The sequence below is a fragment of the Budorcas taxicolor genome, chromosome 5, assembly GCF_023091745.1.
Source record: "Budorcas taxicolor isolate Tak-1 chromosome 5, Takin1.1, whole genome shotgun sequence".
In the NCBI taxonomy this organism is placed as follows: Eukaryota; Metazoa; Chordata; class Mammalia; order Artiodactyla; family Bovidae; genus Budorcas; species Budorcas taxicolor.
In genome coordinates this window covers 93189559-93333737 of record NC_068914.1, presented here as the reverse complement: position 1 = coordinate 93333737, position 144179 = coordinate 93189559, and the positions used below count along the sequence as shown (strand labels likewise).

The window sequence follows — 144179 nt, the reverse complement described above, 5'->3', positions numbered from 1 at the left end:
ATTCCGTCTCACCAGTCTAAGCACGTGCTTCTTCAGAGAGTACAGTTCCTATTGCAAGGGAAAGAAGAGCCCTTGAAACAAAGGGTTATATCTTAATTAAGCCTAGGCATCCTTTCTGGAATTTCCTTTATTGAAAGAACACCTCCTTTGATTTGTATCTGTTTGTGTTAGTCTTTGGAACAAAAAAAAAAAAAAAAAAAAAGATTGATCCCTTCCAGGCAGAACTGCCCCATTTGAATGATCAAAAGCCATGTCAACTGACTTACAAACCAACAAATTATTTTCTTATTGTCCTTTAAATCTCCCAGGAAGCACCAGGAAACTTTTGAAGACAGTCTTCATTCCCCAGGCTTTGTTCACCATCCTTCATGTCTGTGGGTGGTCTCAGGGAATTTGAGGAAATGACAAGCACTCATTCTGTGCAGGTGGAAACCCCCACCCCACCTTCCCACTTCCTCCAGAGTCCTTGGCTCCAGTGATCAGAGTGTGAGAGCTTTTCTTACTGAGTCACCAAGGCACTGCTGAAATTTTTAGTTAAGTGACTACTCACCCACAGGGAAAGTGAGCTTTAAACTAACACCCGCTGCTCATTCAACTACAGCAATATCAGTTAAGATGCTGTCTCCACATGAATGTAAAAGAGGAATGAAATAGCACACTCACTTTCTTAAGTCCACTGTCTGATGGGAATAAGGAATAACCCAGTAGCATTGTTATTATGAGACACTGAGTGTCAACATTTCTGCCCTCATTTCCCTTTTTTTTTTTTTTTTAGGCTAAGTTCAGCATCTCCATTATCTTTAGGAATTAGAGAAGGTGGTGGCTTTCCAACTGGATTTTTTTTCCCCAGAAAGGAAATAAAGGCCTGTGATAAGACTCTTTTTATTTAACGATCTTCTGATATGCCCCAAACTGAGCAGCAGTTGGGTTTTCTAGAAGTCCAACAAATATGCTTTTTAAGTGACTCTCTAATGGAATACCTATAAAAGTCCTTGCTTCTTCACATGAAGATTCATTCGCTAAGTTTGACGGTATAATAGAAGTCACCATTTTAAGTTAAATGAATTGTAAACTAAAACATTTTCATCTTTTTTTTTAAAATGATGTGAAGGAGTCTTTGCTGGAAATTTAGAAAATGTTTGTGGTTGACTTTGCATGCCACGTTTCAGCAAGTTGTAAATTTTATGGCTCTGGAAATACAATGTTAGCAGTGGAAATGCTGACCCTTCTCTGATTATAGTGGCACAAATAGCAATGCTATAATCTCTGTCATTGAAAAAAAACTCAATGCTAGGACCTTGAACATGATCTGAATTGTAGAATATTTTACAACTAACTGAAGAAAAAACCCCACAACTCTGTGGAGTCAATGCCTGTCTTTACCATGTTGGTTTAGCTATAGGTATGGAAGCCCTCCAAACATATTCTCTCCCTCTTATAGATCTGGACATAGTTGGCTAGGTTGTGAGTAGCCCCATTTCCAGTAATAGGCAGGTGGGATCTGAAACCTGAAATCTCTCATTAAATCCGGTATGTGTTGTGATTAACATGAACCTGGGCTGACACCACCCTGGTACAAACTACCATTAATTCTTGCATGGCTTATTGATATTACTGAAGCAAAATCCAGCCTCTGTACTCTGATAGTATATTAAATCTCAGAGACAAAGAGTTTAGGGTGAAGTAGAAAGAATTGCTTTATTGCTTTGCTTGGAAAGAGGGCCACCGCAGGCTAATGTGCTCAAAACCAGGTGTCCTAACTTGGAGAGGGTGGTAAGAAGCTTTTAGTAATAGTTAACGGAGGGAGTGATCAGTTTGTGGATATTCTTCTGTTTGGTTGGTGGTGAGATAAATAGGAGTCACCATCATCAACCTTCAGGTTCTAACCAGTCTTGGGTCTATGAGTTCGTGGGTAGCATACCATTGTTAACTGTTAGCTTCTCCTATCTGGAGGGGGTTTCAGTACCTGCAAAACAGCTCAGAGATGATCTTGTGTGTAATGGTGGGGAACCAGGACCTTGCCCCAAGGCTGCACTGCTCTTGTCCTTGACTGTTTGTTTCCCCCTGGTCTCACATCCTCTCCCTTCCCTAATTAACAGCTGCTTGAATCTGCCCCTTGAAACTCAGAGATGGCTAGGGAGGTTAAGTGAAGGCTGTTTCCTGTAATTAAAGAAGTGGCAAACATAGAAAAGCTTTGTGCCCAGGAGCCCCACAGTACAGGACCCTACTCAGTATCATTACCTTTATCTAGTCTTCCCAAATTCTCCTCTGACACTCCTATCATCCATTCTTACGAAGCCTCCAATTTGGCAATTTGATTATATCTTTGAATTCTGTTAGTTTGCATCCTCTGAGAAGCATATGCCAAAATAGGATTAAATGTGTCTGTTTATTAACTGGGGGAAAAAGAGAGAGAGCTAACAAGATGAAGACACTTGTCAGACAGGCCTGGTCCCTCTGGAGGACATAGGTGGGAAGAATGTCAGACTGCAGTGCAGTTCTAAGAAAATATCTCTATGCCTGATGAGGAGTCTGTGAGTCAAAATTGCCATATGTCGTGTCTTGTGAGTCTTCATTAGTATCCTTATGTCAACAAAAACCATCTGGTAGCTTAGACGGTAAAGAATCTGCCTGCAATTCAGGAGACCAGGGTTTGATCCGTGGGTTGGCAAGATCCCCTGGAGAAGGGAATGGCAACCCACTCCAGTATTCTTGCCAGGAAAATTCCATGGACAGAGGAGCCTGGTGGGCTACAGTCTATGGGGTCTCAAAGAGTCAGACACAACTGAGAAACTAACACACACACACATCTTGTGAGTCTGCATTAGTATCCCTGTGTCAACAAAACAATAATAAGTTGATGTAAGAAAGAAGTGGAAAATTTTATTCAAGCTAAGTTGGGGATTATAACCTGGGAATAACATCTCAGAAAGCTCCAAGAGCGGTTCTGCCCACTAGAAGTCAAGGTAGCATTATATAAGTTTTTGGAGATGAGGACTGTATAGTAATCAGGTATTATTGTATATATTATTGGCGATTTACACAGTGAAGATCTAAGCATCACTGTGGCCCGTTACAAGATCAAGAAGGAATGTTATCTTTTAAAGAGCTGCTTACTGTGAAATAGGGACTTTATTTCTGAGTACCTGTGCTGTACTCTGTCATTGGCTGACAACAGTTGTGGCAAGAGTGGCCTCAGTGTGCACACGGTAATAGATTCAGAGCACAGAATTTGGGGGCCACCAGAGGCAGCCACCATGAGTGTGTTATGAAGACCTCTAGCTCCTTCCTAATATCATCCTTACAGCTCTATCAAAGAAACAATCTTAATAAACAATATTTGTTCTGCAAATCAAGCTAGGCCTTTTCAAAGTTATATTGTCACCACTAAGTATTGGGTTGCCCAAAAAGTTCATTGGGGTTTTTCTGTAACAGCTTATGGAAAAACCTGAAAGAACGTTTTGGCCAACCCAACACTTCCAAAGAGAAATTCTGAGCTATCTTTTGTGCCTTCCTCTTTGTGATGGTTAATTTTATATATCAACTTGACAGAGCCACAGGGTGCCCAGATAAAGCTGTTGTTTAGTCGCTAAGCATGTCCGACTCTTTCGCCACTCCATGGACTGTAGTCTGCCAGGCTCCTCTGTCCATGGGCTTTCCTAGCAAGAATATTGAAGTGGGTTGCCATTTCTTTCTCCAGTGGATCTTCTGACCCAGGGATTAAACCCGCATCTCCTGCATTGGCAGGTGGATTCTTTACCACTGAGACACCAGGGAAGCCTGCCCAGATAGATAGTTAACATTATTTCTGGGTGTTTCAGATGAGATTAGCATTTGAATCTGTAAACTGAGTAGAGTGAAAACAGACTGCCCTCCTTGATGTGAGTGGGCCTTGTCGATGAATGCAGTGAGGGCCCAAATGAAACAAAAAGGCTGAATAAGAGAAAATTTGCTCTCTTTGCTTGACTGCTGACCTGGGGTAGCAGTCTTCTGCCCTCAGACTAGGACTTCTACTGTTGGAGCTCCTGTTTCTTAGGCCTTTAGACTCAGACCAGAACCCCACTCCAGTACTCTTGCCTGGAAAATCCCATGGACAGAGGAGCCTGTAGGCTGCAGTCCATGGGGTCTCGAAGAGTTCGGCACGACTGAGTGACTTCACTTTCACTTTTCACTTTCATGCATTGGAGAAGGAAATGGCAACCCACTCCAGTGTTCTTGCCTGGAGAATCCCAGGGACAGGGGAGCCTGGTGGGCTGCCATCTCTGGGGTCGCACAGAGTCGGACATGACTGAAGCGACTTAGCAGCAGTAGCAGCAGCAGCAGCAGAACCACACACTGGCTTCTTGGTTCTCCAGGTTGCAGATTACAGTTTGGCAGATTTGGGGACTTCTCAGCGTCCTTCATTGTGTAAGCCAATTCCTTGTAATAAATATTTCTCTCTCCATGTCTCTCTCTATATATATGTCCTCTATTGGTTCTGTTTCTCTGGAGAAGCCTGACTAAGATGCTTTGTAAAACCAGTGCTTTTCTATGGATTTCCCTGGTGGTCCAGTGGTTAAGACTTCACCTTCCAGTGCAGGGGGTGTAGACTTCACCTTCCATCCCTGGTCTGGGAGCTAAGATTCCACCTGCCTCAGGTCAATGCCCCTCTGCCAAAAAAACATAAAACAGAAACAATATTGTAACAAATTCAAGACTTCTAAAAAGACTTGTAAAAAATGGCAAAGACTTGTAAGGACTTCTAAAAAAATGGTCCACATCAAAGGAAATCTTTGAAACTAGAGCGCTTCTGTTTTTTCTTCAGATAAAGCTTAGCATTCTTTCAAAAACCTTGGAAGACTTCATTTCTCTACCTGTATTCTTGCCTGGAAAATCCCATGGACAGAGGAGCCTGGCAGGCTACAGTCCATGGGATCACAAAAGAGTCAGACATGACTTAGCAACTAAACAACAACCATAAATTTTCATATCATTTCTATAAAGCATGGAGAGATCTGAACACTTTTTGAGTTGATGAGGATTTATTGGTTAAGATTTTTGATCATAAGTTATGAAGCCAATTCTTGTTAACCTAAAAGAGGGGAAAAAAGACTGAAAGGATATAGGGTAACTCACACCATCAGATGGCTTCTTGCCATCAAACAACTGTTGAATTTTACACTAGGTGGGAGAAACTGTATTCTCCAATGTCATGATAGTGTTTTGAGTCCATGGCAATGAAGTCTTTGACTTGGATTACCTGTTAAATCCCTGTTTGGCTAAACATTAAGGCTGGAAAATCATCAATTACAAATGAGAAGGGACTTGAGTAAGACATAAAAATAAATAGAAAAGGAGCAGTTGGACAGGCATGAGGCAAAGCTCTCCAGAGCTCAGGATGCTGGCTTCTCTGTAGTAGCCAACTCTGGTCTGTAAAATCCAGTAATCAATTGTATGAGACGGAGGAAATGCCAGGCCAAGGATTCATCAATGCCATGTGTATATTGCCACGCAATAGTCAACGGTTTAGGAACTGTGTGAGGCTGTTTTCTGGCTGGACTGATTTATGGATTTTAAAATGCTTTTTGTTCAAGCGGGAATATTCAAGGGGGAAAGGTCGATCTTTTTGATTTCCCCTTGTGATGATGGACTCAGAGAGGCTACGAAGTTGGTGGATTTGGTAGATACGACTTTTACCCTTTTTACTTTTCCAACAGCTACGCTCAAGATAAAGCACTCTGCAATCTGAGCAATAGAACCAGGGAGACACAAACTTTCTCTGGCAGGAACAACTTCTAGGCTTTTTCAAAGTTGCCAAAGATCATGGGAAGAAGGGAACATGAGAGAGCAGTGGGACTATCCAAGCATATTTTGAAAGAGTCACAAAATTCAGCATGAAAGGAAATAAATATTAGAGATGACAGTGAAGGAGAAATGAATTCCAGAATCCCTGTACTACTCACTGAGCTGAAACTGGTCTGCAGTCTTGAAGCTAATGAATAGAGGGTGATCTAGAAAATCAGGCCATTGTATGATTTTAGATCTACTGCCTATAGAAATTATTATTGTAGAATTTGAGTTTGAATTGTATTATCTCCTATTTCTCTCCATAAAGTTAGCTGCTGCCACTGTGGTAGGGAACAGGGAACAAGGAGGTAAGTGTAACACTGTGGCTTCTTTAGAACTGTCTTGTTTATTGGAACATGTTGATGGAAGGCACATTAGAGACTTTTTAGCCTACTAGTCCTATGATTGCGGTCCAGAGAGAATAAATGACTTGTCTGAAGTCACACAGTTAAAGATGAATGGAGCAGGACTTTTGGATTCTGTGTAGGCTGTAGGAAGCTGGGAAGAAAATTGTTCTCTAACAACCACAAAAAAATGGCCACTATGCAAATTCATAATTTTCTTGAACCTATCAGAGTACTCCGAGCTATAGGACAATTTCAAATGGTCTTAGATTAACAATGATCTGAATGTTGACTTCCAGTAATATTTGACACAGTGGCTACTTCTTTTACATGATGAACTTTCTTCACTTGGTTTCAAGGGCCCAACACTTTCTTTATTTCCTTTGTTCGTCACTGGCTGCTGCTTCTCAATTTGCTTCAGAGGTCCCTACTTTCCTTCTAACCCATAATGTTGGAGTCGTATAGGACTCACCCTTGGTCTCTTCTCCCTTCTACAGTCACTCCATTGGTGAGCTCATCCAGTCTCAAGGCTTTAAATACCACTTCCATTCTGGTGACTCTCATGTTTATATCTTCAACTCAGCTTCCTTCTTGAACTCCAGACTTATATATTCATTGACGTATTGTTATATCTTCCTAAATGTCTAGTGAGTGTCTCAAACTTTATATGCCTCAACTTCAACTCTAATGTCTCTCCCCACAAGGCTGCTCCTCTTGGAGCCTTCCAGTGTCAGTTGTAGCAGTTCCATTCTTCCCAGTTTCTCAGGTTGAAAACCTTGGTGTCACCCTTTCTCTCACATTCCAAATCCTAATCATCAAGAAATCCGACTATCTTAGAAATGTATCCTGAATCTGACTCTTCTTCTCACCTCCACTGCTATCACTCAACCCAGTCACCCCCAATTTCTACTTAAATTATTGAAATATCCTCCTAATCAGTCTCCTTGTTACTAGTCTTGTCCTTATTCCACTTTAGCCTGTTTCAAACAGCTACCAAGGTGGACTTTAAAACATAAATCAAATTATGCCACTTGTCTATTCAAAACTATCCAGGACTCCCTATATTTAGAGTAAAAGCCTGGTATGGGCTGAATCATATCCCCTAAATTCATATGTTGAAGTTCCAACCCCCCAGCACCTCAGAGTGTGTCTGTATTTGGAGATAGAATCTTTAAAAAGGTAATTAAAGTAAAATAAGATGGTATGGGTGGGCCCTGATCCAATATGATTAGTGCCCTTATAAGAAGAGGAGATGAGGACACTGATAACACGTAGGCCAAAGGACAATCACATGAACACACAGCAATAAGACAGCCATCTGCAAGTCAAGAAGAAAAGCCTCGGAAGAAGCCAACCCTATCAACTCGATGTCAGAGTTTCAGCCTCTAGAACTGTGAGCCAGTTTCTGTTGTTTAAGCCACCTACTGTGGTACTTTGGTATGACAGCCCTCGAAAACTAATACAAAGCTCAGATCCTTTCAATGGCCCATGAGGACCTGCATGATTTGGTTCCCAGTTCCGTGTCTCACCTTGTTCCCTCCTCTCCCCCTCTCCCACGCTATTCCAGCCACACTGGTTTTGAGCAAGCCAGGTATACTCCTGCTTTGGGACTTTTGCTCAAAACTGTTCCTGTCTGGACTACTGTTTCTCCAAGTATAATGGGCTCATATACTTTCCTCTCTCTAGTCTTTGCTCAAATGTGACTTTCTTAATGAAACCTACCCTGAAGACTCTACTTAAAACTTCAATATTTCCCCTCTTCCTTCCCCAGTATTCACAAGCCATGTTCTCTGTTCTGTTACCTTCTAATATGATATAATTTACTTGTTATGTTTGGTATTGTGCCAGAAGTATCTATTGCCCCTCCATATCCACTCTTTACCATTCTCCATCCTGCTCTGTGCCCTGAGAAGGTGACATCTGTGGGTGGTATCAACAATCTTCCTCGTCCTCTGGCTTCTAGTTGAGTTCAATCACGAGAGGCTCAGTCAAAAATTGGATGTGGGGAAAAGAGAGAGTTCAGGCTGTGTATTTCCCCCAATTCCTCTGTCAAAGGAGACTAGACTGGTCAGCAGTGTCCCCTTGCTGTTGAGGAAGCAAGGAGTTGAGGGATTGGCAGACTTTCAGGGGCTCTGGTGGGCTGACTTCATCTGTGGAGCCTGTTACTCACAAGAGTGTCATTAATTAGTTCACTCTCAGAAGTGTGTTTCCTGAGTGAGTCTGAGCTTGTTCAGCTGACTTTCAGGATGAAAGCCTGACTATAGTCGGCTTGCAAAACCATGTTTGCTGAAGTGTGTTTTTGTTGATTATTTGAACTAGTTTAAAAGTGGTTCTGATGACTACTTATTACCATGGCTATTACTTTCTCTAATTGAGTGGCAGGTTCTGGATTTTCACCTCTCTGCCATGCTGTGCTTTCTTCTTTTCAAGCCTCCAGTAATAGGTTCCTCCTGTTGCTAACCTCAAGGTGCTTTATTAGGAAAGCGTCATTGAGCTATGCATATTCACTCCATTTGAGGGTATAGTCTATTTTCTGAAGGATCCTAATACACTGCTTGCTTGTTTGTTCTTCTGCCCCTCCTAGAAAGTACACTGCATGAAGACAGGGACTCTTCCCCCTAGTTTTGCACCTAAGTGCCTGGAACAGTATCTGGCATATAATGGTGCTCAATACATATTTGTTGTTTACTTGATAGACTTACGCTAGAGTTCTTATCAGATATAAATTGATACCTCCCAATCCATACTCTACATCTCTCAATCACTTTTTAATATTTATTTCTCTTTTTGTTCTCTGTATAAATATCTCAGTACTATTTCCTGATTTGTATTTCTCTCTTCATCTTGTCCTGTCCAGAATTTATGTCATCTAATGAATGCTTTCTTTCAATGACTATATATTTAATTTTATTTCTAATGGTTCATTTTCTAATCCATCTGTCCTGTTTTCATTCCTGGCTGTTTCTGCGTCACAATTCTTTGTTCTTTTTATAACTACTATGGCTTCTTTCTTCTCTCTTAGGCCCATAGACATACTTACATTAAAGTTGTTTTTAGTTCAATAGTATTTTGCTTGGCTTGATATTTTTTCTCTCTTGATTGTAGATTTTATCGACTACTTTTTTTAGTTTTCCTCATTTGTTTTCGAATTTTGGTGTAGAGGCTCATCTTGAATTGGAATTTTCTTTTTATTCTTTGGTTTTGCTCTCTTTCTCTCTCTGGGCTCACCTTACCCTAAGTAGGTAGTTCATCTTGTGGTTGACTCCATTCAATACTCAAGGGATTTAATAGAGAACCAGGTTGTACTTTGGACTCCAGACCTATGGTGATATTAAAGAGAGAGTAAATCCTATCAGTAAGCATGTGGACAACTTGGTCCTGGATTGGGGATCATAGCTGCATTCTCCTACAATAGTAGATAAGTGGACATAATTAAGGCACAGCTTCAGGATGTGGTTAACTGAAGTATTTTCAGCCTTTTTAAGGGCAGAAAACCATACTCCAGTCCCTGGATTTAAACAGTGATTTGGCTTGGGTCCCAGACTATCTACAGCTTTACCACACTTTCTGGTTTGTATTTCTATTCTGTCTGTGGTTCACAAAATGATAATATTCTATTTGAAGGAGGTTAGGCTGTTTCTATTTTCTTTTTAAAAAAAATATTTTGTCTGTCAATGCTGTGTGATTAAACTAGGGACAGTACTTTGAAGGATAGATTTCTAATACATCTTGATTAGGAGTCAAATTGTCTCCCATAACAATTTTTAATGAATACATGATATTTCATGGGGCAACTGCAGATTAAGCTTTGCAGACTAGATACATACATTTACTTCTACTTCTTCAAGTCTCACAAAATGACAGTTACGGTTCTATTTAAGAATGCCTGTGCCCAACCCTCCTATTCCACTTCTCTGCTTGTCTTTCTCCAAAGTGTTTATATATAACCTTAGAACAAACTATAAAATTACTACATATTTTATTTATTATCTATCTCCTTCCACTAGAATATAAACCCCACAGGTGGAGGGCAGAGATTTCAACTTCTGATTCATATCTGTATTCTCAGCACATTGGATAGTGCCTGATATCCTGGTAGGTCCATAAATGTTGGTTGTATAAATGGATGAAAAAGGGAATTAAAAAAGCATAAGTCACAACGATGAGAATGAGAGCAGAAACAACTGATGGCCATAAAGTCAACATCTTGGATGCTGAAAAACTGATCCATCAGAGATACTGATACATTGATTGCAAAAATAACTACTTCTTCTTCACTCCCTTTATCTATGCTCATTGCAGTGTGACTTTACAGGTCCTTCCATGAAGAAATGAAGTCTATTTCCCTGTTTCTTAAATGTGAACTGGCTTTGTCATTTGCTTTGACCGATAGAAAGGGACAGAGTGGAATTTACCAGTTTCAGCCTACACTTCAAAGGTGAAAGTGAAAGTGAAATTCACTCAGTCATGTCTGACTCTTTGCGACCCCACGGACTATACAGTCCATGGAATTCTCTAGGCCAGAATACTGGAGTGGGTAGCCTTTCCCTTCTCCAGAGGATCTTCCCAACCCAGGGATCAAACCCAGGTCTCCTGCATTGCAGGCAGATTCTTTACCAGCTGAGCCAAAAGGGAAGCCCAGACTTCAAAAGGCCTGTCTGTTTTTGCTCTGAATCTAAAAATCCCTGCTTCTGCCATAAACAATTTAGGGCTAATCTTATGGAATATGTAGCCTATAACTGAGTTAACCCAGTCATCTTCATCAAGATGAAGAGTATATCAGTGAATTTAGCCAAGACTGGCAAAACTACCTTCCAGACTGGCACCTGACTGCAGATGTCTTAGAAAATCCAGCTGAAAGCAAAAACATTGGTTCATAGACTCACAAGTAATCATAAATGATTCTTGTGTTAAGCAATGAATTTTGGGGGGTAGTTTTTAATACAACGATAGCTAACTGATACAATAACTCATTTAGCAAACCAGGAAAGGCTGAAAACTAAGCCCACAGTGAGGAAGTCAACTGGTTCCTGTTGCCAGATTTCCCTGTAGAATCAGAGCTATCATGTTCCATTTCAATGTAGAGAACATGGTTCAAAGTCTTTATCTATTTTATGTTTTATTTTTAAATTTTATTTATTTTTGATTGGAGAAAAATTACTTTACAGAATTTTGTTGTTTTCTGTCAAGCATCAACATGAATCAGCCATTAAGTGAAGTTGCTCAGTCATGTCTGACTCTTTGCGACCCCATGGACTGTAGCCTACCAGGCTCCTCCCTCCATGGGATTCTCCAGGCAAGAGTACTGGAGTGGGTTGCCATTTCCTTCTCCAGGGGATCTTCCCGACCCAGAGATCAAAGCCGGGTCTCCTGCATTCCAGGCAGACGCTTTAACCTCTGAGCCACCAGGGAAGTCCAACAACAGGATTTTGTTGTTTTCTGTTAAGCATCAACATGAATCAGCCATAGGTATACATATATCCCCCTCCCTTTTGAACCTCCCTCCCATCTCTCTTCCCATCCCACCCCTCTAGGTTGATACAGAGCCCCTGTTTGAGTTTCCGGAGCCATACAGCAAATTCCCATTGGCTACCTATTTTACATATGGTAATGTAAGTTTACATGTTAGAACCCTAGATCTTTTTCCCCAATGTATGTATCCAAACAGATATTCTTTTTGCATTTTGGCAGAAGTTGAGAAGTTTACTTTCTGGAGATGTCTTTGGACTCAGACATACGAGGTACATTGGGCACCAGAGGTAGTGAAGGAATCATTCTAAAAACAAGAAACAATTAAAAGTCATCAGGGATCATGGTACAAATCTGAGCTCCCAATTTGTTTCCCAGGACAATAGCAGACAAGCTTAAACCTCTACATGGGATATTGGAGGGAAATTTGATCTGTCCATGGAAAAGAATTTATACACATGACCAGGTGCCACCCAATGACCCTTCAACAAAATCTACCAGTCGACAAGCTCTGGCTGTCTATCTAGAGGGTTTCTAATCAGTGCTTAAATATGAAATTTTAGTCAAGAATCACTGGCTATGTGAGGGAAGTCTTTTGTATGAAAGCCAGCTGCTGCTGCTAAGTCACTTCAGTCGTGTCCGACTCTACGCGACCCCACAGACGGCAGCCCACCAGGCTCCCCTGTCCCTGGGATTCTCCAGGCAAGAACACTGGAGTGGAAGCCAGGGTCCAAAACAAATAAACAGAAAAAGTGAATATGGACAAGATGGAGACACTGAAGGAAGCAGAATAAAACCTAAAAAAGAAACCAAAATTAATGTCTAAGAGAGATGAGAAAATATTGTACCCTCAAAACAAGACAGACAATACTTAAAAAGAAATAATCAGATAATAAGAACAAGCTTTTAGAAATAAAATACTGACAGAAGAAATAAAAAATTTAATAGGGGAGTTGGATGGTAAAGTTGAGGAAATATTCCCAAAGGCAGAAAAAAAGACAAAGAGATGAGGTCATGAATAAAAAAAGAGTGTTTAGAAGAGAAATCCAGGAGGCTTAAAATAGCATTCCATAGGATCAAAATTTATTTACTCAGCATTTTTATGGGTTAATATTAAAACTGTTTTCGATTTTTACAATTATCGGCAGTTCTTACAGTGAATGCCTTTGAAGCTAATTTTGATCTGTGCCATGATTATTTCCTTGGGATAAAATTACAGAATGAAATTACCAGATTAAAATATATAAACATGTTAAAGGCTTTTGATACGTGTTGCCAGACAGAAAGATTGTTTCAATTTATAATACCAGGATATGAGAACAGTTGTTTGTGGCTTTTTCTTAAATTCAATCATCTTTGTCTCAATCTATCTGGTAATGGGTTCCCACTGTATCAACAATAGGTATGGGAATTGGCAGTTACAATTTACTTTTATTTCCCAACAGGATTAAACAAATTATCATTGGCTAAAATCCTGACTTGTCTGGGTACATTCTGCTTTGTTCTATAAATCAAAAACCTAGAGAAATCCAGTATTGCTTACAAAAAACCTCTGTGATGCTGAGCTTGCTTACTTTCACCATTGCTGTTTCAGTGTTTGTCTATTTTTATATTTCTCTATAAACTACATTTTGAACTGCTTATCAGGGTTATGGACTTCTTATTGGTTCATAGAAAAGATAGAGCTCCTAGTTTAGAACAAGAAGACGAGCTCAGGCAAAAGGAGAAGGTGACACAGTGGAAGGAAAGACATTCCCTGCATTTCCAAGCATTTAGTTTTCTTGGTAACTTTACCAGTGAAACTGACTGGAAAAAAGAAACTGATTAGACATGAAACGTGTAGCTTACCAACTGGTATCTGGTCTCTGGGAAATCACCCAACCAGCAACTCTTAACTCAGTAAATTTAATAAAAGGCAGACCTGAAAGGGCCAATATTGATGGTCTGTCCAGATGAGGAAATTGGAGTGCCCCCTTCTCCTTAGAAATAAAGAGACTTTTGTTAGTGGGTTCACAGATGCAGAGAATAGTTTCTATACCAGTTTCACAATGGTTCCCATGTTTGAGCCAAAACTAATTTCCATGACGCTGGGTTTTTCCAGATAATTTTCCAGGAAAGAGAGATAGGATATAGGTTACATAAGAGGCTGTACTCAGTTGCTCAGTAGATAAACCTGAACATAACTCCCTGTTACTGTTAGGCCAGATTGTGACTTTAAGGCATCCAAAAAACACTAAAAACCCCACAAAAAAATCACACACTCACTCACCAAAAACCAACCAAACAAAAGACAACACCAACATGGCCAGACTATTTTCCTTGCTCCTGAACATACCACTCACTTTAGTTTTTGAGCTTTTAAGACACACTGTCCCTCCTAAGCATCCTTCTTTCTGTTTATTTCAATCCAGCTTTCATTTCTACCATTCTGCCACAAGCGCTCTCATCAAGATCATTATAGATTTCCAAATTATAGATTGCCAAATGTTGCATATTCTTTGCTCAACTTCTTATTGAGAAATGAATGAATGGGCTACTTTAAAATTTTGGTTTATTTATTTTTAACTGGAGAGTAGTTGCTTTACAATGTTGTGTTAGTTTCTGCTGTACAGCAAACTGAATCAGCCATACATATACATATATCCTCTCCTTCTTGGACCTCCTTCCCTCCCCCAACCGCCCCCATCCCACCTGTGTTCATCCCCACAGAGCACTGAACCAATCTCCCTGTATTATACAGCAGGTTCCCATCAGCTATTTGTTTTACACACAGTAGTGTACATATGCCAATCCCAATCACCCAACTCATCCCACAGTCCTCTCCCCCACCGCGGTGTGCACAAATCCGTTCTCTAGATCTCGAGTCTGTCATACAGAGTGAACAGAAAGAAAACAAACATCATATATTAACACATATATATGGAAGCTAGAAAAATGACACCGATGGATCTATTTGCAAGGCAGGAATAGAGACAAACAGGCTGTTTTTCATTCATTTTTCTTTATTCTTACCTGTCTTTTAAGAAAATATAGGTTAATTGTGCATACTGATGAATCTCTTAATTCAAATTTGTGAGATGTAGTTTTGACTAATAAGTGACAACATTTTGTCCACCAAATCTCAGTAATTTAGATCAAACCTTTTCCCCCTCCCTTCTCTCTTCCCTCCCTTCTTTCCTCCTTTTTTTCCTTCAACTTCCTTCCTACCTCCCTCTTTTCCTTCCTCAGTTCTCTGCTTTCTTCTTCTCCAAACATTTATAGAGCAAGAATACTTACTCTATAACACCAAAGCTACTTAAAACACAAACACTAAAACACTTTAAAAACAGAGCTTCCATATGATCTAGCAATCCCACTCCAGAGAAAACCATAATTTGAAAAGATGTGTGCAATCCAATTTTATTGCAGCACTATTTACAATAGCCAGGACAGGGAAGCAACCTAAATGTCCATCAACAAAGGAAGGGATAAAGAAGGTGTGGTACATATACACTATGGAATATTACCCAGCCATTAAAAAGGAAGAAATAATGAGTAACTTTCATCAGTAGTGGCAACTTTCGAAAAGGACATTTTCATCATGTCCAAAGAGAAAGTTTCCTCATGTTCAGTTCTTGTATCAAGCAGGTAGTATAGCAATATATTTACAGTGTGAATTACAGCTCATGTTCTGAAAAGATACATGAATTTGGGGGATGCCTCATATGGCAATTAAGCTCTGGAAAGATTAACATCATGCCTCTATTTTCTGAAAAGTGCACTCACTTAGAAAAACTTTTAAAAATCTCCAAAATAATGCTTACCCGTTACCCATTACAAGCAGCGGAGAAGGAAATGGCAACCCACTCCAGTATTCTTGACTGGGAAACCCCATGGACAGAGGAGACTGGTGGTCCACAGTCCATAGTGTGGCAAAGAGTCAGACATGATTGAGCGACTAAGCACAGCACATTGCAGTGAGTAAAACCATGCAAAAATATGTAAATAATAAGTGTGAAATGTCCACCTTTCCTATGCCCATCCTCTGCAGATGATGTTAATAGCTTGCTGGGTATTCTTTATGATTTTCTCTATCCTTAAGCAAAGATGTGGAGCCATATGGAGAACTTTTTCTTATTGGCTTATGTTTTACTAAAACTATAACATTACTCTGCAACTTGCATGTGTGATGGTATAATGTATCATGTACATTTTCCCCAGATTAATGACTTTAGATTGAGGTGTATACTCCAATGTATTAATTTTTTCCTTTTTTTAAAATAAATATGCAAGTTTGCTAGTGTTCTGCCTTTTAAAAAAAAGCTTCAGCAAATGTCCTTGGATGTACCTTCTCATGTGTTTTATTTCTTTTTCATAACATCCCCAGAAATGCTCTTGGTGGTTTGTACTAAGAAAGCCCATTCTAGATTTCAGGAGCGGTGAAAAATGCATCCAAAAAAGGAGCAAGTGTGGGATAGTGCTTCACACGGGGAACAGTGTGAGAGAAGATCTGCAGTGGATCCTGAGCCGTGTTTCGTGTTTGCTGTGTGTTGGGAAAACCTCCATGACTCCATTCCTTCCCTTGAAATTAAATTATTCATGCTTTCCTTGTCATCAAAATAGCTCCTCATTTCTGCTATATATAAAATGCTGCTTATTTATCACATATACATGATTATATGTAGAATACAAATGACTGCTTGCTCAATAGCTCCCACTCACATTTCCCCTAAACCGTTTACTTAAAAATTTTTCCAAAGGGATGCTTATATGCTGCTCAGAAAGCTGGCTGAAGAAGCTTTATGCTCACTTGCCATCATGAGGTGACAGTATTCTTGTCAAGGGGCTGACTCCAAATGCTCCATGCTTCCAGTCCTCTCAGTCCTTTAAGTCCCAGGATCTGCTGTCTGCCTTTGGGACCCCTGATGACTCTGCTATGTATAGTCACACAAGGTTTTTCCTGAACTGCACCCATGACTTTCTGGCTCTCTTGTTTCTCTAACCACTAGGCCTCAAACTCAAGGGACTGGATGGAAAGCAGTCACCAAACCACCCTTTCCATTGTTGATTTCTTCTTTTGGAAGCTCTTATCTTTGGGGCAATCTATTGATGATGTCCTCTTCCAAGACAAGTTTCAGGATAAAGGTTTATATGTGTATAAGAGGAAGCAAATAGATGTATTAAGAGGAGGAGGGCAACCTATTCCAAATGCCCTGTTACATACATACCTATAAGATATAACTATGTTCAATATTCTGAAACTGAAGTGTTCTGTTAATTAAATATGAGGGTTTTTTATGAATGATGAATAAGAAAAGAAAGAAAAGAAAACCCCACATGGAAATCGCTACTTTTACTGCATTAATACAGGTGAAGGGCTTGTTTTCATATTTGGTAGGGTTTCATATGCAAACACATATATAGTGAGAAAAATGTAAAGAAAAAAAGTACAAGAAGGGATTTTTGAAAATCTTACTTATTTTTATTTGAAGGTTGTTTTACAATATTGTATTGATTTCTGCCATACACCAACATGAATCAGTATAGGTTTATGTATGTCTGTCTCCTCCCCCTTGAACCTCCCTCCCACCTCCCACCCCATCCTACCCCTCTAGGTTGGCAGCTTATTTCTGTTTAGTGCCAAATAATATTATCTTATATATCCTCTGTGTGTGTGTGTGTGTGTGTGTGTGTGTGTGTGTGTGTGTGTGTGTGTTAGTCACTCAGTCATGTCCAACCCTTTGCAACCCAATGGACTGTAGCCTTCCAGGCTCTTCTGTCCATGGAATTCTTCAGGCAAGAATACTGGAGTGGGTTGCCATTCCCTTCTCAGGGGATTTTTCTGAACCAGGTATTAAATCCAGGTCCCTTGCATTGCAGGCAGGTTCTTTACCATCTGAGCCACCAAGGAAGCCCATTCTTGGTATACTACAGTTTATACATCCATTCACCTACTGAAGGGCATTTTTGTTGCTTCCTAATTTTAGCAATTATGAATAAAGCTACTATAGACATCTGTGTGTAGGTGTCTGTGTGGATATCAGTTTTAAATTCCTTTGGGTAAATAGCAAGAAGTGTGATTGCTGAATCATGTGGTAAGTATAAACCACCAAACTCTCTTTCAAAGTGGCTGTACTACTTTGCATTCCCACCAACAATGAATGAGAGTTCCCGTTGCTCCACATCCTTGACAGCCTTTGGTGTTATCAGTGTTCCTGATTTTGGTCATTCTAAAAGATATGTATGGGTATCTCACTGTGGTTTTAATTTGCATTTCTCTGATGATGTGTGATGTGGACAGTCTTTCTCAAGTGCTCATTTGCCATCTGTTTTTCTTCTTTAGTGAACTGTCTGTTAAGATCTTTGACCCAATTTTTGATTAGATTGTTTGCTTTCTTACTGTTGAGTTTTAAGAGTTCTTTGTGTATTTTGGATACTGTCCTTTATTAGATGTGTCTTTTGCAAGTATTTTCTTCTATTCTGTGATTTGTCTTCTCATTCTCTTAACATTGTGTTTCACAGAGAAGTTTTTAATTTTAGTGAAGTCTAGCTTAACAGTCATTTCTTTCATGAAGTATGCCTTTGGTATTATATCTAAAAAATGTTTAACATACCCAAGGTCATCCAGGTTTTCTCCTATGTTATCTTCTAGGAGTTTTATAGTTTTGTTGCTGTTCAGTTGCCAAGTCGTGTCTGACGCTTTGCAACCCCATGTACTGCAGCATGCCAGGCCTCCCTGTCCTGCACCATCTCCTACAGCTTGCCTAAGTTCATGTCCATTGCATCAGTGATAGTTTATAGTTTTATGGTTTACATTTAGGTCTATGATCTACTTTGAGGTACTTTTTTTTGAAGAGTGTAGGTCTGTGTCTAGATTCTTTTTTTTTTTTTTCCATGTGGATGTTCTGCACCGTTTGTTGAAAAGACTCTTTGCCTACTGTATTGCTTTTATTCCTTTGTCAAAGTCTGGATCTATTATATGGATCTATTTCTGGGTTCTCTATTCAGCTCCATTTATCTATTTGCCTACTCTTCCATTAATTCCATGCTGTCTTGGTTACTACTGTAGCTTTATGGTTAGTCTTGAAGTCAGATAGTGTCAGTCCTTCAACTTTGATCTCTTTCTATAATTATGTTGTATATTATGGATCTTTTCCCTTTCTGTATAAACTTTAAAATCTGTTTGTCAGTATCTAGAAAGAGACTTATTGGGCTTTTGGTTGGGGTTGCATTAAATCTGTAGATCAAGTTGGGAAGAACTGACATTTTGACAATATTGACCCTTCTTATCCATAAACAAGGATTATCTCTCCATTTATTTGATTCTTTGATTTCATTCATCAGAGTTTTGTGGTTTTCCACATGTAGATTTTGTACATACTTTGTTAGATTTATATCGAAGTATTTAATTTTGTGGGTGCTAATGTAAATGGTATTATATTTTTAATTTTAAATTCCACTTGTTCATCGCTGGTGTAGGCATACCTTGGAGATAGTGTAGATTTGGTTTCAAACTACCACAATAAAGAAAATAAGACAATATAGTGAGTCACATGAATTTTTTAGTTTCCAAGTACGTATGAAAGTTATATTTACAAATTACTATAGTCTATTAAATGTGCTATAGCATTTCTTAAAAATAACCTATAAAAATACTTTATTGCTTTAGTTAAAAATATTTTATTGCTAAACAAAATGCTAAACATCATCTGAGCCTTCAGTGAGTCATAATCTTTTTGACTCTTTTTGCTGGTTGAAGGTCTTGCCTTGTTGACAGCTGTTAACCGATCAGGGTGATGATTGCTGAAGGTTGGGGAAATTGTGGCTGTTTCTTAAAGTAAGTCAGCAGTGAAGTTTGTCACACTGATTAACTCTTGCTGTTATGAATAGTTTCTCTGTAGCATTCTACCAACAGTAGGACTTGTTTCAAAATTGGAGTCAGCCCTCTCAAACCCTGATGCTGCTTTATCAGCTAAGTCTATGTAGTATTCCAAATCCTTTGTTGTCATTTCAACAGTCTTCACAAGCATCTTCACCAGGAGTAGATTCTCTTCAGAACCCGCTTTCTTTTCTCATCCACAAGAAGTGTCTCCTCAACTGTGAAAGTTTATTATGAGATTGCAGCAATTCAGGCTCCAGTTCTAACCCTAGTTCTCACGCTGTTTTCACTACATCTGTAGTTACTTCCGCCACTGAAGTCATAAACCCCTCAAAGTTATTCAGGAGGGTTGGAGTCAACTTTTTCCAAACTCCTGTTCATGTTGATATTTTGACTTCTGCCCCTGAATCAAGGGAAGTCCCACAAATATTCTTAATAGCATCTAGAATGGTGAATCCTTTCCAGAAGTTTTTCAATTTACTTTATCCAGATCCAACAGAGGAATCACTATCTATGACATCTGTAGCCGTATGAAATATATTTTTTCTAAGTAATAAGACTTTAAAGTTGAAATTATCCAACTGAATCCATGGACTGCAGAATGGATACTGTGTTAGTAGGCATGAAAACAGTGTTACTCTCACACATCTTCATCAGAGACCAAAATAAAGATGCCCATCTTTATGAAGTTAACATTCGAACCAATAGATAAAAAAAATAAGTAAATTATATAGTATACAAAAAGTTCATAAATGGTACTGAAAAGAAAGGGAAGGGGACGTGGGGTGGGAAGTGTAGGGCTGGAAGACAGGTTGCTGGTGGTTGTGTGACGGGCACACAGCCAGGAGATCAGCACTCCAGGGAAAGGAACAGCAGTGACTGCAGTAAGAGAGCTTATGAAAACGGGGCAGGATCACGTAATCATCTGTAATTATTTTATAGAGCTCATTTTACCATCACATTTTTAGCTCTTTTAGCCAAAGTATGTTTAATACTTTTTTTTTTTTTGCTGGCACTGGACACATTCAGTAATTACTGGTTTTTTAAAGTGAAAACACGTTATTGAAATTTACCATATCGTGTTAGTTTCAGTTGTGTTAGTTCCAGGTATACAGCATGGTGACTCAGTCATATACGCATACACATATTCCCTTTCAGGTTCTTTTCCCTTATAAGTTATTACAAAATATTGAATATACTTCCCTGTGCAGTATAGTAGGTCTTTGTTTATCTATTTTATTTATAGTAGTGTATATCTGTTAATCCCCATTTCATAATTTATCCCTCCCCTCTACCCACCTTTCCCCTTTTGGTAACCTGAAGTTTGTTTCCTATGTCTGTGAGTCTATTTCTGTTTTGTAAATAAGTTCATTTGCATAGTTTTTTTTTTTTTAGATTCCACATATAAACAATAGCTATGATTTTTTTTTTCTTTTTCTGGCTTCACTTAGTATGATAATCTTTATGTTCATCCATTTTGCTGTTTTTTTTTTAAAAGTTAAAAAAAATAAACTTGGGGGTATTATTTGAGCATGGGTCTAGAGTGACAAAGTGACCAGCCAAGCATTTTTTTGCAGTTCTATGTATCTTTAAATTCTGGATAAGGGTTGCATTTTGTTTTGAATTATGCTGAAACATCTTCAGTTTCCATTCAGATACATGTGTTCTGTTGGCAGAGCCTCAATGAGTCAGGTTGGAGTGAGAAGATACTCATTCAACATTGTGCCTTTATTCCATAAGACACTCAGGGATCACATTCTAGGAGATAAAGAAGTCATCAGGTTAACATGGCACTTAGCTCAAAGGCACAAAGGCTCATGGGTAAAATGTTTTTACCTAAACAAGAGCACCATTCTTATTTTACATTTAGGTAAAGAAGACAGCTGTTAATGGTCCTTCTGAGAAATTTATTGCAGATCATTCCTGACCTGTCCCACAGAGACACTTCAAGTCAGTGATATATATTTTATATCGTTGGAATTGACATCTGTATAGCAAATCTAACAAAAAGTAACAGGTGCCAGTCCTGTCCAGTTGATTAATACAATGTCTAGCCCCAAATCCCATCTTACATAAAACTTTATTTGAGTAGATATTACTTGTTTTCTTAAGGGAATCTAAGTAAGAAGCCAGGAACTGAGCATCTAAAAAGTTACTTTTCTATATTTGAACAATTAGAGAAATGTAATGTGCATGTTGGAAACAGAGGATTGCTCTTCAGTGTCTGTTGAAAATTAGCTGTCTTTGTACTGTATACAAGTACAATCTGTAAAATATCACACTGCTCAAAGGTGGATTAATGAAATCCTGAAACCATCTAAATATGATACACCTCTTGGGTAATCTTACACGTGTTAAAATTATTAGAGACATTTCTGCATCGTCAAAATGACCATTTGTGTGTGTGTGTGTGTGTGTGTATGGAAAAAAAAGGGAAAGAATTCATAAAAGTAACATTAAGTCCTCAGCACATGGTAAGTCCATCAGCTACATGATAAATCTTTTTCAGTGCTGTGCTCTATAGGGTGAGAGCACCTCTTCTCCTCTTCTGCTACCTGGCTTTCAAAAACCCAGTACTTCAATGCAAAATTGAGCTTTGCAACAAAGCAAATTGCCAAAGGTGCCCAGTGAGCAGTTTGTTTCTTGCTGAGCACATTTTAAGGTTGTACTCTGACTTGTTTGCCCTTCCTCCCCTTGAAGGCCATGAAAGAGTTTACTAGAGCAGAGATGCTTTTATGTGTCCTTTCTCTTTCATGTCCCTTGCTGGCTGGCTCTTCAATAGTGTGGCCGTTGGCATGAGCCACAATGCTTGGGTAACTGGGCAAGCATTTAGTCGAGTCAGACAGATCTTCCTTTTTTTAGCCAGGCTCTCCTGGCTTCTCCATCCTCAGGCAGAGAAACAAAGACCATGGGAAGAAACCAAACAGTAAGTCACTTGTTTCTTTAAGAGAAACAAACTCAAAACATCATTCACAATTGCCATTTTGTAGTTGAGGACAAGCTGCTTCAGGAACCAATGCCATGGGGATAATGTTGGAGGGAATGGCTAGATGCCATCCTAGCCCAGACTTTCCTATGCTGAGTCCTTGGTGCCACGCTGCCTCCACTGAAGCACATCAGCTTGGGGAAAACATTCAGATTTCACATCAACCTATGGCTAGTGGGAGAAGCTTCCGGAAATCTCCACAGACATATAAGAAGCCAGCTTGAAAGGGAAAAACTCTGTGAGACACCTCTTCAAACATTTTAGAAACAGATGCCAGATGAGTGCTGGAACTGTTCTGAGAGCCTGAGTAGAGGTTTCTTCCATCCTGGAAACTAAACCAGCTAGAGGAAAGGGGAAAAAAATCCAGATGTAACTTATAGACACAAAAGGAACAATTGAATTAGGAAGAGTAGGCAAGAGCTCAAAGGTAAATCGGGGCATGCATTCTTATAGGCACAGGATCAGATGAAATGTATTTTTTTTTCAAAGCTTTTCAAACCTCTGAATCCTGTTGCTTTTGAAACACAGTTGAAAAAATGGAAAAAGCATAGCTAGAAGCTCGGTTGAAGCCAGGAGAGTGGAAATTCTTGGATCTAGCAGGCTGAGCTCGTTTCAGGGATGGGGAGTGAAGAGCAAAAGGAATCGTGTTCCCACATCATCCCTGTGGAGTACACGAGAGCTGGAGCCTCACCCGTCATCTTTGTAGACACCATGTGGGATCAATCTTGGTGATGACAATAAGTCCTTGGTGACTGATATTTCCCTTTAAGATCATTCAGATTTGACATGAGACTGGGGTGGAATGGAAGGGCAGAGAAGAGGAGGGAGAGAAAGAGATCACTGGGGATGAAAGAGGGTAATGAATTTCAAACAAACCGCAGAAGGACAAACAATTGGACTCCTCAGAAAAGATTCAGTACTTCCAAGAAAAGTAAGTTAGGGAAACCTCATGAAATGTGCTGCCCATAATTTAAGGTAGTAAAGGAAAGGGTTCTTTTGTATTGTGCTTTCTGAAGGCTGGAATAATTCTGGTGGATACTTTTGCAAATAATGCTGTAATTCTTTCTCAACTTGCTGGTGCTTGCCACAAAGCAGCACACCTAGGATGAAGTTTTTTCGTATATTTTTCCAGTTTACAAGAGCACTCATGAAGGGAAGAGCACCGAGTTAGGAGACTGCAGATCTGGGTTTCTGCTGTGACTGCTGCGACCTTAGGCTAGTCAGATAGCATGTTTGGACCTGCTTTCTAATCTGTAAAATGAAGGCTTTGTGTTGGATGACCTTTCGGCACCCTCTAAGTTCCTTACGCCCTCAGATTTAACATTCTATGGCTTTATCTTATACCTTAGTCATCCCTCTGGCAGCTTCCTTGAAATTCTCTTGAAAAGCAAAATTTTGTATAAAATATTTCTCATATAGTGATGGCATCACTACCCAATGGACATGAGTTTGAGCAAACTCCGAGATATAGTAAAGGACAGGGCAGCCTGGTGTGCTGCAGTCCCTGGGTCACGAAGAGTCAGACATAGCGACTGAACAACGAATAACAAATATAGTGAAAGAGTTCAGAACACACCACCTCCAAATATGCTGATCTTGCATATTGGTTATTTTGAGTTAATGGCATTTAAAAAAACAGCTGATGGAAGAAAGGCATTCTGACCTTCCTTTTTCTTCCTGAAAACAGGAGATAAAACTTGCATATGGAAGATGTTCTCCATATACCAGGAGGAAAGAAATATTTTTGTCACCAGGGATGGAGAGAAATTTGTTCAAACAAACTCTGCTAATGTCATCCTTAACCTCCTAGTCACTTCTCCACAATTAACTATTTAGTCCAAGCCCCTTTGCCTTGTCATTTTCACGATTTACTCCAATTTAATTGTCCAACTTAACAAATAAGCTTTCGGCTTTGGCTGTTTCTTTGGATCTTCATTTCTCTTGTGAGTGCTCCAATGTACAAGTTTAAAAAAATGCAACTTGTGTGCTTTTTCTCTATTAATCTTTTGCAATTCTATTTATTTAATTAGACCCAAATGGAGACCCAAGGAGGGCAGAGGGGAAATTTTTCTTTCCCTTCAATGGGCAGTGTATGGCTCTAGTTTTTATTTGCTAAAGACATGTGACATACATTGCCATCCCTGGGCGTGTACTTCTCTTCCCTGTCTTTCTTCCAGGGGCCAGGCTTCCTTCCTTTCTGTTCTTAGCAATTGCAAATGATGAAGTCCAAGTAGAACCCTTAAAAATAAGATAGAGTGAAAGAAAGAGAAAGAAGGGAAAGGAAGAGAAAAGTGAAAAGGAAAAGTCTGATTAAAATGAGAGGAAAAGGAGGAGGATATGAGGGAGGGATTGGTGAGGGAAGGAGCTCCCACCCCGCCCTAAGGAATGGACGTGGTCCCTGGGGACCCGTCAGGATGAGGGGAGCTCCACAGTGCTGAGTCCAGCAGCTCTCCAATGGGTCAAAATTTCTAAAAAGAACTAGAGATGCTTTAACTAGCCTTTTTGTTGTTCAGTCACTAAGTCATGTCTGACTCTTGGCAACCCCATAGACTATAGCAGGCTAGACTTCCCTGTCCTTCACTATCGCCCCGAGTTTGTTCAAACTCACATCTGTTGAGGGAAGATGCCATCCAGCCATCTCATCCTCTGTCATCCCCTTCTTCTCCTGCCCTCAGTCTTGCCCAACATCAGGGACTTTTTCAATGAGTTGGCTCTTTGGGGGGCTCCTAAGACTCATGCAAGCCCCCAGATTGCTATTGGACCCATGGATAAAGCTCACTCTGCCTCTCCATTCACTTTCCCAACCCAAACAACTCACACACTCAGGGTTGCCACTAGACCGTTGTGTGAGATGGACACACAGTGTCCACCCATGGTCTATCTAGGCTGACCACAGGGGCCAGGCCGGAGCTCAGTAGGGGCCCCCTGTTGGCAGCTGAGTTCAGCAGCCCTGCAGCTCTACCATATGGGCATTCTTGTCCAAGTGCACGGGAGGCAAAGCTCAAATCACCACCCATTAATCAGCAACTCACGGTGTTTCAGAGAATTAGAATCTGGTAAAGCGCAGGGAGTACAGTGTCAGTGTTATTCCCCTAGAGGAGCAGCTCTGTTTGGAAAAAACCAGTACTTAGTTTTCCTTTCTTAAATCTCCTTCAAAAGTGAACTTCTTTCTGTAAAACTTGGCTTTGTTAAAGGTCAGGAGAGTGGTTAACCTTGGCTGGGGGCCAGGGAAGGAGTGGCTATGACTGGAAAGAGCAGTGAAGCTCCTGAGTGCTGGTAATGTTCTCTTTCTTGATTTGGGTTCTGGTTACACACATATGTTTGGTTCAGGACAACCATGATTCATGTGCTTTCGTGTGTATATGTTACAGTTTAATTTAAAAGGTTTTGTTTAAGAAGTGCCCAGGTTGCACTCTTCTTGAGGCGAGGGACTATGATGCTATTCACATTCTATCCCCTGCTTTAAGCACAATGTCCGGTTCATAATAAATATTTAAATAAATACTTTTTCAATGAAACCAAAAGGAGAGAATGTCTTTCCTCTGGTACCCCAGCAGCAACCATTTGCCATCCTTCGAAGCGTTGGCTTCTGACCCAGAGAACTTCTACACCCTTACAGTTTATAGAAGTCAGAGGGTGACAGCCTCACAGCACTACTTTGATAAGGAAACTCAATAGACAGGTGCCTGCCTTTTTGTGTTCCAAGTTCTCTTGAGCAGAGGATGGATTTTCAAGCCTGGAGAAGCCATGCTGATTATATATGTAAGTCTTTCAGGACAAGGGCTCCATGGTGGAGGAAAAACCAAACTTCAAGTATAAAGACCCAGCTGTTCTTGGAAAAGCCAAGAGAACTGCCCTGGGACGTTCTGTGTTACCCATAGTGGGTAGAGCGGCCGGACACCTGATGTTTCCAGGTCAGCCTTGCTGTCAGACATTGTGTTGTCACCATGGGGCATATTTGTCCTGGCACACACACACAAAGTTACTTAGAATCTCATTGAAACAACCATAAACTTACAGAAAGGTTGAAACTATGGTATGAAAACACTAAAAAATGAAAAGAAACCAAAAATCTATCAAAAGGTTAATAAATAAGCACATGGTGGCATATTCATGGCAATGAAGAACTACTTAGGAATAAAAAAGGAAGGAGATAAGAGGAATAAATCCCAAAAGGATCATGCCGATGGAAAGAAGTCAGACCCCTAAAAGTACATGTTGTGTGTTTTCATTTAGACAAGAATTCTAGAAAAGACAAATCTGCATTACAAGACAAGCAGAACAGTGGTTGTCTTGTGCCAAAGGTGGGATTAGGGATCAAAGGGGATGGGCACAAGGACCTTTCTATGATGAACAAGATGTTTCATATCTTGATGGTCATGGTGATACTATGGGCGTATATATTTGTCAGAAGTTCTTGATATATATCTTAAATTGGTACATTTTATTGTATGTAAATTTTAACTGAACAACATTTTTAAAAATTGCAAAAAGAAAAAGAAAGTTGAAACTGTGGTATAAAAGCATTTTTTTCTGAACTATCTGAGAGTAAGATGTGGATTGGATGCTCCTCATTCCTGAATACTTTAGTGGGTATTGCACGCAAACAAGGGCATTTTCCTATCTAGCCACAGTACAACCATTAGGTTGGTATTAGGTCAGGGTATTAGCAGATACATCACTGTCACCTAAACTGTAGCCTCCACTATAGTTTCACCAGCTGTCTCCATAATGCCCTTTATTGTGTGAGGAAAGATCCAATTCAGAACCATGCATTGCATTTAGTGATTATACCTCTTTGGTTTCCTTCATTTAGCTGCAGTTCTTCAGTCTTTCCTTGACTTTCTTGACCTTCATACTTTAAAAGAAACAGGCCAGTGATTTAGTGAACTGTCCATCTATTTCGGTATCTCTGCTGTTTTCTCGTCATTAGATTTGGGTTACCATATTGGGCAGTGAAATTGCAGAAGCGAGGCTGTGTTCCTCTCATTGCAGCTTATCAGAGGCACAAAGACTTGAATTTGTCCCATGATTGCTAATATTCACTTTGATTACTGGATTAGGGTGGTGTATGCCTGGTTTCTCCACCATATGGTTGCTTATAAGTATTTTGGGGGGAGATAATTTGAGACTGTGTGAAACTACTCCATTGAAACTATCCCATTCATCATCAAACTTTCAGTTTATCCATTTATGAATTAAGTCTGTGTGGACTCATCCATTCTGTCCTCTTTACTTAGTTGGCATTGCTATCATTGTTCCTTTAAAAGCTTTAATTTTCAGGTCCCTCAATTTGATCAGTGGGCCTCCAAGCTGACTTCTATGTCCGTTTGACATGTAAGGCAATGGCAACCCACTCCAGTACTCTTGCCTGGAAAATCCCATGGACAGAGGAGCCTGGTAGGCTGCAGTCCATGGGGTCGCTAAGAGTTGGGCACGACTGAGCAACTTCACTTTCACTTTACACTTTCATGCATTGGAGAAGGAAATGGCAACCCACTCCAGTACTCTTGCCCGGAGAATCCCAGGGACAGAGGAGCCTAGTGGGCTGCCGTCTATGGGGTCGCACAGAGTCAGACATGACTGAAGTGACTTAGAAGAAACCATTCTTTGAGTACTTTCGTTTTCTGGTATAACTTTTGTTTCTTCTAGGCATATCTTGTGTTTCCCCTGCTCCAGTGGGGAACATGCCTTTTCTCCCAGGAACAAGAACAACACACACACACACACATCTCTATCTGACTTTGTGCTAGTGCTAAGTCGCCTTAGTCATGTCCAACTCTTTGCCACCTTATAGACTGTAGCCCACCAGGCGTTTTCTCCTGGTGGAGAAACTCCACGGGGTTTTCCAGGCAAGGATACTGGAGTGGGTTGCCATTTCCTCTTCCAGGGGATCTTCCTGACCCAGGGATCGAACCTGTGTCTCTTGCGTCTCCTGCATTGGCAAGCGGGTTCTTTAGCACTAGCGCCACCTGGGAAGACCCTTCTATGACTTTGTATGTGCAAAACTATGAGTTCACATCTGTCAACTAAAAAACATATTTAAAGCCTAGAAGTTGAGAGTTATGTTTTATTCGGCAGGAACTTTTAGGACTTCAGGCCCAGGAGGCAGCATCTCAAGTCACCCTGAGAGACCTGGTCTGAAGAGGTGGGGCAGGGACGGGGGAGCTAGGATATAAAGGTGTTTTGCAACAAAGGGCACGTTAGTCTGAACTAAATGAAGCCAGATATCTCAAGTTAAGGAATTTAGTGCTTTTCTATGTATGGGAAGATGCAAGAGTCTGGGCTCACTGAAATCATTCCTTTGATATTCCCTCAGCTATTTGGAGCCGTATCCTGTGTTTTCACATCCTGAGTTTCCTCAGGGCTCACCTTAGGGTGTGGCTGCAGTCTGATGGCACATATTCTTTATTTTCTTCCTGCATTCCCTCAGGGCTTATGAGCTCACCAGCTCACCTTCCTGGTAGCTGCAATCGCAGGTGACTGTGACATCCTTTGTTGACTGACAAGGCAGGAAGTATTCCATTCATCATGTTCATGCCCCTAATTCTAGCCCCACACCAGCATCACACGGTTCATATCTGTAGTTTCCCTCTCCAACAGTGAGAGACTTGACTCATGAGCTTTAACATATTTGCTTATTTGATCTATCTTCTTGAAGATAACTGATCTCCTTTCTATTCCATCTCCTTCTCTATAGGGTACCCCTTCAAACCATCACACCCTGCTAGGAACCCTACATCCTTTGCTGGGTCACCTCTCCATGTGGCCATTTCTCACCCTTCTTGGGCTCTGACATCTACACTAAACCACCTCACATGGGATGCCCTCTTCTGCTACTCCACCTCTGGCCATCTGTGCTGCCCCCCATTCCATATTCTGTGCTGGACTCCCCTGCATGTGGGGACCCTCCTTACCCCATCTGAGCTATGACACCCTTACATAGCTGCATCCATGTATGACGCATTCACATCCCACCTGGACACTGACCCTCTGCTCTGGGCTCTGCAGCTCCCATCTCTCTCCCACTGCCAGTGTGGAAGTGAGGCGGGAGACAGACGGGCCCCCCAGGGTAGAGCAGTTGGAGATTCATTCTCTGTTGACCAAAACTCCAAAATATGAATAACAGGGCAATTAAGAGAGGAGACTGGGCCCTGCCTGGACTACATATTTCTTTATTTGAGTCAGGAGACCACCTCGACCACACATGCACAGAAAAGGCTCCCTGGAGGCCATAGAGGAGTCATGTCAAGAGATGTTCTACCAAGATGCCTGTTTGGTTGGATCCATCTTGGCTATGAGAGGCTTGGACACACATGGGAGGATCCAGAGATATACCAAATAGGGGCTGTGAACCAGACAAATCAAAATGATTGGCCAAAGGAAATCCAGAAGAAATGCCCCATAAAAGTAATTCAAACTGCCATGAGGGCGTGACTCAGTAACTCAGGGACTCTCCCTCTATGTCCGCTTGTGTGTCTGTCCACACACACTTGCTCTTTTTCCTCCTAATAAATACTTTGCTGCTTCACCACTTTCCAATTTTGTGGAAATCTTTTCTGCAAAGTCGAAGGGCCAGGGCCCTTGTCACTGACCATTGGTCCAGTGGCTAGGATCTGGTGCTTTCACCACTGCAACCCAGACCCAGTCTCTGGCTGGGAACCCCAGCCCTGCTCCAAGCCGTTGCAGGCTGAGACACCTTGAGATCAGAAGCCTGCCTTGGTCTGCCCCACTTAATGGCTTTAGGATCAAATTCTTCAGGAAAGGAAGGAAAGAGAAATGAAGGGGCAGGGGAATTGGGGAGAAGGAGAGCTTTCTCCTAATTTTTGGCCCCCCCCAAAATCTAAAAATGTGTTCAGCATAACTGTTTTAGCAGCATATTATATTCAATTTATATACTGAAGGAGGAAACAGAACAGGCTCCATCTTGAAAGCAGGACTCCATCTTGGGCCAGACTGTGGACTTTGAGCTATGTGCCCAGTATCTATGGAAACATACCAACTGAAAACCAAACCGCCAGGATGGAAGAGCCCCAGGGCTCATACATAGACTCTCTGTTGCCTAAAAGAATACCCTAATTATCTGTGTAACCAAATAGAATAATAAGAATTATGCTTACTGGGATATGACCATAGGCCTATTGATAATTGTCCACTGTTAACTACCTAGGCTTAAGGCATACGAATCACAGGTTAACTTTGATTGTATCTTTCTTTTCCTTTGTTCAGACTAGTTTCAGAGAATTTGGGGAGGTGGGTTTGAGCACGTACACCTAGGGTATATAAGGTTTTCACAAAAATTGGTCGGGGTCCTTGGCTAAGAGGAGACTCTGCCTTGGGCCTGCTGGTGTAATAAACTGCACTCTGCTATCTGCATTGTCCTTCTGAGTGAGTTTGTTTCCGGAACACGTGGGTACAATACTTCACCCATATGTTTTGACTTATAACTGAGAAACAGATATCTTTTCAGACCAGTAAGGAGAAATATCTGATTCTTTTTATCATACTTTTCAGAAAAGAGTTTACCATGTAAGTCTTACTATGATTTCAAATAATCCTGATCAATCCATCCGGGTGGAGAAAGATTGAAGAAGTGGGTAACAATTTCAGTGAGAGCAGAGGAAGATGCTGCCTTTAATGTGTGGCTCTTAATTAAGACAGTCACAGGGACCCAGTTGGCCATCCTTCCTTCTCCCAGAGGGTTCCTGGTCATACCGCAGAATCTGTAGGCAGTGTCTGGGCAGGAAGGGCATGGGGTGAGAATGGGGTGGGGTTCTGTTCCCATGAACCCAGGGATTGGCATTCCAATGGCACTGCCTTCCCACACACCTTACTTTTCCCTGCTTCTTGATCTTGTTCTATCTCAGAAAAACCCTTCCCACCTGAAGGCAGTCCCCAGAAGTTTGGAGCCAGCTTTTGGGTCTTTTTTCCCATTTGAGATGCTTAATCTGGAGTCCTAAGAAAAAATATCAGAAGCAATGCCATCATCAACATTTCTTCCAGAGATCTTTTATACCAAAGTTCTCCTGGAGACTTGTGCTAGTAAGCCAGAGGATCACACTGTCTTCTCTAACTCTCCCTGTTATTGTTGTTTAGTCGCTAAGTTGCGTCTGACTCTTGTGACCTCAAGGACTATAGCCTTCCAGGCTCCTCTGTCCATGGGATTTCCCAGGCAAGAGTACTGGAGTGGGTTGCTATTTCCTTCTCCAGGGGATCTTCTGCTTGATCAGGAAGGGATCAAACCCATGTCTCCTGCTTGGCAGGCTGATTACCACTGAGCCATCTGGGATGGCTGTAACCCTCCCTACATTTGTAATAATCAGGAATATCAATACTGGTTTTAAAAGATGCAGAGATGATGTAGTAAGAAATCTCACAATGAATAATAACTGCATGGAAATAATACCTGCATGGAAAAAATGCAGGCAGAATGAGAAGTAGTGACCTTGTTAATGCTTATTAGTTCCTTTTCCTTTAAGCCTACACATTAACTAAAAATTGAATTCCTAACCATTTTTTTGGACTTCAGTTAACCATTGCTATGCATCATCTCTCCCCTGAATAAGGTTACACTGGGTCTATCACCCTAAACTTGTTATAATAGCTTACCTAATTATAGTCAATTAGTCATACAATTGTTTATTTAATGGCTACATTTTCTACTAGACTTTAGCCTTCTTGAGGGCATGAATTTTATTAGGCTTATTTACCACTTACAACCCCAGTGCTTAGCACAGCACTTTGCCCATAGAACTTGGAAAAAAATTTGTTGAATAAATAATTTATATTTTCTTAACTATGATATTGTTGCAGGAACGAGTACTCGAGAAAGCAAGCACCACACTCAGAGAGTTGGAGAACTCAGGTTTACTAAGCCGGCAGGCCCAGAGGAGTTACCATTCCAAGCTCTGAGCCCTGAACAAAGAGATTACAGAGTTTTTATAGACAGATTATAGTGGGCAACACTAGCTGTTAATAGGCTGGTTTAAACTAAGGGGTTTCACACGCATGGGAACAGCAATCAAGATGAGATGACCTTTACACTGACAGGCATGATTAAGCAGGTATGCAGCAGCCGGGTGATTGCAAAGAGTGGGACAAGGGTGAGTGAGATAAACTCCAGTTCCTAGTATTGCAAGTCCCCACTTTCTGAGACTACGTGACCTACGTGATCTAGACTTTGCAAGGGGCAAGCTGAGTTACAGAGACAGAAGGAGAAGGAGGTTATGTAAAATTTTAACTCTTCCTCTTCAGTATTACTGGCTTCACATTATTTAATCCCAACAATACCCAGTTTTATAGATTGGTAGACAGGCTCTGAGAAATTAAGGAATTTATGCAAGTATGTGTAGAATTTAAAGAGTTGACTCTGAATTCAAACCCACTTAGAAAAAAGATAACTTGTAGTGATTAAGAGCATGGGTTCTGTAGCCACTGCCTGTATTCAGGAATTTTACAGGCTGTTATGAGGACTGGATGAACTAATGAAGGCAAAGCACGCAGAAGAACAGAGCTTGGCACGGAATCAGCAGTCAGGAAACATTAGAGATTAATATTATTTTGCTTCTTATCCTGTGTCTTTTGTGTTCTAACATGTTGCCTCCTCTCCTTAGTGAAGAGACTAGCCCATGGGCTAAACCTCCTCTCCCTTATTATCTAAAAGACTAATCAAAATTAATATAAATTAATATACCATTTATGGGCAGTAATAGAAAAATAATCAAAGTCTAGAGTCTAAACTAGAAGATGGAGGGAGCCTGGGTCCCTGAGTCACTATGTGGAGGAAAATTGCCATCCAGTAGGTGGGTACCCACCACCAGTTAACTTATACAGGTCTCCAGATCTGTCGGTTTATTTGTTACAGCAACTAGTAATACCCTGATTAATACATCTTTTTTGTACAAACAGTGGGGTGGGTAAACTCAACAATAGTTGCTTTGAAAAATTTATTATTCCTATCTCTGTTTCTCTCTCCCATTCATTCTCTATGTCTCTATCTTTGTCTCAGTTACTTTCCTGTGGAAATCTCACTTGAACATTATTTAGATATTGGAGGAAGTGGAGAAAGTAAACAAGAAGTCCTATATAAACTTTCACATCCAAACAAACCCTATATTGGAGTATTGGGACTTGCACAGATTTTGTTCTAGTTACTAACTTTTTGCTATTATTCCCTGTTAGTATGAAAATTCTGCTATGAAGAAGGTGGTGGTTAGGGAAGGATTTGAAATTCCTGGATCTCCATTGGTAATATGATCAGAAAAACTCACCTCTAAGCTCCATAGGAAGAGAATTGCCTATATGTTCCAAAGAGGGAATTTCATTTAAAAGCTTGCTGCTTTCTGTTTCAATTAACCCCACATTTGGAAAAAACAAGATTGTGAGATGATCCCACTTGTAGACTAACAACCCAGATTAAAACAATTGGAGTCTCAGGCTTAGTACCACAAGTGAACTACAAGAGTTCCATACTTAGCCTGAATTACATTTATAACTAGAGGAAGAAGCTGCTTTCATAAAAACAAAACAATGGCAGTAACAATAAACCCAGAAGTATCAGGCTTACTGTGGGAATGTCTTATGTCAGACACTCTGAGAACCATCCTATTGCCTTCTCTTCCATCTGTCTAACTTGTTTAGGAATTAACTTGATTGATGGACATATTTCCTGACATTCACCGTAGAAGTTACGAAGAATACCATGTGGTTATGGTAGGTTTTTAAGTATATATTTTTATTATGATTATAAAACGAATACATTATTATTTTTAAAAAATCCATAAATAGCCCTAAAATGCAACAAATACTATAAAAACATCTGTAACTTTACCACTTACTTAAAACCCTTTTGTATTTGATATCTCCCTGTGGTTTTTTCTTTTTTTTTTTTGAAATCTGTTTCTCTATTATACATCTATCATCTACATACCTACATATCTATTCAAAATTGGAGTCACAACTTACATATGATTTTAACCATATTTTCTCATTTAATATGCATGATAAGAAATTTTCCATGTCCCTGAATGGTTGTGTAATATTTCAATATAGATATATTTGTTCTCCAAATATTTTCTGAACTCCTACTCTGAACAAGCAAAGATTTGCTGTAATTTATTTAGTCATTTCTCTATTGTTTGAACATTGTTCAAACTTTTAAAAACATAAGTCAAATCATATCTGTCTGCGCCAAATATGGTTCCCCATTTTGCTAAGAGTAAAAACTTATGTTTTGAGTTCCCTGGTGGTCTAGTGGTTAGGATTTAATGATTTCACTGCCATGGCCAAGGTTCAATCCCTAGTCTGACAACTGAAATCCTACAAGCTGTGTGGCATGGCCAAAGTTTAAAAAAAAAAAAACACAAAAATTTCTTTTTTTTAAATTATTTTTTAAATTTAGATTTATTTATTTTAATTGGAGGCTAATTACTTTACAATATTGTATTGGTTCTGCCACACATCAACATGAATCCACCACGGGCGTACATGTGTTCCTCATCCTGAACCCCTTAAGAGCTTACATCCTTATGACGGTCTTGAGGCTCTTCACCATTGCCCCCAACCCTTACCTCTCTGGCTTCTATTCCTCTCCTTGCCCAGCCACACCAAACACATTGGACTCCCTGCTGTCTTTCTAATTGCCAGACAGGCTGTGCTCCTGGGCCTTCGCACTAGCTATTCTCTCTGCCTGGAATGCCCAAGGACCCCACTACCCAGATTTCTCACCTCCTTAGAATTTTTGCTCAGGCATTCTCTTCTTAGAAAGCAAACTATTCCTTTTTGTCAAGCCTCTAGCCACTCTTGATCACTCTTGCTCTCTTTTGTCTTTTTAATTTTTCTTCAGTATCTATTATTTTCTCACATAGGATTCAGTTCAGTTCAGTTCGTCACTCAGTCATGTCCAACTCTTTGCGACCCCATGAATTGCAGCATGCCAGGCCTCCCTGTCCATCACCATCTCCCGGAGTTCACTCAAACTCATGTCCATTGAGTCAGTGATGCCATCCAGCCATCTCATCCTCGGTCGTCCCCTTCTCCTCCTGCCCCCAATCCCTCCCAGCATCAGAGTCTTTTCCAATGAGTCAACTCTTCACATGAGGAGGCCAAAGTACTGGAGTTTCAGCTTCAACATCATTCCTTCCAAAGAACACCCAAGGCTGATCTCCTTTAGAATGGACTGGTTGGATCTCCTTGCAGTCCAAGGGACTCTCAAGAGTCTTCTCCAACACCACAGTTCAAAAGCATCAATTCTTCAGCACTCAGCTTTCTTCACAGTCCAATTCTCACATCCATACATGACCACTGGAAAAACCATAGCCTTGACTAGGCGGACCTTTGTTGGCAATGCAATGTCTCTGCTTTTAAATATGCTATCTAGGTTGGTCATAACTTTTCTTCCAAGGAATAAGCGTCTTTTAATTTTGTGGCTGCAATCACCATCTGCAGTGATTTTAGAGCCCCCCAAAATAAAATCTGACAGTTTCCACTGTTTCCCCATCTATTTCCCATGAAGTGATGGGACCAGATGCCATGATCTTCGTTTTCTGAATGTTGAGCTTTAAGCCAACTTTTTCACTCTCCTCTTTCACTTTCATCAAGAGGCTTTTTAGTTCCTCTTCACTTTCTCCCATGAGGGTGGTGTCATCTGCATATCTGAGGTTATTAATATTTCTCCCAGCAATCTTGATTCCAGCTTGTGTTTCTTCCAGTCCAGCATTTCTCATGATGTACTCTGCATATAAGTTAAATAAGCAGGGTGACAATATACAGGCTTGACATACTCCTTTTCCTATTTGGAACCAGTCTGTTGTTCCATGTCCAGTTCTAACTGTTGCTTCCTGACCTGCACATAGGATTATACTTTATTTATTAAGTTTACCATTTATTATCTTATCCTCCCACAGTAATGCAAATTCCATGAGGGTAGAATATTTGTCAATTTTGTTCACCAATATATTGCAGGTGCTCCAAACACTGCTTCACACATGGTAGTTAGTTGCTCATTAAATATTTGTTGCATGAATGTATAAATGTTTTTGCATTTTTAGCTACTTGTGAACAATGCTATATAGAGTCTAAATCTTTGACTGAATCTCTTGTGATTCTGAGATTTCATGGGGTAACTGAGTCAAAGGAACAAATTTTAAGGCTTTATGATATATATCATTAAATAGCGTTTTAGAAAAGTTGTTCTGATTTATGCTTTTAGCAGCATTAATGTTCATCTCATTACATTAATACATGCAAAAGTTAACCTTTGTTAATCTGAATGCTGAAGAATGCTACTCCTTTTAAAATTTTACATTAAAAACTTTCACAATTATCTGCCTACTAATAAATTTGAAGATTTAAAATTTAGCTTATTAGTTATTGATCTCCTGATCACATTCCTTATTGATAGATTGTAGCAAACATGAAGATTTATTTTCATTTTTGTTAGGGATAATTTGTGCACACCAAGTGAATATATTTAGGGGAAAAAAATACTCTTAAACCCACCACCCAGTTTAAGAAGTAGGACATCATCAATTCTTTTGAAATCCCCATGAGTGCCTCCCAGTCCCATTTCTCACCATCTTTACAGAGAAACATTGCTTTTTTTATGTGTCCCAAATGGTATATTGTTTAGTTTTGCCTATTTTGAAGATGGAGTCATACTGTACTTCAACATTGTGTTTCTAAAATGTTTGATTTCTACAACTGCAATTCATTTATTTTTATTGCTTTATACTATTCTCTTATGTATATATACCACCATTTATTAATCTAGTGTCTTATCAATGGGAAGTAGGGTTGTTTCTAACTCTTTGGTATGATAAAAGACACTGCTGTAAACATTTTGTTTATGATTTCTGAGCCATTATATGCAAACTCTCTGTAGGGTATATACTGAGGAGACAGATTTCTGGGTCATCGAGGATGTGGAGGTTCAACTTTTCAAGATAATGTGAAACTCTTCCAGTTTGGTTGTATTAATTTATGTTTCTAATAGCAGTAGAGGGCTTCCCAGGTTGCTCAGCGGTAAAAAATCCGCCTGCCAATGCAGGAGACACAGGTTCGATCCCTGGGTCAGAAAGATCTCCTAGAGTAGGAATCGGCAGCCCACGCCAGTATGCTTGCCTGGAGAATTCCATGGATGGGGAGCCTGTCAGACTACAGTCTGTGGGGTCACAAAGAGTTGGACAGGACTTAGTGACTGAGCATGCATGCACTAGCAGTTGACAAGATGTTCAGTTCAGTTCAGTTCAGTTCAGTTGCTCAGTCATGACTGACTCTGCGACCCCATGGACTGCAGCCTGCCAGGCCTCCCTGTGCATCACCAACTCCCGGAGTTCTCCTAAATTCATGTCCATTCAGTTGGTGATGCCATCCAACCGTCTCATCCTCTGTCGTCCCCTTCTCCTCCTATTACAGACTGTATTTCTTCCAAGTGATGACAAACTGTATTTCTTCACATCTTTACAACATGTGACTTGAGACCCAAGGCTGCTGCTGCTGCTAAGTTGCTTCAGTCATGTCCGACTCTGTATGACCCCAGAAATGGCAGCCCACCAGGCTCCCCTGACCCTGGGATTCTCCAGGCAAGAACACTGGAGTGGAGACCCAAGGCTAACAGCGGGTAATTAGGCTGTGCATAGCTAATTTCTAAAGTTGACCCTAGGTCTTTCAGAGATTTAAAAAAAAAACACTAATAATTGTATGAAAGAAAAATTTCTAGAGTTAATCTCCAGAGCCATTTTCTTGTTATGTTAGCAGAAAGGAAAAGGTCAATGGCATTTTTGTCACTGTATCTAGAATGATTTAAGAAATCACTTACATATCAGAGTACCAGCTGGAGCAAGGTACAGCCCTCTCTCAGAGGGATTGTCTCCTGAAGAAACCTATTTTTTTTTAATGAATATTTTTTTCTGTTGGATATCCAAAGGAGAGTTGGCTGATGGTTATACAGGTCTGGAATTTTAGAAAAAGGGAATGTCATTATTGCTTCTTTTGAACAAAGAAATCTGCTGCTACTGCTACTGCTGCTGCTAAGTCGCTTCAGTCGTGTCCGACTCTGCACAACCCCATAGACAGCAGCCCACCAGGCTCCCCCGTCCCTGGGATTCTCCAGGCAAGAACACTGGAGTGGGTTGCCATTTCCTTCTCCAATGCATGAAAGTGAAAAGTGAAAGTGAAGTTGCTCAGTCATGCCCAACTCCCAGCGACCCCGTGGACTGCAGCCCACCAGGCTCCTCCAACCATGGGACTCTCCAGGCACGAGTACTGGAGTGGGGTGCCATTGCCTTCTCCAACAAATCAATCTAATCAGCATCTATTTTTAGTCTGCTTTATAAATGACCCTAAGACCAGAGATGTTTGAGAGAAAAGAGAATATTACACCCATTTCCACTCTGTTTCCTTTTAAATTCAGTTCAGTTCAGTTCAGTCTCTCAGTCGTGTCCAACTCTTTGTGACCCCATGAATCGCAGCACGCCAGGCCTCCCTGTCCATCACCAACTCCCGGAGTTCACTCAGACTCGCATCCATCGAGTCAGTGATGCCATCCAGCCTCTGTCGTCCCCTTCTCCTCCTGCCCCCAATCCCTCCCAGCATCAAAGTCTTTTCCAATGAGTCAACTCTTCGCATGAGGTGGCCAAAGTACTGGAGTTTCAGCGTTAGCATCATTCCTTCCAAAGAAATCCCAGGGTTGATCTCCTTCAGAATGGACTGGTTGGATCTCCTATTAAGTTAGAAGATTTCAAACTCTCAAAAATAGGATTCATTCACTTTTATTTATTGCAAACAAGTTTTTTGTCAATGATGTGTACCTCTGATGTGTAATCATTAAGCCAAGGTTAGGTTAGGTGGCCTGGTTGATCCCTAAATACATGGAAAGTCATCATTTTAAGAAATGTTTTCAATAATACTGTGTCAGAGTTAAACAACCAGCCCAGAGCTTTCTGTCCATCTTCTTGTGAGAAAACCCATAGGAAATAACATGGAATTGATCCAAGGGGACATGGGAAAGTATTATCATTCAGCTATGGAAGGCTTGGGCTAGACCACTGCAGACTAACCATGTCTTGAGCCCCAGAACCCCCCTCTACCTGATGGAGGAGGCTCCAGCTGGCCTGAAGGAGAGCTATATATGTGGAAGTAGAGATGGGTGACTTGCTTTGCTGACACTCACCTTTGGGCCAAGTTAAGCTCAGTAAGTCCACTGGGCCACAAGACTCCTGGTCTCCAGGAAACTGGCCAAGGGTGGATATGCAGGCGATTAAGAAAAGAGCAGAGGAAAGAATGACCCCAGGGACCATGGGGCCAAATCTGAACCTGACCTTTCCCATTGCACCTCTGAGTGAGTCTTCTCCTCAGCTGTGCTTGTCTGCCAACCCAGATTACACACACAGCATTGACATACATATATTCCACACTCATATTCTTTTTTCAACCTTTATATCACTCACTTTACCTTTAGCATATGTGGCCTTGTGCTATATTCACTTCAAAAAATAATTTCATTGAAGTATAATATGCATACCATGAAAGTTACCCTTCTTAACTGTGTAATTCAATGATTTTTCTGGGGGGTCAGTAAGTTTAAAGGACAGAAATAATATGGACCTAACAGAAGCAGAAGATATTAAAAAGAGATGCCAAGAATACACAGAAGAACTGTACAAAAAAGATCTTCACAACCCGGATAATCACGATGGTATGCTCACTCATCTAGAGCCAGACATCCTGGAATGTGAAGTCAAGTGGGCCTTAGAAAGCATCACTATGAACAAAGCTAGAGGAGGTGATGGAATTCCAGTTGAGCTATTTCAAATCCTGAACAATGATGCTGTGAAAGTGCTACACTCAATATGCCAGCAAATTTGGAAAACTCGGCAGTGGCCACAGGACTGGAAAAGGTCAGTTTTCATTCCAATCCCAAAGAAAGGCAATGCCAAAGAATACTCAAACTACCACACAATTGCACTCATCTCACACGCTAGTAAAGTAATGCTCAAAATTCTTCAAGCCAGGCTTCAGCAATACGTGAACCATGAACTTCCTGATGTTCAAGCTGGTTTTAGAAAAGGCAGAGGAACCAGAGATCAAATTGCCAACATCGGCTGATTCATGGAAAAAGCAAGAGAGTTCCGGAAAAACATCTAGTTCTGCTTTATTGACTATGCCAAAGCCTTTGACTGTGTGGATCACAATAAACTGTGGAAAATTCTGAGAGAGATGGGAATACCAGACCACCTGACCTGCTCCTTGAGAAACCTATATGGAGGTCAGGAAGCAACAGTTAGAACTGGACATGGAACAACAGACTGGTTCCAAATAGGAAAAGGAGTACGTCAAGGCTGCATATTGTCCCCTGCTTATTTAACTTTTATGCAGAGTACATCATGAGAAATGCTGGACTGAAAGAAAGACAAGCTGGAATCAAGATTGCCGGGAGAAATATCAATAATCTCAGATATGCAGATGACACTACCCTTATGGCAGAAAGTGAAGAGGAGCTAAAAAGCCTCTTGATGAAAGTGAAAGAGGAGAGTGAAAAAGTTGGCTTAAAGCTCAACATTCAGAAAACGAAGATCATGGCATCTGGTCCCATCACTTCATGGCAAATAGATGGGGAAACAGTGGAAACAGTGTCAGACTTTATTTTTGGGGGCTCCAAAATCACTGCAGATGGTGATTGCAGCCAGGAAACTAAAAGACACTTACTCCTTGAAAGGAAAGTTATGACCAACCTAGATAGCATATTCAAAAGCAGACATTACTTTGCTGACTAAGGTCCGTCTAGTCAAGGCTATGGTTTTTCCAGTGGTCATGTATGGATGTGAGAGTTGGACAGTGAAGAAGGCTGAGCGGTGAAGAATTGATGCTTTTGAACTGTGGTTTTGGAGAAGACTCGAGAGTCCCTTGGACTGCAAGGAGATCCAACCAATCCATTCTGAAGGAGATCAGTCCTGGGATTTCTTTGGAAGGAATGATGCTAAAGGTGAAACTCCAGTACTTTGGCCACCTCATGCGAAGAGTTGACTCACTGGAAAAGACTCTGATGCTGGGAGGGATTGGGGGTAGGAGGAGAAGCGGACGACAGAGGATGAGATGGCTGGATGGCATCACGGACTCGATGGATGTGAGTCTGAGTGAACTCTGGGAGTTGGTGATGGACAGGGAGGCCTGGCGTGCTGTGATTCATGGGGTTGCAAAGAGTCAGACATGACTGATCGACTGAACTGAGCTGGACTGAACTGAAGTTTACTGAATTTTGCAACCATCACCAAAATCCAGTTTTACAGTAGTCCTGTTACCTCAATAAGATCCTTCATGTCCACTGGCAGTCAATCCCTGTTTCCCACCCTCCAGGCCCAGAACCGACTAGTAATATGCCTTCTTATAGATTTACCTTTTCTGGACATTTCACATGAATGGAATTGTGCAAAGTGTGGTCTTTTGCATGTGACTTCTTTTCGTTAGCGTGAAGTTCTTCCATGTTGTAGCATGTATCAATTTTTCATTCCTTTTTATTGCTGAGTGGCTGGTGTTCATTGTGTTTAATCACTTGCCAGTTGATGGACATTTGGGCTGCTTCCATTTGGGGGCTGTTGTGAATAAGGCTGCTGTGAACATTCATGTGTAAGTCTTTGTATAAGCATAGTTTCCATTTCCCTTGGGTATATACATAAGAGAGGAATTGCTACAGTATATGATAAGTCTGTGTCTAACTTTTTAAGAAACTGCCAACCTGTTTTCATATCAGCCACACCATTTCATGTTCCCTGTGGTTGACTTTTTGTGAGCTCTGTTTCTGTTGGTAGGCTGTAGCTTCCTAGGGACAGCACTTCCTGCCTGTAGCTCTGGGTAACCATAATTCTCAGCACAGAGTAGTCTGTGGTTCTTAATGATGATCGCTGTAGTGGGTTGAATGGTGGCTCCAAAGATATATTCACATCGTGACTCTTGGAAGCTATGAATATTGCCTTATGTTGTTGCAGGAAGGCGGACCTCTTCCAGGACCTGAGAATGGGCTTTTGTCTAAACTCGGAAATGAATTGTCCAACGAGACACATGTGCATACAAACCAAGAGGCTTAATTGGGAAGGGGCACCCAGGTGGAGAACAGCAGGGTAAGGGAACCCAGGAGGACTGCTCTGCCACATGGCCACATGGACAGTCTACAGTCCATGGGGTTGCAAAGAGTCAAACATGACTGAGTGACTAACGCTTTCACATATAAAGAACTATAAAGGCTGAAATTAAAATTTTTTCTTTATTATCCTGGAAAAGTTCTATCACTAACTTAGGATCCTGTCTTGTTCCCAGGAATGATTAATTGCTGTTAGAGGAGACCCATATTTAAGGGCATGAGCACCCAAGAACAGCAGTGATTGAGAAGCAACGTGAAGGGAATGCTAGCTGCTCCATCTCTTTATTAGAGTGCTTGATGCATTCAGAGCACTTTGGGCTTGAGAGCCAACTCTTAGGAATAAAGGAATGGCGCAGAAAGGGGCATAAGCAGGGCAACATCTGGCTTAAAATGTGCCATATTGGGGATCTTGGGTAAGAATGGCCTCCTAGAGAGTGACAGAGCTGGAGCTTTTTGTTCCCAGTCTATTAGTCTTTAGATGGTCACCTTTTGTTCTCTGTCCACCCCCTCCACCTCCAATTTAAAGTTGACTAATTTTTAACAAGCAGTGTGCCAATTAAAAATTGATGAATCATCATAAACACAGTAGCAAGGCAACTGACTTAGAGACATGTGCTTTAGCTAGGTAATTCACGTGGGCTTCATGAATGTTGGATGTTACTTAAATATCTAGAAAATTAATTCACGATAGGGATTCATTTATCCTTCTGTTGATAAAACTAGTTCTGTGAACTACAAACTTAAATCTAAAGTTTAAAGTACTTACAGTAAAGGAAGTGTCTTTTAATACTCCTTTAAATGAATGAAGCCAGAATGCTCAATTCATTCTTGAATACATTGTGGGAAAATAAGCAAATTACCTAAAACCAACCGATTTATAATTTAAATTGGAAGTTCTTTGTGTTGTGAGCTATAAGTTTCAGTTTTCCTTGGATTACCTTCAAACAGATAGGATAACATTAAAAATTCTGTGGGAAAAAAGGGTGTGGTAAAGAACCCCCTCCGGAGACTTCAATCTGTTCTAGGGTTTTGCTCCCCTAAATGTGCTGTGTGGAATTTTATTCCTGGGAAATGATTTAGGGCAGAAATATCTCTGATTAAATAAGTTTGGGGACTGCCACAGATTAGTCCCCTCTTGAAGGTATACAAGGCTCATTAATACAATCTCTGAGCAGTGCTATCATAAAGAAGTGAAGTGAAGTTGCTCAGTTGTGTCTGACTCTTTGTGACCCCATGGGCCTATCAGGCTCCTCTGTCCATGGGATTTTCCAGGCAATAGTACTGGAGTGGATTGTCATTTCCTTCTCCAGGGGATCTTCCTGACCCAGGGATCAAACCTGGGTCTCCCGCATTGTAGACAGACGCTTTACCTTCTGAGCCACCAGGGAATTTCTGTAACTCTCCATCTCTTAGGCTTCCCAGGTGGCGTTAGTGGTAAGAAAAAAACCCACCCACCAATGCAGGAGATGCAGGAGACACGGGTTTGATCCCTGGGTCAGGAAGATCCCCTGTGTGTGAAATGACAACCGACTCCAGTATTTTTGTCTAGAAAATTCCATGGACAGAGGAGCCTGGCAGGCTACAGTCCATGGGGTCACAAAGAGAAACAACTGAGAGTGTGTGTGCACACGAGCACACACACACACACACACACACACACACACACACTCCATCTCCTAGACTTATTTGACCCCAGAATCCTGTTTTCATGTAACTCTTATTAACATCTTGAGCAATCAGTGTTCTCCAGGATGCGATTATTATTATTGCTTCTGAATTATTTTGTGATCTTCAGCAACCCCAAGCCTCAGTTTCTCCTTTGAACTAATAACCCCCTCACAGACATGCTGTGAACCAAAAGTTCCACAGAAAGGTGCCCTAAAAACTTTGGCATGCGATTTCTGTGTTGGACTAAGTTCGCTTACTGCAAAGCCACCCTGTTAGTTCTCCTGTTACCCCATTCTGCCAGGACTGCCAGTAATGTCCCTCTGTGGAATGTCCGTCTCGAGTTGGCACCCACATAAAAGCATGGACACACGGCAAAGCCAGGAAGGCTACAACTTGCTTAAATTTCAACCTGATGGTCCATTTCAAAGGTCATTCTTTTTTCTTCTAAAGGCGCAACCGTGGCAGTAATTTCCTTTTGAGCATTTTTAGCCACTTACATCAAGACGAGTTGTCATGGAATAGCCTGTGTTCACATCCTCCTTTCAAGGGAGGCTTAAATGTGGAGCCAGGAAGGCTGTAGCCTTAAGGCTCACCTCGGCTGGTTACTCTGAAGCTGCTGTCTCAGTCTGGCTTTGGTTTAGAAACAAGATAGTACGTAATCCAAATAAACAAGCCAGGGCAGAAGACCCAAATGACTGAAGAGCAAACCAGCTTTAAAACGCCACTTGGATCCTCGAGGTTCAGCGCTGGTGACACAAGCCAAAGATCCATCAGTCACCAGCGTGCCCCGTGAACCAGGTGCCCGCGGCTGCTTTGCTTCCGCAGGGCCAGTGTTTGCTGCTTCCCAAAGTGTGTGATGTTTTAGGTTTAAATGCAAACTCTGAGTAAATATTCATCTTTACAAAGTAAGAAAAAGATCACAGATTTGCTTTTCAGTTTTGGGGTGTTTCCTGGAAGTGAGGAAAGAATAATTTGGACTCTGAGGACATTTGTCTTTGGAGTTTCTGGAGCGTGTCATAAGGCTTTTCATTGAATCAAGCTTCCATGGGTGGAGATGAACTTAATTTTTATCGCAAGGCTTAAGATCTCAACTCCAGCCAGGTTTCTGCCTTCCTGCCTCCTAATAAAGAACACCAGTTAGAAGTTAGAAAAACCCAAGATTATCTTTTTGGTTAAAATGGATTATTCACAGAATTCTGTTATTCAGCTTTTCCTTGTGAGCTGTAAACTTAAAGCTGTAAATTCCTTCTCAAGCAGGAACTGAAGAACTTGTCTGGATTGAAGCATAAAGCAATAAGTATTTGTCCCTTAATTTGTCCTCTACTTTCCTTCCTGTTTTTGTGTTTGTGATATTAATACGAGGGAAATGTAGTAAATGGTCACTGACTTTGGTTTGATAGCTACCAAGTCTTTCATTCTCAAGGCTTGAGTTCTAGAATCGAGAGAAGGAAAGACAAAGGAAGAGCTCATTTGGTCAGTGTCTAATGAGGGGACGATGCTCTGCATTTTACTGAAACCGCCTTGTCCATGGACCTAAGGCCTCGCTCCAGGACAGGGCCAGCTTCCTGGGTACGCGAACTGTGCAATTGCGTGCGGACCCACACAGCGAGGGATCCCAGGCTTGGTTCAGTGCCCTGTTGTTCCCATCTTGATAGTGCTGATACTTTTTTTGAACAAGGGGCCCACATTTTCACTTTGCTTTTGGTACCTCAAATTTCACAGCTGATTCTTGCCCTGGATTATCCTTAAGGCTCTCTCCTCTCTCCTCTCCCTTCCCCTGCCACCATGACCCCAGTGAAAAGAAAGTGTTAAGTGTTAGTTGCTCAGTCATGTCCAACTCTTTGCAACCCCATGGACTCTAGCCCGCCAGACTCCTCTGTCCATGGGATTCTCCAGGCAAGAGAACTGGAGTGGTTTACTGCCATTCCCTTCTCCAGAGACCTTCCCAACCCAGGATTGAACGCTGGGTCTCTCACATTGCATGCAGATTCTTTACTAACTGAACCACCAGGGAAGCAGTCCGTGACCCCAGATTCAGCCTCAAGACCATGCTCAAGGCTGGACTTTCCAGTGTCATACCCACTGAAACAGGAAGCCGAGTATTCACCCTGAGGTGAATCAACTTTCAGTGATCATCCTGTGGATTTTACAGATTATTTTGTCATTTCAGGGTAGCTCTTCTTGGTTTAGATTTTTGATACATGCCAGATAATTTCAATAGTCATTCAAGCCAAACACCATTAGGAAGAGAAATGTGTTACCAAGGAACAATCCTGTAATGCTGATGCTTAATACAGAATATTTTCCATTTGTAATTTTGATATTCTTAAGATAAACCAGTAAACAGGTGCTAAATCAATTTACATTTTAAGTTTACACTAGAATTTTAAGAAATCTTGCTGAATACCTGAATACTTTATGATGTCATTTCTTGTATATGGTTTCTTTTTTTTTTTTTATCTTGAGCCATATGGAGGACATTTATTCAATATGCCTATTAAACTTTTATATTTGTACCACTTGCATAAACTGCCTAAAATTATGATGATGAAACTCCTGTCTTTGGGGTAGTCATTTGTTTTCCTTCCTTTTCTTTTTCATTGCCTCAGGAAATTCTTCTGAAACAGCCATGTTTCTCATTTATCCAATTTAAAAATTCTCACCTGGCGATCGCCCTTTCCTCTTTACTACTTTGGTAGAAAAGTTTTCATCAAACTGCACTTTATTGTGATGATTTGTCCCTTTGAAGAATACGGAAAGAAACAATCCTATCTATTGTTACTCTGTTGATATGACTGAGAGCATTGTATATTACATCACATTCTGATCTCCTAGGAGAACCCAAAGGAGACATTGCTCTCTGCTCTCAGTTGGAGTTGGTATAAGTACAGGACCATCTAGGGCTATGCTAGCATCTCAGACTGTGTCATTAGGCACACTGGACATGCAATGAGAGAAAAAAAATCTGGTTAATATGTGTCTTATTTTACATTCCACATATAAGTGACTTCATATGATACTTGTCTTTCTCTTTCTGACTTACTTCACTTAGTATGATATCGCTAGTTGCATACGTGTTGCTGCAAATGGCATTATTTCATTCTTTTTTATGGTGGAGCAGTATTTCATCAAATATAGGTACCACACATATCTACAAACAAAAACAAACCCACAGACATAGAGCAAAGACTTGTGGTTGCTGGTGAGGGGGGGGGGGGGTGGCGGGGAGGGAGGAGAGGGAGGGATGGGCTGGGAGTTTGGGGTTGGTGCTTAGTTGCTCAGTCATGTCTGACTCTTTGTGACCCCATGGACTGTAGCCCACCAGGTTCCTCTGTCCATGAGGGTTCTCCAGGCAAGAATACTGGGTGGGTTGCCTTGCCCCTGCCCAGGGATCTTCCCAATCCAGGGATGGAACCCAGGTCTCCCGCATTGCGGGCAGATTCTTTACCATCTGAGCCACCAGGGAAGACCTTAGGGTTGGTAGTTGCAAACTATTACATTTAGAAGGGATGAAACAATGAGGCCCTAATGTATAGCACAGGGAACTATATAGAATATCCTGTGATAAATGGAAAATAATTTGTAAAAAACCATAATGGAAAAGAATCTGTAACAAGAATGTATCGCTATACGTTTTTAACTGAGGTACTTTGCTGTATAACAGAGATTGGCAACAACATTGTAAATCAACTCTACTTCAAAATAGAAAAAAATCTGATAAAACTTTCTAGGAGGAGTACTGTATATGGTCAGAGGAAATACTTTTGCGAAGCCACTTGCAGAGGTGTTAAAAATTTCAAGGGGTGTGATCAAGTAACAGTATGCTCAGTAAACTCCCTTCTGAGTAGTGTGGCTGGACTTAACTAGAGAACTTTTGTCTGCTGGGTGGGGCACAGAATTCTACAGTCAGAGACAAATTGCCTGGGATATTGGATGAGAAGCTGAACCCTGTCAGCAACCCTTATTTAAAAACGTGTCATACATGCAGCTCCTCTGTGGAAATTTTAAAGACTATCAGCTTGAAGGTGTTCCAAAAAGTAGCTTTCCCACACACCTACACATCTTGATCTAGTGCTAATGTGAATTCCTTGCATAGTTTAACTTCCCCTGAGCAACTAGTTCGTTTTTGCGTTTATGATCTTTGCCAGTCATTACCAATAATGGTTTCTTCTTTGAGGTGCTGGGGCGGAGCTTAGAGCCGAGTATATGGTCCACCTCTCTCAAGTGTGAAAAGTCCCTGTATACCTCTGTCCGAAGCTTCTCCCTCTGGGTCCATGTTAGTGTCTAACTTCTTTATTTCCTTTCGCCTCATTTCTCCTAATCATTTTATCTTACCAAATGGTGTATGTCTTCTCACACTGCCTTCACTCAGTCCTACTTCAGCTTTTAAATTATTATTTTCATGAGTGCTAAGTAACGCTGAAGAAGCTGAAGTTGAATGGTTCTATGAAGACCTACAAGACCTTTTAGAACGAACACGCCAAAAGATCTTTCTATTGGGAACGCAAAAGTAGGAAGTCAAAAATCATTTGGAGTAACAGGCAAATTTGGCGTTGGAGTACGGAATGAAGCAGGGCAAAGGCTAATAGAGTTTTGCCAAGAGAACGCACTGGTCATAGCAAACACCCTCTTCCAACAACACAAGAGAATACTCTACACATGGACATCACCAGATGGTCAACACTGAAATCAGATTGATTATATTCTTTGCAGCCAAAGATGGAGAAGCTCTAACTATATAGTCAGCAAAAACAAGACCAGGAGCTGACTGTGGCTCAGATCATGAACTCCTTATTGCCAAATTCAGACTTAAATTGAAGAAAGTAGGGAAAACCACTAGACCATTCAGGTATGACCTAAATCAAATCCCTTATGATTATACAGTGGAAGTGAGAAATAGATTTAAGGGACTAGATCTGATAGACAGAGTACCGATGAACTATGGATGGAGGTTCGTGACATTGTACAGGAGACAGGGATCAAGACCATCCCCATGGAAAAGAAATGCATAAAAGCAAAATGGCTGTCTGAGGAGGACTTACAAATAGCTGTGAGAAGAAGAGACGTCAAAGGCAAAGGAGAAAAGGAAAGATATAAGCATCTGAATGCAGAGTTACAAAGAATACCAAGGAGAGTTAAGAAAGCCTTCCTCAGCAATCAATGCAAAGAAATAGAGGGAAACAACAGAATGGGAAAGACAGAGATCACTTCAAGAAAATTAGAGATACCAAGGGAACATTTCATGCAAAGATGGGCTCGATAAAGGACAGAAATGATATGGACCTAACAGAAGCAGAAGATATTAAGAAGAGGTGGCAACAATACACAGGAGAACTGCACAAAAAAGATCTTCACGACCAAGATAATCACGATGGTGTGATCACTCACCTAGAGCCATACATCCTGGAATGTGAAGTCAAGTAGGCCTTAGGAAGCATTACTACGAACAAAGCTAGTGGAGGCGATGGAATTCCAGTTGAGCTATTTCAAATCTGAAAGATGATGCTGTGAAAGTGCTGCACTCAATATGCCAGCAAATTTGGAAAACTCAGCAGTAGCCACAGGACTGGAAAACGTCCGTTTTCATTCCAATCCCAAAGAAAGGCAATGCCAAAGGATGCTCAAACTACTGCACAATTGCACTCATCTCACACGCTAGTAAAGTAATGCTCAAAATTCTCCAAGCCAGACGTCAGCAATATGTGAACTGTGAACTTCCAGATGTTCAAGCTGGTTTTAGAAAAGGCAGAGGAACCAGAGATCAAATTGCCAACATCTGCTGGATCATGGAAAAAGCAAGAGAGTTCCAGAAAAACATCTATTTCTGCTTTATTGACTATGCCAAAGACTTTGATTATGTGGATCACAATAAACTGTGGAAAATTCTGAAAGAGATGGGAATACCAGACCACCTGACCTACCTCTCGAGAAACCTATATGCAGGTCAGGAAGCAACAGTTAGAACTGGACATGGAACAACAGACTGGTTCCAAATAGGAAAAGGAGTACGTCAAGGCTGTATATTGTCACTCTGCTTATTTAACTTATATGCAGAGTACATCATGAGAAACGCTGGACTGGAAGAAACACAAGCTGGAATCAAGATTGCCGGGAGAAATATCAATCACCTCAGATATGCAGATGACACCACCCTTATGGCAGAAAGTGAAGAGGAACTAAAAAGCCTTTTGATGAAAGTGAAAGAAGAGAGTGAAAAGGCTGGCTTAAAGCTCAACATTCAGAAAACTAAGATCATGGCATCTGGTCCCATCATTTCATGGGAAATAGATAGGGAAACAGTGGAAACAGTGTCAGACTTTATTTTTCTGGGCTCCAAAATCACTGCAGATGGTGATTGCAGCCATGAAATTAAAAGACGCTTACTCCTTGGAAGAGAAGTTATGACCAACCTGGATAGCATATTAAAAATCAGAGACATTACTTTGCCGACTAAGGTCCGTCTAGTCAAGGCTGTGGTTTTTCCTGTGGTCATGTATGGATGTGAGAGTTGGACTGTGAAGAAAGCTGAGTGCTGAAGAATTGATGCTTTTGAACTGTGGTGTTGGAGAAGACTCTTGAGAGTCCCTTGGACTGAAAGGAGGTCCAACCAGTCAGTCCTAAAGGAGATCAGTCCTGGGTGTTCACTGGAAGGACTGATATTAAGCTGAAACTCCAATACTTTGGCTACCTCATGCGAAGAGTTGACTCATTTCTGGGAGGGATTGGGGGCAGGAGGAGAAGGGGACGGCAGAGGATGATTTGCCTGGATGGCATCACTGACTCCATGGACATGAGTTTAAGTGAACTCCAGGGGATGGTGATGGACAGGGAGGCCTGGCATGCTGGGATTCATGGGGTTGCAAAGAGTTGGACATGACTGAGCAACTGAACTGAACTGAAGACACTTCAGTTTTGTGTCCGATTCTTTGAGAGCCCTATGGTCCATAGCCTGCCAGACTCCTTTGTCTTTGGGATTCTCCAGGCAAAACTACTGGAGTAGGTTGCTGTGTCCTCCTCCAGTGGACCTTCCCAACCCAGGGACTGAGCCCACGTCTCTTAGGTCTCCTGCATTGGTGGGCAGGTTCTTTACCCCTTCCTCTTCCTCCTCATGGTCTTTTCCCTCCGCCTCCTCCTCTTCTGTGGTGACATAAGAGTAACAACAAAAGAGCAGACCTCCGCTGTTGTGATTCTACATAAATTGACAGTGACCTAAGGGGATATAGTTCAGATGAAAATTCATAATGCATATGGTAGAGGGTAAAAGGGAGGAGTGGCTCAATCAATTTGCCCAATAGTAAAGGCCATATAAATAAACAAAGCAAAGTATGTTAGAGTCTACGTAGAATATAAAAACACAATAAGACACAAGTTAGGCATATTGCACCTCACCAAATAAAGCTATTATGTATATTGTTATTGAAAGTATTTCAATAGATAATGAGTATCCTTCATTTATAATATGACTACTGGTCAACAAATTTTTGGGCCTAACCTCCTAGCTAGCTGTATTTCCAAATGTCTTAGCAGACAATTCCACCAAGATGTCCTAAAGGCACATTAAACTTATCTTCAAAACCAAACTCAGCATCTCTGGAAAGGCACATCCCTGCTCACTCTTGTTCCTCCTTACTCATTAGCATCACTGTCCAGGTTCCTTTCTTTTCTTAACCCTTACATCCAATCAGTCATCTAGTCCCCTGATTAGATTTGATGTTTCTTTTGAGTCTAAGCTCTCCTCTCTGATGCTAAAGCCATTTCAGGTCCTATTATCCTGAAGTCTTCTATGGGGGGGTTTGTGTACTCCAGGTGTATGTAAAGTTACCTTTGAGAGTAAGTGAAGGAAATAACACATTAGAGATGCTACATATATTTTTACCTGTTCCTTTTTAAAAATTTATTTTTATTGAAACATGTTTGACTGTGTGTGTGCTAGTCACTCAGTTGTATCTGACTCTGTGACCCCATGGACTGTAGCCTGCTAGGTTCCTCTGTTTATGGGATTCTCCAGGCAAGAATACTGGAGTGGGTTGAATGCCCTTCTCCGGGGAATCTTCCTGACCCAGGGATCGAACCTGGGTCTCCTGTGTTAGCAGGCAGATTCTTTACCATCTGAGCCACTGGAGAAGCTCAGCCACTGGGGAAGTACAGGGACTGTACTGTTGTGTTAATTACTGCTATGTTACAAAGTGATTCAGTTCTGCACACACATACATATATATATACACACACACACACACACAAACATTCTTTTTAAAAGTATTCTTTCCCATTATGGTTTATCACAGGATATTGAATATAGTTTCCTGTGCATTACAGTAGGACCTTGTTGTTCATTCATTCTATATATGAAAGTTCACATCTGCTAATCCCAATCTCCCAGTCCATCTCTCCCCCAGTTCCCTTATCCCTGGCAACCACAAGTTTGTTCTCTTTGTCCGTGATTCTGTTTCTGTTTCATAGTTAGGTTTGTGCTGTGCTTACTCAGTTGTGCCTGACTCTTTTGAGACCCCATGGACTGTATGTAGCCTCTGATTCTTTGTGACCCCATGGACTGTAGCCTGCCAGGCTCCTCTGTCCATGGGGATTCTCCAGGCATGAATACTGGAATGGGTTGCCATGCCCTCTTCCAGGGAATCTTCCCAACCCAGGGATCAAGTCCAGGTCTCCCACAGTGCAGGCAGATTCTTTACTGTCTGAGCCACCATAGTTAGGATTATTTTTGTCATATTTTAGATTCCACATACAAGTGATATCATATGGTATTTGTCTTTCTCTTTCTGACCTACTTCATTTAGTGTGATAATCTCTGGTTCCATCCATCTTGCTGTGAATGGCATTATTTTGTTCTTTTTTATGGCTGAATAGTATCCCACTATATATGTGTACCATATCTTCTTTATCCGTTCATCTGTTGATGGACGTTTAGGTTTTTTCCATGTCTTGGCTATTGTGAATAGTGCTGATATGAGCATAAAATATATTTCTGACCAAAACAAATGATCCTTTCATATGTTAGACTCTGGGAGAGAAAAGTAAAGTGCTTCAGAACAAGTTTGAAATGTTTCATTCTTCTAAGAGCTATTTCTCCCAAGGTTTTAAAATTGTCAAATAGAATTCTTCTGTTTGCTTAAAAAACACCACCTTCTTAAGCAATAGATTTCTCTTGAAGGGTGTATAAATCTTTTTGAATTATAGTTTTTTCCAGATATATGCCCAGGAATGGGATTTCTGGATCATATGGAAATTCTATTTTTAGTTTTCTGAGAAAACTCCATACTGTTTTTCATAGTGGCTGCACCAGCTTACATTTCCGCCAACAATGTAGGGTTTACCTCTTCCTTTTAACATTTCTGGCTTTTATAATGTACACAGTGGTACAGTTATACATGTAAATAAATAATAGTCATATATAGGACTATGAGGGGCTTCCCAGACGGCACTAGTAATAAAGAACCCCCCTGCCTAGGATAAAGAATCTCCTGCAGGAGACTTCAGAGATGTGTGTTCAGAGGAGGGCATGGCAACCACTGCAATATTCTTGCCTGGAGAATTCCATGAACAGAAGAGCCTGGTGGGGTATGATTCATAGGGTCACAAAGAGTCAGATACATATGAAGCGATTTAGCATGCACGCACGCACAGGACTATGAACTCAAAAATTTCTGCTGGAGTGTGCAGTCATAATGGTTTGGAGATGACTAACCTAGACTATTGCAGTTTGTCACCATGCCTTCAGGCCAGCTTCCTTGCAATTCTATTATTCATTATGAGTTAATACAAGTAAAGTGTTCAGAATAAACTAAGTGTCAACTATTATTATTATTATCCTATTCCCAAAATTAACTTTCTGCTGCCTCTTAGGTACTCATAATCATGCATCTGGACTTTTATTTAGAAGTCTTTAATAAATAAGCCAGTTCTTATATTAGGATTTCCTGGATTCTGGTCTGCTTTGCCAAGTCTTTGTGAGCATAGGTTGACACTGGGCTCTGGCTAGTTAGAGCAGAAAGACTGCTGTGGTCAATCACCTCAGTAAGATGTGATCACTCAGCTTACAGCCTCTCCCTTGATCTCTTCCCCTAACACGTCACTTCCCTAAATCACACAACTGATTATGTCAGTGTCCAGTGCAAAAAAGCTTGTGAACTTTAGACTATAAAATAAGGTCCACATTCCATTGGGAGAATGAGGTGAATAATTGGTTGAAAAGTTGCTACCTAGGATTTGTCGAGTTTTGTGTTCTGCTGTATTTGCTGAGAAAAGGAGAAGAGCACAGTGTCAGGGCTTCAGAGGCAAGTGGCATGAATTCAAGCCCATCCCTATTATGTATAGTTTTGGGTAAATCACTTCCTGTCTCCATGACTTGGTTTTCTTCTATGCAAAATTGCATAATGATACCTGCCTCATAGGATTGTAAGATAACACATTTCATATTCTTGGGAACCAATAGGTTCTTAATAAACGGTAGCACTTAAAAAAATTGAAGTATAGTTGAATTACAATGTATGGTAGTTTCTGATATATAGCAAAAGAATTTCATCATATTCTTTTTCAGACTATTTTTGGATAGTTATTACAGGATATTGAATTATGTCCCCTGTGTTATATAGTAGGTCCATTGTTTATCTGTTTAATATATGGTAGTGTGTATCTGGTAATCTCAAACTCCTAATTTATCACTCCTCCACCAGCTTTCCCCTTTGGCAAACAAATTTGTTATGTCTGTGAGTCTGTTTCTGTTTTGTAAATAAGTTCATTTGTGCCATACTTTCGATTCCACATGAGTGATATAGTATGGTATTTGTCTTCTCTGACTTCATGTAGAATGATAATCCCCAGGTCCATCCATGTTGCTGCAAATGGCATTGTTTCACTCTTTTTATGGCTGAGTAATATTCCATTGTGTACCACATGTTCCTTGTTTAAGTTTTTATTTTGTATTGGAGCATAGTCGATTAATAATGTTGTGTTGGTTTCACGTGTACCATAGAGTGATTCAGTTATGTATGTACATGTATCTATTCCTTTTCACATTGTTTTCCCATTCAGGTTATCACAAAATACTGAGCAGTGTTCCTGTGCTATACAGTAGGTCCTTGTTGGTTACTTTTTAAATTTTTATCAGAGTACAGTTGATTTTCAATATTGTGCCAGTTTCCACTGCACAGCAAAGCAACCCAGAGGCACACATACATACCCTTTTTTTCCAGTTCTTTTTCCATATAGATCATTATAGAGTACTGAGTAGAGTTCCCTGTACTGTACAGTAGGTTTCCATTAGTTATCTATTTTATATATAACAGTGTGTATATGTCAATCCCAATCTCCCAGTTTATCCTTCCCCATATTTCCCCCTTTGTTACCGTAAGTTAATTTTCTACATCTCTGAATATATTTCTATTTTGTAAATAAGTTCATTTGTACTTTTTTTTTTTTTAGATTCTCCATATAAGAAATATCATTGTTTATCTTTGTCTGATTTACTTCACTCAGTATAATGATCTCTAGGTCTATCCATGTAGCTGCAAATAGCATTAACTCATTCCTTTTATGGCTGAGTAATATTCCACTGTGTATCCCACATCTTCTTTATCCTTTCATCTGTTGATGGACATTTAAGTTGTCTCCATGCCTTAGGGATTATAAATAGCACTGCTATGAATGCGAAAATGCATATATCTTTTTGAATTATGGTTTTCTCCAGATATGTGCCCAGGAGTGGGATTGTGGGATCATGTGGTAACTCTATTTTTAGTTTTTTAAAGAATCTCCATACGGTTTTCCATACTGGCTGCATCAATTTACATTCCCAGTTGGTAACACTTTCATTTGTAATATTTCCACACCATTAAAAAAGTCTTCACTAATGGGATATTTCACATATTCTAGTTAGAGAAGATCTCTTAAAAGAAATGACAACAAGCTGGGAGCTGACATAAATAGGAGTGTTGCAAGCTCTGACAACAGAGTGTAGTGTGGCCTGGCTGAAGCAGAGACAGAACTGGGAGGGAAAGATGAGGCTGGAGAGCTAGTCCAGAGTCAGGGAAAGAATGTCTTCTCTTTTTTATGATATTGCAAAGTTTTAACTTCTATTCAATTGCAACCAACTGTATTTCCATAAACTAGCACATGCAAAGACCACTCCATACCACACTCAGAAAACTAAAGCAGCATCTTTATTTTATACATACAAACAGTATAAAATGTTTTTGTAAGAGCTGTGTTTTGTTTACAATATATTATATTGCTTCAAGCCAATGCCAACAGTTCATACATATATTCCCTATTTTATTGTGTTTACAATATATTATATCATTAAATGTCACTACCACAGTGTTATTTCTTTCTCTCTCTTTTTTAATACTGAATTCTCTGGAATCATGGTAAGGTCATGGTAAAGGTAAAATGTATTGTGAGTTTAAGAGGAGTTTTAAAAATGTGACAAATGTCTAAATATATGACAAAATAAGTTGAAATGCTAAGACTTCAGCACTTTTAACTGCTTCATCCAAACCCTTGTGATTTATGCATTTTTCTTCCATTTATCTTCTCTAATGTTGCCCAGCCCCTCAATACCATGAATGCATTGTACTTTTGGCAATTATCTGCCAAGTACACACTGAAAAGACAAAAATTTAACCTGAACAACTGACATAACATAAAGTTGGTCCCAAAGCACTTAAACAAGAAAATCTATACCATCATGCTACAGATGTACTTAGAAAACTTAAAAGGAAGAGTAAATATCAGCTCAGTGATTTATAATAAAGCTAATAAAATTCAGGCCAGTATTCTTAACTGTAATAAACATTACTTGAACATTCAACACATGAAAGGTTAACAAAGGCTATGAACTTGGTGTAACTTAAAATGTTTCAGATGTCGGAGTTCACCAGATGTAATTGGATTCAGGTGGGTCCTGCCGCTCCTCGGCCTTTTTAACTGAAGGCGTGTGCTGCCTGAGCTGGGCGCCTGCTGGCCTCAGGGCATGCAGGAGGCTGGCTCCATACCCTGCAAAATTATTCACAGCTTAAAAGAAAAGAAACTACAAAAACAAGCTCTTCAGATTCATTATTCACCATTCAAATAAAATCCATTTTCCCTTTCCAACCCAGAGTGAAAGACCACAGTGACCACAAAAAGCTACCTGAATGATGAGATGTTACAGGTTCAAGGACTCTTTTAAAAGAAATTCATGTTGCTAACTCCATCAAATCTGGCTTCCATTGAATCTCTGATTCACTATATATTTTGGTCATGCCACGCTTGAAGCAAACTTGGGATGAATGTTATTGAATGGAAGGGTTTTCTCCATCCAAGGGCTGGTAAGGATCGAGCACTGAGGTCTCATTGCAGGAGTGCTTCTGCAGAGAATGTTGTCATTGATCTTTCATTGCCTTGCAAAACCACCCTCCATTATTATTGATCTAGTTCAATAATAACAACCCCCATTCTTCATACAGATCACATGGTTAGGCATGGCTCTTGCATTTACACAAAACAGGAATTTTATAAGAATTAAGGACTTCCATAAGTCAGACAGAGAAGGAGAATTATTGTATGACATCCCTTGTATGTGGAATCTAAAAAGGAATGATACAAACAAATTTACTTACAAAAAAGAAAGAGACTCATAGACGTAGAGAATGAACTTATGCTTGCAGGGGGTGAAGGAGAAGGATGGGTAGAAGGGATAGCTAGGGAGTTTGGGATGAACATGTACACACTGCTATATTTGAAATGGACAACCAACAAGGAATGCATAACACAGGGAACTCTGTTCAATGTTATATGGCAGCCTGGATGGAAGGTGAGTTTGGGGGAGAATGGCTATATTTATATGTGTAGCAGAGTCCCTTTGCTATTCACCTGAAACTATCACAGCACTATTTATTAATTGGCTATACCCCAATACAAAATAAAAAGTTTTAAAAAATGAATCAATCTAAAAGAATTTAGGAAAAGAGAAGTGTTTAAAAAAAAAGTACACCAGTACACATTATTAGAGAAGGGTTAGGATTTGAACTGACTCCTTCTCAGTGGGCTTTTGTGAGCTTTGGTCAAGATGGGTGTCTACTGATAGCATTTCCAGTTCATCGTAAGAGGAGTGTAACACAATAATACAATGTGAGTTGTGAGTTACACAACTCAAGACTTCTTTTCATATTACTTATGGACTTCTGAAGATGCCTGGGTCACTGACTCACTTCTGCTGATTTCCTGGAACTGACCTAAGACAGCAGTTAAAAATCTGCCTCCATCTTCCTGTGCATTGGAGACAAGTTCGGCATTTCATTTGTTCCCTGTGGTTTTTTAATGCAAGCATGCCATTAAGCAACTGCTGAGAACAGAATACTTTGTTCCTGAATGCTTTTCTTTGAATTGTCAGTATGTAGGCTAGTAGCTCATGGACCCCACCAAGACAATGAGCCAACAGTCCCTACCCTTCTGCTCACCCTGCCACCCATGAAGCCCAAACCTCCCTGGTGAGGCAGAGCCTGAGCCAGGAAGTCTGTCTCCAGTATCCTCCTCCCAACTCAGATGTCTGGGTGCCTGGGACCTCCCAATGTGTCGCCTCACTGGGAATCTGTTCTTAGCAGAATTCTGTGCCTCACAGCTTCCTTGTCATCTCCTTTTAAGCAAAATTAACCTCATTCTTTCAGCCTGATTCTCTCAGCCAGTGTACAAAATGGCTGGGGGGCCTCTCCTGTAAAACAAGCTTGCATGTTAATCAAGCACCAAGGCATCTTTTTGACATGCATGCCTGAATCTGAAGGCGGCAGAGATGACAAAAGCTTTCAGCAGCAAAGTCTACAAGTGAGGGTGCTACTGGGGCTGGGAGACCTGTCAGAACTGCTCATCTAAACTGCGTGCATGAGGGCCTCTCACTCACCTTCTTGGAATGGTTAATTTTCTATAGGTCTTTTACCTGAAGGAAGGTCCCCTTCTGCCCCATTTGGTACCATTCCATCATTCCCACCTGGGTAAAGGAGCCATTTTCCAGAGGAACTCCACTTTTTGTTAAGCTATGTCCACCTGAAGCCAATTCAATCTACCATCCAGCCAAGGCAATGGTGAAAAAAAGGCTCAGATCAATGGCTCAGTGTAGCCTAGGCCAGACACCAATATACTTTAAAACAAACAAACATATAAAGCTACACATAACTGGTTTTATACACATCAGAATAGTACAATGTGTGTTATAAAATATGTACAAAAAGTAGGAATTAGAGATTGAGATATATAACTATACATATAAAATTTGTACATAAATGTAATAAAAGAACATAAAATATTTTTTTTATGTCTTCAAACTAATATTTTCCCTTAGCACCCAGATGAGTATCCACATTCACTGGGCTATATGCATCACCCTTTGGAGACCACTGATTTAGAAAAACACCTGATATGAAAGTGATCTGTTCACTTTGTGTACATTATTTTGGAAACAACTTGATAGGCACAGTGTGGACTTCTATTAATCAAGGGAACTGCATGACTGAATGAAGCCTTCCTTTGCCCACAGAAAGTAGCCAGTGGGTCCATCCTCAGCAGATAGAGTTCAAGCTACAGGATGAACCTGCAGAAATGCATTATTTATTTCCTTCACTTGCTGATTGACTGCCCCTCCCTCTTGAATCTGGGCACCACCAGGAAGGATCTTTTCCGTCTGTCCACTGGTATGTTTCCAGTGCCTGGATTCATGCTTAGTACAGAGACGATAGCAATCAAAACAGAATGACTGAATTTAGCAACTTTAACTTTCATTTTGTGTATAAAATAGACCAGTGGTTTATTATCCTATAGCTAGTCCATTTTTGGTGGTCAGTAAATGTGAAAAAAAATACAACTCCACATTAACATCTCTCCTGTACTTCACAGACCTTTTCTCTCCCTCCAAAGAACCCATTTAAAGCATCCCCAAACCAACACAGTGTAAAGATTTTACAAAGCAAAACTCTTCATGTTCTAATGCTCCTTGATCAATCCTGAACGATAAAATGAGAACCGTGTAGCTACTGATCTACATTTGATTTAGAAATCTTACTTTTACTCATTTCTATCATAGTTAACATACCATATTACCAAAGCAACCTGGAGTACTAATTTAACCTGGAAAATATTTGTGGTGATATTTTACAGATGTGGTGGTATTTTATAGTGATGCTTTCTTTCCTCTGCACTCTAAAGCTTAGAGAGTTCTGGCGGTAGTGGGGACCACTGGAGAGAGCAGGAAGAGGAGAAGTTGGTTTTATGCAACGGAAAGCAGAGTTGAGTTATGGCTTGTCTGTCCTGGCCTTTGGGGCCAGGAAATAGACATGCAAGAGTCTGGCTCCCCAGACAGTTCCCACTCACTTTTATTGCAGTGTCTCCCATGCCAGCCTTCCTGACACTGGCATTTGTTGGGTTCGTGGCAGGTTCCATGTGTGCCGCAGCCGGGTTTGCAGACAGCTAGAGTCAAAGGAGATAAATAGAATGTTTCCTGAGCTTTCACTGGTTAACAGAATTACGCAGCTGTCTTTCCTGCAGTTCTTTCGAATGTGTTCGTTTTGGCTTCATCCCTTCATGTGTTTCTCTAAGTTAATCTCCAGCTAGAAGTCAGTTTTGGACTCTTTTGAGTCAGTCCTGGAAGTGATCTAGACTTGATGTTTCCCATTGACAAAAGACACTCAGGAGGACTTTGAAACTGCCAGGCAATGGAAGTTTATCTTGCTTAAGAAAACTCCTAATAGTTAAAAAGTTTGGTGGTGTGTGCAAATGTGTCTAAGTTTTTTTTTTTTTTTACATGCATGGATTTCACATGTCTTTGGTCTACCTCAAGAAACATAAATGTCAGTGAAGAAAGGTTAATTGTGATGCCTCAGCAACATGCAGTAGGTACAGAAGTTAGGAAGCAAGAAAGAGATCCCTGCTAGTTTAACTACCCCAGAACATAGGTCGGCTGTGTATACAAGGTACTTACGCTTTGAACAGAGGTCTCCTTGGTAACCCTTGGAACACTTGCATTTGTTTTTACCAATGCATTTGCCTCCATTTCGACAGGGCTGTGGGCATTTGCCTGAAATAGAAGAATGCAAATAAGCAAGGAACTCTGTTCTCCTTTCAGAGGCAGTTACATTTTTTCAAAGGAATTGCAAGGCTTTGAGAGGATCAAGGCTTTTAAGTGGCAGTTATTTCCACTTATTTTGGATCAACCCTGGCTTTATTACTGTTTGAGCTTCATTTTGGGGACAAATAGGCTCATATTTTTACTTATAATTTTGGATATGAATCTTCCACAATGAGTATTGTTCAAATGCTGTATTTACGTCACTTTTTTGACAAACAATGTTTTAACTGATTCATAAAAACTTGTAATTTAAGATATATTAAAAGCGAAGATATGGCCCCCTAAGTGATCTTTCCTCTGAGTTCTGATTTTTGTATGTCACTATTTCTGAAAGCGGGTCTATACCTAGACACGATGACTTCTGCCTTAGCCTAGGATTCTCCAGAAATCAGGACCTGCCTGCAGAGTTTATTTGGGGAAGTGATCCTTGGGATGAGGAATGGGGGTAGGGAGAGTCAACAGCAGAAGAGAAAAAGCCAACACAGAAGTATGTTTGTAGGTTGTTCATCACTACAGGCAACTGGGCTCTATTCTGCAGCATCTTTCTGAGGAGTCAGGTAGATGGACTGCTCCTCCAAGCTGCCTGAAGGAAGAGAGAAGGAATCGTTTATTCATCTGCACCAGTGTCCACTGACCAAAGGTCACCCCATGGAATAACTTTCTTGAATTTCTAGTCTGTGACTACAGATTATATATGTATAATCTGTACATATGTGCAGTTGCTCAGTCATGTCTGACTCTCAAGAGTCTTCTCCAACACTATAGTTCATCAATTCTTCAGCGCTCAGCTTTCTTTATGGTTCAATTCTCACATCCATACACAACTACTGGAAAACTATAGCTCTGACTATACAGACCTTTGTTGGCAAAGTAATGTCTCTCCTTTGTAATATGCTGTCTAGGTTTGTCATAGCTTTTCTTCCAAGGAGCAAGCGTCTTTTAATTTCATGGCTGCAATCACCATCTGCAGTGATTTTGGAGCCCAAGAAAATAAAGTCTCTCACTGTTTCCATTGTTTCCCCATCTATTTGCCATGAAGTGATGGGACTGGATGCTATGATCTTCATTTTTTGAATGTTGAGTTTTAAAAGCCAACTTTTTCACTCTCCCCTTTCACTTTCATCAAGAGGCTCTTTAGTTCCTCTTCACTTTCTGCCATAAGGGTGGTATCATCTGCATGTTTGAGGTTATTGATATTTCTCCTGGCAATCTTGATTCCAGCTTGTGCTTCCTCCAGCCCAGCGTTTCTCATGATGTACTCTGCATATAAGTTAAATAAGCAGGGTGACAATATGCAGCCTTGACGTACTCCTTTTCCTATTCGGAACCAGTCTGTTGTTCCATATCCGGTTCTAACTGTTGTTTCTTGACCTACATATAGGTTTTTCAGGAGGCAGGTAAAGTGTTCTGGTATTCCCATCTCTTTAAGAATTTTCCAAAGTTTTTTGTGGTTATATATATTTATATTCAGTACTCAGGAGTCTCTGGTGGTAAGTGAGAGACATGTGGCTCAGCTCAGGTGCAATCAGACTACGTTCGTACAGATTAGGTCATAGCAGTGATGGAGGGAAAGGCTGGCTGCAAAGGATATGAGGTGGGGCACACAAAGTCCTTGATTCCACACTTGGGCATTTTTCTGGAATGTCTCAGATCCTAATAATACTTCATGCTTTATCTCTGTGCCAAATGAGGAGTGCTGATATTTTCACAGATCTCTGCATCCCTGGATTTTAGAGCTGGATGTAGATGTAAAAATCATATTTTTCGTCTTTCTTTCTTCTGAAGCTGTTTATTCTCCATTTGCAGTCTAGAATTTGCCATCCTGAGGCTGAAGTTTTTTCCGGGTAAGCATCATGCTTGACCGACATGAAGTGAATCCCATATGAAAATCATTTTGGTAGAAACACTTTCTTTTATTTATCCAAAATGACGTTCCTTACATATAAATAATCCAACATGTACTCACTGTGGAGATTAGAGAGACAATTGAGATGTTAGTGTCTCTCAAAAAATTGAAATGCCATTAGAGCTGTAGGCTTTTCTGACACGGATGTTTCACAGAAAGGTATTCAAACAACCTTAATACTTGAATGCCACCTTTCTATCAACCATTAAAATCCAAAAGAACCCTTTTTGCTAGGTTTGGACACAAAGAATAGCATTTACTCTGTGGTCAAGATCCAACTTCAATTTAAGGAAAGGAATATCTAACTCTGAATTTCCATTTGTATCAAAGGAACATCTGATCCCAACGTAAGCTCAAAATTGGATACTCTGAAGTGTACTGGGGTTTTTCAACTAAGCAAGATGTGGGACAATAATTATATGGCAGAAAAGATAGAGGATGTATTGTGAACTACTTGGGGGGTCCAAGGTTCCCCATATTCCATGAGATGTGAACTTAGTATCCAGAGAGAATGGAGAGAATGGCTGATAGAATCTTTTCATTGTCCCCAAGGATGTTTTTGTTCCCTTGACAAGAGGGAAGTGAGGACCCTGAGGCTCACTGCAGCCAACAAGGAAGACGTTCTTTCCTGGTTATCACAGAATAGAAGTCTCTTTGCAGGTGACTGTTAGAAGACCATTCCTAGATCAAAGCTCATGGAACCAAAATATCGTGAAGGGATGACTATTTTAAAGTTCAGAATTCTATAAATATCTTTAATATTGACTTTCTTTTCCTAAAACTATATTGTGAACAAATTCTTATTGTTGGATAGTGGAACCCTGAGTCAACGTGAGAAATCACAAATTTTTACCCAAATGAGACTAAGCACTGCCTGAAGACAAATAGATTCGACGAATTCTAAAAAAATTCAAATTTTAGCTATAACCAGTGAGGACAGTGAGATAAGGTATTGACAAAATAAAGATATTAAACTTCCTCCACCCATCAGATTGTGAGGTAAATTTGTGACTATCCTTCACATAGAAAAAAGATGAAAGTGGTTTACCATAAGTGCCAACAACCACCATCTCTGAGTCTTAGGATTTTACAAGTGATTTTTAACTGTTTTATCCAATATTCTAATTTTTTATGGCAAACATTTTATATAGATTACCTTTACAATAATAAAATCCATTAAGGTATTAAAAACCCACTTTTGGTACAGTATAAATAATTTGGTTTTTTAAACTAAAGGTTCATTAAGGAATCTTATAAAGTTTATGAACCTTAAAGAACAAGAAAAACATATGCACATATATCCAGATACTTCTAACCATTGTCTTAGTTGTTAACCTGCAAGTATATCTCACAATTAAGTCAGAATGAAGTTTGAAAAGCCATCAACTTTGATAGAGGCCAGGAGAAATTATAATAGCATCAGAATATATATTTTATCTAAAAAGAATAACAAATATTGGTAAGGATATGGAGAAATTGGAACCCTTGTACATTGCTGGTGGGAATGTAATATGGTACAGCCACTTTGGAAAATAGTTTGGCAGTTCCTCAAAAAATTAAAAAGTTAACATATGGTCTAGCAATTCCACTCCTAGGTATACTCAGGAGAACTGAAAACATGTTCACACAAAAACTCGTACACAAATATTCATAGCAGCACTACTATTGGTAGTAGCCCTACAGTGGGAATAGCCCAGGTGCCCATCAGCTGACGGATGGATAAACAAAACGTAGTTGGTATATCCACACAATGGAATATTATTTAGCAAGTAAAAGGAAGTAATGATATAGGTAACAATAGAGGCGAACCTTGAAAATATGCCAAGAGAAAGAAGTCAGACAGGAAAGGCCGTCTATTGTATAACTCTATTTATATGAAATATCTAATACAGGCAGATCTAAAGAGACAGAAAGTACATTAGTGGATTCCAGGGGTTTGGGGTGAGGACCCTGAGGAGTGACTGCTGATGGGAATAGGGTTTCTTTGGGGGGTGGTAACATGTTCTAGAAGTAGATGCTGCACAACTTTGTGAATATAATCAATATCAATTGTATGCTTTAAAAAGTGAGTTTCACGTATGTGAATTATGTCTCAAGTTAAACATAAGACATATAATTCAACTTTTTGTCTCTGTTACACTATAGGCACTTTTCAATACAAGGCCCATTTTAATTTTTCCTGGTAATATGGTTCTGGTGATAGAAAAAAAAATTTCCTCAAAGGATTTGAGTATAACTTGTGATGGCAATAATCAAGAGCTTTCAAAGGCCCACATTTTTGGTTCAATTGGGGGAAAAAAAAGAATAGAAAACATTATCTCTGCCAATGGAAAGGTCATAAACCTAAGGGCATGAAAGAGCATATGTCCATGAAGAGAAAGGAACCCATGAACAAAGATTCATAAACATCAACCAATTAAGTACCTAAAGTCTGAGTGTAAGTGTGTGGAGAAAATTGAGGGGAGTTAGTTCAGAGATATCTTTATCAGGGCAGGGTAATTAACAAGAACAGAAGCCACATCCTGACAATTAAATTACACGTTCTATGAAAACTTCAGAAGTATTTCATTTGAACTCTATAAAAAAAATCGTCATTTCAGCTATTACTCATTGAAGTGAAAAAATCCCCACAAATAAATTAGAGGTTGAAAGTTAAAATCGTTAAGTCAGTATTATTTAATTCTGAACCCACTACCACTTCAGAAACTATGGCTAGAGCAAACACAGCAGTATTTTATGGACATAATACAGCTGGAGGTGAAAATGCCATATTCCAGAACTTCCAGAAAAGTAGGGACATGCTCACTCACATTCCTTTTGTTTCTTCCTGAGCCAGGCTTTGGTGTTATCTGTTTTGTGGGTCACAGAGCAATCTAGGGTGAGGTTGGCTCATTTCTGAGTTGAGCAGAGAGCTTCAGTGACGGGAAGATAACAGGGCCAGGGCAAAGAGTTTGGTATCCTGATTCCCAAAACAATGATTATCTACCACATTCCACCCTTAAATTTATATTTTTTTTTAACCATAAATAAACACTTAAGAGACACTTCCTCAATCTAGATACAGAGCAATGTAGGCACACCATGAAGTTCTGTTGTGCTCCCAATCACTATTCTGGTTTCTATGATCTCCTATTACTTTTGCCTGTTCTTGAACTTCATAAAAATGGAATTGGCCAGCGTGCATTTCGCGTGTCTAACTTCTTTTGCTTAGCACAACCTCTGCGCAATTCATTCACGCTGTTGTGTGTGCTATTAGATGCTTCTGCTTTTTATTGCTCTTTACCTTACTTCCCTCCTTTTTCTTGAGTCTATCCTTTTCTCTGAGACGGATTACTAGGCTCTGGTTGGTTGGGAAATGTGGCAGTGAGTGCTAGAGGTGGGTAAAAAGACTATGCCTGCAGATAAGTGAACAAATTCCAGCTGTCCTAAAGCTCTGGTCTACATTTCTAGTCTGAAACTATGGACTCTCCACAAGAAACAGTGCAACATGGTGAATAGCGCCAAACCAGACGTAACCAAGTCAGAGAGGGTTTAATGAGTCAGCTGAGCTGATCTATGTCACTCCTCGACCCCGCTGTTAGCCAAAATGGATGGCGGCTGAATCTAGTAAAAAGAAACCGCTGGCCTGAGACCTTAGACAAGCTATTCATTGTCTCAGGGCTTCAGATTCATCATCAATAAAATGAAGGGGTTATTTGGTGCTTCTAATGTTCCCCACCCCAAACAAAGACGATGCAGGTCAGTACTCACTTGTTTCACACTGTTCTCCCTCTAGTCCTGGAGGGCAAATACACTTTCCAGGGTAGAAACAGGTCCCTCCGTTAAAGCAGGTGGCTGAGCAATTTGCTGTTAGAATGAATAACAGGGTACTGCATTAGGTAGTCACTTAAATCTAACAACAACATTTCATTAAGGCTAAGTGATACTTCTTAGGCATCTGCTACTTGCCCATTTACTTATTTAATACAATAAGCCATATTACCCAGACAGCAGTGGTAATCAATTGCTTGACCATTTGCAGATTCAGGCAACATAACAGGATACCACACACATGACACTGGACCCACCTCTAGGGGTTTGTTTGCCTCTTAGTGAAAAAAGGCAACAGTGGGTAAAACAAATACCTTTTTAATTTTATTGTAAATATCTATGCTCTTAAAAGGAGAAGAATGCTATAAACCCAGGAAAAATATTTAAGATGAATGAAGAATAAAAGGAGAAAACCTTCTTTGGAACAGATAAAAGGGAGAGAAGTCATAAATATTAGGGTTGGACAAAGGAGAAAGCAACTATTTTCCTGATTAAGAAGAACAGGGATGCATCTTTTATAACAGAAATTTTTGAAAAAATAAGTTTTTATGACGCTTGCAAGAAAGAATAATTATATTCAGGAAAGGGCAGCCTATTCCCCTTTATGAGATCCCGTAGGCAGGGAAGTGGAGGCAGCATGAGCTAGAGGGATGAAGAAAGTGGGTGTGTGATTGTGGGAGTCCAATAAACTAGATTTTCCAGGTGATAATCATACTGCTGGTAATTCATCCTAAAGCCCCCTTTTTAGAGTCAGCTTCTGGAGTTTCACTGCTCACTGGCACCTAAAATAGAGGGAGGACAGAAATGAAAACGGGGGAGAGCAAGTACCTAAAAATAGACAAATTGGCTCATTCTATAACGGAGATGAAAAGAAGAACTCAGCTATTCCAGTTTTACGGCTTATTTGTTCTTGTCCTATATAAAACAGGCCAAAATTGGCTGTAGGTGAATGAAAGCTGGAATAAGCATCCAGGAAGAAAATCAGAAAGGATTTCCATAAGTTCTAAGTGTGTGCTTTCTTTGCGGAAATGAAATCCAACTAAAATATTCTATGAATATCATGCTTCCTAAATGATAAAGCTTTGTTAAAAATGATTATCATAAGCATCTCCTAGCTTAAGGCCATGCTGTACTTGCCTTGGCAAAATCAAGCTTCCTGTCATAGAGAGTAGCAGCAGCACTGGAGGACAGGATTTGGGATTTAGGAGAATCCGTTCTTGAGCTTCCTCTTTGTTACTTGTGGCTAACATTGTTGAAAGTGAAGTGTTGCTCAGTGCTGTGTGACTTCGCAACCACATAGGCTGTGGCTCACCAGCCTCCTCTGTCATGGCATTCTCCAGGCAAGAATATTGGAGAGGGTAGCCATTCCCATCCTTCTCCAGGGTATCTTCCCCACCCAGGGATTGAAACCCAGGTCTCCTCATTGCAGGCAATTACCATCTGAGCCACTGAAGCTAATATTAGGGCTGGATCTTTTTTTTTTTATTCTTATAATGGAATGTTTCACACGTTTGCCTGTCATCCTTACACAGGGGCCATGCTAACCTTCTCTGCACTGTTCCAATTTTCTCATGTGTATTGCCAAAGTGAGCAGAGGACAGTTGTTTTTGTGAGCATGTCCTATCTCCCCACTTGCCCCTGTTTCTCCTGGGGATAATAGGAGATGAGAAAATATCAGGATCTGTGTCCACTTGGCCTCTCGCTGGCCACTATCCTTACTAACATGTAGAATGCAATGAACCTGGGAGTTTAATCAAAAGTTACAGAATGTGACAAACATTACAAATGCGACAAAACTTGAATCTGGCCACACCCTTAATGACTGCATAACACTGGAGCTTCTCTCCATCTCTGCGTGCAATGATTCTTGACTAAGAAAATGAGGCAGAGACTCCAAAGGACTTTCACTGGGGCTGAAGGTTTGCTGGGCCAGCATTTAACCACTCAGCTGTTAACGTTTACAACAGATGTCCCAAGAGCCAATGAAAGTCAATCTTTAGTGTTTCTTTGAATCTGTAGTGCTAAGGTCTAGTTCTATGCCAGTGATTAAACCATTTTTCAGAAGCTCTATACTCCCTCCTGGATAACAAATGCATCTTTTGGTTGAGATAGTAAAAAAAAACATTATTTCTTTTAATGTTCCCAGATCTCCAGTGAGACTAAGTGGAATTTCAACAGACTTTCCAAAAGAATAAGAAAAAGTTACCGGAGTCTAACAAGAAGGAAAATCTTTCATCTGAAAGGTAAAATATTACAAATGTAAAGGGAACTGGAATACACATAGATATTTTCCTTCACAGGACCATGCAGTGTTGAGACACCCTGGCATAAAGAAGACATTATAGTTGACAGTCAGTCACTGTGCATACTATACCAATAGTAAGCCTCACAAATGGTCTTTTAAAATCTGATAAAAACATTTGTTCTTCATCCAAATTTCTGAAGGATTGGCTCTATTGCCTAATAAATTTGAGATAATATGAATTTAATTCTGCTACTATAATTAAATTCTGCCCAATTCTGAAGTAGCAGAAGGGCTGAATGCTAAATTTAGACAAATGAAAAGAAGCTGCACAAGAAAGAATTTTTTACTCACTGGCTATTATTATCAGTGTCATTAGTGATTAATCTTTATGAATATAAAATTTTAAAGTTGTTTTCATTCCAATGCTGTAGTTTTTAAAGACCACTTACAAATAAAAGGTAGAGATGTGAACATGTGCTCTCAGTTCGCTTAGAAATGGGGGAACCAGGGGTCAATGGCTTAATTTCTATTTACAGTTGGGAAAAGCATGGCCCACAGAGATTGGTTTCTCTACTCAGAGTCACTTGTAGAGGAACCGGGTTCTGAAACAGGTAGCCTGAGTGGCAACATGGTACAGTGGAGACTGTGAATTTGGGTCAAGCTACTCAAGGTCTATAAACTTTATTTTGCTTATCTGGGACTATGATGAATAATTATTTACATATCTCAAAAGACTGTTAGAACTAAAGTCAGGTAACTGTATGAAGGTACTTTGCATATCACAAAATAACAGACAACCATAAATGATTATTCTGACTCATGCTAAGGGCTCTTTTCTTTAGCTTTTCTTTCATTTTAAAAAAGCTGCTCATTTCAATCTTAATTGGTACTATCTGTATTATCACTAAAGAGACACTTCTCAAAAATAAGCACATCATTTCATTTTGGCCAATCCAATATTTATTTTAGAAAATAGTGCCTTGCTCATGCAATCGGCTTCTCTAGTGGCTCAGTGGTAAAGAACTCGGCTGCCAGTGTAGGAGATGTGAGTCAGTCCGTGGGTTGGGAAGATCCCCTGGAGGAGGAAATGGCAACCCACTCTGATATTCTTGCCTGGAGAATCTCATGGACAGAGGAGCCTGGCCATGGGGTTGCAAAAGAGTCGGACACAACTGAGCAACCAAACAACAACAACAACTCACACAATTAGCATTTTTGACTAAAGGATAATTTCATTAAATACATACACTTTAAGGATATTAATTGTTTCCCATCGTACACTTTACAGATGTTAATTTTTTTCCATAAAAGATGTGAACCAGGCAAAGTAGACAGGTGTCTTGCAAGACTATGAATCACACCATTCTACTCTAGAGCCATGTTTGAATCTACTTTCTGAAAGTAAAATCTGGCTCTGCTACTGCTTCACAGGAAGGAGGGACTCGAGCTCTCAGGGATGTGATCTGTGAGCAGAGAATTAAATGGGTGATCAGTGAACTTCTAGGTCAGGCAGTTTGGAAGAGATTGTTTTAGAACCTCACCGATAAAACTGATTTGGGACATACGAAAACAGCAATGGGCCAGGAGCAGCTAACTGTCCATGAAACTTCATGCTCCCCTTCCATAAAGGGAGATAGCTGTCCAGCCAAGAATGACATTTCTCCTGCTTGCATCCAGGTAAGTAATGAGGCTAATTCCTATCCATGGAATGTGTGTTGAAAGTTTTTTGGGTCACTTTAGGACTTTTTTTGTTTTTTTTTAAGCAGTGCCTATTCCAATCTTTGTTTGTTTATTGGCTGGAATCAGAGAGCTCCTAAGCTGTCAGCAGGATCATCAGTGCCTAACTGCCTTGCCCACTGACCAGGTTCCTGCACTGGAGCATTCTGTGAGTGAATGTAAACTTGTACTGTGTTAAGCGACACAAATTTATGGCTAATGTTAAAGCAACCAGTGAAGTGATACACCCTATTTATAAATCTGTTATGAAGAGTGATGCTATAGTAAATATACTTCTTTGAATTGAAACAAATATATTACCATATGTAAAACAGATAGCTAGTGGGAAGTTGCTGTATAACACAGGGAGGTCAAACAAGTGCTCTATGATGACCTACAGGGGTGGGAAGGAAATTCAAGGGGGAGGGGACAAATGTGTACTTATGGCTGATTCACCTTGTTGTACAGCAGAAACCAACACAACATTATAAAGCAATTATCCTCCAGTTTAAAAAAAAGAAAGTAAAAAGAACCTTGTTCTTAGGAAGTTACCTTTATCGCAATTGACTCCATAGAATCCAGGTGGACAGATGCAGAAACCGGGAGTAACACATAGCCCGCCATTCATGCATCGTGGTGAGCAAAGGACTAATGGGGAGAGAGAATTCTAATTACGGCCAATAGGGCTTTAGAAACAGGACCATTCTGGAAGTGTCGATAATATAACAGGCCTACATTTTCAGGCTTTGTGGTTGACTCTAAAGTGGTTGCTCTGTAAAGACAGACGTTTGCTATATTAAAATTATTTTTGTGCAGTAAATAAGGTTATATTTTTAACCAGTTTCATAGAAGAGAATTTTGGAATTGTTCCACTTGAATGGCTGATTAAAATTTTCCCAGAATCATTATTTTAAGTAAGATGTGGTCTTCTTAAGAAGTATCTTTTTCTGCCTTAGTTCCTCAATTTTTCAATTTCAATCTATCTTCTGTAAATATCTTTTTCTGCCTTATTTCCTCAATCTTTCAATTTCAAAATCAGTCCAGATGGAGCTCAGGACAAGATGGTGGAATAGAAGGACCTTGAGATCACTTCCTCTCATGAGAAGACCAAAATCACAACTGCTAAACAATCATTGATTTAAAAAAGACTGGAACCTACCAAAAAAGATATTCTACATCCAAAGACATAGAGAACAAACCACAACAAGACGGCAGGAGGGGCACACTCTCTACACAATCAAATCCCATATCCCCTGGGTGGGTGACCCGCAAACTGACATCAGTTGCAGAAGCTCTCCCACAGGAGTTAGAGCTCTGAGTCCCACATCAGCCTCCCCAGTCTGGGGATCTGGCATCAGGAGGAGGCTAGACTTGAGTGCAGGAGCTCCACTGGACTCCTCCAAGACTCCACTCTTAGAGGCCATACCTGGGTCTTGTGTTACCAAGACTCAGGGCAAAAGTAGTGACTTTACAGGAGCCTGGGCTAGACCTACCTAGTCTTGGAGGGTCTCCAGGAGAGGTGGGGGGAAGCTGTGGCTCACTCTGGGGACAAGGACATTGGTCAGAAGATTCAGGGTATTTTCACTGGCATGAGCTCTCTTGGAGGCCAGGCCAACATTTTGGCACCAAGACCTGAACCCACCCAACAGCCTATAGGCTCCAGTGCTTGTACACCTCAGGCCAAACAGTAAACAGGGTAGGAACACAGCCTACTCATCAGCAGACAGGCTGCCTGAAGACTTCGTGAGCCCATAGCCACCTCATCTCGTTCAGTCGCTAAGTCATGTCTGACTCTTTGCAACTCCATGGACTGCAGTACAGCAGGCTTCCCTTTCCTTCACAATTGTTTAAACTCATGTCTCCATCTCAATGATGCCATCCAACCATCTCATCCTCTGTCGCCCCCTTCTCCTCTTGCCCTCAATCTTTCCCAGCATCAGCCACCACTAGAGACCCCCTTGACATGGCCCTCCCCACCAGAGGGTCAACACCCAGCTTCACTCACAAGGCCCCTCCCAACAGGAAGCCTACACAAGCCTCTAGACCAGCCTCACCCAGTGAGGGGCAGATACCAGAGGCAAGAAAATCACAGTCTGAGGACCTAGCCCACCCACAACAGGTCAGACCCTACCCTGGGACCATCTGGGCCCCAGACCTGCAACTAGCAGGCCAACACAAGCTTTGGGACACCATGGAAACAATCCCACTTGCCATCACATCAAAAAGAATAAAATACCTAAGAAGAACCAATCTGAGAGACAAAAGATCTATACTCCAAAAACTGTAAGACACTGATAAAAAAGATTGAAGACGATACAGTCAGATGGAAAGATACACCATTTTCTCAGATCGGAAGAATCAATATTGTTAAAATGACCATACTGCCCAAGGAAGTCTACAAATTCACTATTCAGTTCAGTTCAGTCACTCAGTCGTGTACGACTCTTTTCAACCCCATGAATCGCAGCGCGCCAGGCCTCCCTGTCCATCACCAACTCCCAGAGTTTACTCAAACTCATGTCCTCCATCGAGCTGGTGATGCCATCCAGCCATCTCATCCTCTGTCATCCCCTTCTCCTCCTGCCCCCAATCCCTCCCAGCATCAGAGTCTTTTCCAATGAGTCAACTCTTCAGATGAGGTGGCCAAAGTATTGGAGTTTCAGCTTTAGCATCAGTCCTTCCAATGAATACCCAGGACTGAGCTCCTTTAGGATGGACTGGTTGGATCTCCTTGCAGTCCAAGGGACTCTCAAGAGTCTTCTCCAACACCACACTTCAAAAGCATCAATAATTCAGCGCTCAACTTTCTTCACAGTCCAACTCTCACATCCATACATGACTACTGGAAAAACCATAGCCTTGACTAGATGGACCTTTGTTGACAAAGTAATGTCTCTGCTTTTGAATATACTATCTAGGTTGGTCATAACTTTTCTTCCAAGGAGTAAGAGTCTTTTAACTTCAGGGCTGCAGTCACCATTTGCAGTGATTTTGGAGACCATAAAAAATACAGTTGGCCACTGTTTCCACTGTTTCCCTATCTATTTCCCATGAAGTGATGGGACCAAATGCCATGATCTTAGTTTTCTGAATGTTGAGTTTTAAGCCAACTTTTTCACTCTCCTCTTTCACTTTCATCAAGAGGCTTTTTAGTTCCTCTTCACTTTCTGCCATAAGGGTGGTGTCATCTGCATATCTGAGGTTATTGATATTTCTCCCAGCAATCTTGATTCCAGCTTGTGCTTCTTCCAGCCCAGCATTTCTCATGATGTACTCTGCATATAAGTTAAATAAACAGAGTGACAGTATACAGCCTTGACGTACTCCTTTTCCTATTTGGAACCAGTCTGTTGTTCCATGTCCAGTTCTAACTGTTGCTTCCTGACCTGCATATAGGTTTCTCAAGAGGCAGGTCAGGTGGTCTGGTATTCCCACCTCTTTCAGAATTTTCCACAGTATATTGTGATCCACACAGTCAAAGGATTTGGCATAGTCAATAAAGCAGAAAAAAAAATTTTTTTTTCTGGAACTCTCTTGCCTTTTCAATAATCCAGTGGATGTTGGCAATGTGATCTCTGGTTCCTCTTCCTTTTCTAAAACCAGCTTGAACATCTGGAAGTTCACGGTTCACGTATTGCTGAAGCCTGGCTCGGAGAATTTTGAACATTACTTTACTAGCGTGTGAGATAAGTACAATTGTGCAGTAGTTTGAGCATTCTTTGGCATTGCCTTTCTTTGGGACTGGAATGAAAACGGATGTTTTCCAGTCCTGTGGCTACTGCTGAGTTTTCCAAATTTGCTGGCATATTGAGTGCAGCACTTTCACTGTAATCCCTATCAAATTACAAATGGCATTTTTCACAGAACTAGGACAAATTTTTTTTTAATTTGTATGGAAACACAAAAGAACAAAGAAATCCTGAGAAAGAAAAACAGAGCTGGAAGAATCAGACTCCCTGACTTCAGATTATACTACAAGGCTACAATCATCAAAATAGTATGGCACTTGCACAAAACCAGACACAGAGATCAATGGAACATGATAGAAAGTCCAGAAATAAACTTATGCACACCTATGGTCAATTCATCTGTGACAAAGGAGGCAAGTCCATGCAATGGAGAGAAGACGATCTCGTCAATAAGTGGTGCTGAGAAAAGTGGACAGCTCCATGTAAAAGATGAAATTAGAACATTGTCTAACACCATACACACACACAAACATAAAAATCAAAATGGATTGAAGACCTAAAGATGAGACCAAATACTATAATACTCTTAAAGGAAAACATAGGCAGAACACTCTTTGATACATACTGCAGCAAGATCTTTTGGGATTCATCCCCTAGAGTAATGGAAATAAAAACAAAACCAAATAGGACCTATTTAAAGTTGAAAGCTTTTGTACAGTAAAGGTAACCATAAACAAAATAAGAAGACAAGTTGCAGAATGGCAGAAAATATTTGCAAATGATGTCACCAACAAAGGAGTAATTTTTGAAGTGTACAAACAGCTCATACAGTTCAATATCAAAAGAACAAACAACCTAATCAAAAAATGGGCAGAAGTTCTAAATAGATGTTTTTCCAAAGAAGAGAGAGAGGACTAACAGGCACATGAAAAGATGCTCAATATCACTAATTATTAGAGAAATGCAAATCTAAGCTACAATGAGATATCACCTCACACTGATAAGACTGGCCATCATCAAAAATTCTACAAATAATAAATGTTGGAGAGGGTGTGGAGAAAGAGGAACCCTCCTACACTGATGGTGGGAATGTAAATTGGTGCAGTCTCTATGGAGAACAGTATGGAGGTTCCCAAAAAACTAAAAATAGAGTTACCATATGATCCTACAATCCCACTCCTAGGCATATCCAGAGAAAACCAGAATTTGAAAATATACATGCACCCCAGTGTTCATTGTAGCACTATATATAATAGCCAAGACATGGAAGTAACTTAAATGTACATTGACAGATGAATAAAGACATGGTATACATACACACACAATGGAATAATGCACAGGCATAAAAGAATAAAATAATGCCATATGCAGCAAAATGGATGGACTTAGAGATCATCATACTAAGTGAAGTAAGGAAGGGAAAGACAGGTATCATACGGCATGGCTTATCATATGGAATCTAAAAACATGATACAAATGAACTTATACGCAAAGAAGAAACAGACCTATAGACACAGAGAGCAAGCTTATGGTTACCAAAGGGGAAAGGAGGCCCAGAGAGGGATAAATCTGGAGTTTGGAATTTATGTATTTATACCACTATGTATAGAACAGATAATCAACAAGGACCTCCTGTAGCTTAGGAAACTATACTCAGTATTTTGTAATAATACATAAGGGAAAAGAACCTGAAAAAAGAGGTATATATGTATGAATAACTGAATCATTTTGCTGTACACTTGAAGCTAACAACATTGTAAATAAAATACTTCAATCCAAAAAAAAAGCATACAAGAAAAATTTATTTTTTTGAAGATGAAAAATATTTTGCTTATTCTTGTTAAATAAGTGCAGTATATGTGAGCTTGTGGTTTATATACCTTTATGGTTGAGAGCTGGACACAACTGAAAGACTAAGCATGCATCCAGTCATGTGATTAGTAAACATTTTCATGTTCATCTCTTTTTTTCATATAACTTTTTTAGTAGTAATTTCACCGAAACAGATATATTTAATACACAAATCATCTTCATCCTCCCTTTTTTGCTTAGAGCACCTTCATAACTCAGGTGTAGACTTAATTGTGATTCAAGCTACTTTTCACTGGAGTAGATACTTTCAAATCGGTCACAATACTATTTTTAAAACCAATTTTAGTGGAGGGAGAAAAACTCAAAACTTTTGTAAGATTATGCCAAAGCAGAGTGTATATAATAGTGAGCCCGGGTGTGGGGATGGAGGAGAGTAAAAGTGGCCACAAAGAATGTAGACACTGCCAGTTTTCTGCGCCTGTCACCACATATTGGATTTAACAGAAAACCACTCCTAGGAGAAACACTTTCCAATAGCTTTCCTGTGGCTTTTTAAGGCTGCATGAACCCATATAATGTGACCAGAAAGATAATTTCAGGGGATGTGCTAAAAATACATGTGGGGCTCCTGTGTGACACCCATTTCACTAAGAAGCAAGCCAGGGAGTTGGCTGTCCATGTTCTTTACCTTTCTCACAGTGAGGGCCGTAGAATCCATCAGGACATTCGCAGACCCGTCTTTCATTACAGAAGCCTCCATTTCTGCATCCTCCTGGGCACTCAGCTTCACCAAAGAGAAACAAGCTTTGTATAAACACTTTTCAAAGCATATTGAGTGAATTACGGGGAGCATGAAGAGGTTAGCGGTCACATTTTCCCCAGCACACTGATTGTAATTTATTGAATACCAATATTTCCACTTCATTCTCTCTACATCACTTGTACTTTCTTAAGTTTTCAGGAAAGTAAGACTTTGCTTCTCTCAATCCTATTTTCAACAGTTAAGGGGCTTGTGGAAGAAGGCAAAGCAAGCTTTATGTTCTTCCTTCATCTCACCTATCAATTTACTGCACTGGACCTTCAATTCACATTGAGACAGAATGATGGATATTGCCCTCCATATTCATTGTCAGAGTGGATAATGACTTTTTGGTACATCCCTAGGGCACTGAAAGCCTCCAGAGCTAAAATTCTGTGCTGGAAGAGCTTATATCAGAATAGGGAAGGGGACAGGCCTTCCCATTCCCTGGTTACCCAGGCTGTGGTGGGAGGTGACTTTGCCTGGCAGAGATCGCTGGTGAGATGGCAGCGACCTGTTTTCCATGCAAGTCAGAAGGATCAAGCGTTTGGCAGTGGGTATGGGTAGTGGTAGTTGCTGGTGATGACTGGTGACCTTGCTATGAGATTGAGGACTCTCAAAGACTATACTGGAAGTGGGAGAGAAAGAGGTGGAAGACAGAGCATTTTGAAGGGTACTGGAGTCCCTAAAATTGTGAGTGGGGTCAAAGTAAAGCAAGTCTATCTTAGTACTATTCCTGGACCCTGCACTTAGCAGCCCCTCCTCCCACTGGTGTAGTTACAATTATACAAAATAATTATCCAGCCAGCTAGGTACTATTTTTTGTTCAAATCACACCTGGAAGTTTTGTGTCTTCTCTGGAATCACCATCACTGATTACCTTGTTGACAGGTCTTAAAGAAGATGGCATTTTGAGGTGTCTGCAAGATGGTGTTGCCTTCAGAATTCAGGACAATCACGTTCACTTCAAATGCTGCCACTCCATCTTGTTTGCCGAGACATGGGAAGCCAACTTGAACAACTAAAGAAAAAGGAAGTATGGAGAAACAGTTTATCTAGTTGATTCCAGTTTTACAGACACCTCAGCAAGAGAGCAAAGAACAAAACAAAAATGTTCACATTCCGTTATTTGACATTCCTGTATCTCCACTAAAGTAAGGGCTATATTTTGATTATCTGGGCATTCTCCCCTGAACATGTACATCATGTGGGGTAGAGAAAGGATTAATGACCCTCATTAATTTGTACCCTACTAATGTAAAACTGAGGATATTCTGTTCATAGTCTGAACTTGTATCATCTTGAAAAAAAGATGGTAAAATTTTCTCTGAAAAGTAAAGGTGCAAATAAGTAGCATAGATCAATTATTTAATTAGGAAAAGAAACTGTGTGAGCATCTTTACCAGCCTCCATATAATTCAAAAAGAGCTAAAAATCAACATTCCAGAATCCATTAAATAAAGCTCTATAAGTCACACCCCACTGGTTTATTTTTACTCTCTATGCTTGAAAGTGACAAAGTATCTCCTTTGGAAATACACCACAACTCAGACTAGACCCTAGTCATTGGACTGAGTTAATGAAGTTAGTATTTCCTCAGGCTAATTGTCAATATTAAGAAGTGTTCATATCTCAGGGATTTAGAAGAGAGTTCGTTGTGGTGAAATAATCTCACAATAGACTTATAACTAACGGTTTAGGTTCCTAAATAGGAGCTACTTCTTTCCAGTGAGACGAACGCTCACTTGGGGTGTCTAGGTGTGACTCAGCAGAGAGTGGGAACTAACAGGGTTGCTGTACAGAGCAGGCGAGAGGGCCACCAACTATGAAGCCCACAAGTCATTAGGTAGAAACGGGCTCGAGCCATTGGGTGAGAGGCTGACTACATAACATTTCTGAAATCCACGGGATTATCATCACATATCCACTGGGGATCTAGCTGATCCACTAGATTCTAGTTCTTCCTTATGAATAGAAGAAACATTACCAAGAGATATACATATGAAATTCTGTTTCATTTGGTTTCCGTATGGCAGGTTATGGTTATTGCCAAGCTTGGGAAAATCATACCACGCCAAGAAAAATTCTTTCCCTGAAGAGTTTTTCTAAACCTTCTCCCTAGGTTTATAAGAAGAAATGAGTTAGAAACTGATCTTCTCTTTTCCATAAGGCACTGCACACCAGCTGGTCATAAAATCTTCTTAACATGCTTGGCAACCGAAAACCTACTCTCAAGGCTTTGGCATTGTCAGTGTGCATTACTGTGCCCTTCTCCAAATAACATGAATTTCTTCCCTGAATCTTGAGATCTGACCATTGCAAATAATCAATTAAATGGCGGGGGGGGGGGGGCGGGGGGGGGAGCGGGGGGGGGGGGGGAGAGGGCGGTGGTACAGTTTAACAGAACTAAAAAAGAGAGGAAAAACCAAGATTGTTTCTGAAGTTCCAAAGTAAAATTGTCACCGTTGAAAATCTTGGTTGAATGAAATCTTATATATGAAAATATAAGTTTACAAAACACTAAAATCCATTGTAGGGATTTCCATTTCAAAAGGAGGTGAAGGAGCTGACAGGTAATTTCTTTCAGCTGTTAACGCTACAATGCATTTTCACTTTGTTCAGATATAAAGTGTTTTTCTCATGACTCTTGCGCAAATGGGTAGGCCAATAATTGCCCTGAGGCATAAAAACATGGAAGAACCTAAAAGATAGAACTTTGAGAATCTTCCTTACCACATCTTTCAGGTTTATCTTTTTCTTGGACCTTATTGAGCCTCTACTTTGCAGCCCACCTAATTCTCTTCAAGGCACTTCAGAGTTTTTTTAGCTTTCAAAATCTTGGTATGGGAGAGATCTTTGTATGCAAACTCATCTTCATTTCTGTTTATCAGCATTGTCAAGTTGCAAAACATATCTTAGATATCAAATATCAAAACATGTCTTATAATATGTATGGGAAATTCAGTTAAGAATAATGACTAGTTTGTCCATATTTCCAGATGTGCTTAAAAGCAAACCATTTACAAATCTAAGTTATGACTACATGTCCACATGCTCCAGTCATCAGGGGGTCTTCTAGACAATTTGGAATGTTCTCATGTAAATGTGTGATTAGTTAACATAGCCTCTAAGTTCAATGTAGGTACCAAGATGCAGAGTTCCCTGGCCCTAAACAATATGAGTGAGTGTCGGTAACTTAGTTGTATCTGACTCTTTGCCAACCCATGGACTATAGCCCACCAGGCTCCTCTGTCCATGGAATTCTCCAGGCTAGAATAGTGGAGTAGGTAGCCATTCTCTTCTGCAGGGGACCTTCCTGACCCAGGGATAGAACCCAGGTCTCCTGCATTGCAGGCAGATTCTTTACCGTCTGAGCCATAATAGTCCCACCTAAACAATATGGCTCTTAGCAAACCCAGGGAAGAAAAATGAGGATATAAAGTCCAAATGGAAAGAAAACATGCCATAAGTAACTTCTTTAGAATTTTCAAGATGAATTTTTTCCTTTAAATGGATAAATACAAATTTGAGTCAAAATACAAACAGTTCCCAGGTGGCACTAGTGGTAAAGAATCTGCCCGCCAGCGCAGAAGAAGCAAGAGACTCAGGTTCGATCCCTGGGTCAGGAAGATTCCCTGGAGCAGGAAATGGCAGAATTGGATACAACTGAGCACACACAAAGAGTTCATCCATTCAGCAAATACTTACTGATATTACCATGTGACACCGTTCTAAGCAGTGGGGGTGCTTTAGCAAACAAGACAAAAACCCCAGGCTTTTGTGGCACTGAGGTCTCAATGATTTATTTTGGAGATATTTTGTGACAGTTAGATATTTCAATCATTTAAAATGTCTAGAAAAATAAAGCAAACATTCTCATGTTTAAAGCTATAGACCAGTTAGAATTCAAAGTAGCTGCAATGTTTGAGTCTGCAACTACTGGATTCTTTGGGTCTCAACTTTTATAACCTAAGTTCAATTTGCCTGTATTTTAACTTCACAACAGATGCATAAATGTCTTCTGAGCATATTGTCTAATGCTTAAAACAGGATCAGGTGGAGAATTGCATTTGCTATGATCCATTGATTCGGATGGATCACGTGGTTTAGTTAAACTTCTCAGGTCTCAGTCTCCTTCTTTAGCCATAAGATCAATAATAATACTACTAAAGTAGTTAAAAAAAAATTTTTTTTGGTGTGGAAAGACCAGTCATTTGAAAGGTTAAAACTGTAATGTTACTGTTCACCATCAAAAATGTCTTTCATTGTAAAAAGTCATTAAAAAAACTCACACATCTAGCATAGTTCTGCAAAATTATGCCAAATGCAAATAGAGGAAAATAAAGTCTTTTATCTTTTTGAATAGGAAAACCTGAGGCAATCTTGGCAGAAAACTGAAGATGTGACACCTTCATCTTCTGAGTAAATCAATAGAAAAGAATTATTTTACCAATCTAAAATTATGCTCAATGAACATTAATATAATATGAAGTATTTTCTATCTTCATCATGTAAAGATCTAATAAACTCTAGGTTTAAAATTATGCTTATTTTACTTATATATTTGTAATTTCAACCTGACAAATTCGACTTCCAGTGAAAGATGAACACATGAAAAATCCTCTCACCCTAGGTAAAAATATTTTCCCATATATATTCACCTCTTTTGATATAGGAGGCATGTAAACATAACTGTTATCTTAACCTCAGTACAGAATGATTTGAAAGGAACTAGGAAATAACGTTCAGAAGTTAGGAGATACATAGTTAATGAGTTTCAATAAATTCACTTTTAAGGTAAAAGTAGAAATGAAAGATGTATAAATTATGCTAATTACACTTGCCCACTTTTCAGTTTTGAAATGTGAAATAGAAATTTTATTCCTGTTCTGCAAATTCTACTTGTCCTGTTTTCTGTTTATAAATTTTATCTGTAAGACCATTCAGGTAATAAGAATTATAATTGAACACCTTTTAAAACATATTTCAAAGAATTTTGCTTAGAAAAAAAAAATCTGACTTTAGTTAGCCTCATTTTCAGGGACTTGTATATAACCTATGCTCAACTCAAAATAGATTTCTTTCAGTTCCCAAACATGTGGTGCATGTCCGCAGTACCTGACTCTGCACACCTATCCTGCTGCCTGGAATGTTTTTTCTCTTCTTTTTTGTCCAGTGTTCTCCCCCTCACCTCTCAAAACCCAAATTAAACAGCACTTGTCCTCTGTAGGTTTCCCTAACACTGCCCCCCCCCATGAGATCATTTCACATATACCTCTGTATACAATTGCATTATAATCTAATGATTTGATCATGATTCTGTATCCTTTGCTAGGCTTCCCAGGTGGCTCAGTGGTAAAGAATCCACCTGCCAATGCAGGAGATGCAGGTTTGATCCCTAGATCAGGAAGATCCCCTGGAGAAGGAAATGGCAACCCACTCCAGAATTCTTGCCTGGGAAATCCCATGGACAGAGAAGCCTGGTAGGCTACAGTCCATGGGGTCACAAAAGAGTGAGATATGACTGAGCCTCTAAACAACAACAAACAACAAATCCTTTGCTAAGAACGTGATTTTCAAAGGGAAAGACCATATGGTATGTGTTTTTATAACCTCAGCACCTAGTACGTTGTCACAAACTAGGCACTGACAGTAACAAAGATATACGTTATGGGAGACACATCCATATAACTTTATATACACAGACACACACTTGCACAAATACATGTGCACACCTGCACACATACACAGAAAGAAACAGAAATACCCCTTTGGCAGTGGGAGACAGAATAAAATATGAACAATGTGCACTCAGAAAAAACACACGCATAAAGAAAAAGACCTCAAAGGGAGAAACAGCACAGGCTCTCTATTTCCAAGGAAAAGCAGAAACATGAAAGTTACCACGTGCTTTTGCAGCAATAAGCCTATGAGTAGAGAGCCACTTTTACCAAAAGCTAGGTGGAAATGAGGCCAGATGTTGTGAATTCCAGTGCCATCTAGGTTGTATAATCGAAACCAGGGTAAATTACAACTCAGAAAAACTCAAGTAGATTGAACATAACTCACATGGCATTCAAGTACACACTGATGTGCCACCAACTGCACATAAACTAACTCTTCTATAGACGTAAACAACAAACTTATGTTGATTAAATAGCTTTTCTACACTGAGACCGGCACAGTGCTCACACAGCCTCAGCCTTGGTCATGCAAGCCACTGCCTTCCAACAAAGGAAGAAATGAGAAAGGCAGGCTAGGCCAGAGCTCATCCTCAATATCACATGATTATATGCTGCTTCATGAATATAAATCATTCAACACAAGTAGTCATCCATGCTCCATGCTGTGCTGACAGCCATTCATTCCCCCAGCAATACTTACTGAGCATCTACTCTGGGCTTCACTTTCTGGTCAGAACAGGGGTCACTGAGAAGAAGATGGTCCTCCCAGCATTAACACCTATTTGACAGTTCCTACTCATTGGATTCCTGATGGTCTTGGTTGAGAAACATTCCTGCTGTCTTGGTTTCATGGGATGACAGAGACTGAGTGTTCCAACAGGCCAAGCCTTGGCTTGATGGAAAATGTTTTTTGTTATCCAACTCAGGTATTTTACTGAACCATACAGTTTGTTCCCCATCCTCTTTTTGTTCCCTTCTGACGCCAGAAGGCAGGCACTTCCTAACTGTTAAAGATCAAGAGTTTTCTATTTCATGCAATGCTTAGGCACATAGGAGTCTGTAGGAGAAAAGAACACCTTAGCAGCTTGAAGATATTAAATAGACCAGCAGAGTAACGAATGTTACCTGGATGCTTAGGAGCAAGACACATTGATTTGATTACTTTTTAATAATTCAAGTTACCCTCATTGCTCAGGCTGGGGGTACTGAGCTTAATGAGGCAATGAATAACACCCTGCAATGGACTAAAATTCCCATAAACTTCCTGCACCTGCATTTCTGCAAACAAATCCTACATCTGCTTCCAAAAACCTATGGGGTAGGAGGGGAGGTTATCTGTGTAAAGTATATGTGTGTGCACATGCACACACATGCATGAGTCACCTCATCCCAGGTTTGTTCTTTTTATTTTTATTTATTTATTTATTTATTTTAGGTTTGTTCTTTTCAGTGTCATCTTGTCTAATGCATCATCTACTTACCCCTCTACATTTGAATTATAAAGATTCTAAATTATTAGTAAATGATGTTTTCTCTAAACGTAACCGATTGAAATATATATTCAAAACCTTACAGTTTCAACATCCCAAGAAGTAGATTTTCAGTAAGCTTTTTTTTTCCAGCAGACACGAAAAAATTAATAAAGCTGGGAAGATTTTGGAGACAGCATTTGATTAGAAATCCAAAGATACAAGATTAAGTTGAACAGGTGTCACTGTGCAATTAATTTAATTAATGAATTTTCAAAGGGTTAAATGAGTTTGCAGTTCTTTAATAACAGAAAAAGATGAAGGAAAAATTCAAAAATATAAAATGGAAATTGAGAGACATGTTGTATATTTATCTTATTCCTGATCACTTCTTAAAAGATCAAAAAATATCGAGAAAATTTTATAGAAAATTATCTTTGACCAAAAAAGAACATCAACTGACATGGCACAAGACTGAGTAATGCCCTATTCTAAGAATTTGGTGGTCACATTAAGAACTTTCTTGTCTCCATGATGCAGCAATATGCAAGAGAACAGGTACAATCACCTGAGCAGAATTGGGGTTTTCCTGTATTTGGAAAGGGATATTCACATCCTTGGGTGAGTGTATCTCCGGAACCCAAGGACTTTTCCTTCATGGGAACTTCCATCTCGATTGGAAGCAAATCCTCCGAGAGGGCCGTGAGTCATAGCAGCAGCATTGTGAGGACCCACGAGAAACTCAGATTCACTCTTCCTGTCTATACTCACATGGGCACCTATGCCAGAAAATTAGAAAAACTCTGTGCTTATTTAGTCCTCAACTCTTACAGTGCTGGGATGCATCAATACAGATACATTTGGAAGTAGTAGATAATCACAACCTGAAAATGGACTCTGTAAGGGTGCCTGATTTCCTGTTTCATCAATTTAAATGAGCTCCTTAGGGAGGAAACCATAGACAAAATGAAAGGGCAACCTATGGACTAGGAGACATTATTCACAAATGATGTGGCTGACAAGGGGTTAATCTCCAAAATATGCAAACGGTTCGTACAGCTCAATATCAAAAAAACGAACAACCCAATCAGAAGATAGGCAGAAGATCCAAACAGATATTTCTCCAAAGAAGAGACACAGACAGCCAACAGGCACATGAAAAGATGCTCAGCATCACTGATTATTAGAGAAACACAAATCAAAACCATACCACCTCACATTGGTCAGAATGGCCATCATTAAAAAGTCCACAAATAATGAATGCGATCCATCACAAATGAAAAGATAGTTTTGACCACACAGGATTTTAAACCCTCCTCAAAAAAAAATAAAACGTAAATGGTAAGTTGAAAAAAACTACAAATACTTTACAGTGAGCTTTGCAAATTAATGAAAAGAACCACAAAAAATGAGCACAACATACAGACATTTTACATTGTCTAACAGATACAACAAAATTGTCTCCTACCTCAATAGGCATTTAAAAAATCAAATTAAAAGAACATTGAGAAGCCACTTTTCACTTTTTAAGCCAGCTAAACAGCTAACATGATTAATAACCCGTGTTGATGAGACTGCAATAAGTCAGGCTGTCTGCCACACTGCTAGCCAAGGTACCAACGGGTGCAACCTTTGCAGAAAGTAATTTGGGATTTTGGCAATTTGTTCTAAGAGCCTTTAAAAAAGTTCAAGTTCATATCTTTTGACACGATAATTTTACCTCTAAGAAACTATTTTAACAAAATAATGAGATGAATTTTAAGATTCTGCTACACACATTAATCCAACCAGTGTTTTTTGAATGCCTGTTCTATGCAGGGCCTTGTATTGACAGTCGTGGTGTATTGACCATCTATTACTTTAAAAAAGAATGGTTACTGTGATATTTTTAGTATGCAAACCCTAAAAACAATCTATGTAAGATACAATAAGGGAACATAAATTATAGTATGTTCATAAAATAGAATATTATAAGCACATTAAGAACAACTTTTGGAAAAATCTACAATGACATGGGAAAATGCTTATGTTAAAATATTAAAAGCCAGAAAAACATTATGTAAAAACAATTATTACTACAATTATGTAAAAAAAAATAGACTCAAGGCAGAAGGAAATATTGGAACATGTTAACATAAGAGATCTCTGTATTTTTCTAAAAGTCATTAAAACTGGGGTCTAGTTTCAGCTTCGCCACTTACTACTAATATATGACTTTGGGAAAGTCAGTTAAACCTCACAAGCCTCGATTTTCTAATTTGTAAAATGGAGATGTAATTCAAGCCTTGATTCTCTCCCAGAACGTGAATTATATAATGCATGAATTGGTGCTTTGTAAGCTGAAAAGTTCTAAATACCTAACTGCATACTGTATTTTCTAAGCAGAGAAGGACGATTAGATCTGAAAGACTGAACCCTTTTCTCCCACTTTTGCATGTCTCTTCTCTACTTCAAATTCCTATTTAATACAATGTTCATTTAGGGGAAGTTTTTCTTGATTTATTCCATTCCCTCTCAACCACTTAGTTTGTATCTTTGCCACATTTATATGCATTACATTAATTAGCACTTGTTGGCCAAGTATATTTCATACAGTGACTTTCATTTTTTAATCTGGAATCATTTATGAACTGAATTTTTAGGAAATTCTAAAACTTCCATTTCTTCACACCTATCCTAATCTTTTGTCCAAAGGAAATTGGGACATAACAACTGATTTCCCCTAAAATCAATAGCTCTCTTCAAGAAAATATCCTGTAATCTCTCTGATGGATGACATTTGGATCTAAAATAGTATTCCCACCACTATTATATTTTAAGCATAAACCTTTGTCTGAGGCAAAGACCACCCACCTGATGCCTTGTGAGGCACTGTTCCCAGAAGAGGGACATTGACGGTTGGGTCTGCCATGATGCCTTTATCCAAGGAGCGCAAGGACAGGAATTCATAGAAGTATTCTGCCTACAACAGAAGGCATTGACAATCAGTACCATGGAAACCACAGAGAGTGGGAAGGCACTTCTCAATTCATCATCCCTCTGATGGAATACTGACATTTTTCACCATAGGAATTCTGGAACACATAACACCTAAAATATTGTGTAGGCATAACTCTCTCTTCTGGGTTTTAGAACTCTAGAATTAGACTGCTTGGAGAGAAGTGATTCTTCCAAAACATTAATAACACATATCCAAGATATTTACAAGGTAGCCTTTCAGCTTAAAAGGATTGAGAAAAATGCTCTGAAGGAAATAGGTGATGTCAAAACAATCTTCAACTAGCCCTTATAAAATCCATCTGTTTCTTGGGTCATTTTTTAATTCTTTTCAAATGTGAAGTGACTTTTTGGATCAGAATTTGGAAAGACATAATAAATAAGTGATAACAAAGGCAAAAACCTACATGCAAAAGAAGATACGAAAGTCCAAAATTTAATGATCTTGTGTTAACATTTATTTTTCAGTATCATTTCCTTTGGAAGGTTTATGTAACATCTCAATTTAATTATGGAGAGAAAAGTCTAAACATGTAAAAACCACCTCTGCAATATGACAATAAGCCATAAAACTTTGCATTGTAAACATTTTTCACTTTCCCACTGAATCTAGTTGAGAAGATGATTCTTGTTACTTGAATGGCCATGAACTACTGATAGTAGTAATGTATAATCTCACTGTAGAACTTTGATGCTTAACTGACTCTCATCTGGGTTATTAAAGGGACCTGTAATGGAAACAATGTGCTCTTGCTTAGGGATAAAGAACAATCAATAAATCATATAGATACCAAAATGAGAGTTAGGCAGACTAAGTGGTTCTGCAGTTATCTGCAGAGATATCCAGAATTTGGATTGGTTAATTAAGCTGATTACATAAACATGGGCTAGGAAGAGGTTTAAAAAAATACAGCCTTTCTTTCATGCAGTATAAAATATTTACATGCATTATAAAATTTATTTTCCAACATGGAGAATATAAGAGATACATGGTAGACACTGACACAACTTTCTGTTTTAAGTCACAATATCAATGTATTAGGCATTAAGAACTTCATGAGTAAGAGAATGTAAAAGGTTAATCTTAGAAGGTAATCTGTAGGGTATTGTCACACCTGTATCAAGCTGAAAAGCACTTCAAGGTTTTACCAGGTCAAAAGGAGCACCTTTATTAACCAAAATTCCACTGCAACTGTTTCTTTGACTTGTGGCAGTGGTTCCATAAGACCACTGGGAAGGGTTTCCTGGGAGGGTAAAAATGTTGTGTGAATTAATTTTACTAAATTCATTCATTAGGAGGGCCTTGAGGATAAAGAGTCATCAAGGAGTTAATTCCTACCCTGTTTAAGGGAAGGCAGAGAATTGCAAGAAGTCTGATGAAAGGAGTATCATCAGGAGAGGTCATTCAATTGAAAGAATTCCTTTGAAAGCAAGAACATTAATTATGTCCCTTCAAGAAAACCAATGATTATTAAAAATGGGCTACTTCTTAGATGGCATTTCATGAATTCAAGTGTTTTAAATGACTTCTACCAGCTGTACTTCCCTCTACACTTTACTAGATTATATTTATCATTTCACATTTTGTTCTAAAACATATCTTGGTTAGCATTATAAAGGATTTGGTGCTGTATGCCTTTATAGTTAGTAACTTTTGGTTATTTATATTACCAAGTACAGTAATAATAACTACCAACAATAACACAACATCACTCACGAACGGCACACTACAAGCCAAGACTTACTCAAAATATTTGTATTTGTAGTACATTTAACATTGGGAAAGGGTTGAATGAACAGAGTACAAATATGTTGAAAATAAAACAATTCAGTTTTATTGAAAATAAAACAGTTTGAAGCTATATTGCTTCAAATACCACATGTTATCATTTGCTGCTCCATAATTATACCTTTGAACTTTATCACATTATACACTAAATCTATGTTTATGTGGATGATATATTTTATTTTTTTATTATTTTTTTGGATGATATATTTTAAAATTGCATTTATGAAAACAAATATAATTTCAGCAATTTTTAAAAATTATTTTTTGGGTTAATAAGAAAAAGGATGAAAGATGAGAAATGAAGATTAAAAAGAATGACTGCATAGGATTGATGGTAACTGATTTTTTGCCTTTTCTCTCTCTCCCAAATTTTCTACATATGGTTCCATGCCTTTCATAGTGAAATAAATACACTTATTTAACAACAGACATAAATCATATACTCTGCTTTCAGTTCTGTGTGGCTGATGATAATCACCTGCTCTACTTGTATAAATCGCTGATCATAGATGAAATATTCTTCTTAGCCTTCTATTTAGCATGGCTGTGCTCAGGTATTCAAATCTCTTGCTCTTCTTCCTGAAACTGTGCTTCAAGAAAACAACACTCAGTATTTAAGCAGCTTCTAAATGTCTCTTTCAGAAGCTTTTGATGATGTTCACCCAATGTGGGAAAGAAAGAATTTCACCCAGTCCAAAAACGTAACTTCATAGAACCTTTGGGTCTCCTGTTATTATCGTTTCATAACAAACAAACACGACCTTTGCCAGTTTCTTTTTCTTTATTTTTTTTTAAATTATCATTTGTCATGTTTCAAGTCTTAGTTATGGCATGTGGGGTCTTCGTTGCATCCTGCAGGATCTTTCCTTGTGGCATGCGGTCTCTCTTGTTGTGATGGGCAGGCTCAGTAGTTGCAGCACGTGGGATCTAGAACACACAGGCTCCATAGTTGTGGCACACAGGCTTAGTTTTCCTGTGGTGTGTGGGATTTTAGTTCCCTGACCAGGGATTGAACCCGAGACCCCTGCATTGCAAGGCAGACTGTTAACCACTGGACCACCAGGAAAGTCCCTGCTGTTGTTTTTCAGTATGATCACGTAAGGTGGGTTGGGAAGCATGAATGTGCTATATTCAGTCCCAAAGAGTTTATAATTAGCGTTGGCATGACCTCACTGCAGGATGTAGCTGGGTTTAATGAACTCATCTGGCCAACCAATACTCTGATCTTATCAATCACAAATTTCACAGTAGGGTGACCCTTTGATTTCTTTGAGAATCAGTAAACATCATGGCTTTTCTGCTACAATTCTAAGACTGTATCACAAAGCAGGAACTGGTTAAAGTGGCTTCTTCTCTGGATTTTATCAGCAAAAGACAGTTGCCAGAGAAAACCATTTTTATTTGTTTGGCTTTCTTTTTAGAGATATTCATGCTCTAATCTCTAAAATAAACAATTTTCTTCATACATGTTATATTTGTTTTTAAAAGAAGTTTATGTCCACTGCTTTCTTTAAAACTCTGAGTTGAAAATCACTTAGCAATTGACCATTTCTTTGTCTGATAGTGGAACAGACTTCTTTCAAAGCTTCACTGTCATTATAAAGCACTCTATCCAAACCACCAATACCATATAAATGTTCTTACAAATAAATCATCATCACCATGAGGTAGAGATGAAATAAATTCCTCATTTAAATTAAGGGCTTAAGTACTCCCCTCAAAGTCACAGAAAATGGTTGATGAAATAAGTGATAGATTTATTAATGTTATAACTCCTAGATAGGACTTTCTGCTTTTACTTTATTTATAATATAATAACTATTCTTAGTCCCAAACTCTCTCCTGGAAAAACTTATTTGGGGGCAAATAAAACCTAAATTCTATGCCAAAGGGAACAGAGAGCTAGCTTTAAAGTTTGGGAACAAGTCTTACAAATTTCAGATTTATTAGTAAGATAAAAGGAGCCCAGAGTATGAACTGTAATAGGGAGGTAGCATGCTGGAAAGCATAAAACCTCTATTAAGAAAAAGTACATTTTGTTACACTAAGTGACACTAGTGGAAACTCAGGTAGAGGTAACTAGGGTGCTTATTTGGGAAACACATGAAAAGATTGCCTTGTACTCAAACAAAGAATGGGTCTATTCAGAAGAATAATTCACTTCTAAATTAAGTTGCTGAGAATCTCGCTGGCCTGGTTTGCCACGCAGTAAATTTTCTTTTCATAGAGAAGTATAAAAGACACCCAAATATTATCAAGAAAGGAGTGCTGGAGCCCATTTAACTTGCTTCCAAGCAACTTGGCTGAATATTCAGGTTGTTCCTTCCAGAAGAGATGAAGACATCATTTAAATAACAAATGGGACAACTCAGAAGGCCTTCACTCTGACACTCTTTTGGTTTGACATAGAGAAAGGAAGCAGAGAATTGCATTAACCTTTGGAGGGAATGGAGAGAATCCAGTATTTCTTTTTTACCTTTGAAGTTCTGAGTTTATGGTGTACACTTAATCTAATAAGCACAATAATTGCAGGAACCCCTGAGTTAAGAATCAAAGGTTCTTCATAAAACCATGGTTCTCAAACCCCTTTCACGTATTATGATGTTGGCCTAAGCATTCACGGGAAAACACTAAAACAGTAAAGGCATCGTATCTGCCCCCCCTAAAATTTCAAGTAATTCAAAACTACAGAATATAGTGCTGTAAAGTTTGAAATTTTACAAATAATTTTTGCTAAGTGTTTACTATACTCCAGTCACTGTCCATTTAATTCTCACAACAACCTACTACTATTATAGCATACAAGTATGTTCCGATTAGCCAGGCCCTGAGCGTGAGAATTACTAAAGGAATATAAAATAGCTCCTATACAGTATGTGAAAGCCAAGAAGAAATCTGCTAAAATAAGAAAGGAAAATAGTTCAATGTTGAAGGTCCAAACAAAACGAATAAGCATGCCTAATGCTTAAAATAATCTGACGCCTGAATGTCTAGACGTAAAATTGCCAGATCTCACATTCTTCCTCAGCATTCTTCTTGTCACCTCTCTGCAAAATTTCATCCTTCAGATTCACAACTCATTATCCTTGGATTCTGTGACCGTCTGCTGATTCTACTCCCACATCTTGCTTTTCCTGCATTTCTTTATTAAGGCTCCTATCAGCTCAAAATCTCGGAAAAATCATTAGGACCCAAGCCTCAGCTCTTCAATTTTTATATTCTGTCATAAAACTCCTGCACTTGCACAGACTGAACTTTTTCCTCCTGAGCAACGAGATGCTTGGTGTGAATAGTTCACACCACCTCATGGCCGTGCTTGTGCACACAGAGCCTCTTTCATCGCCTCCCCAAAACAGCTTCCCCACCTCTTTTCTTAATTTCTGTTGACAGTATTATCATTTTTTCATGACAAAGGAACTGAACCTCAGAGTTGTCATTTCTTGCCTCTCCCAATAGCCAGACACCAAAATGTTATCCTTTGTCTCTCCAGAATCTCTTCTGAGTCTGTCTCTCCCATTCCCATTGCTTCCATCTTAACTCAGACTTTATTTCCTCAAGGTGGCATTACTGTAAAATTTCTGAATTATCCTTCCTCCATGCCTCTTTAATGCCATAATAAAAGCTAATATATCTAACTGAAACACTTTTTTATTAAAGTATAATTTACAATGTTGTGTTGTTTTCAGGTGTACCATATAGTGATTCAGTATTTTTGCAGATTATATTCCACAAAAAGCTATTACAAGATAGTGGGTATAATTATCAGTGCTATCCAGTATATCTTTGTTGCTCATCTATTTTATATATAGTAGTTTTATATTTCTTAATCCTATACTCCTAATTTTTTCTTGGGGATGGTCTTGATTCCTGTCTGCTGTACAATGTCACAAACCTCCGTCCATAGTTCATCAGGCATTCTGTCTATCAGATCTAGTCCCTTAAATCTATTTCTCACTTCCACTGTATAATCAAAAGGGATTTGATTTAGGTCATACCTGAACGGTCTAGTGGTTTTTCCCACTTTCTTCAATTTAAGTCTGAATTTGGCAGTAAGGAGTTCATGATCTGACTATGCCAAAGCCTTTGACTGTGTGGATCACAATAAACTGTGGAAAATTCTGAAAGAGATGGGAATACCAGACCACCTGACCTGCCTCTTGAGAAACCTATATGCAGGTCAGGAAGCAACAGTTAGAACTAGACATGGAACAGCCTGGTTCCAAATAGGAAAAGGAGTACGTCAAGGCTGTATATTGTCACCCTGCTTATTTAACTTCTACGCAGAGTACATCATGAGAAACACTGGGCTGGAAGAAGCACAAGCTGGAATCAAGATTGCTGGGAGAAATATCAATCACCTCAGAGATGCAGATGATACCACCCTTATGGCAGAAAGTAAAGAAGAGCTAAAGAGCCTCTTGATGAAAGTGAAAGAGGAGAGTAAAAAGGTTGGCTTAAAACTCAACATTCAGAAAACTAAGATCATGGCATCTGGTCCCATCACTTCATGGCAAATAGATGGGGAAACTGTGCCTGACTTTATTTTTTTTGAGCTCCAAAATCACTGCAGATGGTGACTGCAGCCATGAAATTAAAAGATGCTTACTCCTTGGAAGGAAAGATATGACCAAACTAGATAGCATATTAAAAAGCAGAGACATTACTTTGCCAACAAAGGTCTGTCTAGTCAAGGCTATGGTTTTTCCAGTGGTCATGTATAGATGTAAGAGTTGGATTATAAAGAAAGCTGAGCACAGAAGAATTGATGCTTTTGAACTGTGGTATCAGAGACGAGTCTTGAGAGTCCCTTGGACTGCAAGGAGATCCAACCAGTCCATCCTAAAGGAAATCAGTCCTGGGTTTTCATTGGAAGGACTGATGTTGAAGCTGAAACTCCAATACTTTGGCCACCTGATGCGAAGAGCCGACTCATTTGAAAAGACCCTGATGTTGGGAAAGATTGAAGACAGGAGGAGAAGGGGATGACAGAGGATGAGATGGTTGGATGGCATCACTGACTCAATGGACATGAGTTTGGGTAAACTCCGGGAGTTGGTGATGGACAGGGAGGCCTGGCGTGCTGCGGTTCATGGGGTCGCAGGGAGTCAGACACAACTGAGTGACTGAACTGAACTGAACTGATACTCCTAATTTGCCTTTCCCTAATCCCCTCTGCCTTTTAGTAATCACAAGTTTGTTTTCTCTATCTGTGAGTCTGTTTCAGTTTTGGATATAAATTTTCCCTGATGGCTCAGATGGTAAAGAATCTGCATACAATGCAGGAAGCCCGAGTTTGGTCCCTGGGTTGGGGAGATCCTCTGGAGAAGGGAATGGCAACCCACGCCAGTATTCTTGCCTGGATAATTCTATGGACAGAGGAGTCTTGAGGGCTATAGTCCATGGGGTCACAAAGAGTTAGATGTGACTGAGTGACTAACACTTATTTGTATTATTTTTTTCAGATTCCACATATAAGTGGTATCATATAGCATTTTTCTTTTCTTCTCACTTACTTCACTAAGCATAATATTCTCTAGATGCATCCATGTTGCTGCAGATGGCAGTAGTTCTTTCTTTTTTATGGTGGAGTAATATTCCATTGTGTTAGTTGTTCAGTTGTGTCTGACTCTTTGTGACCCCCATGAACTGTAGCCCACCAGGCTCCTCTGTCTATAGAGTTCTCCAGGCAAGAATACTGAAGTGGGTCAGCCATTCCCTTCTTCAGGGGATCTTCTTGACCCAGGGATCAAACCCGGGTCTCCTGCATTGCAGGCAGATTCTTTACCAGCTGAGCCACCAAGGAAGCCCTGGGTTTAGAAAAGGCAGAGGAACCAGAGATCAAGTTGCCAATATCTGTTGGATCTTAGAAAAAGTAAGGGAATTCCAGAAAAACATCTGCTTCATTGACTATACTAAAGCCTTTGACTGTATGGATCACAACAAACTGTGGAATACTCTTTAAGAGATGGGAATACCAGACCACCTTACCTGTCTCCTGTGAAACCTGTATGCAAGTCAAGAAGCAACAGTTAGAACTGGACATGGAACAATGGACTGTTTCAAAATTGGGAAAGGAGTACATCAAGGCTATATATTGTCATCCTGCTTATTTAACTTCTATACAGAGTACATCATGTGAAATGCCAGGCTGGATAAATCACAAGTTAGTATCAAAATTGCCAGAAGAAATATCAACAACCTCAGATATGCAGATGACACCACTCTAATGGCAGAAAGCGAAGAGGAACTAAAAGGCTGTTGTTGAAGGTGAAAGAGGAGAGTGGAAACCTGGCTTAAAACTCAACATTCAAAAAACAAAGATTATGGAATCTGGTCCCATCACTTCACGGTAAATAGATAGGGAAAAATGGAAACAGTGACAGACTTTATTTTCTTGGGCTCTAAAATCACTGCAGACAGAGACTGCAGCCAGGAAATTAAAAGATGCTTGCTCCTTGGAAGCAAAGCTAAGACAAACCTAGAGAGTGTATTAAAAAGCAGAGACATCATTTTGCCAACAAAGGTCTGTATAGTCAAAGCTACAGTATTACCAGTAGTCTTATACAGATGTGAGGGTCGGACCATAAGGAAGGCTGAGCACTAAAGAAGTGATGCTTTCAAACCGTGGTGCTGGAGAAGACTCTTGAGAGTCCCTTGGATAGCAAGGAGATCAAACCAGTCAATCCTAAAGGAAATCAATCCTGAATATTCATTGGAAGGACTGATGCTGAAGCTAAAGTTCCAATACTTTGTCCTCCTTATGAGAAAAGCAGATTCACTGGAAAGGACCTTGATGCTGGGAAATATTGAGGGCAGGCAGAGAAGGGGGTGAAAAGGATGAGATGGTGGGATGGCATCACCGAGTCAGTGGCTATGCTGCTGCTGCTGCTGCTAAGTCACTTCAGTTGTGTCCGACTCTGTGTGACCCCATAGATGGCAGCCCACCAGGCTCCCCCGTCCCTGGGATTCTCCAGGCAAGAACACTGGAGTGGGTTGCCATTTCCTTCTCCAATGCATGAAAGTGAAAAGTGAAAGTGAAGTTGCTCAGTCGTGTCCGACTCTTCGCGACCCCATGGACTGTAGCCTACCAGGCTCCTCTGTCCATGGGATTTTCTAGGCAAGAGTACTGGAGTGGGGCCATTGCCTTCTCCAGTCAATGGACATGAGTTTGAGCAAACTCTGGGAAATGGTGAAGGACAGGGAAACCTGCCGTGCTGCAGTCCATGGGGTCACAAAGAGTCGGACATGACTGAGCAGCTGAACAACCACCGTATTCGGTTGTGTGTATGTACCACATCTTTATTGACTCCTCTGCTGGACATCTAGGGTGCTTCCGTGTCCTGGCTATTGTAAACAGTGCTGCTATGAACACAGGGTTGCATGCATCTTCTTGACTTAGTATCTCTTTTGTCACATCACTGTTCCCCTATTTCTCCTTATCTCCAGGATAAGGACTTTAGCCTGTTTGAATGCTTGCCACAATTTGGCTCCATGTTTCTCTTATTTCTTAATATTCCGCACCAGGGACATGCTGCTGGAGCTCTACTGGCCTGCTCTGAACATACCAGAGCCATGCCTGTATTCCAGTGTTTTCACTTACACTGACCCGTGTGTGTGTGCGCTAAGTTGCTTCAGTCAAAGTCAGACTGTAGCCCACCAGGCTCCTCTGACTGTAGGACTTCCCAGGCAAGAATACTGGAGTGGGTTGCCATGCTGTTCTCCAGAGGATCTTCCTGACCCAGGGATCAAACCTGCATCTCCTGCAGCTCCTCCACTGCAGGCGGATTCTTTACTGCTGAGCCACGGGGAAGCCCATACTGACCTGTGATAGGACTTAAACCAATTTGGCCCTTAAACATGTACCACCATGTATTACTAAAAAACTTCACATGGGTATATCATGTATTCTCATCTACATCTTGGATTCTTTGTGTTAAGAATGGGATTATATTTTTTTTCCAGCACTCTACTGGAGATTCACTCAGCCTTGTACACAGCACAAGGGATTTAATAAATATTTGTTGAATGAATGAATGACCTACCAGGAAGCATTCAGATGTGTAAGCCCAGTGCATCCAGAACACTCTGTTGTGGTGAAGTGGCATTAGTGTCTGATTCTACTGACATGCGGCAGCTTCTCTGTTTTGGCAATTGGTAAATTACTTTTACGGGTCGATAGAGTCTCTTTTATTTTGCTGTCTGGCCAGTCACCCGAGCATACATAGAGAATAGAGAAGGTTTTGGAAGAAAAGATCAAACAAACATTGACATTTGATATCCAGCCAGTCTGGGCATAGTTTGTAACTGTTTCATGCTTGTTTAGGGACAAAACCTTGGCAATCAGGCTCCCAGAAAGAATACAAGCAAATAATATAAACAAGGTCCAGTTCTAAAACATGACTTTGTCCAGTGTTCTTCTGGTTCATATTTTCCACTTGCGTCTCTCCTATAAGTTACATATGTATAATTATAAAGACAAGTAATTTGTATAAATTTTAAAGTTAATTAAATTTGTGAAATTCACTCAGTTGTGTCCGACTCTTTGTGACCCCATGGACTATACAGGCCATGGAATTCTCCAGGCCAGAATCCTGGAGTGGGTAGCCTATCCCTTCGCCAGCAAATCTTCCTGACCCAGGAATTGAACCAGGGTCTTCTGCATTGCAGGCAGATTCTTTACCAATTGAGCTACCAAATTTGTAAAGTTGTATAAATTTACATAAACTTTGTGTTCTGTAAATTACAATATGCAATTGCAATGTCACTAAAATATCAACAATGACTTTTTTCCTGCTTTCTTTTGAAACTGGCCCTAAGAGGAATTTGCTTCAGAAACAAAAAGAAAAAGCACCTTCTCATGCAGGGTAGTTATTTCATCATGTCGCTGGCTTGGATGCAATTGACACTGAGATTAACAAGGCTTAAAGAGAGAATTTCGATCTGCCTAGTTCTTCTATTCTAGTAATCATTTTTTATACACCCTAGACTAGACCACAGTCAGTGGACCGGTTGAGGGAGTGAAGTTATTGGAATATAATGGTAATACTAAAACTTAAAGTCCAAGTAAACACACCCGGGACCACAAGAGTTTTGTAAACTAAAACTGGCAGGAGATCACACAGTTTGGCTTCACATGAATCTGAAATATCTAAGACATTTTCCATTTTTTCCTCCTAGGGTTTGGAACTATCCTTGCTCATGCAAACCAAAAACAGACCTGGTTATCCAACAAATCCCTGGCTAGTCACTCTCTTTTAAGAGTCCTAAAGATAGGAAAGCAGTGCACTAGAGAATTAAATTGCTATTTTGTATTAGATAAAACCAAAAGTTAGGATTGTTTATTTGTTTATTTTTTGTGGGAGAGTTAATAAGGAAGTAGAAAAGCAAAGCATTAAACAATGAAAAAGGTCTTCCTAAGTTCTTTTGAAGACTGAAAAAATGGGTATCAGCGTAAAGACCATGCCCAGCTTCCCTGGTGGCTCAGTCAGTAGAAAGAATATGCCTGCAATGCAGGCGACCTAGGTTTGATCCCTGGGTCGGGAATATTCCCTGGAGAAGAAAATGGCAACCCACTCCAGTATTCTTGCCTGGGAAATCCCACGGACAGAGGAGCCTCCCAGGCTATGGTCCATGGGATTGCAAGAGTTGGACACAACTTAGTGATTAAACCACCACCACCAGCACCATAAAGACCATGTAGGCTCTAAACAAAATCGTGTTCAGCACACACTCATCAGACTCCCAAAATTTTCCTTGGAAAGAGCAATGGAGGTGAGGTAAGAAATAGATGGGTCCCCAGACTGAACAGTTGGTTTTTGTCAAGTGGAATAAAATTGAAGATTTGTTCTCATTCAGACACTCGAAGGGCAAAGCTAATGGCAGAAGCTGAGCTCTGCTAAAGAGATAAGATGACCTTTTCTGAGGTCAAGGAAAACTTCCCTGTCTTGCACATGTGCAGGAAGGCTCCTTGGGGGTTAAAAACGGAGGGGTCACTACCCCATAATAAGTGTGGACATTTTCCAACAGGCCTCTGCAGGGGGATCCATCTTAGCAAAAGGTTGCACACGTGTATTGGGCAGGGTCAATCAATCAGTCAGGTATGAGGAAAAAAAATAATTGGCCAAAAGTAAACAAAGACCCAGAAGTACTACCCTATATAAGTGATTTAAATCACTTCTTTACCATGCCCCTTCTTAGAGAGGAGGCCCATATGCTTTCTCTCTGGGTGTGCATCTCTGCCTAGCTTCTGACTTAGCTGTGCTTCTCATTCAGGATGCCCACACTCCTCTCTGGGTGTGTATTTCTGCCTTGCTTCTGTATTAAACAAACTGCTTCTGTGCTCTCACATGTTAGGCTGTCTCTGATGACAAACTCTGTGCCTGTTTTTACAGTTTTTGCCTCTATGAAACATTCTTGCTTTCAAAGGAGGTAAGAGCCAGGGAAACTTTGCCTCTAGCCCCTGGGGGCCTAGCAGCTAGGATTCCTGGTTTGTATTTAGGTTACCCAGTTCAACTCCTGGGCAGGGAACTAAGATCCCACTTTAGGACTGTTCACTGCTATCTTTCTGAGATCACATGCAGCAGTGGGGCCTCTGACCTCGAGGCTTCTGGGACAAGTACCTCCTTCTTAGAATAATCTTGCCCTGATTCAAACATTTGCAAAGTTATGGGTCACTGCCAACCTAACAGTTGGGCCCTAAGAAGGAGGACTGTCTGGGGCAATATTGAGTGGGGTAAGGTAAGGGACTGAGGAAAGAAAACATCATTCCAAGAGGTGCAGATGGCACTTTGGAGACCAGGGACAGTCTATAAGTATGGGAGAAGAACAGTGTGGAGGAACTCAGGAGCACAGCTACAATTTCTCCCAAGTACTAAGACAGAAAAGTTATTGGAGACTGTGGAAGGGCTAATAAAGCAGTCTGAATGCAGGTGTCCTAGAGGAGATGGGAGAGGGAGGGTTCAGTTCTAACAAAGAAAAAGGAATACTTTTTCTATTTTTTCCTCCACATCTCAGGATTTATATTTGAATATATTTTTCTTAAAGCTTCAGAAGCGTCATTGGGTATTCACGCATTGGACAGGGTGGGGGAGAATGTACTAAGAGTTATTCCTTTAATAATTATTTAAAAACTGAGCAATCACACTTAGACCTCATTTATTCTTCATCAGCATCTCATCTCCTTGTTCTCTCCTTCACACAATTCACATGGTAGTGTATTTCAGCACAGCACATTTTGCAGGGGGGACATAATGACACTTACAAAATGTACCAATAAATTTGGGGAGTACATCTACACAGCAAAGTTAATATTGCATTTCTTTCAGAGTTCTTTATAATATATAGTTATCTCTAGAGGTATACATATTTCAGTCTATTGATAAAAAGTGCTAAAATTTTAATGGGCTTAAAAATATTGGGAGATATTGTCAATGATGACTTGTACCATATTTAATATTAGGTCTTATTTTTCTTAGCTTCAGCTTCAGGTAATTTTCTTCAATTATTTAATATATTTTTCTTGAATCCACATGGACAGTATTAACTTCTTTGATAAAAATCATAAAAACCAGACATTTCCCCTTAACTTTATGTTTTAAAAAAGATGCATTAAACTACCTTGGTAATGGCTGTGAGATATGCCTTAATTTGACTTCTTTGTTCATATAATTTCAATTTCATATACTACAATAGTATGTGACAAGATATCTTCCAATGCCCAGTTTTTCTGTTCCTAAGAGCCAAAAAGAAAAAAAAATCTGTAACCTCATAATTAGATTTTCAGAGGCCAAAATTTACAGAACTAGTCGAGTAATCAGTTCAGTTCAGTTCAGTCGCTCAGTCATGTCTGACTTTTTGTGACCCCATGGACTGAAGCATGCCAGGCCTCCCTGTCCATCACCAACTCTCAGAGCTTGCTCAAACTCATGTCCATCAAGTTGGTGATGCCATCAAACCATCTCATCCTCTGTCTTCCCCTTCTTTACCTGCCTTCAGTCTTTCCCAGGATCAAGGTCTTTTCCAGTGAGTCAGTTCTTCACATCAGGTGGCCAAACGATTGGAGTTTCAGCTTCAGCATCAGTCCTTCCAATGAATATTCAGGACTGATTGCCTTTAGGATGGACTGGTTGGATCTCCGAGGAGTCCAAGGGGCTCTCAAGAGTCTTCTCCAACACCACAGTTCAAAAGCATCAATTCGTCAGCGCTCAGCTTTCTTTATAGTCCAACTCTCACATCCATACATGACCACAGGAAAAACCATAGCCTTGACTAGACGGACCTTTGTTGGCAAAGTAATGTCTCTGCTTTTTAATATGCTGTTTAGGTTGGTCATAGCTTTTCTTCCAAGGAGCAAGCATCTTTTAATTTCATGGCTATAGTCAACATCTGCAGTGATTTTGGAGCCCCCCAAAATAAAGTCTGTCACTGTTTTCATTGTTGCCCCATCTATTTGCCATGAAGTGATGGGACTGGATGCCATGATCTTAGTTTTCTGAATGTTGAGTTTTAAGCCAACTTTTTCACTCTCCTCTTTCACTTTTATCAAGAGGCTCTTTAGTTCTTTTTCGCTTTCTGCCTTAAGAATGGTGTTACCTGCATATCTGAGGTTTTTGATATTTCTCCTGGCAGTCTTGATTCCAGCTTGTGCTTCATCCAGCCCGGCATTTCGCATGATGTACTCTGCATATAAGTGAAACAAACAGGGTGACAATATACAGCCTTGATGTACTCCTTTCCTGATTTGGAACCAGTCTGTTGTTCCCTGTCCAGTTCTAACTGTTGCTTCTTGACCTGCATACAGATTTCTCAGGAGGTGGTCTGATATTCCCATCTCTTTCAGAATTTTCCACAGTTTATTGTGATCCACACAGTCAAAGGCTTTGGCGTAGTCAATAAAGCAAAAGTAGATCATTTTCTGGAACTCTCTTGCTTTTTCAATGATCCAACAGATGTTGGCAATTTGATCTTTGGTTCCTCTGCCTTTTCTAAATCCAGCTTGAACATCTTGAAGTTAACGGTTCATGTATTGCTGAAGCCTGGCTTGGAGAATTTTGAACATTACTTTGCTAGCATGTGAGATGAGTGCAATTGTGCAGTAGTTTGAGCATTCTTTGGCATTGCCTTTCTTTGGGATTGGAATGAAAACTGACCTTTTCCAGTTCTGTGGCCACTGCTGAGTTTTCCAAATTTGCTGGCATATTGAGTGCAGCACTTTCACAGCATCATCTTTCAGGATTTGAAATAGCTCCACTGGAATTCTATCACCTCCTCTAGCTTTGTTCATAGTGATGATTCCTAAGGCCCACTTGACTTTGGATTCCAGGATGTCTGACTCTAGGTGAGTGATCACACCATCATGGTTATCTGTGTCATTAAGATCTTTTTTATATAGTTCTTCTATGTATTGTTGCCACTTCTTCTTAATATCTTCTGCTTCTGTTAGGTCCATACCATTTCTGTCCTTTATTGTGCCCATCTTTGCATGAAATATTCCCTTGGTATCTCAAATTTTCTTGAAGAGATCTCTAGTCTTTCCCATTCTATTGTTTTCCTCTATTTCTTTGCACTGTTCACTTAAGAAAGCTTTCTTATTTCTCCTTGGCATTCTTTGGAACTCTGCATTCAGATGGGTATATCTTTCCTTTTCCCTTTTGCCTTTTGCTTCTCTTCTTTTCATAGCTATTTGTGAGGCCTCCTCAGACAACCATTTCGCCTTTTTGCATTTCTTTCTCTTGGGGATGGTCTTGATCCCTGCCTCCTGTACAATGTCACGAACCTCTGTGCATAGCTCTTCAGGCACTCTGTCTATCAGATCTAATCCCTTGAATCTGTTTGTCTCTTCCACTGTATAATTGTAAGGGATTTGATTTAGGCCATATCTGAATGGTCAGTGGTTTCCCCTACTTTCTTCAATTTAAGTTTGCATTTGGCAATACAGAGTTCATGATCTGAGCCACATGACCTGAGTCAGTTCCTGGTCTTATTTTTGCTGAAAGATAAGACACTGAAAGATGAACTCCCCAGGTCGGTAGTGCCCAATATGCTACTGGAGAAGAGTGGAGAAACAACTCCAGAAAGAATGAAGAGATAGAGCCAAAGCAAAAACAGCAGCCAGTTGTCAATGTGACTGGTGATGGAAGTAAAACTGGATGCTATAAAGAACAATATTGCATAGGAACCTGGAATGTTAGGTCCATGAATCAAGGTAAATTGGAAGTGACCAAACAGGAGACGGCAAGAGTGAACATCTACATTTTAGGAATCAGTGAGCTAAAATGTACCGGAATGGGTGTATTTAACTCAGAGGACCATTATATCTACCACTCTGGGCAAGAATCCCTTAGAAGAAATGGCGTAGCCCTCAAAAGAGTCCAAAATGCAGTATTTGGATACAGTCTCAAAAATGACAGAATGGTCTCTGTTTATCTCCAAGGCAAACCATTCAATGTCACATTAATCCAAGTCTATGCCCTGACCAGTAATGCTGAAGAAGCTGAAGTTGAACGGTTCTATGAAGACCTACAAGACCTTTTAGAACTAACACCCAAAAAAGATATCGTTTTCATTATAGGGGACTGGAATGCAAAAGTAGGAAGTCAAGAACTACCTGGAGTAACAGGAAGTTTGACCTTGGAGTATAAAATGAAGCATGGCAAAGGCTAACAAAGTTTTGCCAAGAGAACGCACTGGTCATAGCAAACACCCTCTTCCAACAGCACAAGAGAAGACTCTACACATGCACATCGCCAGATGGTCAACACCAAAATCAGATTGATTACATTCTTTGCAGCCAAACCTGTAGAAGTTCTATCCAGTTGAGTAACAGTCACCACTATAAATGTTTTTTATACTTCAGGAAAAACCATTGCCTAGAACATGTAACACAATTAGCCTTTTTAATTTTCTAGGCTCCTCTGGATATTTGCTATTTTAAATTGTTACTCATACATACACCAACCATCCCTCTTCAAGAAACAAAATCAAAGGAATTTCCTGGAGAATACCAATGCTGAAAATCCATAGTCTGAGGACTAGCTAAATCTATGTGGCCGACTCCAGTAGTTTCCAAGGACCCCTGAGCAATTCTTTTAAACATCTCTTCTCCTACACACAACATTTCCATAGACGTCCTCTGCCCATTCCTACTTTCTTTACTCAAATGATGACAATATCTTATCCACAAGACTGTTAGACAGGAATACTCTCCACTTTCCTCCATCCATCTACAAACAGGCACATCCACATTCCATCTTGCTTCCTTCCCATATCCTGAGTCTGGCACCATCGATAATGTCATCTTCTCTCATTTATATTAATGCAATGAAAAGGGTAAAAACCCGACCTTGTCTCTACTGGGCTATCTTTCTTCCTTCCTGTCATTACGATGCTGCCAGAGGATGGGCTTGGGCCATATTCATGGGCTTGGTTTTCTTGCCCATCAGTCTTCTGCTCACTACAGTACGGCTTTTGCCTTCATTACTAATAACATGCTTTCTTAAAAGGTCACTGATGACTTCCAAGTTGTTAAATCCATTGAGAGCTGGACCTTGCTCCTTGGAAGGAAAGCTATGACAAACCTAGGCAGCATATTAAAAAGCAGAGACATCACTTTGCTGATAAAGGTCTGTATAGTCAGAGTCATGTACAGATGTGAGAGTTGGACCAGAAAGAAGGCTGAGCACTGAAGAATTGATGCTTTTGAACTGTGGTCCTGAGAAGACTCTTGACGGTCCCTTGAACAGCAAGGAGATCAAACCAGTCAAACCTAAAGGCAATCAGTCCTGAATATTCATTGGAAGGACTGATGCTGAAACTTCAGTACTTTGGCTACATGATGTGAAGAGCCGAATTTTTGGAAAACAGCCTGATGCTGGGAAAGACTGAGTGCAAGAGAAGGGGGTGACAGAGGATAACATGGTTGGATGGCATCCAAATCAATGATATAAGTTTGAGCAAACTCTGGGGGATAAGGAAGGACAGGGAAGCCTGGCATGTTGCAGTCTATGGGTCACAAAGAGTCCAACAAGAATCAGTGACTGAACAAACAAAAATATTCTCTTAAATGTTTTTTTATTACAATCAATTTCTCTTTCTCTCTCGCTCTTTTTTTTGATCTATACATTACAACAATTTCTCTTCTCTCTCTCCTTCTCTGATGTCTTTCTCTATGATCTTCACATGCTTCTCCTTTTATAACTGCCCCTTACAAAGAGTTCAGATGTGGGCCTAGACACCATTAGAGAATCCATAGCTTTTGTATTTCCATAAATGTGACTGTTTTTCTGGGGAGAGTAGACCCTAGCTTTTATCACATTCTTAAAGGAGTCCATGACTCAAAAAAAGGGTTAAGAACCACTGCCTTCAAGGTTAATGTTTCCAGGATACTTCTGGGCTCCTCTTCCTGCTTTCGCTCTCTTCTTGGGGTATCTTATCTGTTTCTCTGTCTTCAACTTACACCTATGTTTCCGTGATCTCCACATTTTTATCTCCAGTTTTTACCCTTCTTCTGAGTTCTAGATTCTTATCAACAACTATCTACAAGACAGCTCCCCTTAGACTTAACATGTTTGAACCAAACTCATTATCTTCCCAAAGAACCTCTTCACTTTTATTTCTTAAGATAGCAAGCAGTCCATAACCAGCTGTCCAACCTATAAATGTGTTAGTCTTTATAAACTATTTTTTCACCAATCACCTCCACAAATCCTCATTGATTTTTCAGATCTGTCCCTTTCTTTTCCTTCCCATTGTTACTACCAAAATTCAGACAATTCCCATTCCAGATGAATCTTTCCTGTACTTTCCCTTATCTTTACTATTGCATTTATACTAACAATCTATTTACTTGTCCTCCCACTCTCCTCTGTGGCAAGAACTTTGTCTCGTGTCTGTTTTTATTTGAATCCCCAATGACTAATATTAGGTTAGCTAAAAAGTTCATCTGGAGTTTTTCAAAACATCTTACAGAAAAACCCAAATGAACCTTTTGGCCAACCCAATATATATTTTTGTGGCTCAAAAGCTATTCTTATTTGAATCCCCAGTAACTAATACATTTTTGTGGCTCAAAAGCTTTAGGTCCAATTAGTTATATCCTTTAAAAAAAACATAGGTAAATCATGTCTTACCATGTCTAGTCCAAGTCATGAAATTTCTGATTTTAAAGGAAACAGAAGCCCCAGTATACTTGTGAAGCTTTGATTGAGAGAGGTAGACTGGGATTCCAATCACAACTTAGCAGGAAAGGGTGACAGTGAGGCCGCACACAAGGAAGCTACGCTGGTCCCGAGCCTGCTCTCCATGGAGACAGCTAGCAGTCCAAATAATATCATCCAGAGGCTGGGGGGAATTTGTGCTACAGTCAGACCAGCTTGGCTTGAATTTTCATCCCACTGCTTATTAGCTGGCCTTGGGCGAAGTCTTAGCCTCTTATTCTTTCAACCCATCTTCCTGAGTGTGCCAGGCACTGGGCATTGGGTATGCCTACAGTGCCAAGGTACAAAACCAGTATTTGTCCTTATGGAGTTTGCAGGCTAGAAGGGAGTCAATCAAATAATTAAGACTGTGATAAAGTACTTCAGAGGAGACGTGTGTAGTGCTTTGAGAATATGTAATTTGACTTCGCTGGGCTTCCTAGGTGGCACCAGTGGTAAAGAAGGCATGGCAGCCCACTCCAGTATTCTTGCCTGGAGAATCCCATGGAAGAAGAGCCTGGCAGGCTACAGTCCAGAGGGTCGCACAGAGTGGGGGCAAGACTGAAGAGAGTTAGCACGCACACACAGCGGGCCAAGCAAGGCTTGCTGACTCCTGCTGCATGAGTGGAAGTTAAACAGGTGAAAGAGGGAACAGCGCTTTTGGCAGCGGAAAGGCCAGGTAAGGAAGCTCTGACAGAACTTTGGCAAGCATGAGGAACTGGAGGGGGGCCAGCCCCTCCTTCACAGCACTGTTGCAAGGATTAAGATAAATAACGTGTACAGTAAGGAGCCAATGTTGGCACATAGTAAGCATCCAACAAATATTAGGATCTATGCAAGTCCCTTATTGATGGGGTGTGGCAGCAAAAGTTTCTAGACAGTGGGAGAACCCACAGGTAGAAAGAAGCAGTCTGGAGGTTTCTGGATGTTCGGGGTGCGAGGAATGAAATCAAACCATCCTGAAGGACATCAGCCACGAGCTGAGGTGACAGAAGAGTTCAAAAGGGAAGCAGTGGCTGAGAAAATAGTCTAAAAAACTTTTCCTTTTTTGCTTATTGCAGACATGCATTTATAGTCCATGTTGTCATACATGGCCAAATTGCAATTACCTCATTTCTTCTTTAGCTTAAAAACAAGTTAGAAACTCTTATCAAAGTATTAATTTAGATATGGTTAAAATAGGATGTTTTATATTTTATGTGATGTTTACCACAATAAAAATTTTTAAACTTTTTTCCTACAAATTATAGTATATCTGTAAAATGGCATATTATGTTTCTATTAAACACACTAAGGTATAGCTACAAAAAAATATTAATTTAGAAAGCAGAAGAGCAAGTGAAACTACACCACAAAGATGTAATCTACAAAATCTAGGTTATGGGAACCTCTATAGGCTAAAAACCTAGTCTCCTCAACAAAGATTTGAAGCAATTTTAAAAAAGAGAGCAACGAAGGGCAAACACAGATTACAAGAGACCTAAAAGACTTAGTCCCACTCTCACATCCATAATGACTACTAGAAAAACCACAGCCTTGACTAGACGGACCTTTGTTGACAAAGTAATGTCTCTGTTTTTTTAATAGGCTGTGAGAGTTGGACTATAAAGAAAGCTGAGCACCGAAGAATTGATGCTTTTGAACTGTGGTATCAGAGACGAGTCTTGAGAGTCCCTTGGACTGCAAGGAGATCCAACCAGTCCATCCTAAAGAAGATCAGTCCTGGGTGTTCATTGGAAGGACTGATGTTGAAGCTGAAACTCCAATACTTTGGCCACTTGATGCAAAGAGCTGACTCATTTGAAAAGACCCTGATGTTGGGAAAGATTGAAGGCAGGAGGAGAAGGGGATGACAGAGGATGAGATGGTTGGATGGTATCACCAACTCAACTGACATGAGTTTCGGTGGACTCCAGGAGTTGGTGATGGACAGGGAGGCCTGGCGTGCTGCAGTTCATGGGATCACAAAGAGTCAGACACAACTGAGCAACTGAACTGAACTAAACCAGTACTATATATATATATACCTGTTGTTATTTTTGACAGAAAAATGTCTATATCAATCAATACAAGTAGGTGACTGTGAGGATGAGAAATCTTGTAAATAATTGAACAAGTATCTGGGAGAAGAGCACATCAGCACAAGGAATAGTTGCTGCCAAGTCCCTCGGGTGGGATGGGACATGGGACAATCAGGGAACAGCATGGAAGCCAATGCGGCAAGGCCAGAGCAGACTGGGCACTGCGATCATGGGCACCCAGGTGGGAGGGAAAGCATTGCCCTGGCACAGGCAAAGGTGCAGATTCTCCCAGAGGAGGGACTCAGGAAATCTGCCCTTAATAACAAGATCAGCTCTAACCATCCTCTGGAGGTTAATTGCATTTGACTGTGGGTGATACCAACACCCTGCCTTGCATCTCGTCTCACTCTTCTGTGGCCCTCCCACCGGCACCCTGGTCATCCAGCCTGGGAGGAGGTCTAGTGAGAACAGTCAGCCATGGTGCCTGTCAGGTCCCAGCCAAGGGCGGGGAGGAGTTTTAACTATGAATACATGCTTACTACTACACAGAAATGAATATTTTTATTATTGAAATGAGAACAGTTTTAGCACTAATCAGAAGACATTTTATTATCTCTGGCTGACGAGCAAAATTCCAGGATCTGCCTGAGGATTTGTCCAAAGGCCTAGGAGAAGGAAACCCACATAGTAGATTTGGAGGTGCTGTTGTGAAAAAGACTGCTCTATGGCGCTTTGCTTATTTGCTGTAATAGTTTTAAGTCCTTAGATCCTTACAGAAGGATTTTTAAGAGCCAAAGACAGGACAGCACATTTTCCATCTGAGTGTAAGCCAAACTCACAGCCTCTCATTTGGCCCCCTTAAAACATGTCAGAAGATTAGCACCATTCTGAACCCTCCTTTATCACTATCTAATTGTTATGTTACACAGTTGCTTTTTTCATTTCTAAAAGTTATTTCCTGTAGATTATTTAGTAATCTACAGGATAATAAAACGTCCTCTGATTAGTGCTAAAACTGTTCTCATTTCAGTAATCAAAATACCCATTTCTATGAAGTAGTAAACATGTATTCATAGTTAAAACTCCTCCCCGCCCTTAACTAGAACTTGAAAAGCACCATGGCTGACTGTAGTTCCTCTTCCGAGAGGGATAAGCACTGTCTTCCCAAGCACAGTGAATGAGCGTGCTTTACAGGTAAAATAAACAGTTATGAGGCAAATGCAAGCAGACACCACAGTTAGTCAAGTGGATTCATCTAAAAAAAAAAGCACATTAAAGCTGAATCAACTGTCATCTTTCCATGATGACTGTTGATCTGATGTGATGAGAGAAAGTTCACACACGTGGATGAGTCCATTGGGCTCCCTGATGGTCTGGGACGTTGTTAACTCATACAGACTGATTCTGGCGCTGGTTCAAACTTCTAAGCCTTTGTTCTTGGGGCTCAGAGGATGGCTTTGAAGTTCAGGATAAAGCTCTTCTAACACACCATTACCAAAGAATAACCTTTTGATTATGATCTCATGAAAGTCTAATCAATAACTTACATAAGTTAAAACCATGGCAAACAGTGACGAACCTGTAATTGGACCTTTATGAATTCCATATGTTACAGTCTTGGCATTAGCTAGCAGTCTTGCGTAATACATGTATCTCTTCCCCAAACACAGCCGCTGAACTTTTTAAAAAGGCTATGAAACTTTTCACAGCTACCGGAAAGAGTTCAGCCTTGAACTCTCTGGGCCTTTAAACTAGGGTGTGGGTACCTAACGGGTAGGAATTTGGGGAAAGCTTAAAAGGCTACTTCCTCCAAATCCAACAGACACTCATTTGTGTAAAGCAATTAAATCAAAGCCAGTAACTTTTTACTTAATTGCATGGCTTGTGTACTTTGAAAAAATATTATCAGAGGAATAAAAGACTTCTCCAACAAATCACTGTTAAAACATAAATGGAAACTATATTCATTAAGCAAAAGGCATGCTTTCATGTAAAGTTCTCAAATAACCTGGACCTGGCAAGGAAGCCGTTGTCATTATCTATAGTATCTAAGATTCATATTTAGCTCTCTCTCTCTCTCATTAAAGCTAAATTACATTATTACTAAATTTTAAAATGTGGGTGTTCAGTGTAGCTTCACTAGCTTCACTCTGGGTGGAAGGGCACGTAGCAAATGAGAGAAGATTTGGAAAGGAAAGTACCTAACCCAGAGCCATGGGAGTTAAATACAAACAAAACAAATCCAGTTTTCTGATCTATGTAAGGGGACAAGGAAGTCTAAATTGAAGGAACACTTAATGACAGAATAAAAGATATCCAAAGATCAGTCCTACCTCTTTGGACTAAACATCAGATCTTTAAAGAGAAATGAGAATATAAAGCCAAAAGCAATAGCAAAGAGAGGACACGTCAAAGGAGTTATTTTTGCATGTTGGCCCCTCCCTCAAAACTATTACTACCCAGGCCCAGTGTCACCTATTCAGTTTCATTACCTGTAAGCACGATTTTTTCCCCTTTGCAATATATTTTAAAGTTGCCAAATCTATTTCCTAGCAACTGTATATATGCCTTTAGATACCTTAGTTCAAAATAGCACTGCTAAATCTTTGTAATTCTACTGCTATTGTATAGAATGTCTCCACTTGCAAATGTAACTAGCTTTCCAATTAAAATTTGAATTACTAACTCACAATGCATTCACTGTACCCATCTACAAAGAAATATGATATCTGGCTTCATATCTCCTCTATTTGATTACAATTCCTAAAGGCAGAGACCATAATTGTTTAGCAATCTCTTTTAAATAGTTTAATGTCATTTTATAACAGTAAATTCAAATATCTTGTGCATGCACACACACACAAAGCAGGCCATAACATCAAATGGAAGAAGGATCAGGCTTTTAACATCTTCACTTTGATTTTTTTTTTTAAGAAAATATCAGTGAGCTGATTTTGGTCAAGGTTCAATTCTTGGGTAGGGAATTAAGATCTTGCTTCATGCCCCCTCTCATTGCTGCCTTGCTGAGGTCAGTCCCCAGTTGTGACAGAGGATAACAGGTTACATAAAGAGGAGAAGAAACAGACCAATAGGAGAACTGTATGTATGCAACTCAGCAGAGCTTATATGATCTGAATCATGATTTGTGTGAATATGTGGAAATTAAAAAATACTGAAAAATGGGTCTCCGGTATTCAGGAGGGGCTCAATCAACTTCAAAAATGTCCTTGGTTCTGGGCTCCACTTCTGTGGCACTGGTACAAGACCTCTCACCTGTTGCCTGGGGGCAGGACTCGACACTATGGGACTGCCCTGGGGGTCCAGTGGGCAAGACTCCACACTCCCAAGGCAGGGGGCTTGGGCTTGAGCCCTGGCAGGGAACTAGATCCCTATGTGCCACAACTAACAGTTTTCATCCCCCAACTAAAAGATCCCACGTGCTGTAGCTAAGACCCTTTCAGGAGGGGAAAAAAAGGATGGCTCTGGAAATTACAAACAGATCAGCATCAATCTCTCTCTTTTAATAGCTAAAGGGATAAGTTAGACATCAACGTAGAGTCACAAGACACAAACAGTGCCTGACTTAACTGATGGTTTTCCTTAAGAGAGAGCACAGGAAACAATGGAGAAAGTCTACTTTTACTTCAAAATCACTTTGGATTCCTTCCCACAACTGGGACATCTAGCCTTTCTATGATGCTATGGAATGGTGATACAATCAAACTAAGAGGTATGGCCAAAGCTTAAACCTATAGAAGGCTAGTCTGCACACTGGTGTTTCATTCAAACTGATCTTGGAAAACCAACACTTAGATATTCTCATTAGTGACTTTTAGAAACAAAATGTGAAGTTGCTCTCAACAGCTGTAGACTTTCTTAAATCAAGTAGATTTTAATACACTGCAGGACAGTGTCCACATCTTAACCTATTTTAATTGGTTAAATTAAATAAAACACTATTAAAACTAGAATAAAATATGCCAACCACTAAAGCATAACGGGGCAACCAAAACTAGGCAAATCAATCTAGAAAATCATAGCTTATCACAACCTGAATTTGAGCAAGTAATTTCATGCTATGCAAAAAAAGTCAACTTGATTATGAAACCTATTGTGTGCAAAAATCCTTTCATGCCATGCATTAAATACTACTATTTATTTAAATGATATGAATCCAAAATTTCAGAGAAGCACACAAAAAGCTTACTAAAGCTATTTAAAATGGCTTATGAAAGCTGCTTTTGAAAATTAAGTATTACTTTTCTAATTTTGTTTTTTGTCTTTAATTCTTAGTGGGGTTTTTTTCTTTCTTTCTTTACATATCAGTATGGGAAACTAGTCTCTGATGTCAGTGACTTTTTGCTAAATGGCTGTTCTCAAGTCCTTAAGGGTACAACAAAAAGAAGTGAGATTTCATTGTAGCAAGTGAGATTCTGGATGGATAGGAAGTGTGGGCCATCAACATGACGAAAGTCTGGATAGCCAAAATGATGGGGGAGTTCTTACAAAAGGCACTTGAAGATCCACCCTGCAATGCTTCCTGTGAGAGGCTGAGCTCCCTGCCAGCTCTGCTAACGAATGGTTGACCTTGAAAATGTCTGTTCACAAGCAACCTCTCTGTCAACATCTCCTCCCTACTCCTGTCTGGACTGGTGCACTGGCTCCTTCTTGTTTCGACTTTTTCCACTCCCGAACTTGGTAATTTGTTCATGCTACTCTTCCTGAGCGGCCCCCCTCACCAAACTGCTTTATTCTGGGGGAAAAAAAAAAAATCCTCCCATACATTTATTTCTAAGTTATCTCACTCCCACAGAACTCTTTCCATCAGCTTTTTTTTGAGAGTCGTCTTGGCATTATCCCTTCTATCTCTGTCTCGAATGTTTTCCCTCAATTTTCTTTGGTTGTGCCATATCACTTTTCATACTATTAGAGGAAATGAAAGTAGCAGAAGTTCTAGTACCATGGGGGAAAATCATGTTTATTAAATGGAAGAAGGAAGGAAAGGGAGAGAGGCTGTAAGTCTAAGATTGGTGGATTCTAGGGGAAAGAATTTAGCCCCAAGAAAAGCCAACATTCTAAAACGAAATGAGAGAAGGACAACGGAACGTAAGGGTCAAGGGTCACTACACGTTGTGCTGACATAATGACTTTCTTCCTTCTTAGGCAGTGGACCAAAGATAAAGCCTATCTTTTGCTTTTCAAAGTCAAGTAAAAACAGTGCTATGTTTAAAGATATATTATCTGACTATTAAAAACTTTTCAACTCTCATTGAAAAATCTATATCTATAGTTTTGTTTGATGCTGTTGGAATCTCCACAATTCAGGATCTCAGAGAGCTCTGTAAACAGGTCAGTCTTCATAAAGCCCCTCTAAGGTAAAATGGTAGAACATGGTAGCTTTGAGCTGGAAGAATTCTAGGAGATCATGTGGGGAAATTGAAGGTCATAGAGGTTAGGTTAGATTTCCAAGGTCAGCACTGGTGGAACTGGACCAGCATATTTTCCATGATATCACACTGCCTCCCTAACCATTTCCATGACGCTAACGTTGCAATGAAAGGGGAAAAACCCACACTGATACTAGCCTAGGATTTAGGGGACTGCCATCATTAAATATCCACTGAGTCCTAGGCACTGTGCTGGATGAAACATACCATGGCCAGAGCTGAGCAGCGTCTGTAAGGATTCCATCCAACTGCTGCCCCCAAATTGAACTTTAAAGTGTGTGTGTGTATGTGTATGTGTTTATTGGACTGGATAACACAAGAACAGATCAACAGATTTCCTTGACTCCGGAAGAAAAATTGTAGGCAATTCTTTCCTTCCACATTTTATGGGACCACTGAATTGTGATGTGGTGATGCTACTATACTTTTTCACAGCTTAAAGATTCAGACTAAAGCAAAGTGGAAAGCTCTGCTCCGGCTGTCAGCTGATGTGTGCTCTGTGGCTAGCTTTCTCTGTGATCCTCAGAAAGTCAGTCATCATCCCTGGTCTTGAATGTTCTCATCAGAAAAATAAGGCGTCTGAGGAATCTTTAAGATTCCTTCTCTTTTAAGAGTTTATCATTCTAGGTGGAGGCAGCCCTTGACAAATTCTTCCAGGGTTTAACCTAGAGTCTGAACACTTCGGAAGAATGTAGTTCATTCTGCATAGATAACTAGATGGAGAACTGGGCTCAGTGAAGAGTTAGTTCTTGAACTTACAGTTACCAGGGGAAGGATGGGGGGGAGTGATAGTTATGGAGATTGTGATCAACATGTACACGCTGCTATATTTAAAATATAAACCAACAAGGTCCTACTGTGTAGCACCGAGAATGTTGCTCAGTGTTATAGGCAGCCTGGATGGGAGGGGAGTTTGGGGGAGAATGGATACACATATATGTATGGCTGATTCCCTTTGCTGTCCACCTGAAACTACCACAACATTGTTAATCAGCTATGCTCCAATATATAATAGAAAGTTTTAAAATATGATATATATATATATATATATATATATATCTGTTTTAAAAAAATAGTTCTCAATGTTAAAGCCATGGCATATTAGCTCTGTGCTCTTAGTGATTGGAGACTCATGATTCATTAGCGTCATCCTTGCAGAGCATATGGAAACATGGATATTTGACACCCAGACATCCTTGTTTGCACATTTTTGTCTTTATCAATGTCTGAGTTCTTCAAAGTGCAGAGATACATTTTGATAAGCAAGTAAACAGTTAACTTAGAACAAGGAAGCCAATGGGATGGCTGAGAATGCTTATGCTCACTTCAGTTCAGTTCAGTCACTCAGTCGTGTCCAGCTCTTTGCAATCCCATGAATCACAGCACGCCAGGCCTCCCTGTCCATCACCAACTCCCGGAGTTCAATCAGACTCACGTCCATCAAGTCAGTGATGCCATCCAGCCATCTCATCCTCTGTCATCCCCTTCTCCTCCTGCCCCCAATCCCTCCCAGCATCAGAGTCTTTTCCAATGAGTCAACTCTTCGCATGAGGTGGCCAAAGTACTGGAGTTTCACCTTTAGCATCATTCCTTCCAAAGAAATCCCAGGGCTGATCTCCTTTAGAATGGACTGGTTGGATCTCCTTGCAGTCCAAGGGACTCTCAAGAGTCTTCTCCAACACCACAGTTCAAAAGCATCAATTCTTAGTGCTCAGCTTTCTTCACAGTCCAACTCTCACATCCATACATGACCACAGGAAAAACCATAGCCTTGACTAGACGGACCTTAGTTGGCAAAGTAATGTCTCTGCTTTTAAATATGCTATCTAGGTTGGTCATAAGTTTTCTTCCAAGGAGTAAGCGTCTTTTAATTTCATGGCTGCAGTCACCATCTGCAGTGATTTTGGAGCCCCCAAAAATAAAGGCTGACACTTGTTTCCACTGTTTCCCCATCTATTTCCCATGAAGTGATGGGACCAGATGCCGTGATCTTAGTTTTCTGAATGTTGAGCTTTAAGCCAACTTTTTCCACTCTCCTCTTTCACTTTCATCAAGAGGCTTTTTAGTCCCTCTTCACTTTCTGCCATAAGGGTGGTGTCATCTGCATATCTGAGGTTATTGAGATTTTTCCCAGCAATCTTGATTCCAGCTTGTGCTTCCTCCAGCCCAGCGTTTCTCATGATGTACTCTGCATAGAAGTTAAATAAGCAGGGTGACAATATACAGCCTTGACGTACTCCTTTTCCTATTTGGAACCAGGCTGTTGTTCCATGTCCAGTTCTAACTGTTGCTTCCTGACCTGCATACAGATTTCTCAAGAGGCAGGTCAGGTGGTCTGGTATTCCCATCTCTTTCAGAATTTTCCACAGTTTATTGTGATCCACACAGTCAAAGGCTTTGGCATAGTCAATAAAGCAGAAATAGATGTTTTTCTGGAACTTTCTTGCCTTTTCGATGATCCAGTGGATGTTGGAAATTTGATCTCTGGTTCCTCTGCCTTTTCTGAAACCAGCTTGAACATCAGGGAGTTCACGGTTCACGTATTACTGAAGCCTGGCTCGGAGAATTTTGAGCATTACTTTACTAGTGTGTGAGATGAGTGCAATTGTGTGGTAGTTTGAGCATTCTTTGGCATTATTTTTAGATTAGAAGTATAATTTTAATTAATATCTATCTGAAGAATTATTTCCACAGTTAATAACCACCCCTATGCAACAGTGTTTACCTTGGAGGGCTTCACATCCCTGTGTGGAAAGGAGAGTTGCTCACTGCTCCCCCACTGCCCCCTACAGTAGGAAATTCCCACTGAGGTGAATTGGTTAGAACTTAGCAAAATGCAGGCTAAAATCAACCTCCATCAGTACCATTTAGAAAACTTCATTTGGAGGTTTAGAAATAAGCCACAAAAGGATACTGAAAAGGACACCCTTGCCTAATTGTGTTTGAAACGTGTAGCTCTGACAAGTGCTATCTTCCTTCCACAGCCACAGTGTATGTGCCAAGAGCCTGTCCAAGGATATCCCAGTTGCTTTGACACAGAATTCCACTTGTGGAACTCAGTCCCAAGGGACAATTTTATTCATACTATTAATCCTAACATGGAAAAACTTTTATGCATCAAGATGCCCTTCACAGAGTAATTTATATAGTGAAAAACTATCTAGAGACATAATCAAAATAGGAGAATATTTAAATAAACCAGAGAACAAACGTAATAACCTGCGAAACTGCTCCCACTTGTCCTTAAGCAAACAACAAACAAGTGAAAGTCGCTCAGTCATGTCTGACTCTTTCTGACTCCATGGACTATGCAGTCCATGGAATGCTCCAGGCCAGATTACTGGAGTGGGTAGCCTTTCCCTTCTCCATGGGATCTTCCCAACCCAGGGATCGAACCCAGGTCTCCCACATTGTGGGTAGATTCTTTACCAGCTGAGCCACCAGGGAAGCCCAACAACAAACAAAAAAGGACATAAATTGTTACTTCAGTGCAAACAACTAAATGAAAAAAAAAAAACAAAATATTTTTTATTAGTTTTTATTGGTGTATAGTTGCTTTACAATGGTGTCTTAGTTTCTGCTGTACAGCAAAGTGAATCAGCTGTACGTATACATATATTCCCTCTTTTTTGGATTTACTTCCCACCTAGGTCACCAGAAGGCACTGAGTAGAGTTCCCTGTGCTATACAGTAGGTTCTCATTAGTTATCGATTTTATACGTAGTAGTGTATATATGTCAGTCCCAATCTCCCTATTCATCCCACTCCTTCCCCACTTAGTATCCATAAGTTTGTTCTATAAAAAACAGCACAATATTAACATTTCTTAACATAAGTTAACCATACATGACTTCCCTATTCTTCTCTCTTTCTATATTTTCCAAAAAAATTGAGAGCGTACTAGTTTATGACGGAAAAAAGTAATGAAGTTAAAATTAGACTATAAGCATTCAAGAAAGAAATAGTTACACCCAGGAAATTAAGTACTACAAACTTTAATGAAGTCTAATTTATGCTCCTGAGTATTGGGTTTTGCAAATTATAATTACTATAAAGACAGTTTGCAATGAAAAAAAAAATCTCAATTTGTAACAGTGAGACAAGATCTGAGTTGATTCTCTATTCTTTGCAAAGAGCCAAGCCAGGAATAAATGTTATGATTTGGAGAAGCTCTTAAAGGATAATCAATAGTAATACTATAGCTGCCCTGGCTTACCTGCCTCTGAGTTTAGCTCTCAAAGTCAGTTTATTAGTCAAACTGAATGGGCTAAAACCAAGCTAATAAGAAAACCAGAGAAAAGTTGTCTAAAATAGATTTTAGGAGATTTGATCTGCATTCTGAAGGCAAACAGGATTTTGAAAAGTTAATTCTGCTTAAAATTTATTTTTGTTGTTGTTGTTACAGTTGTAACAGTCCAAACTGTTTTTTCTTCCAGTGAATTGAATTCAGACATAGCTAAGAACAATGAGGAAATGGTAATGATGAATAATAAATCACAGACATTTTAGAACTGAAAGGAACTCTTATTTTACAGATGAGAAAGAAAATGAAATACTTGTCTGAGGAACCAGATAAATGATGTGGGGGCCAGGCCGGAAGCCAGGTCTCCGGAGGCCAGCTCAGTGTGACACTCTGAGTTGAGAGAGTGAACTGCCATGGCTTGGGGTGGAATCTGGGCACCCTGCCAGCACGCTCCCTGCCTGGGATCTGGCCGACTACCTTCCTTTGGCTTCATCGCTCCCATTTAGCACTAACAGCTCATTAATACAAAGGGAAGAAAAGGCCTTACTTTTTCAGTGTCTACTACGTGTCAAGTACTTTGTACACATTATGCAACTGCATTTTGCTGCTACGGTACAAAGTAAATTAATTCTTTTCTTTTAGTACTTGAAGAAACCAAGGCCCCAAGAGTTTAAGTCGATCAGGATTTGGCCGAGGTTTTCATTAGTCTCTTTTTGATGGTAACTTCTCCCACTGTTAGGCAGCTGACATGGAAAACTAGATGTGTTAGAGTTCTCCAGAGAAAAGAAACCAAGAGGATAAATAGATTGACTTGCTATAAGGAATTGGTTCATATAATCATGGAGGCTGACAGTTAGCAAGCTGGAGACTAGGAGAGAGAGTGGTGCTATTCCAATCAGAATCCAAAGGCCTGAGAATGAGGAGCATCAGTGGTGTACATTCCAGTCTGAAAGAAGGCAAGAAGAGCCATTCTTTCTGTATGAAGGCAGCAGGTAGGAGGAGTTCCCCTCTCTCACTCCTAAGAGGGTCAACCTTTTTGTTCTATTCAGATCTTCAACTGATTGGATGAGGCCCACCCACATTAGCCCTTAGTCTACCAATTCAAATGTCAATCTCATCCAAAACGACTTCACAGATAAAGCAAGAATAATGTTTGATCAAATGTCTGGGTGCTCTGTGGCCTGGTCAAGCTGACATATAAAATTAACCAGTATACATCATATTCTTCAGTATGTTGAGGACCTGGGCTAGGGAGAGGTAAGCAAGGCACCCAGATCATGGATTTACAGAGGAGCTCACTCCCAGGTTCAACAAGCAACCTGGAAGCCTTGCCTGTCTCGCCCTAGTCCTGGCTTTATGCTCCACTCAAAAGGGCAGATTCAATTACCTTTCTTAAACTGTAGTGTTTTATATTATGAAACAACTTTCCAGAGTCATACAAACACCATCCTAGAAAAGTCCTGGGTAGGCAGAATTTCTTAAGGAATTGAAAGCAAAAAATATCTGGAATACCAAAAGAAAACAGATCTGGGGGGATTCTCTGGTTGTTCAGTGGCTGAGATTCCATGCTCCCAATGCAGGAGGCCCAGGTTCCATTCTTGGTGACGAAGCTAGATCCCACATCTGCCACTGAAGATCCTGCATGCCACAACTAAGGCCAGCACAGCCAAATAAATTAATATTTTAAAAAGGAAAGCAGATGAAAGGTAATTATTTCTATGCTTACTATGGAATGGAATGATAACCCACTTACATTTTCCATGGGAAATATTTCCTTATAATTTAAACAGTATTCTACTGCACAGATCGTAAAGCCTTGCTACAAAATCACACACAGATCTGTGCATTATAGAAAAATGCATAGATATTCAAGATTAGGCTTGAATTATTTTACTTTTGGCTAAGGCCACTCCCTGTAAATTATAGTTATCCCTCATATTCAGTTATCTGCAGTTACATTAATGCATGATTTTTTTCAGTTATTGGAAGGACTGCATGAACCTAATGAGATCATATAAATGAAAATGTGTTTTAAACTATTAAGTGCAATAAAGAAAGGCATCACTGCTATTAATGGGATGATAGAGTAATCTCTTACCTCAATTTAGGAGCACGTGTGTGTTAAGTCGCTTCAGTTGTGTCCGACTTTTTGTGACCCTACAATCTGTAGCCTACCACAGGATTTTCCAGGCAAGAATACTGGAGTGGGTTGCCATTTCCTTCTCTGGGGAATCTTCCTGACCCAGGGACTGAACCCACATCTCTTATGTCTCCTGCATTGGCAGGCAGGTTCTTTATCACTAACCTGAGAGCTGTACTAATTTATATACCCTCCTTCCGTTAACAAGCAAATGTTTCCTCAAACTCTAGACACCATAGGACATGCAATGATAATTCTCCAAACTCAAGCCTGTGGGTATCCAAGAAATCAGATTAGTTTAATAATCAACCTTTGGGAACCAGAGACTATCAGCCAGTCTGGAGTTAAGTTCTATGTGGCATTTGAAATAGGTCTTGACTTAGATGACTTGTTATTTGCCTTGTAAAGCAAGACTCTAAATGGCATGGGTTACAGGAACTCAATGTTGATGTCTTCTGTTGGGGTCAGGGTCTTAAGCTGTGCTGCATTAGGTATCAAGTGACAGACTTCAGTGCTAAACTTTGGACAGGGGCAGACTTATTTTTGCACAGAACACCGAGCTGCTTTGAGGCTGTAAGGCTTGTGAAGAATATAGCCCAGCTTGGCCTCTTGAGTTTGTATAGCTTAGCAAGCATGGAGAGGCTGAACCTGGACCTGAGGAGGCGGCTTCTCTCAGCACCTCACTGCAGCAGCAGAGGTCCCCTCCAGGATGGTATGGGTACAGCCTTTCTATGAACTCACAGAAATAGTTGGTCTTTGCTAGAGAAGAAGTAGGAGTAAATGAACCAGAGGCCCTACATCAGCAATGGCAGGGACGAGTCAGTAAATTTAAGGGTGCAAATGCAAAGTAGGACTCACCAAATGTGAATGCAAAGACTGCTGGAGTCTTGGAATATTAAAGTTACAACAAGAAGACATGTTTTGGACCATTACAAAGAGCAACTTTCTATGATTAACATGATCAAAATCACTAAATAAAATCTGCCATAATAAGTTCACTGCCACTGAGCATGTTCAGATAGAGGTTGTGTGACCATGATCATGGATGCTTCAAAGAAAGGTTGGGATTCATGGGGTAGATGAGCTCTGAGATCTCTTTCAACTCTGCTAGTCTGTGACCTTTAAATAGAAACCAAAGAAAAAAAACTGGATGAACATGGAGAGATAACTCAAGGCTTGACTCCTGTCTGAAACTGAGCAGTTGTTTAAAAGGAAGAAATGGGTAATCAGTATATCATGAAATCATTCACATTTTTAGTTATTTAGGATGAGTTCTCAAACATCTGATGAGTTTTAATGTTTACAGGGACACTGAATTTGGGAAAGTTGTTTTCTAACTTGCTGAATATATGAATGATCTAATGAGATGAGTTTCACAATACCCTGAAACAGGTCTCTGTGAGATAGAGAGCACCCCTACAGCCTTTAAAAATGCTGGGGTGGAAAACTCCACAAAGAAGTAACCTTTACATTGCCATCTGCTGGCTACTGCTGTAAGTGCAATATAATACAACCTGAAATATCCTAATCATATCCAACTGGAAATAAGAATACTGATTGAACTTACAAATGATAGGAATGGCTTCACTAAGTACTCAAATGCCAAATAAATACTAGAATACTTTTATAGGTCTGTTGGCGATCCACCTGGTTCTTGCCTTAATTAGATGTCCTACTTGACTTGTGCATTTTCCCAGTGCTACATCCACGACGAGTACTGAACCAGCCCTTGGAAACGAGGCATCCTAACAAGTCATCTTTAGCTCCCACGGATAGTTTCCTTTGGGAGAGCTGACTTACTCTATCCCCTAGTGGTACAGTGACATTTGTTATATTCATTTCCAAATATATACATATATATATAACATATATGGCAAGTGGAAGGCAGACTACATTAGGCCAAATTATCTCAAGTACATAAAAGTCATGAAGTCATGCAGAGAAGCTGTTCCAAATGCACATATCTTAACCTCACAGGTCATAGGCTAGGCCGTGAAGAACACAGGGCCCCTATGCTGGTAATTCACTCCTCTCCCAACAGAGGTAATGTGCCCTCTTCAGTACTTTCATAGCATCTTGTTCATTCTCCATTTAAAACATGGTTGTTGCTGTATTATTGCTATTTTGGTTCATATCTGCTTCTGTACTAAATTGTCGTCTCCTTGAAAGCAAGCATCATATACAATTTACATTTCATTTTTTAGCATTCAACACATGCTTTGTCATATTGAGTTGAGGTCACAAGAAGGAAGAAAGAGAGGAAGACAAGAAGGATCCAAAGTGTCCAAAATCAGTATTTCTATTCTATACCTCATGTCTTAGCTCTAGACTCTAGTTTTCAAATGCATACCAGACTCTGCCATCTGAGATGTTCAGCAGAAATTTCATCTTCAGCAATTTCCAAATGAACCCTACTATCGTTGTACCTCAAACTGTTCTGTAATTAGTTTACCAGTTAAGACCTAACTATCTTCCCAAACATGTCAGTCACCCTCTGTTCCCCCATTTCCAGAATACCCACATTCAATAAGTTATCCAATTATACTGAAAGAGACCTATCAGTGGTATCTTCCTATTTCCTCCCTCCTTCTCCCAATTATCTGCTTTGGTTCACATCCTTGCCACCTCTTGTGGCATCTTAAATAACTCCCTAATTTGCTCCTGTCCTCAGTCAGCTACCTCATCTACCCTTCATCTGCCACCAAAGTTATCCTCCATACAGATACCTCATCATCTACTTTTAAACTTTCAATGGCTTGCCACTTTTTATAAGACAAGCCAACAGTGGCATACAGTAGTCATCATAATCTTCTCAAACTTCCTTTTTGAGATATTCTGTTCCATAAACCCTAACAATTCTGAACAAATTGTCTTTCTCCAGCCACTCCGATGACTCTTAATCCTGTGTGCCTTCCCACAGGTCATTCAGTAGACCTAGAATGCCCATCCTAACGCTACCTGCCTTGGTCACTGTCTTCCTACTGAACAGTTTGTGACCCAGTTTCGATGCTACCTCCACTGTGCTGTTTACCCCAGAAGATAAGCAATTGCAAATTTACCTATGACAAGGTAGGTAAATTTGACAATGACAAGCTCCTCTGGTTTTATATTCCCCTAGTTCTTGCCTGGAGAATCCCAGGGACGGGGGAGCCTGGTGGGCTGCCGTCTATGGGGTCGCACAGAGTCGGACACGACTGAAGCGACTTAGTAGTAGTAGTAGTAGTAGTAGCAGCACTTTCCTTAGGGCATTTAATGGGGGCAACAGCTAGCCCATAGGAAGGCTCTGTGCAAATTAGGTAGAAGTGTCCCCTCTCAGCAGAGGCAGATCTGTGTCAGGCTGTAAGACTTGACAAGTGAAATATGGGCTAGATTTCAGCTTAGTCAGGTTGAACTTGCTGGTTTGGTCAGATTCCCTCAAGCAGTGAAAAACCTCATCCAACTAAATGTGGTAACCCAAGAACTTACCACAATGATTATGATTGCCTTTTTGATTTTGGGTTTTTTTAAAAATATTTATTTATTTGGCTGCACCAGGTCTTCGCTACAGCATGTGGGATCTTTCAGTCATGGGATGAAAACTGTTAGTTGTGGCACATAGGGATCTAGTTCCCTGACCAGGACTCAAGCCCAAGCCCCCTGCCTTGGGAGCGTGGAGTCTTGGCCACTGGACCCCCAGGGCAGTCCCATAGTGTCAAGTCCTGCCCCCAGGCAACAGGTGAGAGGTCTTGTACCAATGCCACAGAAGTGGAGCCCAGAACCAAGGACATTTCTGAAGCTAATTGAGCCCCTTTGTAACCATGCCCAAAAGCCCACGGTCATCACTAATAAGCTTCCCGACTCCAAATTAGGCAAAGATGCCCACTCCAGTAAACACCTTATAGCACTCTAACCAATCACCTAACACAAATCTTCCGGCAGGAATTTTCTTTGTCTTGAGACTATAAAAATTGGTTATTAACCCACGAAAACTGTTGACTCTCCCTAGCCTGTGAGGAGGTCACCCACTGTGCTCATAATACCCCTTTATCTCTGCTCTTTGTCTTTAATAAACTCATTTTCTTCTAAAACGCTCTATGTGTAGAAATTCTTTAGCACCCAGCACTTGGATTGCCCCAAGACATAATGGCCTTTCTGATGCCAGTCTTTACCACCAGCTGATGAATTCCTAGAACGCAGGTAGATCAAAAATTTGTATTCTCAGAACCTAGGCCATGTAAACATTGATAAGTATTGTTTGAATTGCTATTTTTTGGCATGAGGAGATATTCCAAAAATTATCAAAGATCTCTTAAGAATATAAATGTATACATAAGTGTTCTTAGTTGTGTAGTCTTGGGCAAGGAATTTGACTTTCTTATCCCCTGGTTTCCTCATCTGTGTAGTGGAGATAAAAATAGTACCTACCCTAGGATTGTTATGAGGATCTGATGAGATAGTATCTGTAAAGTGCTCAGAAAAGCAGCCAGTCCAGAGTATGATTTATTAAGTATTGACTGTTACTATTAACATAGAATAAAAAAGAAAAGATTCTGAGATGAATCTTTTTAACATTGACAGACAATTCTGGAGGAAGAATTTTTCTGCTTTGATTTAAAAAATATAGAGACATTGCAGTTTATATAAAGATATTACCATTAATATTAAATGATTAAAGATATTTTTAATATTAAGGTATAGAACACTAATAGTTCAGAATTTGGAAGGAGTTTAGAGGTAACCCAACAGCTTTTTGTATAGATATAAGAACTGGTCAAGTGACCTTTCTGTGGGTTCTAGTGTTTCTCCATTGGACCCTTACCAAGTATCCAGCATCATTTCTTCATCTCCCCTCTTCCAGAACCCCCAGTATTCTCCCTTCCACTCACCTAGCCTCAGTCTCAGGTACCATTAGCCTTGCCCAGAATGCATTTTCACAACTTTTTTTGCCTCTGCCTGTGATACCTTCCTGTGAAAAGAGGGGAGATGGGCTGCTGTCTATGGGGTCGCACAGAGTTGGACACGACTGATGTGACTTAGCAGCAGCAGCACTGTGTGTTAGGAGCTGTTCCAGGACCTAGAATTGTATGGCAAATAGGTCAAAGTCCTTCCTGTCATGAACATTTATGGGGAGAGTAAAATAATTAAAAATGAACAGTGGTTTGGCCAAAAAGTTTGTTTGGGTTTTCCATAACACTATATGGAAACACCCAGCTCAGAGGCATCCCCCATTCTGCTGACAGGGTGATCTAAATTCTAACTCTGCCTCTCTCGTACTCCGGTGGGTTAGTCACTAAGTCGTGGGTGACTCTTTCAACCCCATGGACTGTAGCCTGCCAGGCTCCTCTATACACGAGATTCTCCAGGCAAGAATACAGGAGTGGGTTGCCATTTCCTTCTCCAGGGGATCTTCCCAATCCAAGGGATCAAACCCGGGTCTCCTGCATTGCAGGCAGATTCTATTGTACTCTGTTTCACACTTTTTCACGGATTGACTCAACATTACCTATAGAGTAAGTTTCAGGTGCCTTGACGTAAAGGATGAAGTTGTGGAGACCTAGCCCCTGCCTTCCTCTCCACTGCCTACCTTGTACATACACTCCAGCCACACCAAAGTACTTGTTCCCCAGATAATGTATGCCTGGTCTCTACACCTCACTCTTCGTTGTCTCCTTTCCCTGAAAATCATCCCTTCTTCCACGTTTGTGCTTGTCCAGTTCAGACTCAGTGTCAGAGTCCATTCTAACCTGGGAATGCTTCAGTACTTCTACAACACTGCTGCTGCTGCTGCTAAGTCGCTTCAGTCGTGTCCGACTCTGTGCGACCCCAGAGACGGCCTCCTACCAGGCTCCTCTGTCCCTGGGATTCTCCAGGCAAGAACACTGGAGTGGGTTGCCATTTCCTTCTCCAATGCATGAAAGTGAAAAGTGAAAGTGAAGTCGCTCGGTCATGTCCGACCCTTAGCGACCCCATGGACTGCAGCCTTCCAGGCTCCTCCGTTCACGGGCGTTTCCAGGCAAGAGTACTGGAGTGGGTTGCCATTTCCTTCTCTGGCTTCTGCAACACTGCTACTACTGCTGCTACTAAGTTGCTTCAGTCGTGTCCGACTCTGTGCGACCCCATAGACGGCGGCCCACCAGGCTCCCCCGTCCCTGGGATTCTCCAGGCAAGAACACTGGAGTGGGTTGCCATTTCCTTCTCCAATGCATGCAAGTGAAAAGTGAAAGTGAAGTCGCTCAGTCGTGTCCGACAAGTAGTGACCCCATGGACTGCAGCCTACCAGGCTCCTCTGTCCATGGGATTTTCCAGGCAAGAGTCCTGGAGTGGGGTGCCACTGCTTACTAGGAATTCTTAAAATGATCTGTTTCCATATAGCTGCCTCTCCAGTTGGTTTCTAATTTTCTCAAGGGCAGGGACTGGGTTCTTTTGGTTTTTTGTCTACGTTGTTTGATTCTGGTTGTTTTTTTAGTTTGTTTTCTTTTTTTTAGAAACATTTATTTTTAATTGAAGGATAACTGCTTTACAATATTGTGTTGGTTTCTGCCATACCTCAACATGAACCGCCCATATGGGACTGGGTTCTTAATTATGTTTTGTACCCAAGGCATGATCTGAGTTTTGGCCAAGAGCAGCTAAGCAGGGACTGCGTTCATGTCCTTTATCTCACTGTCAGCTAAGAATTCACTCCCCAAATATGTCCCTTTGTCCCAGGCCCACAACACACTGCTGCCTGGGAGGTTTGTTCAGGTGAATAGGTTTCAAAAATGCCTGATATTTTCCAAATGTCTTTCATCAGATTCATCCATAAAATCTAAAAAGAAGATAAAATGTATCTCTCAGAGGCAGAGACATTTGTTCCTTGATCCTAGAGTTTTAACTCATAGGTTTTGAAAGAAAATCGAATACTTGAAGAAGCAGGCATAGTGTGAATTCATCCACTTACACAGTTCAACTTCTCATTATTTCAACTGCAAGATCACCTGCCAAGTACAATTCCTATTATCTTTATCATACTTTTTCTTGATACTTGGAAAGTTTTTCTTGATAATTAGAAATGTAATATGAGAGTTGAGAATGCTAAGTCAATTCCTCTTTGAACATTATTTTTTTTACTCAAGCATCCTTCTACAGTAAGTTCAAAGTTCTATATTCCATTAGCAAATTTTTTTCCTATGCACTCACATAAAGTGATTTTTTTAAATATAAAGTTATTTTCTTTAATAGTTCTATGCTCTAATTACCTAAAAAAATTTAACCTGGAGCTGAGACTAATCATCACAAACTTTCAAAAGTTTTGTAAGAAAAACAAGAGCTAAATTATAGTTGTAGAAAAGCCATTGTCACGTAATCTAAAATACGACACAAATGAATTTATCTATGAAACATGCAGACACAGAGGTTGCAAACATGCAACCACAGGCTTGTGGTAGCCAAGCGGGGAAAGGGTTTGGGGAAGGGATGTTTTAGGAGTTTGGGATTAGCAAATGCAAACTATTACGTATAGAATCGATAAACAACGAGGCCCTACTATATAGCACAGGGAACTATATTTCATATCCTGTGACAAACCATAATGGAAAAGAAAATGAAAAAGAATGTGTGTATATCTATGTATATGTATATCTGAGTCACTTTGCTATACAGCAGAAATTAATACAACACTGTAAATCAACTATACTCAAATAAATTTTAAAAAAGAAAAGCCACTGTCTACTTAACAGAGAAACCAGATTTACTTAATATGTCCCTGGGACAAAGCTGCAAAGTGTCTGAGTCCATTCTCTTCATGGTAGAAAAGAGAGAAACCTCCTTAAATTGTTTCTACCTTCTTCTCCCCCAAAACCCTTGTCCATTGTTTGACCTTGACATCCCCTTTACTGAATTTCCATAACCTCTCAGATAAGATACAAGGTCCAGATAAGATACAAGGTTCACTGTGATCACCTAAAAGATGCCTTCCCCTTTAAGACCTCCATGCCCTTGAACAGCCTGAGCTCTTCACTTGAAAAGCACTTTCTTCTCTTGCTGGTCTGATGAAAGCTTACTTATCCTGCAGGAGTTCAGCTCCTGGCTTCCTTCCTCCTCCAGACAGGGAAAGGGGTGGCCTTCTTTGTGCTCTCAGCCAGTCCTAGACTTGCTAACCTCATTTGCCTGGGAGTGATGGATATCTGTTTCCTAGACTATGAGCTCCCTGAGGGCAGGGACCATGTTTACTCCTCTTTGTGTGCTCCAGTGACTGTTGACTGACTGAGTGCCAGAGGCAGAGAGAAACACTGCATGGGAGAACAACTCCTCATCCAGAAGTGTTCAGGGGAATGTAACTAAGTTCATCCCAGGCTGGCAAATGGAGAAAGCCAGCTAAAACCTGCAGCCAAAGAAGCCCTGATCTGATAATACCTCTTCCAGAGACCTGGCTGAAAGATGAAGAGCATTTTCACTATATTCTTGTTAGGGGAAACACTGACTGAAACTGTTATCCACCCTGGTTAGGCACCGTAGTAACTATCTGCATGAGTCATCTTACAACAGGAGGTCTGGTAAGGAACAGGGAACTAACAAGTCACCACCAACCGGAAGAATTTGGGAAAGGTCAAAAGGAGACGCCACATGTCCTACCAACTTCCCAGAACCCTCCTCGCTGGAACCCCTCTTGGCTGAGCAATGCATGGGCCATGAGAAAGAACCCTCACTCAGAATGACTAGCTAGAGACAACCCAGAAACTAATCCCATCACCATAAAACCCAAGACAGCAAGCCACATGGCAGAGCAGTCCTCCTGGGTTCCCTTACCCTACTGCTTTCCACCCAAGCACGCCTTCCCAGTAGTCTCCTTGGAGACAATTCATTTCAGAGTGTTAGACGAAAGTCCACTCTCGGGCTGTGGAAGGTGTCCCCCCTTCCTGTAACACTCTTTAATCCTCAAATTCTTTCCTTACAACACTCATCCTATTCATCAGGGACATTTAAGTTAAATGAGCTTAATCCGAAACAAAATGCTTTATTGAACGTCATTTCTTTCCACCTCACCACAACAATTTAAAAGATTTCTATTGGTGCAAACATTTAAAAGTCAGGAATAAACATAGAGGATAACAGCAAAGGGTTTGTTTATGAATGTTGACACCACCGTGTGAGGAAGACATAGCAGGGTTTACATTTATGCCATGTAAATCGCTCTAGAACCAGATGAGGCTTACAAGGTACCTTGCAACTCATCTCCTTTAAGCTATAAAGTCTCTTTTTTTTTCCCCTGGAAAAAGTTTGAGAAACTTACTGCTGTTTTCTATCAGTGGATACAACAGATGGCTGGCACATGCCTGCTTGCTAAATGAAATGGGCCCTCTGCAGAATTACTCTTTGATCCCTGGTGGCATGTCCACAATGCCACAATGCAAAATACCACAGTGTAGCAGAATCTAAACACTAGAGGTTTAAAGTTGTGCTTTTGATATGAGTACCTTCTTTTTTAAAAAAGAAATCGTGCCCACAGTATGTAAATGCTTCCACATTTTCACTTGGAAACCATGAAACAGGGGTGAAAAATCTAGGCATTTCCTTCATTTGGTGACATAAAACTTCTGCAAACTCCAAGAATGCAAAGGGATGCAACTACTTGGGTTGTAACCACCAACACAATCATAACTCCATCAGGAAAAACATGTGGACAGTACACATTAAAGGATTTGACCAATAACAATAAGTACTGCCATAACTTCAGAGTTGGGAGGAGGTGTTTAAGGGCATCTGGCAGTCGCTTTGAAGAGAGAGAGGAAGTAGTTGAATGAAAATTCACTCTCTATTGTTTTTCTTTGATTTTTGTCAAGGGGAGAAAGGGAGGAAAATACCATTTTAATACAGGTCTTCTTAACTCAACCAGTCCAAGGGGAAATTTGAGACTTGGAATTGCAACCAATTTAAGGGGCCCAGTGTTACATCATATCAACCACCATATTGCAAAACAAGCTCTCTAGGGGATGATCCAGTTGATCTTATACCTGTCAGTAGAGTGATCCTATTTTAAAACAAACAAACAAACAAATACAACTTGGAAAAATGTGAGTCAGTTGTCAGGAAAATGGTCTGTTTCTGACTTCTTTTCCCCCTCAATGGTACTTTCTTCATTTTAAAGCTGAATTTGGATACAAATACACATATACAGGCTTTCCAGGTGGCACAGTGGCAAAGAATCTGCTTGCCAATAAAGGAGACACAGGTTTGATCCCTATGTCAGGAAAATCCCCTGGAGAAGGAAATGACAACCCACTCCAGTATTCTTGCCTGGAAAATCCCATGGACAGAGGAGCCTGGTGGGCCACAGTCCATGAGATCGCAAAGACACACATTATGCATGCACGCACATTATGTTACACACTACTACTACTACTACTAAGTCGCTTCAGTCGTGTCCGACTCTGTGCGACCCCAACACTATTATATATAAAATAAAAAACAAGGACCTACTGTATAGCACAGGGAACTATATTTAATAGTTTGTAATCTATAATAGAAAAGAATCTGCAAAATATATATATACACGTATAACTGAACCATCTGAAAAATAATATATATATGTATAACTGAACCACCTTGCTGTACATATAAAATAACACAACATTCTATAAGAAAACAACAATGCTTCACTCAAGAACAACCAAAAAAGGCTAAATTTGGGTGCTAACTGGAATCATTTACAAAGACACAACAATCTAGGCAAAAGTCTCAGGCTTTCCTTATATTTGGCTTTGTATTATTGTTATTACTTCTGGCAGTTTTCAGTAATTCAAGAAGTTTTTTTAATTGTAGAGAGCTAGTAAAAGTTATGAACACATTTATATTTAACCTTACATTTTGGAAGATATTTCACTTCATACATTGTATCTTCAGCATATCTAATATTTTCTATTTTCAATGATCACACATTGAACAAAGAAGCATGTTCCTGCAGTTTAATCCAATAAAGTTAATTTTCCACACCATACACATGTCCACACATTTCCCCAGGGCAGCAGGTAAAATGTTCTTCCTTTCCTGTATCCACAGCAATATTCTAAACTTTTGCTTTTAAGCATCCTAAAACTGACAAAAATGAAAAAAAAAAAATAATATATATATATATGTATAATTAGTGACTTCTAGAGGCTGCAAGAATTATGACCACTATACATGACTACTATACCGGGCTTCCCTGGTGACTCAGTGGTAAAGAGCCCGCTTGCAATGTAGGAGACATGGCAGGAATCTCAGGTTCAATTCCTGGGTGGGGAAGATCCCCTGGAGAAGGAAATGGCAACCAACTCCCGTGTTCTTGCCTGGGAAATCCCATGGATAGCCCATAGGGTTTTAAGGGTCGGACACGACTCAGCAACTAAACAACAACAATACATGACAAAAAGCTTACTCTAAGATCTGGACCTATTGGTACAGATCATCAGAGCTTGCTTAATAATCCAGGTGGTGGATTTAAAGTTAATATTGGCCCATTATCTTCATCCGGAAGATTTCTCTTCCACAGACACCAATTTCATTCCAACCCTTGCCAAACATCACGAAGTACAGGCATTTGGTCGTAAGAAGATAGGAAAACTAGCATAGATGGCTCAGCATAAATTCATCATCACTGCTAAAAGAAGCCAACAGAAAAAGGGATGCCCTATTAACTAGGGACCAGGAGTTTATAGTACCTTAGCATCTTTATGCAGGTGATAGAATATAGTAAAGTGATTAAGGTCAAGTCTATATAATCTTTATAAACAAAGATCTATTTACATGATTTCTAGAAATAAAATATTTGGCCTAACACCAAATTTCTTCTTATGGAAATCAACAGTGGTGTCTCAGTATTAGAATTCAGATTTGTCTAACAAAACTTCTCATTAAAGTTTTATTTGAAAGCCTTTAGGTTTAGAAAGGGTTATTTTCCAAATAAAATATTTAATTAGTGTGTAGTGTAGAAAACCAAAGTAGTTGCTCTTGGCCTCTACCTGCCTCAAATTTAGGGAAAAATTAGAATAAAGAATGCCTCATTGAAAAATATCAACTATTAACAGTTATATACAGTAACAAAGACTATTCTCTCTTTAATTACCCAAAATCTTTTAAGTTTAAGCCTCTTCAGTAGAAATTCTCTAATCTAAAAGCCTTGAGAAGGTGCATGTCAGAAAATGAATGAATATTTTAAATGGGCAAGCAAGTAGAGACAGGATTTTTAAGAGAGAGGAAGAGGTCAAGGAATCTGATTTCAGGCAGGAAAATTTAGCAAAGCAGACATTTGAAGATTTCACAAAAAAATAGTCAGTGACGATCAGATATACATAAGCAAATTCTTTGGGATCCATAGGTTAAGATCAGCCATGGAAACAAACTCTTTTACCATTTTACCATTTTGTTGAGTGATCTGCTGTGCAAAAATGAAACTGGATTAAAATATAAGTAAACTATTTATAATATAGAATATCATCCAGTTTTAGATTCTGAAGTATAACTTTTTACACACATTTAATGTAAAATAATTTTTAAATTACAAATCAAAACACATTCACCATGGAAAAACCAAAACACAGTAAAGGTAGATATAACTAATGTTAACACCTTTATGTCAGAAAGTGAAGAGGAGCTAAAAAGCCTCCTGAGGAAAGTGAAAGAGGAGAGCGAAAAGTTGGCTTAAAGCTCAACATTCAGAAAACGAAGATCATGGCATCTGGTCCCATCACTTCATGGGAAATAGATGGGGAAACAGTGGAAACAGTGTCAGACTTTATTTTTTGGGGCTCCAAAATCACTGCAGATGGTAACTGCAGCCATGAAATTAAAAGACGCTTACTCCTTGGAAGAAAAGTTACGACCAAACTAGATAGCATATTCAAAAGCAGAGACATTACTTTGCCAACGAAGGTCCACCTAGTCAAGGCTATGGTTTTTCCTGTGGTCATGTATGGATGTGAGAGTTGGACTGTGAAGAAGGTTGAGTGCTAAGAATTGATGCTTTTGAACTGTGGTGTTGGAGAAGACTCTTGAGGGTCCCTTGGACTGCAAGGAGATCAACCCTGGGATTTCTTTGGAAGGAATGATGCTAAAGGTAAAACTCCAGTACTTTGGCCACCTCATGTGAAGAGTTGACTCATTGGAAAAGACTCTGATGCTGGGAGAGATTGAGGGCAGGAGGAGAAGGGGATGACCCCGGATGAGATGGCTGGATGGCATCATGGACTCGATGGATGTGAGTCTGAGTGAACTCCGGGAGATGGTGATGGACAGGGAGGCCTGGTGTGCTGTGATTCATGGTGTCCCAGAGTCGGACACAACTGAGCGACTGAACTGAACTGAACACCTTGGAGGATTAGACATTTATCAGACATGTTTTCCTATAACTGTCCATATATTTTGTAATGAAACTAAACAGAATATACTATTATAGGCTATTGCATAATTTGTCATGAACATCTTTCCATTGCATTGAGTAGATGTCTAGATATTCTTATTAATGCTTCCTGCCATTATCAGAGACTTATAGGTTCTGCCCTTTTTTTTTTCTTTTATTAATAGCATGACCACAAACAGGCTGGCACCAAAAACTTTATTCATATCCATGATTATTTTCTCAGGATGACTCTCCAGGAGTAAAATATCCTACCTAGTCAAATGATCTATGTCAATTCTTTTGCCATCAGAGTCAAATCGCCCTACAGAAAGGCTAACATGCATCAGAAACAAATCAGTAAGGATAATCCTCCACAAACTAAAACTACTTTAAAAAACTTGACCAACGTAGTGTGAGGAAATGAATCTCACTGGAATTTTTATTTGCATTTGTTTGGAGTCGAACTTGAAAGTCATTTTAAATGGCCCCAAGAATAGCTTGGGTTAGTGAACAAATACTTTATTAGAAGTAGATAACACCTACTGGATCTTCAATCCTAAAATTTTTAATTTTCCATGCGTTACCAAAACATTTAATATTTAAGTTTAAATTTTCATTAATAAGCTATGTGTCCTGCTTGTGCTGAAATCCCTAAATGTTTGATATTTTGAATGAAATAACTAGATAAAGGAAGGAACTCTTCCTTTTTCCATGTAGAAGTTTTGATGTGGTTTGGATTTAGTGAAAGTTGCCTTTCTAAAATCTTAAAGTATTTTTTGGTATTGAAGTCATATTTTTTCCATATTCAAAATTTCCATGCATTTCAAAAATTATGGTGCTGGAATCACAGAACTTTACTGGCATTAGTCACATCTAAATAATATTTTAAAACATCTTGCTGTTTGGCATCATGTAGATTCTTTCCCCTTTCTCAGTATCCCCCACTCCTCCAAATAAGAAACATAACAGATTTCACACAGTTACCTGTGGTAACCTATCTGGAGTAAACTGAACTAAGGTGCTAATATTGGCCAGCATAATCCACAAGAGGAATCAACACCTAAACCAGAGAGAAAAAGACTCTCGAAGCTTCATCTGCATACCAGTTCCACCACCCTCTCTAATCCTCTACAAGAAATATTCCTCAGATTGTTGGATGTGCAATCCATTCTGTACTCAACAATATGCCAATGTTTGCAAAGGGGAGAGAGCATGGAATTTAAGCCTTTGCTTCAAGTTCCATTCTTCAGAAGACAAACTCATAGGAAAAATAAATAGATTGATAAACCAATCAAATCAACTAACCAGAGCTACTAATATTTTCTACTTTGCCTGAAGTTACTGAACACTTTCAGCTAGGGAAGGCTGCACTCAAACTAACTAATGGTTCTTTGTTGTTGTTTGGTCACTAAGTTGTGTCCGACTCTTTTTTTAACCCCCATAGACTGTAGCCAGGTTCCTCTGTTCATGGGATTTCCTAGGCAAGAATACTTGAATGGGTTACCATTTTCTCCTCCAGGGGGTCTTCCCAGCCCAGGGATCAAACCCTTGTATCCCACGTTGACAGGTAGGTTTCTTACCACTGAGACACAAGGGAAGTCCCTAATGGTTCTTACAAATCTATAGAAGTATAAATAAAGAAAATGTTCCTTTTTAAAATCACAGAATCAATATTGATCCCAGCTGACAAGTGGTCAAACACAATAGATTCAGGTGAAAAATAAAAGGTGACAATAAAAGGCCATTCATTGATTTATCACTGGGTTTCACAATAATTCAAGATTAGCTGTCCATAAAGTATCTATGAAGAGGAAACTGTATGGGGGGAAGAAAGGAATACCCTCCCCAGAGAGCAGTAGGAGCCTCAGTGAGCTTATCTGCAAAATGGGGGTATTAGAATAGATGACCCTCCTATTAGGAACTCTGGTGGACCCAAAACATCTATTCCTTTATGACAATGGAAGTGTTGAAGGATCTAGAGTTGAAAGGAAAAATGAGAGAACAGACCTGTGGAAAAGACAGCTTAAATAATCATGCCTATATTACAGCAGGTAATTAGAGAGAACCAAAGTGGTGTCTCAATTCAAAGTAACAAATTTTTATAAAGTGTTTTCTGGATCACATTCTTTATGAAAATAGCCCTTTAAGCAGCTTTAGAATAAAAGACCTAAAATGTGATTTGAATTGTAATGATTTTCATAAGTAGACACATTTTACTCACTAATGAGTGGAAGAATTTATTAACTTACCATTTGTCCTCTAGAGTAAATTCTCCAAATGAACAAAAGGAACTAAGCTTACATTTTATCCTCCCTTTCTTTTCCAAATTACAGGTCATTTATGTAATACTGAAGCATTAAAAAAGATGCTAATATGCTAAGAAATAAAAGGAATGCTTCTTCATAAAAATACAGGGTAGTTTTCTTTTTCATGTGAAGGTATTAAAAAACCAATAGCTTCCAATATTTTGCAAACATTCTCTTATGACACTTTGAGTCTATGAACTTGTACCAGAAATATGTAGTGTTATCATTAGTAAAAAAACACTCAATATGCCATTTTTTCAAAGTACAATGTCAAAAGTACTTACAGACTTTAAAAATTGTTTTAAAGTGTAAACAATGTCACAGGTGGTGGGTATATATCGATACTATGGAGAAAAGAGCCTTTTAAGTATTATGTTTAATTTTAATGTCAATGAGCACGGAAAAAAGTAATGCTATTTGAGGTCATTATATTTCCAGCAGTCTGAAGACACTGAGACTTATCAAAATAGTGATCTTAGGCACTTTGCCTAGCTCTTTCTTTTGGGAATCTTCAATTTATGTGACATATTTAAATAAATGGGAGTTAACTCTTTATTTGCTTTGGAGATCAGATGAGAAATCACTCTTGAAAATTGTAAAAAAGAAAAATGTAGCCAACTATATGCTATCTCGTCTTATTTCTATCTGCCATCAGGTGCTGGAAATATTAAAGGGTGATTTTCTCCAGCCTTCCTGGTTAACAGGACTCACCTGCCCTGCAGCTTGCCAGGTGAAATTCATAGAATGGATATTGACAGGAATAGCTGGCATTCTCTGCTGTGCTCTTCTGAAATCATGTGTAAAGGGGGCCATTTTCCCCTCTGAAACAATCAAGATATCTTCTTCAAGTCCTGGTTTAAAAAACACACACAAAGAAATAAAGCTATCAAACTAGCTGAACTTAGAAGAATCCAAATCAGAACTTGCGTGCCAAAAGAACACCGAAGATTTAGTAATGGGTCATTTCTTTTCACAAAGCACCTGCCTTCAAGTACCAGTTAATCTTCATGTGGATGATAAGAATGATGGCAAAGACGTATGCTTTCAGTGAAACGGAGTGAACTGTGGAAAAAACCGGTGCCAACAAATGCTCGGTCCACGGAAAAACGCTGGATGGTAGAAACCAACAACAGCATGATCAGAACATTAGAACTGTTTAGATTTATGGAGAAAAAAGCTTAAACACTTTAGATGGAAAAGCGGTAGTCCATAGGATCGCAAAGAGTCCGACACGACTGAAGGGGCTTAGCAAGCACGCAGCTAACTAAAAAGGGGACAATCTGCCTTGAAAATAAAGTTTTAAAAACATTCTAAATGCATGCCTCTCTCCTTTAATAGAAGAGCTGGAGAGAGTGAAGACCCAGGCATTTGGGAAGAAGCAGAAGCTCCCGCGAAACCTTACCTATAAGCACTCTCGCCTGGTGAGCGTCGATCCACAGGTACAGGCTTTCCTCCGGCTGCTGCCCGACCTCCGCTCGCAACACCAGCAGGCACGGGAGGATGCTCCAGAGCCAGAGCGCGCCGGCAGAGAAGGCGCTTTTCCGGGCCATGCTACTCCAGACCTCCTGGACCGTGGTTCTCGCAGCTGAAACTCCTCCCGCACCTACCCGACCCTTGTCTCCCAGCCGGAGCAGTTCCCCGCGTAGACGGCTGGGCGTGTAGCCTCTTGGCTCTGGTACGAGTGAGCCTGGGTGTGCCGGAGAAGGAGTAGGAGGAGGGAGAAGAACTGGCGAGAGCGGGACAAGGGAAGGGGGAGCAGGTGGGAGAGGAGGGAGCAGAGGCGCAAGACTGGCAAAGCAGGAGATGCCAGCCCGCCGAAGGAGACACAACGGTCAGAGGGTTAAATATAGCGGGAGAGTTGGAGCGGGAAGGGCAGGCCGAGTGCGGTGCGAGCAATGAGTGACGGTGCCCAGTCGGTCGCCACTGGGGGGCGCTGGAGGGACGCGCGGGGGTGGGGCGGCGCGGAACCTCGGAGGCAGAGTCCAGCCGCCGTGCGCCGCTGGGGAGCAGACGCGGAAAAGGGCGCTCCAAGGGACCCGAGACGTCACTTGCGCTGCCTCTGGCCAGACGAGGCATGAACGGGGGGAAATGCGGTGAACTGACTTATTACGGCTTGACTGAACCCAGATGATAATAAGTTTCATTGGTACCCCGGTGTTAAATGAAGGCTCACATTCCTCCACTTTCCCCACCGTCCCACTTCTCCCATATTCCGCCGCTGTCATTCTTCACTCTGCAAACACTATCCTCTCCCATCCGCCACTGTCATTCTTCACATCTGCAAACACTTGGCGCATTCCCATCCATTTAAAACCCGAGAGTCCACTGTCCAGAGGTGTCCTGGTTGCTGGAGCTGGGGCTGACCAGGGCGTGGGGCTTTCACTCCTCACTTGTCTCACACTGCGGAGAAGGCTTTTTACAGCTGTGGAGGCTCTTCTCCCTGCTCACCGGCAGCACCCTGAGCTCTGGATGACAGGCTTACCTAACGTGCTGGGGTCGGGCTCCCAAAAGCCATAACTGTCTTCATAGTTGCGCGTATATGGAGAAATTTGGAGGCGCGCCGCGCTGGTGCTGAAATCGCAGGCGCTTTAGAGCAAGCCAAGGCTCTGGCCTTGCATACGGGAAGAGTAGTTGGCCGGCAATGGGCTCTGGCCAGCCACACCCATTAAACCCCAGTAGGGATTTAATTTGCCCCCTGCCAAATCCCTTGGATGTGTGATGAAAACGGAAGCAAAAGGGGGTTTCTTGTTTTGCTTAGATTTCAGACTCAGAATAAAGTTGTTTACTTCTGTTTTTTGGCATCCAAATGCTGCGACAGATGTCCCAAGGATTGAGCCTGTGGGGATGGGCGCGTTGTTTGACTCATCCCTTGTGGGGAGGGGCTTCCCTCGTGGCTTAATGGTAAAGAATCCACCTGTCAGTGTAGGAGAGGCATGGGTTCCATTCCTGGGTCAGGAAGATCCTCTGGAGAAGGAAATAGCGACCTACTCCAGTATTCTTGCCTGGGAAATCCCATGGACAGAGGAGCCTGGTGGTTGGGGGTCACAAAGAGTCGGACATTACTGAGCACACAGGTACAAAGGTGGGAGAGCAAACCTGAAGTGGAACAGGTGCATGCATTTAAGTATCGGGTCATGAGTTACTAAAGAATATGCATTTCTAATTATGAAATATTTTCAGTTGTACAACTGTTGATCTTCGAAAAGAACAAGTGTTTTGCTGAAAGTTTTACTTTCATTTTAGGTTTGAAGGATTTGTTAACAAAAGAAACCACTGGTCACACACAATAAACAATTTCAATATTTAATCGAGGATTAATTGACTTCATTTCAATTATACAGTCATTAAAAGAAAACACAAAGGTCCTTCTAGTCAAAGCTATGGTTTTTCCAGCAGTCATGTATGGATGTGAGAGTTGGACCATAAAGAAAGCTGAGCACAGAAGAATTGATGCTTTTGAACTGCGGTGTTGGAGAAGACTCTTGAGAGTCCCCTTGGACTGCAAGGAGATGAAACTAGTCAACCCTAGAGGAAATCAGTCCTGAATATTCACTAAAAGGACTGAAGCTGAAGTTGAAACTCCAGTACTTTGGCCCCCTGATGCAAAGAACTGACTCATTCGAAAAGACCCTGATGCTGGGAAAAATTGAAGGCTGGAGAAGGGGAAGACAGAGGATAAGATGGTTGGATGGTATCACTGACTCAGTGGACATGAGTTTGAGCAAGCTCTAGGAGTTGGTGCTGGACAGGGAATCCTGGTGTGCTGCAGTCCATGGGGTAGCAAAGATTTGGACACAGCTGAACAACTGAACTGAAAAGAAACGAAGAAAGGTAAAAGCACATACATCACCAAATTGTGCCAACCAACATCCAGGCTTGAACAGCCCTAGGAAGTCCCTCATCAATAGCAATCTAGAGTCCCATTTGGGACAAGGTCCTGGGCAATGCGTCCATCCCATGGGTGAGACTTCAAATTATAGTTTCCAGGGCTCCCACTTACAATCCTGGGCTACAAACATATCATCAATTTGCACACAAAAGTGCAGCCCTGGTTCTTTTTTAAACTTTTACAATGCTGTTTATCTTGTGAGTCATAAGATTTTGTTAGATCTGGGGTTGGAGTGTGGGGATGCTGGCCAGACCCTCAGGGGCTCAAGAATTCCAGACCCACTTCCTTTTTTTTTAATCTACAGTGCCACCTGACTTGTGTTTGCAGGCAGGGACAGAATCCAGGCAGTGTCCAGGCCAGTCAGAAGCAGGTCAGAACCTGCTCTCCTGCTTCTGAAGCCAGAACAAGACTTCCTCTATTTTAATTTCCCTAACAACAAGAAATCTCCAATGGATTTGAACTTCTTAATTGTAAAAGTAAGAGCTTACTTAATTCTCACAACACTTTAAAATAGGTAGGTGCTATTTTTATTCCCACATTACTGATGGAGAAACAAGGCTCAAAAAGGTCCAGTAAGTTAGCTGACTATGGTTACCCAGTGGTAACTATGGTTACTTACCTGGTCAGTGGTAGAGTCAGGGTTCAAATCCCAGTCACTTTGATTTCAAAGCCTATTCTCTTAACCACTATACCTCACACTGACAAGTAAATCATGATTAAGTCTGTTTGCAACCAAAGCTTCACAGCCATTCTAACTTTACAATAAAATTCACATCTATTCAAAGATTTCACTATTTTTTATTTCAGTGAATATTCATTTATGTAATGCATTCATATACATTCAGCAATACTTACAGCACTTTAGCATTGTAATGCCAATTGTTCCCCAGTCAAAGATAATAATTTCACAACACAGTAGACATTTTCTTTACTCCAGAAAGGTGCAGTTTTAGTTGAAAATATTTTTTTCCCTCAATAGTGCTCTAACCCCTCCAGCTCTTGATGTAAGGACGCCCTCTACAGGCTGTTCTAATCAAATAGTAATTGAAAAATATCCTTCATAAAATTCACTTTTTGGTAGAGAAAAAGAGGCACAAGAAGGCAATGGCACCCCACTCCAGTACTCTTGCCTGGAAAATCCCATGGACAGAGGAGCCTGGTAGGCTGCAGTCCATGGGGTCGCTAAGAGTCAGATATGACTGAGCGACTTCGCTTTCACTTTTCACTTTCATGCATTGGAGAAGGAAATGGCAACCCACTCCAGTGTTCTTGCCTGGAGAATCCTAGGGACGGGGGAGCCTGGTGGGCTGCCGTCTATTGGGTTGCAGAGTTGGACACAACTGAAGTGACTTAGCAGCAGCAGCAGCAAATTCCCTCTTAACTAACTTCTTCTGAGGGAGGTTCTTCTGCAACAGTTGAATCTGGTACTGGTGATACTGGTAATATATAGAGCTGTAAGGAATTTTTTTTCTCTGTTTACTTCTCCCCAGCAGTGGACACTTAGAGAAATTACATTTTATAGTAGAGAAAAGTGTTATTTAAAAATATTGGATTTGCTTTCTTTTGGTTTTTAAGGGAAGGAAGGAACAGATGTTATATGCTAGTCAGCTATTTTCAAGAGTAAGAGGGTGTATTTTGGGGGAAGAAGGTCCATCTAAGATTGAATCAGGCTGGATTTTCTTCTGATATTAAACAGCACAGAGGCTTTTTCACTCAGAAAAAAAGTCATATTTTAAGATTTCTCTGCTCAAATAAAAATGTAACAATATTTATTGGCACATGATAAAATTCTGGAAATAATGTGCTAGGAGGTATTACAAGTCAACTTCATTTAGTTTGAAAACTCTACCATTTATTTTCCAGTCCATTATCCTTGCTTTCCTTGTGTAACTCACTCTCATCAATTACATTTGCGGGCAGTTTCATGTATTTGTTCACTCATTTACGCATTCAACATATATTTATTAATGCCTATTTTGTGTTAAGAAACTGTCCTAGAAGCAACAGGAAAGACAAAGGCAATGAAAAATATCATGAAACTACATAAGAGACAAAACACAATCCCAGCCCTCAAAGACCACTGGGGCTATTAAAACGAGTAAGATAAGAACCAAGTAACCATAATTCAAGAATACAGTGATTATTGATGAGACAGGATCAGAAATTCAAAGGAGAAATCTCATATCTGGGATTCTGAAAGTTTTTTAGTTCATTCATTCAAAAAACAGTGTGTCTGATGTATGCACTGTACAGGTACAGGGGATAGAAAGGCACGTGAAAAGATAGCCCCGGCTTTTGAACTCAGTCTAACAGGGGAGATTGTTAATGAACAATAGGGGAAGAATAAGCACTGTGATGGGTTTGTGCACAGGGTCGTTTGGGACTTCGATAAATGTTCCCTAATGCAGACTGGGACAAATGATGTCCAGCAGTAGCAAGAACCAAGAGATGAGAGAAAGAATGGTACGATCTAGGCCCTGCAGGTACCGATCTGCAGCGTGATGAGCCTGGAGTTGGAGAGAGAGGGATGGATGAAGCCAAAAGGGTAAATAGGAGTTGGTTATGGAAACTGTGCTGAGAAGAATTCTCAATAATTTATGGAGACACATTGTCCTCAAGGGCTTCCCCGATGGCTCAACAGTAAGGAATCTCCCTGCCAATACAGGAGACGCAGAGACACTGATTTGATCCCTGGGTCAGGAAGATCCCCTGGAGGAGGGCATGGCAACCCACTGAAGTATTCTTACCTGGGGAATCCCATGGACAGAGGAGCATGGTGGGCTACAGTCCATGGGGTCACAAAGAGTTGGACACAACTCTCTTGCTGGCCACTCTGCCTTGTGGTCTCAGCCAGAGCTATTTTGGTGACCACAGGGATTAGGACCGAGAATAGGGCATATCAGCTGCACTGTGAGCTGCATTTGGAGAATGGGAAGCAGGCACCCCTGCAGCCCACTGGTCTGGAAAGGGAGCCACAAGATTGTAAGTGAAGAGAGCAAGTTGCCAAGCATTATTTTTTTAAAATGTTTATTGACATATAGTTGGTTTACAATGTGATGTTAGTTTCAGGTGTATAGCAAAGTGAATCAGTTGTACATATAGATACATCCACTATTTTTTAGATTCTTTTCCCATACAGGCCATTATAGAGCATTGAGTTCCTTGTGCTATACAGTAGGTCTTTGTTAGTTACCTGTTTTATATATAGTAATGTGTATATGCCAATCCCAGTCTCCTAATTTATCCATCCTTCTCTTACCTCCTGGTAACCATAAGGTTTTTTTTTTTTTCGACATCTGTAACTCTTTTCTGTTTGTACCCTTTTTAAATTAGCACCATGCTCTAACCAGCTAGCTAACTGGCCATGACTGTTCGTACCTTTTTTAGATTCCACATATGATAGAATATGATATTTCTCCTTGTCTTACTTCACTCAATATGGCAATCTCTAAGTCCAGCAATGTTGCACCAAGCATTATTTTAATGCAGTCCTGTTTTAAAAACCAAACACGGTATCTATCTATCAAGTTAATGTGCATATAAAATCAAACATAGAATATATCTAAAAGATTACATACTAAAATATTTCCAGGGGTTACCTATGAGGAGTGAGACTTGGACTAGGGGATGATTTTCACTTCATGCATATTTTCTGATTTTTTAAAAAATGGGCAGATGCTCTTATAATTAAAAAAGCATTTTGAAGAAGAAAGGTTGTTTCTCTCCTGCTTCAGTCAGTTTCTCTCGAAATAGGCAGCTGTCACCACCCAGAGCCAGCACCTTTTACGACATTGCTTGCATACTTTATCACTTAAGAACTGTACATCACAGCACATGACAGCTCATTACTGAAGCACAGCACAGCTTGAGGATTCCTCACCATCGCATGTAACACTCTTGCTCTTCTTCCCTACCATGATGGCACTGCCAAGCAACCTAGCATATCTTGTCTTCCATGAACCATACCCATTATTTTCTCTTCATATGCCGTTTCATCCCTATGACATTTAACATTGCTTTTTTTTTTTTTACTTTTAAAAAATGCTTTAATTGGTGGAAAATTGCTTCACAATGTTGTGTTGGTCTTTGCCATACAACAGCATGAATCAGTCATAATTACATACACACACACACACACACACACATATATCCCCTCCCTTTGGAGCCTCCCTCCCCTCCTTGCATCCCACCACTCTAGGTCATCACAGAGCACCAGGCTGGGCTCCCTGTGTCACACAGCACCTTCCCACTAGCTCTCTGTTTTACACATGATAGTGTATATACGTCAACGCTACTT

At 40.2% G+C, this 144179-nt stretch overlaps 1 protein-coding gene and 1 non-coding gene across 2 annotated transcripts; both read right to left on the bottom strand.

Annotated features, from left to right (window-relative positions):
• Positions 1–57174: 57174 nt before the first annotated feature.
• WIF1 (WNT inhibitory factor 1) lies at positions 57175–137599 on the bottom strand. The gene is made up of 10 exons (XM_052640926.1): positions 137396–137599; positions 136705–136844; positions 87379–87487; positions 78253–78393; positions 77262–77357; positions 71625–71720; positions 67052–67147; positions 61249–61344; positions 60642–60737; positions 57175–57296 (listed from the first exon to the last, which is right to left on the bottom strand). Exons 1-10 carry the CDS (start codon positions 137541–137543, stop codon positions 57175–57177), a joined length of 1140 nt encoding a protein of 379 aa, XP_052496886.1. The 5' UTR covers positions 137544–137599.
• On the bottom strand, positions 68599–68710 carry LOC128049116 (U6 spliceosomal RNA). Its single transcript, XR_008199484.1, has one exon. It is a non-coding gene; the product is annotated as a U6 spliceosomal RNA (small nuclear RNA).
• Positions 137600–144179: the final 6580 nt, after the last annotated feature.

Excerpts from the sequence above, each read along its gene's own strand:
- WIF1 (XM_052640926.1), bottom strand. The coding sequence starts at position 137,543 with ATGGCCCGGAAAAGCGCCTTCTCTGCCGGCGCGCTCTGGCTCTGGAGC. Across the intron at positions 87,488-136,704 it reads CCTGGCAAGCTGCAGGGCAG|GCAGAATACTTCTATGAATT; the intron begins GTGAGTCCTGTT and ends CTTCTGTTGTAG. Across the intron at positions 78,394-87,378 it reads AGTGCCTCACAAGGCATCAG|TTGTTCAAGTTGGCTTCCCA; the intron begins GTGGGTGGTCTT and ends CTTTTTCTTTAG.